The sequence below is a fragment of the Heterodontus francisci genome, chromosome 45, assembly GCF_036365525.1.
Source record: "Heterodontus francisci isolate sHetFra1 chromosome 45, sHetFra1.hap1, whole genome shotgun sequence".
NCBI classification, from domain to species: domain Eukaryota; kingdom Metazoa; phylum Chordata; class Chondrichthyes; order Heterodontiformes; family Heterodontidae; genus Heterodontus; species Heterodontus francisci.
Genome location: NC_090415.1, coordinates 17,114,796 through 17,258,974, shown reverse-complemented (window position 1 = coordinate 17,258,974; position 144,179 = coordinate 17,114,796). Strand labels below are relative to the sequence as shown.

The following is a 144,179-nucleotide window of genomic DNA, read 5'->3' as shown; positions in this document are numbered from 1 at the left end:
TAGAGCGCATGCGCTCCCCTTCCCCCAACACTGTCTCTGAGCGTCATTCAGTGAGTGAGCGGAAGATTGTTTAAATCCGCTGCGAATGGAGACATCCGGGTCCCGGGGTAAGTGAACAAACAACATCTGCTTCCAGCAGCAACACCAGGTTTGGGAGCGAGTCTGCAGATGTGTTCAGAGATTAACATTGAATAGCGGGGAAGTTCAGCGGGAGTCGGGGACTGTGTGGAATGTACACTGGAGGCCTGGATACCCGAGTCCAACCCGAGCGGGACCCGAGCACATGTGTCCGCCTCGGCTCGGGCCCAGCTTGCGGCTCCGGCTTTCGGGCTCGGGTCCAGTTCGGGTTCGGGTCGGACACACTCGGTCAGTCTCTGCTGCTCAGTATTGAAATTTAAAAAAACTGACCGGAGCTGGGAATCCGGGTCGGAATTGAGTCTGCGCAGTGAGCCGGTGCCGTCACTTTGCCCTCAAAACGCATGCGGTGTAGCATCTTGCAGGTTGGGTGTCAGGAAGGGAAGTGAAGGGATGGTCGGGTCGGGTTCGGGTCTGCTGTGGTTCGGTCAGGTACTGTGTGTGTCTGGACTAGAGTCCTGACAGTGAGCAGGTTATATTTTTAATACAAATACTGTATACTTTATAATCATTTTGTAATAATTAATCACTCTGAACATTCCTGCTCTTTGCATCTCAGCTGCTCACTGGATAAACTTGCAACAAGTATTTCAAACTGTAAAGCAGGAGTCTAGGTAATGTATAATGATATTTACTGACTCATGACCAAACACTCACTGACTTCGTGGCTCCAATCTTCATCTTTTTAAACAACCTTTCATGTCCGATTAATACTGTGTTTGTCCGACCCGAGCCCAAGAGCTCGACCCGGAAGAGTGACCGACCCAAACCCGACACATGTCGTCAGGTCCTGTTGGGTTCGGGTCTGGTCGCAGGCCTTTAGCAGGTACTGGTCCTGGGACATGGAGTGAGGCAGGAGTGAAGAGAGAGGTATTTCTCAGGCAGTGTCGGGACAGGGTGAGAGAGACAGAATGAGAAGAACTCACTATTGAAAATCATTGCTGCTTTCTGTCTCCAAACTGTAATGAATGTTCCCGGTTTAGATCCAGAGTCTCTCTGTTCATTGTTATTGGACAGTGAACAGCAGAAAAAAATGGCCGCACTAACGATGCGGCGATTGTTTAAAGACGAGGTGAGAAGTTTAAGGACACATTTTAAACAATGTCTGCTTGTTTTCCCTTCAACAATAGGACTTGGAAGTAGAAATCTGACTTAACGCCTGGCTGCCTGACCCAAACACAACTAGACCCGACTATATGTGTCCAAAGGTGATTTTACATTACTGTACACTATGGATGTAAAACAAATGCTGTCTACTGGAGAATGTTTAGCAGTGGAAAGTCCTGTAGCTGGAAAACGTAAATCTTCCGTGTGGGAACATTTCAATGTTGTTGTTTTCCGCAATAGTAAAAGTTCAAGTGGATTTGTACAATGTAAATCTTGCAAACTTCTACTAAAATATCACAGCAAAAAGACAGGAAATTCATCTTTGCAGCGACACACTGTAAAAGGATGTACTCGACCCACAGCAGGGCCAAGTCGGTCAGACTTAACTTCCTTTGTACGGACAAGAAAAAAAAACATACCCACTCACAAGAAATCAGAAATTATAGACAAATGCGTGAGTTTCTGTTGCAAAGATATTCGATCTTTCCAAACTGTTTCTGGTGAAGGGTTTGTTGAGCTAGCACAAGAGCTTATCAATGTGGGTGCGACATACGGTCAAGTATCAGCATCAAGTGTGTTACCAAATCCAAGTACAGTTTCAAGAAGGTGTTGTGATGTGGCCAAAGAAAAGAGAAAAGAACTAATTTCTCAGATTACTGACATACTGAAGGATGTGAATGTGGGAATGACAACTGACATGTGGACGGACGACTACAATAAAATCCATTATATGTCGATAACTTGTCATTACATCACAGTAGATTTTAAACTTCATGTCAAAGTTTTAACAACAGCAATGTTTCCACTGGAGGACGTCAAAACTGGTAAAAACATCAGGCAGGAGATTTTAATTCTGCTCGTGAATACATTTGGATTCGACCCAGCAAATTTATATAAACTCGTCTGGGTGACAGATCAAGGCACCAACATAGTGTTTGATCTTAGACCATATCGACGTCTGGATTGTCAGGGCCATGTATATAACACAGTCCTTCAACATTCACTTGATCCAAAGGAATTATCTTCTGAAGCTCCGGATGTTGTAGAAACTATACATCATGCCAAAGACTTGGTGACATATATTAAACAGTCTGGTCTTGCTGCACAGTTGTCTAAAACTTTAAATCCAATGGGAGAAACGAGGTACAGTACTGTGTATCTGACACTGAATTCAATTCAGGATATTTATCATGAGCTGTACGAGAAACTGGAACAGCGTGGGGAAAGCTACAGGCTGGAAAATATCACCCCTGATGTCTTGCAGTTTTTGGTGGATTTCCTCCGACCATTTTATGAAGCTCAGAGGGAACTCGAGGGAGACCAATATCCTACATTGAACCTGGTAATTCCGTGGTTTGAGAAACTTAAACGTCTCTGTATGCCACATTCTTCAGATACTCCAACGCAAGCAGTTGTCAGGGAACGGCACAGACAGTGGCTTCTGAAGAAAGTTAAAATAAATGACGAGCACAAAATAGCAACATTTCTCTGGCCTAAATTTAATCAGCTACGAATGTTATCCAGCCATGATAGGGAAGTAGTTTATTCTGAAGTGCGCAGACTTATCAACAACATTAAAACAGAAGAACCGGTGAAGGAAACGACAGTGGTTGAGAATGAAACTACAGCTGCCAAAAAAGCAGTGACTGCATTTGCTGAATGGGAGAATGTTCATGAAGAAATAGACACAAATGATGAAGTGCAGCAGTACACAGCACAGAGACCTGCTGTGTTGGCGATGGAAAACGAACGTGATCTGTTGGGCTGGTGGAAGGAACACAGTGTTACATACCCTAAATTGACCAGGCTGGCTAGAAGTATACTTTGCATTCCGGCGAGCTGTAGCATCAGGGAGAGGAACTTCAGTGTAGCTGGAAGGACAATCAACCAGTGGAGGACTGTCCTTCAGCCTTCCACTGTTGACTCTATTCTTTTTTTACATGACAATTTATAAGACATTTTGTTTTTTTTTGCTCTGTCTGCAACTGAGACCACTGACTTGCTCTGTCTGCAACTGAGACCACTGACTTGCTCTGTCTGCAACTGAGACCACTGACTTGCTCTGTCTGCAACTGAGACCACTGACTTGCTCTGTCTGCAACTGAGACCACTGACTTGCTCTGTCTGCAACTGAGACGACTTACTTGCTCTGTCTGCAACTGAGACGACTTACTTGCTCTGTCTGTCACTGAGACGACTTACTTGCTCTGTCTGTAACGGAGACGACTTACTTGCTCTGTCTGTAACGGAGACGACTTACTTGCTCTGTCTGTAACGGAGACGACTTACTTGCTCTGTCTGTAACGGAGACGACTTACTTGCTCTGTCTGTAACGGAGACGACTTACTTGCTCTGTCTGTAACGGAGACCACCACATCCAAAGTTCACCTCACTGCTGATTGGGTGCCTTGTTGGAGTAGGTTATTAGTTTTCTTTTTAATCTATTTTAATCTATTTGGGCGGCACAGTGGCGCAGTGGTTAGCACCGCAGCCTCACAGCTCCAGCGACCCGGGTTCAATTCTGGGTACTGTCTGTGTGGAGTTTGCAACATCTCCCTGTGTCTGCGTGGGTTTCCTCCGGGTGCTCCGGTTTCCTCCCACATGCCAAAGACACGCAGGTTGTTAGGTTAATTGGCCATTATAAATTGCCCCTTGTCTCGGTAGGTGGTCGGGATATGGGATTAGTGTAGGATTAGTATAAATGGGTGGTTGATGGTAGGCACAGACTCGGTGGGCCGAAGTGCCTGTTTCAGTGCTGTATCACTAAACTAAACTAAACTATGGTTTGACACGATTTGTTTCTGTTTTATCTGGTTATTATCACAGTGCTGTTTGTGGGAACTTGCTGTGGGCAATGGCTGCTGTGTTTCCTACTGTACAACAGTGACGACAATTCACAAAGATCTTCATTGGGTGGAATGTGGTTTGGGACGTCCTGAGATTGTGAAAGGTGCTCGAGAAGAGCAAGTCTTTCTTTGTGGAGAGAAAATGGATAATCTCATGAGAAGACTGTGTAAAAAATCATGAGGGAGTCAAGAAGTTGTTTGAAAGTCTCAAGAGACAGGCTGATATTTCTGACAGAAAAGATAAATACTGTGTGTATTTATAAGTTAACAAAAACTTATTTTGGTTCCTAGAGTTGGGATCTTTAATTTTATGTACTCAAGGAGTTGGAAGAAAGATGTTCAATAAATACATAACTGTATTTGATCACTATTAGATCATTTGTTTTGCATTTTAATACTTGCAAAGCATTAAGTTAGATAAGTCCCCTGGGCCTGATGGGATCTACTGTAGAATTCTGAGGGATGCAAGGGAAGAAATTGCTGGGGCCTTGACAGAAATCTTTGCATCCTCATTGGCTACAGGTGAGGTCCCTGAGGACTGGAGAATAGCCAATGTTGTTCCTTTGTTTAAGAAGGGTGGTAAGGATAATCCAGGAAATTCTAGGCCGGTGAGCCTGACGTCACTGGTAGGGAAACTATTGGAAAGGATTCTTCAGGACAGGATTTAATCCCATTTGGAAACAAACAAACTTATTAGCGAGAGACAGCATGGTTTTGTGAAGGGGAGGTCGTGTCTTACTAATTTGATTGACCTTTTTGAGGAAGTGACGAAGATGATTGATGAGGGAAGGGCAGTGGATGTTGTCTATATGGATTTTAGTAAAGCCTTTGACAAGGTCCCGCATGGCAGACTGGTGCAAAAGGTGAAGTCACACGGTTTCAGAGGTGAGCTGGCAAGATGGATACAGAACTGGCTCAGTCACAGAAGACAGAGGGTAACAGTGGATGGGTGTTTTTCTGAATGGAGGGATGTGACTAGTGGTGTTCCACAGGGATCAGAGCTGGGACCTTTGCTGTTTGTAGTATATATAAATGATTTGGAGGAAAATGTAGCTGGTCTGATTAGTAAGTTTGCGGACGACACAAAGGTTGGTGGAGTTACGGATAGTGATGAGGATTGTCAGAGGTTACAACAGGATATCGATCGGTTGGAGACTTGGGCGGAGAAATGGCAGATGGAGTTTAATCCAGACAAATGTGAGGTAATGCATTTTGGAAGGTCTAATGCAGGTGGGAAGTACACAGTAAATGGCAGAACCCTTAGGAGCATTGACAGGCAGAGAGATCTGGGCGTATAGGTCCACAGGTCACTGAAAGTGGCAACGCAGGTGGATAAGGTAGTCAAGAAGGCATACGGCATGCTTGCCTTCATCAGTCGGGGCATAGAGTATAAAAATTGGTAAGTCATGTTGCAGCTGTACAGAACCTTAGTTCGGACCCACTTAGAATATAGCATGCAGTTCTGGTCGCCACACTACCAGAAGGACGTGAAGGCTTTGGAGAGGGTACAGAAGAGGTTTACCGGGATGTTGCCCGGTCTGGAGGGCATTAGCTATGAGGAGAGGTTGGAAAAACTCGGATTGATTTCACTGGGACGACGGAGGTGGAGGGGCGACATGATAGAGGTTTACAAAGTTATGAGCGCATGAACAGAGTGGATAGTCAGAAGCTTTTTCCCAGGGTGGAAGAGTCAGTTACTAGGGGACATAGATTTAAGGTGCGAGGGGCAAAGTTTAGAGGGGATGTGCGAGGCAAATTTTTTACACAGAGGGTGGTGAGTGCCTGGAACTAGCTGCCAGGGGAGGTGGTGGAAGCAGATACGATAGCGACCTTCAAGAGCCATCTTGACAAATATATGAATAGGAAGGGAATAGAGGGATATGGGCCCCAGAAGTGCAGAAGGTGTTAGTTTCAGCAGGCATCAAGATCGGCGCAGGCTTGGAGGGCCGAATGGCCTGTTCCTGTGCTGTACTGTTCTTTGTTCTTTGTTAACATCAGGGTTTCTGGGATGTTTTATCTCTAAGACTGAACTGTAATTTTTTGAGGAACAGGGCAGTCCAGTGTGTAAAAGCAATGAACAAGCAGCACTTGCTGATTTTTTGTAGTACTGCCAGATAAACACTTACAAAGATCTCAAAGGATAGATGGACAATCTGAAAGCTTTGGAGGGTTGAGATTCACCCATGACATCAAATAATCTAGGGTAAGAATATTTTTATTTGAAAAAAAAGTGATAGGAAGCTTTATGTAAAATTGTATTAAATGTTAATGCTAGAAATTGTTCAACAGACTTTGTCAACATTAACATATATGTTTTGTTTTGTTTTGTAGGCTATTTGAGGTGCTGGCCATTATGTGTATGCTGATCAACCAGAAGTCTTCAATCAAACAGTATTGTAGATCTGCAGTACTGTAGACTAATGATCAGACAGTACCGGGAATCTGCAGTACTGTAGACTAATGATCAGACAGCACCGGGAATCTGCAGTACTGTACATTAACAATCACACAGCACAGGGAAAGCCTGCTATCTGATCTGTCATTTTTCCAACCAATCAATCTTTCCTTTCACTGAAGGTAACTTGCAGGTACAGGAAGCAATTAACAAGGTAAATGGTGTGTTGGCCTTCATTGCAAGAGGATGAGTATAGGAGTAAAGATGTCTTGCTGCAATGAAATAGAGCCTTGTTGAGACTGTACCTGGAGTATTGTGTGCAGTTTTGGTCTCTTACCTATAAAAATGATCTACTTGTCATCGAGGGAGTGCAATGAAGGTTCACCAAACTAATTCCTGGGATGAAGGGATTGCCTTATGAGGGAAGATTAAACAGACTGGGCCTTTATTCTCTGGAGTTTAGAAGAATGAGAGGTGATCTCATTCAAACATACAAAATTCTTACAGGGCTCGATAAGGTAGATGCAGGAAGGATGTTTCCCCGGACTGGGGATCTAGAACCAGGGGACACAGTCTCAGAATAAGGAGCAGGACATTTAGGACTGAGATGAGGAGGAATTTCTTCACTCAGAGGCTGGTGAATCTTTGGAATTCTCTACCCCAGAGGGCTGTGGATGCTCAGTCATTGAGTATCCAAACATTTCTATATACTAAAAACATCAAGGGTTACAGGGATAGTGCAGGAAAATGGTGTTGAAGTAGATCAACCATGATCTCATTGAATGGTGGAGAGGGCTCAAAGGGCTGAATGGCCTCCTCCTGTTCCTAGTTCTTATGTTTTTGTGCTGTGGACAGGATAAGGGGGAACAAAACTGTGCTGCTGTACTGCAGTGCTGTCCAACACTGACACTTTGTATCACCGTGTTCCCACTGTGGAAATGACAATGATGAAACTGTAAAGTTCTAACCCTCACCTGTTCTTGTCTTACAAGGAATACTTCTCCTTTGTGCAGGAACCAGAATAGATGTGATGTTTCCCAGGACCAAGGAACCGTGCAGCCCAGCTCCTTCTAACACTCAGTAGGTACGTGATCATTCCCAAAGTGTAAAGGTACAGACAGCTCACCAGTTCCACTGTCAGGGACACCAGAAGGAGTCAGTCTCAAACTGATCCCAAGATCCAGACACACATTTTCAATCCCAACAAGGTAAATAGAGCAGGAGAGACAGACATTGTATCCAGTTCAAACCAATTCAGTACTGCTGACAGGGAGAGACATGAATCCCAGGTCAACTACCAGATTTAAATAAAGTCATAGTCATTTACAGCACAGAGGAGGCTATTCGGCCCATTGACTCCATGTTTACTCTCCACAAAGGAATACAGTCACTCCCACTCCCCTGCTCGATCCCCGAAGACCTGCACGTCTATTTCTCTCAGGTGACCATCCAACATCCTACTGAAGTCAGTGATTGTCTCCACTTCCACCTCCCTTGTGGGCAGAGAGTTCCAGGTCATTATCACCCCCTGTGTAAAACAGTGTTTCCTCATATTCCCCCTGAATCTCTGGTCAAAAACATTCCATCTGTGTAAACTAGTCCTTGTACCATTTGTTAATGGGAACAGTTTTTCCCTTTCCAGTTTGCCTGTTAAAATCTTGTACACTTCTGTTAAATCTCCCCTCAATCTCCTTTGTTCTGAGGAAAACAAGCCCAGATTTTCCAACCTAACCTTGTGACTAAAATCCTCCATCCCTGAAACCATTCTGGTAAATCTCCTCTGCAGCCTCTCAACGACCCTCCCATCCATGCTGAGGTATGGTGACCAGAACTGGACACCACTACTCCAGTTGGGGTCTAACCAGAGCTTTATAAAGGTTCAGCATAATCGCCCTGCCTTTGTACTCAATGCCTCTGTTTATAAAGCCCAAGATCCCATATGCTTTACTATCCACTCTCTCAATATGTCCTGCCAGTTACAATGATCTCTGCACTTGCACCCTCAGGACCCTCTATTCCTGCAAACTCTTTAGAACTGGGCCAATAATTATATATTGCTTCTCCCTATTCCTTCTGCCAAAATGCATCACCTCACACTTGTCAGTATTAAATTCCATCTGCCACCTCTCTGCCCATTCTACTTGCCTATCTATGTTCTGTTGCAGACGGTTCATATCATCCTCACTGTTTGCCTCACCTCCATGTTTGGTGTTGTCAGCAAATTTTGAAATAGACTCTGTGCAGGCTGAGCTATAAATTAAATATTAGATAGATCTGACACACTGTACTCGATTGAAAGGTGTTGAATTCATACCAGGAAGATGCTCCAGGACACAAATTAAAATGTCACCCACTTAACCTACAGTATGAGTTTAAACAATATTCATCCCAATAGTGTAACCTCACACCCAGCTTAGATGCAAGTTCAAAATTCTGTGCAGTATCAGATTGAGTGATGCTGTAAAATAGTGAAACCCCGAGGGACAACTTTGATCACAGTTCAGCATTCATCCACATTATACAGCTGCAAGATGCAGTATCAATTGTTTTCAGCCCAGAGCTGCACATTACATCCCATTTCAAACTGAAAGATACATTGTCAATTCCATCACTGTAGATTGAGCTCCAGAATACAAGCCAGTCCAAAAACCTCATGCACTATTATTAGTGCTGTAAAGGCTGGACTAATATTATGTATCTCTCTTGAGTTTATAGGGAGACTGAGGCAATAGTAGTTAAAAAGACTCTCATAATAGTTAAATAAAACCAACAGCATCAAACACTGTGTTGCCATCATTTAAATTAAACGTCAAGCCAATATATTGTGTGGGATTAATTCTGTTAGTTTCAGTGTCTGTTACTGTGAGTGACTGGGATTAGTTCAGTATCTGTCAGTGTCTGTTTCTGTGTGTGACTGTGGAATTAATTCTCTAGCTGTCACTCTCTCGTACAGTATGTGGTTTGGGTCTAAGTCTCGACCTGTCATAATCTGTTACTGTGTAAGTGTGAAATTAGTTCTGGATCTTTCTCTCTCTCTCTCTCTCTCTGTTGTCCGTGTGTGTGGAATTTATTCTGTATTCACTCTGCTCTGCTATAGTATGTTAGTGAGTGTTTCAGTCTGTATCTGCCACTCGATGGGAATCCGGATTCATTCTGTATCTGACTGTCTCTGCTATTGTATCTTTGTGTGAGAGAAATTGATTCTGGATCTCTCAGTCCCTGGTGCAGTTTGTTAGTGTGAGATTCATTCTGCCTCTGACACTCTGATTCAATATGAATGAGAGATTAATTCTTTCTGCATCTGTCTCTGCTACTGTCTGTGAATGTGAGGTTCATTCTGTATCTCTCAGTCACTGGTACTGTTTGTGTTTGTTGGATTCTTTCTGTCTATGTCAGTTTGTGCTAAAGTACGAGTGAGTGATTAATGCTGTTTGTGTCATTCTCTGTTGCAGTCTATAGGTTTGAGTTTAATTCCGTATTTCTCAGTGTCTGGTATTGTTTGTGAATGTGGGATTCATTCAGTATTTGTCAGTCTATGTAGTTTATTGTCAGTCTGCACTATCTTTTTTATCTGTAAGTCTCTGGTACTGGATCTGAATGTGTGTGTGTTTTCTGTGTGAGAGAGAGAGAAATTCATTCTCTGTCAGAATCTGGTACTGTGTATAAGTGGGATTAATTCTGTATTTTTCAGTCTCTGGCACTGTATGTGAATGTGTGGTTCATTTTGTCTATGTCAGTAGTGTGTGAGTGTGGCATTCTGTCTGTACCTATCAGTCTGTGGTACTGTTTGAGGGGTCTGACATTCCCTGCTACTGTGTGTAAGCATGTGATTCATTCTGTTTGTGGTACTGGAGGAGAGTGTGAGATTTAGTCTGTATCTGTCAGTCTCTTGTATGTTTGTGCATCTGCTGTTCATTTGTCAGATGTATTTCATTTGCATCTCACTTCTGGTCTCTCAAATAATATATTTCACATTAATACCTCAGTAGGTATTTACGTCACATTTAATTTAAATTATGACAACACTGGGTTTGATTCTGTAGATGTTATTTAACGAATATGAGAGTGTTATAACTACTATTGACTCAGTCTCCCTGTAAACACATCAGTGATACATCATTTTAACCCAACCTTTACAGCACTAATGATAGTGCATGAGGTTTTCAGACTGGCTTGTATTCTGGAGCTCAATCTACAGTGATGGAATTGACACTGTATCTTTCAGTTTGAAATGGGATGTAATGTGTAACTCTGGGCTGAAAACAATTGATACTGTATCTTGCAGCTGTATAATGTGGATGAATGCTGAACTGTGATCAAAGTTGTCCCTCGGGGTTTCTTTATTTTACAGCATCACTCAATCTGATACTGCAGAGAATTTTGAACTTGCATCTAAGCTGGGTGTGAGGTTACACTATTGGGATGAATATTGTTTAAACTCATACTGTAGGTTAAGTGGGTTGTTTTTTTTAAAATTTGAGTCCTCGTGCACCTTTTCTGGGATGAATTCTACACCTTTCAATCGGGTACATGTGTCAGATCTATCTTATATTTAATTTGTAGCTCAGGCTGCACAGAGTCTATTTCCAAATTTGTTGACGGCACCAAACATGGAGGTGAGGCAAACAGTGAGGATGATATAAACCGCCTGCAACAGCACATAGACAGGCTAGTAGAATGGGCAGAGAGGTGGCAGATGGAATTTAATACTGACAAGTGTGAGGTGATGCATTTTGGCAGAAGGAATAGGGAGAGGCAATATATAATTATTGGCCCAGTTCTAAAGAGTTTGCAGGAATAGAGGGTCCTGAGGGTGCAAGTGCATCGATCATTGTAGGTGGCAGGAGGTATTGAGAGTGGCTAGTAAAACATATGGGATCTTGGGCTTTATAAACAGCGGCATTGAGTACAAAGGCAGGGATGTTATGCTGAACCTTTACAAAGCTCTGGTCCTTGAGAGGGTGCAGAGGAGATTTACCAGAATGGTTTCAGGGATGGAGGATTTCAGTTCCAAGGTTAGGCTGGAAAATCTGGGCTTGTTCGTTTTTTTTTAAAGAACATTACTGCGCAGTACAGGCCCTTCGGCCCTCGATGTTGCGCTGACCTGTGAAACCATCTGACCTACACTATTCCATTTTCATCCATATGTCTATCCAATGACCACTTAAATGCCCTTAAAGTTGGCGAGTCTACTACTGTTGCAGGCAGGGCGTTCCATGCCCCTACTACTCTCTGAGTAAAGAAACTACCTCTAACATCTGTCCTATATCTATCACCCTTCAACTTAAAGCTATGTCCCCTCGTGTTTGCCATCACCATCCGAGGAAAAAGACTCTCACTATCCACCCTATCTAACCCTCTGATTATCTTATATGTCTCTATTAAGTCACCTCTCCTCCTCCTTCTCTCCAACGAAAACAACCTCAAGTCCCTCAGCCTTTCCTCGGAAGACCTTCCCTCCATACCAGGCAACATCCTAGTAAATCTCCTCTGCACCCTTTCCAAAGCTTCCACATCCTTCCTATAATGCGGTGACCAGAACTGCATGCAATACTCCAGGTGCTGTCTCACCAGAGTTTTGAACAGCTGCAGCATGACCTCGTGGCTCCGAAACTCGATCCCCCGACTAATAAAAGCTAACACACCATATGCCTTCTTAACAGCCCTATTAACCTGGGAGCAACTTTCAGGGATTTATGTACCTGGACACCAAGATCTCTCTGTTCATCTACACTACCAAGAATCTTCCCATTAGCCCAGTACTCTGCATTCCTGTTACTCCTTCCAAAGTGAATCACCTCACACTTTTCCGCATTAAACTCCATTTGCCATCTCTCAGCCCAGCTCTGCAGCCTATCGATGTCCCTCTGTACCCTCCAACATCCTTCGGCACTATCCACAACTCCACCGACCTTAGTGTCATCCGCAAATTTACTAACCCACCCTTCTACACCCTCTTCCAGGTCATTTATAAAAATGACAAACAGCAGTGGCCCCAAAACAGATCCTTGCGGTACACCACTAGTAACTAAACTCCAGGATGAACATTTGCCATCAACCACCACCCTCTGTCTTCTTTCAGCTAGCCAATTTCTGATCCAAAGCTCTAAATCACCTTCAACCCCATACTTCCGTATTTTCTGCAATAGCCTACCGTGGGGAACCTTATCAAACGCCTTACTGAAATCCATATACACCACATCCACTGCTTTACCCTCATCCACCTGTTTGGTCACCTTCTCGAAAAACTCAATAAGTTTTGTGAGGCACGACCTACCCTTCACAAAACCGTGCTGACTATATCAAATGAACTTATTCTTTTCAAGATGATTATAAATCCTGTCTCTGATAACCTTTTCCAACATTTTACCCACAACCGAAGTAAGGCTCACAGGTCTATAATTACCAGGGCTGTCTCTACTCCCCTTCTTGAACAAGGGGACAACATTTGCTATCCTCCAGTCTTCCAGCACTATTCCTGTCGACAATGACGACATAAAGATCAAGGACAAAGGCTCTGCAATCTCCTCCCTAGCTTCCCAGAGAAGCCTAGGATAAATCCCATCTGGCCCAGGGGACTTATCTATTTTCACACTTTCCAAAATTGCTAACACCTCCTCCTTGTGAACCTCAATCCCATCTAGCCTCGTAGTCTGAATCTCAGTATTCTCCTCGACAACACTTTCTTTCTCTACTGTAAATACTGACGAAAAATATTCATTTAACGCTTCCCCTATCTCCTCTGATACCACACACAACTTCCCACTACTATCCTTGATTGGCCCTAATCTAACTCTAGTCATTCTTTTATTCCTGATATACCTATAGAAAGCCTTAGGGTTTTCTTTGATCCTATCCGCCAATAACTTCTCGTGTCCTCTCCTCGCTCTTCTTATCTCTCCCTTTAGATCCTTCCTGGCTAGCTTGTAACTCTCAAGCGCACGAACTGAGCCTTCACGTCTCATCCGAACATAAGCCTTCTTCTTCCTCTTGACAAGCGCTTCAACTTCTTTAGTAAACCACGGCTCCCTCGCTCGACAACTTCCTCCCAGCCTGACAGGTACATACTTATCAAGGACACGCAGTAGCTGCTCCTTGAATAAGCTCCACATTTCGATTGTTCCCATCCCCTGAAGTTTCCTTCCCCATCCTACGCATCCTAAATCTTGCCTCATCGCATCATAATTTCCTTTCCCCCAGCTATAATTCTTGCCCTGCGGTATATACCTGTCCCTGCCCATCGCTAACGTAAACCTAACCGAATTGTGATCATTATCACCAAAGTGCTCACCTACATCTAAATCTAACACCTGGCCGGGTTCATTACCCAGTACCAAATCCAATGTGGCATCGCCCCTGTTTGGCCTGTCTACATACTGTGTCAGAAAACCCTCCTGCACACACTGGACAAAAACAGACCCATCTCAAGTACTCGAACTATAGTATTTCCAGTCAATATTTGGAAAGTTAAAGTCCCCCATAACAACTACCCTGTTACTCTCGCCCCTGTCGAGAATCATCTTCGCTATCCTTTCCTCTACATCTCTGGAACTATTCGGAGGTCTGTAGAAGACTCCCAACAGGGTGACCTCTCCTCTCCTGTTTCTAACCTCGGCCCATACTACCTCAGTAGACGAGTCCTCAAACGTCCTTTCTGTCGCTGTAATACTCTCCTTGATTAACAATGCCACCCCCCGCCCCCCACCTCTTTTACCATCTTCTCTGTTCTTACTGAAACATCTAAATCCCGGAACTTGCAACATCCATTCCTGCCCCTGCTCTACCCATGTCTCCGAAATGGCCACAACATCGAGATCCCAGGTACCAACCCATGCTGCAAGCTCACCCACCTTATTCCGGATGCTCCTGGCATTGAAGTAGACACACTTAAACCAAGTTCTTGCTCTCCAGTGCCCTCTTGCGTCCTTGTAACCTTATCCCTAACCTCACTACTCTCAACATCCTGTACACTGGAACTACAATTTAGGTTCCCATTCTCCTGCTGAATTAGTTTAAACCCCCCCGAAGAGCACTAGCAAATCTCCCCCCCTCCAGGATATTGGTACCCCTCTGGTTCAGGTGAAGACCATCCTGTTTGTAGAGGTCCCACCTACCCCAGAAAGAGCCCCAATTATCCAGGAAACCAAAACCCTCCCTCCTACACAATCCCTGCAGCCACGTGTTCAACTCCTCTCTCTCCCAATTCCTCGCTTCGCTATCACGTGGCACGGGCACGGCTCCTCAGAACAAAGGAGATTGAGGGGAGATTTAACTGAAATGTACAAGATATTAACAGGCAAGCTGGAAAGCGAAAAACTGTTCCCATTAACAAATGGTACAAGGACTAGTTTACACAGATTGAATGTTTTTGACCAGAGATTCAGGGGGAATATGAGGAAACACTGTTTTACACAGGGGGTGGTAATGACCTGGAACTCACTGCCCACAAGGGAGGTGGAAGTGGAGACAATCACTGACTTCAGTAGGATGTTGGATGGTCACCTGAGAGAAATAGACTTGCAGGGCTACGGGGATCGAGCCAGGGAGTGGGACTGACTGTATTCCTTTGTGGAGAGTAAACATGGAGTCAATGGGCCGAATAGCCTCCTCTGCTGTATATGACTCTATTTAAATCTGATAGTTGACCTGGGATTCATGTCTCTACCTGTCAGCAGTACTGAATTGGTTTGAACTGGATACAATGTCTGTCTCTCCTGCTCTATTTACCTTGTTGGGATTGAAAATGTGTGTCTGGATCTTTGGATCAGTTTGAGACTGACTCCTTCTGGTGTCCCTGACAGTGGAACTGGTGAGCTGTCTGTACCTTTACACGATGGGAATGATCACTTACCTACTGTGCGTTAGAAGGAGCTGGGCTGCACGGTTCCTTGGTCCTGGGAAACATCACATCTATTCCGGTTCCTGCACAAAGGAGAAGTATTCCCTGTAAGACAAGAACAGGTGAGGGTTAGATCTTTACAGTTTCATCATTGTCATTTCCACATTAGGAACCCGGTGATACAAAGTGTCCGTGTTGGACAGCACTGTAGTACAGCAGCGCAGTTTTGTTCCCCCTTAACCTGACTACAACACATTAACAGAAGAACTAGGAACAGGACTAGGTCATTCAGCCCTTTGAGCCCTCTCCACCATTCAATGAGATCAAGGTTGATCTACTTCAACACCATCTTCCTGCACTATCCCTGTAACCCTTGATGTTTTTAGTATATAGAAATGTACCGATCCCCATACTGAACATACTCAATGACTGAGTCTCCACAGCCCTCTGGGTAGAGAATTCCCAAGATTCACCAGCCTCTGAGTGTAAGAAATTCCTCCTATTCTCAGTCCTAAATGGTCTGCTCCTTATTCTGAGACTGTATCCCCTGGTTCGAGATCCCCAGTCAGGGGAAACATCCTTCCTGCATCTACCCTGTCGAGTCCCGTAAGAATTTTGTATGTTTGAATGAGATCACCTCTCATTCTTCTAAACTCCAGAGAATAAAGGCCCAGTCTGTTTAATCTTCCCTCATCACGCAATCCCTTCATCCCAGGAATTAGTTTGGTGAACCTTCATTGCACTCCCTCGGTGACAAGTATATCTTTTTATAGGTAAGAGACCAAAACTGCACACAATACTCCAGGTACAGTCTCAACAAGGCTCTATTTCATTGCAGCAAGACATCTTTACTCCTATACTCATCCTCTTGCAATGAAGACCAACATACCATTTACCTTGTTAATTGCTTGCTGTACTTGCAAGTTACCTTCAGTGAAAGGAAAGATTGATTGTTTGGATAAATGACAGATCAGATAGCAGGCTTTCCCTGTGCTGTTTGATTGTTAATGTACAGTACTGCAGATTCCCGGTGCTGTCTGATCATTAGTCTACAGTACTGCAGATTCCCGGTGCTGTCTGATCATTACTCTACAGTACGGCAGATCTGCAGATTGAAGACTTCTGCTTGATCAGTATACACATAATGGCCAGCACCTCGAATAGCTGACAAAGCATGTTGAACAATTTCCAGCATTGACATTTAATACAATTTTGCATGAAGTTATCTATCACTTTTTTGAAGAAAAATATTCTTGGCCTAGATTATTTGATGTCATGGATGAATCTCAAACCTCCAAAGCTTTCAGTGTCCATCTATCCTTTGACATCTTTGTAAGTGTTTATCTGGCAGTGCTACAAACAATCTGTTTCAGCTGGTTGAAAGATTGTTTAAAAGATGAAGATTGGAGCCACATTGTCAGTGATTGTTTGGTCATGAGTTAAACAGAAACCCATGAGTTGTGCCGCACTGTACCAGTATCTGTATTGCTTAAACTAATCACAGCAATTGCCCGAAGGCTCAGTAAATATCATTATACATTATGTAAACTCCTGCTTTACAGGTTGAGATACTTGCTGCAAGTTTATCCAGTGAGCAGCTGAGATGCAAAGAGCAGGAAGGTCCTGAATGAATAATTATCATAAAATGATTATAAAATATTCAGTATTTATATAAAAAAATTAAACTGTTCACTGTTCGGACTCGAGTCGACACACACACCAAGAACCCGACCGAACAACAGCGGACCCGACCCAACCCTTCCTGACCCCCAACCGGCAAAAAGCTGCAGCGCATGCGTGATGACCGTCACGGCACCGGCTCACTGCGCAGACTCAATTCCGACACGGACTCCCAGCTCCGGTCAGTTTTTTTAAATTTCAATACTGACCAGCAGAGACTGACCGAGTGTGTCCGACCCGAACCCGAACTGGACCCGAGCCCGAAAGCCGGAGCCGCAAGCTGGGCCCGAGCCGAGGCGGACACATGTGCTCGGGCCCCGCTCGGGTTGGACTCGGGTATCCAGGCCTCTAGTGTACATTCCACACAGTCCCCGACTCCCGCTGAACTTCCCCGCTATTCAATGTTAATCTCTGAACACATCTGCAGACTCGCTCCCAAACCTGGTGTTGCTGCTGGAAGCAGATGTTGTTTGTTCACTTACCCCGGGACCCGGATGTCTCCATTCGCAGCTGATTTAAACAATCTTCCGCTCACTCACTGAATGACGCTCAGAGACAGTGTTGGGGGAAGGGTAGCGCATGCGCTCTACGCTTCATTATGACGCAATCAGTGGGCAGGGCTATATGAGTGTGGGATTTCCTTTGTGTCTGTCAGTTTCTAGTGTGAATGAGAGGTTTTTAATTCTGTACATGGCAATTCCTGATAAACGAGCATGTGTTTTACTCTGTAACCCTTGTTCTCTGGTATTTGTGTTTGTGTCTTTTTTCTTCTCATTACCTGTCTGTTTCTGAAAAGTTTGTTTTGAATTTTACTTTGTACCAGTTACATACTGATCCCCGTTTGTGGGGTTTACTCTGCACCTCTCAATTTCTTATGTGATTGAGATTTATATCTGTACCAGTCAATCTTTGGTATGTGCATCTAGATTTTACTCCACATCAGTCTAACTCAGATTCGTGAAGGCTGTTTTTTACCTTGTTTCCTTTGTACTTTGCAGTATGGAACTTTACTTTTTTTTTATTTTAGAGATACAGCATTGAAACAGGCCCTTTGGCCCACGGAGTCTGTGCCGACCAAGAACCACCCATTTATACTAACCCTACAGTAAGCCCATATTCCCTACCACCGACCTACACGACGAGCAATTTACAATGGCCAATTTACCTGTCACCTGCAAGTCTTTAGCGGTGGGAGGAAACCGGAGCACCCGGTGAAAACCCACGCGGTGACAGGGAGAACTTGCAAACTCCACACAAGAAGTACCCAGAATTGAACTCCGGTCCCTGGAGCTGTGAGGCTGCGCTGCTAACCACTGCGCCGCCCGGACCACTGCACCACCCCGAACTGTACCTGCCACTTTCTGGTATTTGTGTGTAGCTTTTCTTTCATGGCTGTCAGTCTCTGTTGTGTTTTTCTGTCTTGGGCGGGGGGATGCGGGTGTGGGCGGTTGGCGCGGGGGTTTGCTTCATGCCTGTCATTTTCTGTTATCTGTTTCTGTATTGGTGGGGGGGGGAGCAGTTGGTTGTGTGGGTGAGGGGGTTTTATTCATGCCTGTCAGTTTCTGGTGTGTTAGTGCAGTTTAATTCTTTTCTAGCGGGTGAATGTTTTTTTTTCACTTCTTTTGCTGTATTATTCAGTTCCTTGGATACGGGTGTATGTTTCACTCTATATCTCTCAATCCCTAGTCTACAGTTTATCTCTGTCAGTTTCTGATTTTGAGTGTGGGTTTATCTGTACCTGTCACTTTGTTTTATGTGAGAAACGTCTTATTCTGTATCTTTCAGTTTCTGATGTTTGTTTGTGTGTCTTGTACTTGTGCCCCACAGTTTATTGCATGTGAATGTGGGTTTGACTGTCAATCTAACACTCACTCGTATATGAGTGGTGTTCACTCATTATCTTTGATTGTCTGGTTTGTAAATTTAAGTTTTAACCTGTGCCTTTAAATTTCTAATGTGCAGGTCTGGTTTTTAACCTGTCTATGTTATGGTCTGGTATACACAAACATGTTTCAGTCTGGCTTTTGACTCTGGATTGTACACCACATCTCTACATTCTCTAGAATGTGAGTGTGATTTTTAATCTGTACATGTCAGTTTCTGACATCTGTCTGTGAGGTTTACTTTGTGCATTTCATTCTCTGGTCTGTGACTGCTGAATTTATTCTGTATCTGTCAGTTTATGTTAAGTGACTTTGAGTTTTAGTCTGTATCTGTCAGTATCTGGTTTATAAATCTTCTTAATTATGTGTGTGTTTTATTCTGTATCTGTCAGAGTGTGAAGTGCAAGTGTTGGGTTTTCTTTGTACCTGTCAGTTATGGATGAGAGATTTTCACTCTCTAACAGTAAATTTCTTGGAATTCACTGTGGATTTCACTCTGTGTCTGTCAGTCTCTTGTAGTTGAGTGTGGCTTTTATACTGCATTTGCTATTTTCCGAAATATAAATGTAGATTTTCATCTTTGCCTGTTAGTTTCTAGAATGCGAGTCTGGGTGTTAATCTGTATCTGTCAGTTTCTCATATGCGAGGGTAACATTTATCCTGCACCTGTTACTTTCCGAAATGTGTGAAGGTTTTTATCTTTCCCTGTCAGTTTCTGGTATGTGATTGTGACCTTTGTTCTGTCCCTATCTGTTTCTGTGAATGGAATATGGGTTCTGTTCCTGTCAGTTTCTGGTATGTGATTGCGATCTTTGTTCTGTCCCTATCTGTTTCTGTGAATGGAATGTAGGTTCTGTTCCTGTCAATATCTGATATGTGAATGTGGGTTTATTCTGTATCTTTCAATCTTTGGAATTTGATTATGTACTTTCTGCAGCACCTTTTAACTTCTGTTAAGTGAATGAGATGTTAAATCTGCACCTGTCCATTGATAGTATATGAATGTTTATTTTACTCTGTACCTGTCAGTTTATGGAACATGAAGGTGTTCCCGCCCCAACCTGCCAACTTCCAATATGTGATTGTTGTTTTATTCTATACCTGCCATTTCCTGGTATATGATTCTGTTTTTGATCTTTACCTGTCAGTTTCTGTTACTTGAGTGAGTTTTACTTTGCACCAGTTGGTTTCTGGTATGTGAGTGTCACTGTTAGGCTGTCTCTGTAAAGTTAAGATATAATAGTATGGGTTAATTCTGTATCTTTCAAACTCTAGTGTGTGATATGGGGCTTTTCTCTGAATCTTTCGATTTTTGGTCTGTGTGTTTTAATCTGCAGCTTACAGTTCCTGATAGGTGTGTGTGCACATTTTCTTTTTTTCTGCAGCTATCAATGTCTACTACACAAGTATGTGTGTTATTCCTATCATTCAATTTCTCTTATTGGAGAATTGTTTTTCCTTTGTCCCTCTCAGTCTCTGGTATGTGTCCATGTGTTTTACATGGTAAGTGTCTGTCTCTGTTAGGTGACTCTGGTGTTATTCTCTATCTGACAGTCTCTTGCATGTGAGTGGTTTTATTTTCTTCTCTGTCGCTGTCAGTCTCCCTTCTGTGGCCGGAGGTTTTAATCTTTACTTTAACTCTTTTATAATTTGTAAATGTGAATTTCACTCTGTGTCTGTCTGTTTACAGTATAGGAATGTGTTTATTTTCTTTTAATCATCAATTTCATAGAATCATAGAAAGTTTAATGCATGGAAAGAGGCCACTTATTCTAATCCCACCTTCCAGGATTTGGTCGTGAACCCTGCAGCTTATGGCACTTGAGGTGCCTTGCCAGAGTACTTCTGAATCAGTTGAGGGTCCCTGCCTCAACTATCCTTTCAGGCAGTGAGTTCCAGACCCCTAACACCCTCTGAGTGATTTTCTTTCCCTCATCTCCCCTCTAATTTTTCCACCAATCACTTTAAATCTCTGGCCTTCGTCACTGACCTCTTTGTTAAGATGAATAGACCCTTCACCTCCACTCGGTCCAGGTCCCTCAAAATTCGATACATTTCAATCAGCTCTCCCCTCAGCCTTCACTGTTCCAAAGAGAATAATCCCAGCCTCTCCAATCTTTCCTCACAGCTGCATTTTTCCAGCCCTGGCAACATCCAAATAAATATCCTCTTTACCCTCTCTAGTGCAGTTACATCATTTCTGTAATGAGGTGACCAGAACTGCACACAGTTTCAGGTATGTGAGGGTGAGATTCACTCTCTATCTTACTGTCTCCAGGATGTGTCCCTCTTGTGAGATTGATATAGTGCCTTTCAATCTGATCGTGGGTGTGCTTTTGAACTGAGATTGATGTACCTAACATTCAGCAGTACAGAATTGGAATGGATTGGAAACAATGTCTGTCTCTTCTGATTTGTTTGATTGCTGGATTGAAAATGTGTCTCTGAACTTGGGATCAGTGAGAGTTTGACTACTTCTGCTCCATGTGACTCTGGAATTAACTGATGGTCTCTGGGAGTGATAACATACCTACTCTGTGTTGCAAGGAGCTGACTGCACATTTATTTGTGCCTGGGAATCATCACATTCATTCTGTTCCCTTGAAGTATTTGCCTACAGAAAGGAAGAACAATATCTCTTGTAACTGAAGATCAGTTGAGGTGGAAGCTAGAAAAGAGATTAATGTAACATTTCAATTCATAATCATTATTACTAACCACAAATACTCACCAGAAATACAAAGAATGTTAGTGTCTGATTTCACTGCAGATCTCAGCATCTGCTGACCAGGTGTTTTGGCCGATTTACAACAATTTAGTGACATCCAGAAACAAGCCAATATCTGCACTGCTCCAAGATTGGGAATACCTGAGGGATGTTTGTATAGATCAGGTTTCTATTTCCATCTGACATAACATAAGAACCTAAGAAGTAGGAGCAGGAGTAGGCCATTCAGCCTCTCGAGTCTGATCCGCCATTCAATAAGATCATGGCTGATCTGATCCTGGATTCAACTCCATTATCCTACCTGCTCCCAGAACACATTACTCCCATGGAGATCAAAAGTTTAACTCATCCTTGAATATATTTAACAACCCAGCCTCCACTGCTCTCTGAGGTAGAGAATTCCAAAGATTAATGACGCTTCAAGAGAAGAAATTCCTCCTTACCTCCGTCCAAAATGGGAGATTCCTTATTCTGAAACTGTGCACCCTGGATCTTGATTCCACTATTCACTGTTCACTCACAGTAAACAGCGTGAAACAGGAGTTAAACCACCAACATGTATTACAGAACTGAGGCGAGAAACAGCAAAAATTTTCAACAGCAGCTTATTCACGTTCTGTCTCACTTACCCAGTGCACACACACAGGCCGAGAAAGGCCTCTCCATTCCGCCGCTCACTCCATGTTCTGGGATCAGTTCATCCTCCACATTGCCTCTCACAAACAGCCCGCGACTCCCCCTGAACTTGCTCCGGAGTCAATGGTGATCTCTGATCCAGACTGCGGACAGGGTCCCAAAGCAATGTGCTGCTGGAAGCAGATCGCTGTTTGCTGCCTTACCCCGAGGCTGTAATATCTCCATTCCCTCTGTTAAAAACAAACTCTTTCCGCTCACTGAGTAAATGGTGTTCAACAGATTTGCAGGAGGAGGGGAGCGCGCATGCGTACATTCGCTCATTCACAATCAGGGGTGGGGGCGGGTTAATACCGCGCATGCGCCTCATTCGGCAATGGTTTGAAAAACAAAAATCAATCGGAACTTTCTCCAGTTCAGTTTTATCTGATTTTGAGCAATGGAACCGGGACTGTGGGCAAGATTAGAGAAGGTTTCCAGCTGGGAGATTACCCTGTTACCAAGCTCAACTTGAGATCATTCTCTGCACTATGTTTGCTGTTCATTAGCTCGAATTCTCAAAGTGATCCTCCGAGGGAGTCGATGTGTTTGCAGGAATGGAGCAGGAGTTAATATCTGACAGTTACAGTCACAGATCAATTTAATCAGATTGAAACTGTCTGTCACTGAGAGTCATAGCGAAGGGTTTGAGCTGAAAGATTACAGAGAGTTCAACAGGGCAGAGAAAGTTACATTTGGGACATTGTATGCCTCACTCTCTGACACTTTCCCGGACTGTGAGATTAATAATGTGTTTTCCTCTGGCACCATATCAGTGAAAGATGAGATTGTAACGTCTTGTTTCCCCAGGCGGATCTTTCGAGATAAAACGAATCTTACAGTTCAGCCGAAAACTCAATAATTGCAGGCCAGTCAGTGTAACCTCAGTAGTGGGCAAATTATTGAAATCTATTCTGAGAGACAAGACAAACTGTCACTTAGAAAGGCACATATAAACTGAATTGAATTTGAAAAAGGATGATAGATGAGGGTAGTGCAGTTGATGGATTCTACATGAATTTTAGCAAGGCTTTTGACAAGGTCCCAAAATACAGAATCTTTATAAAATAACATCTCATGGGATCCAGGGAAATGCAGCAAGGTGGATGCAAAATTGGCTCAGTGGCAGGAAACAAAGAGTAATTGTTGACGGCTGCTTTTGAGTCTGGAGGGCTGTTTCCAGTGGTTTTCCCCAGGGCTCAGTAATGGGTCACCTGTTTTGTTGATGATCTATATAAACAATTTGGACATAAATGTTGAGGAACACGATCAAGAAGTTTGCAGACGACACCAACATTGGCCGTGTGGTAGATAGCGAGGAGGATTGCTGTGGACTTGAGGAAGATGTTTATGGTCTGGTCAGAAGTGCAGAAAAGTGGCACATCGAATTCAACCTGGAGAAGTGTGATGTGATGCACTTGGGGAGGTCAAACAATGCAAAGGAATACACGATTAATGGGAAAATACTGAGAGGTGCAGAGGAGGTGAGGGACCTTGGAGTAAATGTCCACGGATCCCTGAAGGTAACAGGGTAGGGCGGCAATATGGTTAAGACGACATATGGAATCCCTGGTTATTAACCGAGGTATAGAATATGAGGAGGAAGGTTATGCTGGAACTTTATCAACATTGGTTAGGCCAGAAATTGAGTTCTGTGTGCAGTTCTGGTCACCTCATTACAGAAAGGATGTAACTGCACTAGAGAGAGTACAGAGGAGATTTACGAGCATGTTGCCGGGACTGAAAAATGCAGCTCTGAGGAAAGATTGAATAGACTGTGGTTGTTCTCCTTGGAACAGAGAAGGCTGACGGGAGATCTGATTGAAATGTATAAAATGCTGAAGGGCCTGGATAGAGTGGAGCTGAAGGGTCTATTTACCTCAGCAGAGAGATCAAAACCTGTCCTGGGAACTCTACATTTATCGAACAGTTCGGCATGGGAATGTGTAGATGTGAATATTGTGTAAGAGAGAGTGTATTAAAGGTGCTGACGGGTTAGTCTAATGTCACTGTGTTTGTGGGTCCGGACTCATCGCCGGATTTCCGAGTCCCTCTTGTGTCAAGTAACAAGATTTTCAAGTCAAAGAAGCAAATTGATCCCCTTCTCATTCCCAAAGTGGGAATTCAGTGTAGTTTCTTTGTTGATTTCAAGATTTCAGCCAAAATGTAGAGAACATGTCAGCTATCGGGGGAAAGAGCGCCATCAGTGCAGCAATAAAACGGGTTTCAGTCAAAAATCGAGTCTTTACTTCAAGTGCAAACTTTTGGATAGCAAGCATTCTGATGTCAGAGACAGGAAGGATCTAGTCTGGGATTCTACAGTACCCGAATTTCAGTGAAATCGGAGAGTTTAGGACCAGAGAGAAACACAGAGAGGCAGCAGGAGCCGGGAGCTGACAGCAGGTTGTCTCCGCCCCCGTCCGCTCACTGCCTTTAAGTTGCTCAGTGCCGCCACCACCGGCTTCATTTCTGACCCAGTTCTGACTGGCAGAGAGACTTTGTGCAGAGTTCCGGACATGACCGATACAGCAGCCGCCGAAACGGCTCCTCCAGCCGCCGCCGCTCAAGTCAAGACTCCGAAAAAGAAGAAAGCAGCACCCCGGAACAAGTCAGCCGGTCCCACGTTGAGCGAGCAGATCCTCAGGATTGTGGCGGATTGCTCCGATCGCAAGGGGACCTCACTGCCCGCCATAAAGAAGGCTCTGGGTCGGAGCGGTGTGGATGTGGGGAAGCTCAGGACCCAAATCAAGCAAAGTATCAGGAGGAATGTGAACAAAGGCTCCCTGGTGCAGAGCAGCGGTACGGGCGCCTCCGGCTCCTTCAGAATCCCGAAGCAGGGAACCAAGGGAAATGTGGGAAAGAAAGTGAAGTCAGGAGCAGGCAAAAAACCTTTAGTGAAGAAAACAGCTGGCAAGAAAGTGACAGCAAAGAAATCAGCAGGCAAGAAATTACCAGTCAAGAAACTAGCAGCCAAGAAATCGGCAGCAAAGAAAGCAGCAGGCAAGAAAGTGACCAGCAAGAAGGCGGCAACGCCAAAGAAATCCCCAGGGAAGAAAGCAGCGCTTCCGAAAAAGTCTCCTGTGAAGAAGGCCAAAAAACCCAAGAGTGCCACGGGCGGAAAGGTGCTCAAGAAAGTTCAATCATCAAGGGGCAAGACCAAGCCGAAAGCAGCAAAGGCTCAGAAAGCAGCCCCTGGAAAGAAGTGAAACTGCACGGGAAAGTTGTAGACATCTGAACCCAAAGGCTCTTTTCAGAGCCACCCACATCTCTCAGGAAAGAGCTGATCCCCCGATCAAATGATCCCTGTCCCGCCGCCGTGTGCACATTTCACATAGAAATGATGGGAAGTAAATGCAGGATCCCTGGTGACTCGCTGACATACACCACACTCTGCCCTTCCCCCACTCTCTGTAACAAAACAGAGGGATGTTCCGTCCTCACTAACTGGGGATCTGTTATGTACAGTCTCAGTTCATGCTCCTTTCACTAATTCAGAGCGAGAGGGTCTAACACAGGAATACTGGCGAGAAACCCCGCGTCACAACTCAATTCTCTAATTCAGCTGGGGTAAGGTGTTAGTAAAATACTCAATCCGTCTGGGAGGGGAGGTGTGTGGAAACGGGTTGACTTGTGATCGGAAGCACTGTACTTAGGCGGGTAGATGATCAACTTTTAATTGTTATTGATCCTTATTTAACAGCTCTGGGTTTCTGTTATCTTTGACTTTCAAGGTTGAGTCTGGAAGTTTTGTGCTGAGCTCTGTTGTTGAGAGTTCTTTTTTGAATTGGCGGTTCGAGCAAGTGGGAGGCGGAGCTGGAGGATGAAAGACATTTCTCTGCTCTGTCTGTCACTCAGTTTCCTCTCCGCCCCGCCCCTCACTCTCTGTCACTTTCTCAGTCAGGTCCGGGCGGGCTGTATAAAAAAGGCAGCAGAATCAGCTCGCTTCTCATTCAGCAGTGCTTTGACTGAAGAAGCGTCATGTCTGGAAGAGGTAAAGGAGGCAAAGGACTGGGCAAAGGCGGAGCAAAGCGGCACCGCAAAGTGCTTCGTGATAACATCCAGGGTATCACCAAGCCAGCAATCCGCCGCCTGGCTCGCCGTGGTGGAGTGAAGCGCATCTCGGGTTTGATCTATGAGGAGACCCGCGGGGTGCTGAAGGTTTTCCTGGAGAATGTGATCAGAGATGCGGTCACCTACACTGAGCACGCCAAGCGCAAGACGGTCACCGCCATGGATGTGGTGTACGCTCTGAAACGCCAGGGCCGCACTCTCTATGGATTCGGCGGCTAAACAAATCCACCCTTTCTACCAAACACAAAGGCTCTTCTAAGAGCCACCCAAAGACTCACATAGAGAGCAGTGACCTTGCAACTTGAATTAATAAGATCAAGTTATCACTATATTGTTTATCTTTATCAACAACTGCTTTTGTACATCATTTCATTCTCTCAGTAAATTTACATATCACAGAAATTTCACTGTCTTTTTCTCTTCATTATTCATCGAACGCGTCATGAATTAAACGGTTGCATTTGATAATTTATACTTTAGGGTCTGAACTGCCGGCACGAAGCGGGATTTACTGCCGTTATAGTAAGTAATGACTGGCGCTTTATTCCTGCCAGAGAATACTGTTCAAACTGTGTTGTCAGACACAGAGGGGGTTCGAGGAAGAAAGAAATAAAGCTACAAGGAGTGAGATTTTACAATTGTTCCCGCCAAATTAGGTGTTTTTTAATCTTTCCCTTGTTTGCTCATCGGAAATTGGCGGGCTTTTTGAAATTGATAAAATTTCAGTTTCAGTTACAGTTCAACCAATCAGTGCACAGCATTTCCCGCCGCCCTTTTACTTCCCAGAACTGGTTTCAAACTTGACTGATGGACGGGGCTGCATCCAATCACAACACTAGGGCGGTCCCTCTACTGTCTTAAATAGACAGTCCCTGAGCAGTCTCAACATTTACAGTGTCTTTGTTCCACATCTTCCACCAGAATGGCCAGAACCAAGCAGACAGCGCGCAAATCGACCGGAGGGAAAGCTCCCCGCAAGCAGCTGGCTACCAAAGCGGCCCGCAAGAGCGCTCCAGCCACGGGCGGAGTGAAGAAGCCTCACCGTTACAGACCCGGCACTGTGGCTCTGCGGGAGATCCGCCGCTACCAGAAATCCACCGAGCTGCTCATCCGCAAACTGCCCTTCCAGCGCCTGGTGCGGGAGATCGCACAGGACTTCAAGACAGACCTGCGCTTCCAGAGCTCGGCCGTCATGGCCCTGCAGGAGGCCAGCGAGGCTTACCTGGTGGGGCTCTTTGAAGACACCAACCTGTGCGCCATCCACGCCAAGCGAGTCACCATCATGCCCAAAGACATCCAGCTGGCCCGCCGTATCCGCGGGGAGCGCGCCTGAACTCACCCTGCCCCGAACTGAGTTTGGCATCAAATAACACAACGGCTCTTTTAAGAGCCACCAAATCGGCAAAACAAAGAGCTGCGATCACCTGTTGTCAGAGAAATGGGGTCTGGAGCAGATCATTTTATTAGAGAGCCGATCATTTTGCAAAAGCTTTTGTTGTGCATAAACGGTAGATTTGTTAAAATGTCACAAGAGGAGAGCAGTTAAATGCCCGAATCCAGTAGGGAGAAGGCTGAGGGGAGATCTGATTGAAATGTACAACATTTTGGCGGGACTGCAGAGAGTGGAGGTGAAGAGTCTTAGCAGAGAGGTCAGTGACTATGGGGCATATGTTTAAAGCGATTGGTGGAAAAATTAGAGGGAAAACGAGGATTTTATTTTCACCCAGAGGGTGATGGGGGTCTAGAACCCATTGCCTGAAAGGGTAGTTGAGGCAGAGACCCTCAACTCATTCAAAGGGAATCTGGATATGCATTTCAAATGCTGTAATCTGCAGGGCGACGGACTGAATGCTGGACGGTGGGATTAGAATAGGTGGGTCGTTTTTCGGCCGACGACACGATGGGCCAAGTGGCCTCTTTCTGTGCCAATACAAAGCAGCGCGAGCATTATAAAATTGCCGCCTCTCAGACAGCAAGCAGCCCTTTAACAGATAAAGTGGGTGGCTCTGAAAAGAGCCTTTGTGTTCGCAGATTTAAGTCAGGCCACTTCACTTGCTCTTGGTGCTCTGAGCGCTGGTTTTCTTGGGCAGCAGCACGGCCTGGATATTAGGCAGCACCCCGCCCTGAGCGATAGTCACCCCTCCCAGCAGCCTGTTGAGCTCCTCGTCGTTGCGGACGGCCAGCTGGAGGTGTCTGGGGATGATGCGGGTCTTCTTGTTGTCCCGGGCCGCATTGCCGGCCAGCTCGAGGATTTCAGCTGTCAGATACTCGAGCACAGCAGCCAGATAGACCGGGGCTCCGGCACCCACACGCTCAGCATAGTTCCCCTTTTTAAGGAACCTGTGAACACGGCCCACCGGGAACTGCAATCCAGCCCGGGAGGAGCGAGACTTGGCCTTGGACCGAGCTTTACCACCGGTCTTCCCTCTTCCAGACATTACCACAATCTAACAAACACTTTCAGGAAGAATGCTGAGAACCGCCCACAATAGTCCTATTTATACCTTCGGGAGGAATGGTGTCGGGGGCACTGGTGATTGGTCATTCTGCACTGGGTGTCATTGTACTCTTCATGTGACCAATCAGAGAGCTGCTGAATTCACCAATCCGGAGACGCCAAGGAGATGAGGGCGGAAAATAACGGCGCGAAATTGTCAGACTGCAAACGATTTTTCAAATTTGAAAATCCCGCCAATATATTTGTAAAACACAGAGCGGCTTCAATATAGATCATTTATAGGTAACTTGGTTTTACCGCAAATATTTTAAAATCTTTTTCATATTGTATTATTCTACATGTGGTAACAATTTCCAGATTCACTTTCACATTCCGCCATCTATTCGGGTTTACTCTCTATCCTTTTTGAAACATTCTATAACCAGAGGACAGAAAGCCTCTTTCACAGCATTCTGTAACCATTTCAGCTCAATGTTCCTAATGATACCACATTACTGATTCTAGATTGATCTCTATTGGTGAGAGACAACAGCGGAGTGTATAATCTTAGTGTCAGGTGTCAAAGAGTGAGACTGAGGGTTCCCACACCACCGGGGTTTCTAGATAATGTACTGATTACTTATTGAGGACAAACTTGATCTCGGGATATGAGTGACTGAGAAATGATGCCTGTGCATTAAATCAGATTTTATTATCGAAATACAGCAAAGGGGCCGAATATGAACGCGTCCGTGAACAAAGCTCACAAATAGTCAGTAATTAATGTTCGGGATATTATTAAGTAGAGACAGGAAGATCACACGGGCAGTGAAACTGTATTAACCAGAATCTGTGGGATTAAAACTGAGATCACAAAGGCAGTTAGAAAATACTTGGTAAAAATATCCAAACAAATTGATATTATAGAGATAATGTTGTAGCTTTTTGAGAGACGTTGTGGGTGGCTCTTAAAGGTCAGAACTCGCATTTTACACACATCCCCAGAGCTCTGTGTTAATGAAGGATGGGGTGAAAACCATGTTCGTGATTGGCTGGTTTGCAATGTCAATTCTTGAGATTCTCTATTTATCTGATTGGTTACTCTAGATAACCAATCAAATTTAGTGCTCGGCGAAGCCACAATATTTCGCCGCTGTCAGCTCAGTCCATTGCTTTTGCCTGTCAGCTATCCACCGATATCCCTGACTTTCTCACTCCCTCTGCTGCTCTCTCTTCAACTGTTTCAGTTTTATTGGCACCAGCCAGTCACCTTTTTCATTCTGCACGGATTATTCCTCCGCACTTCAGTTTACTCACAGAAGACAAGGTGACCGAGAGATTAAAACGATGAACTGCTAATCTGTTGTGCTCTGCATGCGTGGGTTTGAATTCCATACTCCTTGTTTCTGAATGTTTAAAATAAGAGCACCGTCTTCGTGTTCCATTCGAGTGCACTGCTTCTTTCTAAACAAGAAATACGGATGTGTAAAACAAACACAGTGACGGTGCATCCAGTTCTGGTTATTTGAGGGTACAGAGGAGATTTATCAGAATGTGTGAAGTCGGTAGAGATGGATTTGTTCTCCATTGAATCAACAACATTGAAACAGCTGAAGAGACAGTAGTAGAGGGAGTCAGAAAGTCAGGGATATTGGTGGATAGGTGACAGGCAAGATCAGAGCTGACTGAAGGGAGATTTACAACAAGTGTGAAACATCATGACAAGTGAGACAAGGATGAACAGTTCCCATTAGCTCATTGTACAAGGACACAGTGACAGAAATTGAGGATTTGGGGCTGGAGATTTGGGGCGAACACGGAGTGAGTGGTGATGATCTGGAACTCACTTCCCACAAGGGTGCTGGAAGTAGAGACAATCAATTACTTCAAGAGATGATTGAATCAGCATTTGAAGGAATTAAACTTGCAGAGCTACAGGGATTGAGCGGTGGAGTGAGTGGATTGCACTGTCGAGAGCTGTCATGGACTCGATGGGCCAAATAGCCTCCTTCGGTGCTGTAAATAACTCTATGTTTACTATTAGTTTCTGACTGAATACTGATCAGTTTAAAGGCTATTTCAAATCTATAGTTATTCAAAAAAAAGATAAATCTACGGGAGACGTACATGCATGATGAGAATCATTTCATAAATTGCATTGACTTGTTCAGTTTTGAAACTGTTATTTTTTTGTATTTTGTCTGTGTGTAGCTTGTAATCTGTCCCCGTCAGTTCCTGGTCTGTGAGTGTGAGTCTACCTCTTTATCTTTCATTCTCTGTGATCTGAGTGTGGGTTCAATCTTTACCCAGAGCGCTGTTTGTGAACTGAACTTTACCTATCTCCCTTTTTATTATTATTTAACAAAGATCTGCACACTCTTGTTGCTGACTGAAAACTCATTTATTAGTTTAAAGGATATGTCTTGTTTAACATAGATTTCATTAAAAGAAAATTGAAGTTCAGCATTGTGGGAGATACACATGGATGATGAGAGTCTTTTGTAAGTTTTAATTTGGAAATCACATTGATCATTTTTAAGTTATAAAATGAATCTGTATGATACCAGAATTGAGGTCTAACCTGCAGTAGAGAACTCATGTCAACTGCTTGGAAAGCAGATATTCTCAGCACTATACCACCATCACTATGTGAGTTTAATGTAGGTAAATGAGTACATTATTCTGTAACATTTATTTTCTGTTATGTGAATATGTCTGGTTCCAGTTCATCATGTCAGCCTCTGGTACTCTGTATGAGGTGGGATTAATGTGGTGTATGTCAGTATCTGGGACAGCCTGTGAGTGTGAATATATTTCTGTATCCATCAGTCTCTCAAACTGAATGTGAGTGTGGATTAATTCATTTATCATCCGTCTCCGCAACTGACAGTGAGAATGTGATTCATTCAGTATCTCTCTGTCTCTGGTATTGTTTGTGAATGTGTTGTTTATTCTGTGTTTTTCTGTGACTGGTAGAGTTTGTGAGTGTGGCATTCATTCTGTACCTGTTAGGAAATATTATTGAATGGCATTGTGGACTCTGCTTTTTAGGCACTCCTACTCTATGTGAATCAGATTTTTACTGTGTCTGTCTGTTTCACGTCATGTAATTGATTATGGGATGCATTATATAGCTGTCAGTCTCTGGCTGTGATAGATAGATAGATAGACAGACAGACAGTTCGATAGATAGATAGATTTTTGATCTACAAGGCAGTAAAGGGTTATTGGGACAGCGAGGAAAGTGAAGTTAAGCACAATCAGATCAGCCATGATCATATTAAATGGCACAGTCGAGTGGAGAGGTCAAATGGCCTACTCTTGGTCATATTTGTTATGTTCTTAAGATCTTCTCTTACTTGACATGATTGTGGGCCACATTCTGTATCTTTAAATCTCTGGTCCAGAATGTGTGTTTGGAATTCATTCCTTGTCTAGTGGGTGGCGCAGTGGTTAGCGCCGCAGCCACATAACTCCAGGGACCCGGGTTCGATTCTGGGTACTGCCTGTGTGGAGTTTGCAAGTTCTCCCTGTGACCGTGTGGGTTTTCGCCAAGTGCTTCGGTTTCCTGCCACAGCCAGAAGACTTGCAGGTGATAGGTAAATTGCCCCTAGAAGATAGGTGGTCGGTAATATGAGATTACTGTCGGGTTAGTATAAATGGGTAGTTGTTGGTCGCCACAGACTCGGTGGGCCGAAGGGTCTATTTCAGTGCTGTATCTCTAAATAAATGTATCTGCCTCTGAGGGAGTGTGCTAGTGTGAGATTAATTCTGTAGCAGCCAGTATGCGTACTGTACATGCATGTTGGATCCATTCAGTATATGTAAATTATGGGTATGATATGTGATTCATTCTCCATCCATTCGGCTCTGGTACCCTGTTTCAGTGTCAGATTCAATTTGCATCTCTGTGATGTCTGTGTGATCCTTCAGTATTTAATATGTACCTCAAGCATTCTGTTGGCTGCTGTTAAATTTTTTCGTGTATCAATATTTTTTTCCTCATGTTTAATATAAAATAGGAATTAACTATTTCATAGCTGTCTATTTTGTTCAATTCTTGTACATGAATTGTGAATTGGTATCCAATTCCTTGCTCTGCCAAATTAATTGTAAGTGTTAATCTTTCAATCTGATCCATGACCTGGTATGCACAGTCAAATTACACCATTTTGTAAAAAAAAAGAATGAATACTGTATGTTTCTGTCTGACCCTTAGTGACATGTTTGGACTGGTTTGTAATCTGTAGCTCAGTTGATATTGTGGGGGACTTTATTGGGATTCATTCTGCAGCTTTCAATCAGGTAAATTTTGCCTGTTCTCGTTAAGATATCTTATTTGAAATGTAGTCAAATTGACAGTGTATTTAAATCTGATAATGAGTGTGTTTTTAGACTGGGTTTGATGTATCTACCAGTCAGCTGGAGTGAAACAGATACAACTTCTATCTCTCCTGCTCTGCTTGACAGTTGGATTGAAAATATGTCTCTTGATCTTGGGATCAGTGTGGGTCTGACTACTTCTTTTGTTTGTTACAGTGGAAATGATGAGCTGGCTGTGTCACTGTGCTTTGTGAGTGATACTGTATCTACCTACTGTGTGTTGGAACAAGCTGGCTGCACTTTTCCTTGTGTCCAGGAGTCAGGACTTTCATTCTGGTTCCTTCAAATGTTTGCCTGCAGCAAGAAAAAGTAATTCTTATACTTGAAGAAAGGTCAGTGAGAAGAATCACAGAATCATTACAGTGCAGAAGGAGGCCATTTGGCCCATCGTGTCTGCACCGGTTCTCTGAAAGAGCAACTCCCTCAATTCCATTCGCCTGCCTTCTCCCCATAACCCCACCAAATTCTTCCCTTTCATAAAACTTTCTAATTCCCTTTTGAATACTTCAGTCAAACCTGCCTCCATCAAATTCTCAGGCAGTGCATTCCAGATCTTAACCACTCGCTGCATGATAAAGATTTTCCTCATGTACCTTTTGCTACTCTTACCAAATACTTTAAATTTGTGCCCTCTCGTTCTTGATCCTCTCATGAGTGGGAACAGTTTAGTTTAGAGATACAGCACTGAAACAGGCTCTTCAGCCCACCGAGACTGTGCCAACCATCAACCACCCATTTATACTAATCCTACACTAATCCCATATTCCTACCACATCCCCACCTGTCCCTATATTTCCCTACCAGCTACCTATACTAGGGGCAATTTATAATGGCCAATTTACCTCCCAAACTGCAAGTCATTTGGCTATGGGAGGAAAGCGGAGCACCCGGAGAAAACCCACGCAGATACAGGGAGAACTTGCAAACTCCACACAGGCAGTACCCAGAATTGAACCCAGGTCGCTGGAGCTGTGATGCTAACCACTGCGCCACTGTGCCACCCCTAGAGTTTCTCTCTATTCACTCTACCCAGACACCTCATGATTTTGAATACCTCTATCAAATCACCTCTCAGTCTTCTCTTCCCCTGGGAAAACAGTCCTAACTTCTCCAATCTATCTTTAAAACTGAATTTCATCATCCCTGGATCCATTCTCGTGACTCTTCTCTTTACTCTCTCCCATGCCGTCAGGTCTTTCCTCAAGTGAGGTACCCAGAATTGGACGTCATACTTCAGCAGAGGCTGAATTAGTGTCTTACAGAAGGTCAACATAACTTCCTTGCTCTTGTACTTTATTCCACTATGAATGAAGTCTAGGATGCTGTATGTTTTATTAAACACATTCTAAACCTGTCCTGCCACTTTCAATGACTTATGCACATACACACCTCAGTCCATCTGCTCCTGCACCCCCTTTAGAATTATACCCTTTATTTTATACTGTTTCTCCATGTTCTTACTACCAAAATGAATCACCTTACATTTCTGTGCATTGAACTTCATCTGCCACCTGTCTGTCCATTCCACCAACTTGTCTATGTCCCTTTGAAGTTCTACACTATCCACCTCACAGTTCAAATTGTCCAAGTTTCGTATCATCTGCATACTTTGAAATTGTGCACCAAGGTCTCAGAGATTAACCTATATCAGCAAAAGCAAGGGTCCAAACACTGATCCCTGGGAAACTCCAACACAACCTTCCTCCAGCCAAAAAACATCCATTAACCACAGCTCTTTGTTTCCTCTAACTCAGGCAATTTCGTATCTAGTTGCGACTGTGCATTTTACTGCATGAACTATAAGTTTGCTCACATGTCTGTTGTGTGGCACTGTATCAAACACCTTTTGAAGGTCCATGTACACCACATCAACAGCATTGCCCTCATCAACCCTCTCTGTTAACTCCACAAAAGACTTCAGCAATTTGGTTAAACATGATTTTCCCTGAAGAAATCCATGCTGCTTTTCCTTAATTAACTCACATTTAGAGTCATCGAGATCGACAGCACATAAATAGGCCCTTCAGCCCATCATGTACATCAGGTATCTCAGTATTCTAATCCCATTTTCCAGCACTTGGTCAGTATCCTTGTGTGTTATTGCAGTTCAAATGTTCATCCAAATACAGCTTGAATGTTGTGAGGGTTTCTGCCTCTACCATCTCTTCAGGCAGTGTGATCCACATTCCAACCATCTTCTGGGTGAAAGCATTTTTCCTCAAAGCCCCTCGAAACCTCCTGCTCCTTGCCTTAAATCTCTGTCCCCTGGTTATTGACATCTCTGCTCAGGGAAAAAAATCTTCCTATCTCTGCTTCTCATAATTTTGTTTATTTTTTTTATTTAGAGATACAGCACTGAAACAGGCCCTTCGGCCCACCGAGTCTGTGCCAACCATCAACCACCCATTTATACTAATCCTACACTAATTCCATATTCCTACCACATCCCCACCTGTCCCTATATTTCCCTCCCAGCTACCTATACTAGGGCAAATTTATAATGGCCAATTTACCTTTCAACCTGCAAGTCTTTGGCATGTGGGAGGAAACCAGAGCATCCGGAGGAAACCCACGCAGACACAGGGAGAACTTGCAAACTCCACACAGGCAGTACCCAGAATTAAACCCGGGTTGCTGGAACTGTGAGGCTGCGGTGCTAACCACTGCGCCACTGTGCTGGCCAAGTCAGATTGCCCCTCATCCATCTCTGCTTTAATAGTCCCTGTGACTATTGATTTGCCCCTAATTATTTTTTCTCTATGTTTTTCCAACACTGAATTTAAACTAACTGGCCTATAGTTGATGGGCTTATATTTACACCCTTTTTTGAAAAATTCTGCAGTTCTTTATCACCACCACTGAGTCCAAGGAAGAGTGGAAAATTATGGCCAGATCCTCTGTGATTTCCACCCTCACTTCCCTCAGTTTCCTTAGATGCATCTCATCTGGCTCTGGTGCTTTATCCACTTTAAGTACAGACAGACTATCTAATATTTCTTCTTTATCAATTTTAAAACCCTTTAATATCTGACTTACCTCCTCTTCCAACATTACCAAGGAAGAAGATGCAACCCAGACAAAGACAGATGCAAAGTATTGCTTTAATACCTCAGCTATGCCCTCTGCCTCCATGTGTAAATCCCCTTTCTGGTCCCTAATCGGCCGCACTCCTCCTTTTACCACCTTTTTACTATTTATATGCTTATAGAAAACGTTGGGATTTCCTTTAATGCTCGCTGGCCGTCTCTTTTCATCTTCTCTCATTGCTTCTCCTATTTATTTTTTTTTTCACTTCCCCTCTGGACCTTCTATATTCAGCCTGGTTCACAGTAATATTTTCTACCTGGCATCTCTCAGAAGCACACTTTTTCTTCTTTATCTTAATCTCTACCTCTTTTGCCATCCAAGGAGTTCTGGGTTTGTTTGTTTTAATTTTCCCCTTCAAGGGAACATACGTCGACTGTGCCCGAACTATCTGTTCTTTGAAGGTAACCCAATGTTCATCTACCTGTTTTGCTGCCAGCTTTTGACTCCAATTTATTCGCCCCAGCTCCATTCTTACCCCATTGAAGTTGACTTCCCCCCAGTTAATTATTCTTACCTTGGATTTCTCTTTGTCCTTTTCCATAGTCAACCTAAACCTTATGATACAATGATCACTATCCCCTAAATGCTCTCCTCCTGATACGTGATCCACTTGGCCCACCTCATTCCCAAGAACCAGGTCTAGCAGTGCCTCCTTTCTCGTTGGACTAGCAACATACTGTTGTAGAAAATTTTCCTGAACACACTCTAGGAACTCTTGCCCCTCACTGCCCTTCACACTGTTATTATCCCAGTCTATGTTTGAATAATTAAACTCTTCCATTATAACTACCCTATAATGTTTGCACCGTGCTGTAATTTCCTTGAAAATTTATTTTTCCATGTCCTACCCACTAGCTGGTGGCCTATAGACAACACCGAGCAATGTAACTGCAGCTTTTTTGTTCCTTAGCTCTAGCCAAATTGATTCTGTCCTCGACCACTCTGGGACATCCTTTTTCTCCAACACTGAAATACTCTCCTTGATCAATACTGACACCCCTCCCCCTTTATTCCCTTTCATGTTTTCCCTGATCAACTTGTATCCAGGAATGTTTAACATCCAGTCTTTCCCAGTCTCTGTTCGAGCCACAACATCAAATTTGCACATGACAATCTCCGCCTGTACCTCACCATCTTATTAACCACACTCAGTGTGTTATCATCCATGTACCCTGATTCAGACTGTATTACATTCTGCCTTACTCTGACCCCACTTAATATCGTATTATTCCCTACTCTTATGTTATCAATCTCCCCCAGTATTCTGTACATGTCGGTATCCCTCTCTATTACTTGCTCCCTGACAAGTTAACCGACATGATACAAAAGTAATCAATATAACCTTTTCAATAATAATCATTATGAACAATCGGAAAAAGAAAACCAGCAACACAAACAGTGTCTGTCTCCTGCAACACTCTGCTTCTGCTGCCCACCTGTTTGCAGCGGTTTTGCGACACTCAGAAACAACCCAAGCCCCATGAATCGGACTACCCGATGGAGTCGTCACCTCTCCCTTCCCCCCACCGGCTCACTCCATGTTCCGGGACCAGTTTCTGCTCCACAATCTCCGACTCCCGCTGAACTTCCCCGCTATTCAATGTTAATCTCTGAACACATCTGCAGACTCGCTCCCAAACCTGGTGTTGCTGCTGGAAGCAGATGTTGTTTGTTCACTTACCCCGGGACCCGGATGTCTCCATTCGCAGCTGATTTAAACAATCTTCCGCTCACTCACTGAATGACGCTCAGAGACAGTGTTGGGGGAAGGGGAGCGCATGCGCTCTACGCTTCATTATGACGTCGCAGTGGGCGGAGCTATAATGCGCTTGCGCAGATCTCTGCAAGAATTGAGCTTTCAAAACTCAATGGGAACTTTCCCCATTTCACCCTCATCAATGTGTGAACAATGAAACTGAACATGGGGTTAGGGTGGAGGGAGGGTGGGGAGGGGTGGAGGGAATCTATAACCTAGAAAGCCGGGAGCTGATCCCATTTAGATGTTCAAATTGCCGTCTCTCCCTGCAGGGTCTTTGTTATTATTGAGACCCTCCTCTCAAAACAATCCGACAGAAACATGGGAGGAAGGAGGGAGTCGGTGTGTTTGCTGGGACCTTGTAGAATTCATTTCAGCCAGCAAAGGTTTGTCTAACCGGAGTGAAACCCGCGGTCAATGTGAGTAATACCGAATGGTGATCTTCATCGTTTCATTCTAAACAAGAGAGACACGGAGCTGCCGCGATTATACCAGACACACAAACACAGTGACAATAGAGCCCGTCCCAGAGTTTCAGCTCCCGGTTGTTAAATGTCCTCATGTACACAGTCTTTGCTGTGAATTTTCAGGGCTCAGTTGCCGATTCCTATTCCTGTATCCCTTAAACACTCGGAGCCAGGAGATCCTCACACTCCATTTTGAAAGATTTATTGACAGGAATTTTTCCAAACTTTGGCTGAGTCGATCATAACCTGCTGATCAATCATAGTATTATTCAAGGAATTAATGAGACATTCTGTTCACTACTTGGGTCTTGAACTCGGTTTGAGCAGATCAATAAGTGAAAGGTTCAGCATTTTTCCAGATATAACAGACAGAGCTGGATAGAGGGACTCAGGGTTAATCCTGCACACACAGGACAGTTTGAGTGACAGTCACACAGGGACGGGAACTCCTCTCGATTCCGTTTCCTACTCACCCAACAAGGACAGTTGGGGACTGACTGAACATCCAACTCACTATAATTCAGTACTGGAGAAAGACAGAGGCTTGTCCACTCCATCTTTCCTTACTGTATCTGGGACATTATGTGAGGGAAAGTGTTCCAGTGCCTCTCACTCTCAGACAGCAACTGACATGCGTTCAGACAGACAGTGTTAGTCTTTCACTTACCATGAATAGGCGCCTCTCCAAGAACCTGTAAATCCAATATCCCGAAGCAGCTGTTCTACTCAGAACTTGGTCATGGTAGGAGAACCCCAGGAGGACAGTGGAAACACTTCAGAGATGTCCTCAAATCATCCCTCATTTGGGAAGACATTGTACTCTTCAGGGATATTTGTCAGGAACATGCAAAGGTGAACTCGACGCAGCGAAGACAGCACCCACACCTCCAATGCAGTCATTTACCTGACCCTTCCAGCAACACCAGTCCCTGATATGACAGAGTCTGCAGATCATGCATTGGACTTATCAGCCATTTCAGAACACATCAAACTGGAGTGGAAAAAAGTCATCCTTGATCGCGAGGGACTGTCTGAGATGGAAGATAATAAATAGGCCAATATAATGATCAGCAATAATAATGAACTGGAGAGGGAGGAGATCGAGTGCAGGGAGATAGAATAGGGAGGGGAAGTGGCCTGTGACGTTTATATAATGTAACACATTGACAGAGATCCTGTTCTATTTGGTACACGAATTATTCAAGATAGAAAAATGTAAACTGCTCTCTCGCTGACATATTGTACCAGAGACAACCTCTCTATTATTTCCAAACTCAAAACAGGGCCAGATTATCAACAAATACTGTATTTCTCACTGAACCACTTTTAACTGTTGGACTCTCTGCAGATTCGCAGGACAAGGCCATTCAGATATATTTTCAGTCACTAAGAGATTCATTCTGATGACATTAAGCAGAGACTATCAGATGTTTAACTTTCATCCCTCAAACACTCGGATTCACTTTTACACTTCGACGAGATCCGTTTGGACAGTTTAGGAGCCGCCCCCTCACCCCTCCTCCGCTTTATTCCGACCATCTTCCAGTCTCAGTGTCACACACGTTACCATTAATTTGCATTTGATCAATATAATTCAAAGGTTGTTTGCAGCGACAATCATTGCAATAATGATGACAGTGATTTGTACAAAGCATCCCATATCCATCCTATCACCATGATTACAAGCAGGCAGAACCAGGGGAAGGAAAAATCTGGTAACAAAGACCATTATTTTTGACAACAGTGTTGAGTTAATAAAGGACAACCAGTACGGATTTGCTCAGGGCAAATCATGTGCGACTAACATGATTGAATTCTTGTGGTTGAAGTTACTGAAGGTAGTACAGTAATTATTGGATACATGCTCTTCCAAAGGCATTCAATCAAGTAGTGAACAACAGACTTACATGGAGAATAGAAATGCATGTTAAAATTGACACTGGTATTCTGAGATGGTAGTTGGTTAAAGGAGAGGAGGCTACTCTGTGAACTTGTCTTAATTACACCTTCTCCTTTGTTATCTCTTGCCCCAACCCCGCTTTACTTGCTTATAAACTTTCACAATTCTAATATTTGCTCGTTCTGAAGTAGGGTCACAGACCTGAAACGTTAACTCTGCTTCTCTCTCCACAGATGCTGCCAGACCTGTTGAGTATTTCCAGTATTTCTTGTTTTTATTTCAGAATTCCAGCATCCGCAGTATTTTGCTTTTATTTTAGAGTTTATTAGTGAACTGATCCTTTTTGCTTACTGGGCAGAACTATGCAGTGGAGTGACGCAGAAAACTGTACGAAGAACAATGTTTTTAACGGGCCCACAATTTCGAAGTTTAAGGAGGACAAAATACACAGCAATGTATGCATATAGTAAAGAGCTGTAAGTTTCAGGTAGATTTACCTGAACAGAGGTGAGACAGCGAATACCCAACCCGTCTCACCTTTAGATTCCTGACCAAGATAGACCTACAAGGTACAAACTCAAGTTATGTGACCAAGTCAGAGAGTTTATTAGGCTTAACTAAGATGTACAAAGTTAATACTTAACAATGGTAATAGATATTCAGTAACACACAACACCCGTTCTTGTTTCTGTGCTTGCTGCCGCACGGACTTCTCTCCTTCTTCATCCCTTGCTGTGTTTTTTTGACTATATTCTATCTTCTCCTTTTAAGTATCAACGATCTTCTGTTGACCCCTCTCTAAGTGTGCTGACGATGTCCTGTAACACCCTTTCTTTTATCCTTCTTGTGGTGCAAGGATGTTACCATATTAGTTTTGAATTGTTCCAAGTGTCCTAATTGGTCCAGGTTGACATCACTGTTTGACACTAGTTAGTTAATGTTTGAATCTACACACAGTACAGATGTTTCCCGACTCTTTCTATTTTAGCAAGGATCTTAAAGGTTACATTCTTGCTGATCCCAGACATTTTTTTCTTTAATTCTGCCTTTATCTCATCTCTCTCCATGCAAGGAGTGCTGGTGACTCTCCCATTGTTCTCACAAAAAGGTTTAAACAAAGTATAGCCTTGAAAACACATTTCATAATAAAGCAAGCAACAGATCAAACAGACTTCAATATATTGATGTACAAAGCATATCATTAATCCTATTATTTTAGCTGTCCTTATTTGTCACAAACGTAAAATATGTCACGGTCCATCGCGCCCACTTTGTGGATTCTCCTCCAGCGACATGACTTGCCTTTTTTTTTCCTATGGCTACGTGCATCTTCCACACTGACACATCTCTCAACATGACATTTTAACATAGTTCAGAGAAGATGACCGTCATGCTTCACAATCCAACCTTAACATTGCAGTTCTTGCATAAATGTAAGCCATGAAAATACTCTAAACTTTACACAGCGGTGAGCAGTGTTCAGGTGATACAGAAAATCTGGTGCGTTGAGCAGAGACATTCAGTTAATCTATCAAAGTCTCTTGATGTTATGCTCCTATCTATACTACTTACAACACAACTATTCTTTTGTTATTGAAAAGCTTGGATAGATGGCTCTGGATTGTGTTATCTAAGTAGGTGGTTGTTCTCCTCACAGCAATGTGGATTGAGGGGAGATCTGATGCAGGTGTAGGTAAGTTAGACAAGGATAACCCGTTCCCATTAGTTGATGGTACAAGGACCAGGAGACACAGATTGATGGTTTTGGGAAAGAGATGCAGCGAAATGTGAGGAAGCACTTTTTGCTTTACCTGCTCCATTGCAACTGCAATGTCTGTCCACAAGTGTGGTGGAAGCAGAGACAATCAATGATTTCAATAGGAAATTGGAGAAACACTTGAAGGAAACAAACTTGCTCCAGGGTGACGCCAATCAAGCGGGAGAATGAATCTGATTGGATGATAAGAATATTTTATCAATTTCAATTCTGTCAAAGCTTTGACATTTTTTTCGTTTGTAAAATACTGCAACATAAAGTAAACCTGCAATTTAAGGTTGCGATGGCTGGGAATCGAACCCAGGTCAACTGCTTGGAAGGCAGCTATGCTCACCACTATACCACCATCGCTCACTGGACTGCTTTGGTCCAGCGTTTTGATTAATAGAATGCTGTACAATGGTTTCAACTTGCACCTGAGCAACACGATTTTGTTGACAGAAACACAACACTGTGAATGCTGGAAATCTGAAATAAAATCAGAAAGTGCTGCAAATATTCTGATCAATGGTCACTCACCTGAAACATTAACTCTGCTTCTCTCTCCACAGATGCTGCCAGACCTGCTGAGTATTTCCAGCATTTCTTATTATTATTTCAGATCTCCAGCATCTGCAGTATTTTGCTTTTATTTTAGAGTTTAGTAGCGAACTGATCCTTTTTGCTTACTGGGCAGAACTATGCAGTGGAGTGACGCAGAAAACTGTACGAAGAACAATGTTTTTAACGGGCCCACAATTTCGAAGTTTAAGGAGGACAAAATACACAGCAATGTATGCATATAGTAAAGAGCTGTAAGTTTCAGGTAGATGTTACCTGAACAGAGGTGAGACAGAGAATACCCAACCCGTCTCACCTTTAGATTCCTGACCAAGATAGACCTACAAGGTACAAACTCAAGTTATGTGACCAAGTCAGAGAGTTTATTAGGCTTAACTAAGATGTACAAAGTTAATACTTAACAATGGTAATAGATATTCAGTAACACACAACACCCGTTCTTGTTTCTGTGCTTGCTGCCGCACGGACTTCTCTCCTTCTTCATCCCTTGCTGTGTTTTTTGAATATATTCCAGCTTCTCCTTTTAAGTACCAACGATCTTCTGTTGACCCCTCTCTAAGTGTGCTGACGATGTCCTGCAACACCCTTTCTTTTATCCTTCTTGTGGTGCAAGGATGTTACCATATTAGTTTTGAATTGTTCCAAGTGTCCTAATTGGTCCAGGTTGACATCATTGTTTGACACTAGTTAGTTAATGTTTGAATCTACACACATTACAGATGTTTCCCGATTCTTTCTATTTTAGCAAGGATCCTAAAGGTTACATTCATGCTGATCCCAGACATTTTTTTCTTTAATTCTTCCTTTATCTCATCTCTCTCCATGCAAGGAGTGCTGGTGAGACTCCCATCGTTCTCACAAAAATGTTTAAACAAAGTATAGCCTTGAAAACACATTTCATAATAAAGCAAGCAACAGATCAAACAGACTTCAATATATTGATGTACAAAGCATATCATTAATCAGATTATTTTAGCTGTCCTTATTTGTCACAAACGTAAAATATGTCACGGTCCATCGCGCCCACATTGTGGATTCTCCTCCAGCTACATGACTTGCCTTTTTTTTTCCTATGGCTACGTGCATCTTCCACACTGACACATCTCTCAACATGACATTTTAACATAGTTCAGTGAAGATGACCGTCATGCTTCACAATCCAACATTAACATTGCAGTTCTTGCATAAATGTAAGCCATGAAAATACTCTAAACTTTACACAGCGGTGAGCAGTGTTCAGGTGATACAGAAAATCTGGTGCGTTGGGCAGAGACAATCAGTTAATCTATCAAAGTCTCTTGAAGTTATGCTCCTATCTATGCTACTTACAACACAACTATTCTTTTGTTATTGAACAGCTTGGATAGATGGCTCTGGATTGTGTTATCTCAGTAAGTGGTTGTTCTCCGACAGCAATGTGGATTGAGGGGAGATCTGATGCAGGTGTAGGTAAGTTAGACAAGGATAACCCGTTCCCATTAGTTGATGGTACAAGGACTAGGAGACACAGATTGATGGTTTTGGGAAAGAGATGCAGGGAAATGTGAGGAAGCACCTTTTGCTTTACCTGCTCCATTGCAACTGCAATGTCTGTCCACAACTGTGGTGGAAGCAGAGACAATCAATGATTTCAATAGGAAATTGGAGAAACACTTGAAGGAAACAAACTTGCTCCAGGGTGACGCCAATCAAGCGGGAGAATGAATCTGATTGGCTGATAAGAATATTTTATCAATTTCAATTCTGTCAAAGCTTTGACATTTTTTTCGTTTGTAAAATACTGCAACATGAAGTAAACCTGCAATTTAAGGTTGCGATGACCTGGAATCGAACCCAGGTCAACTGCTTGAAAGGCAGCTATGCTCACCACTATACCACCATCGCTTACGGTACTGTGCTGGTCCAGCGTTTAGATTAATAGAATGCTGTACAATGGTTTCAACTTGCACCTGAGCAACACGATTATGTGAACAGAAACACAATACTGTGAATGCTGGAAATCTGAAATAAAATCAGAAAGTGCTGCAAATATTCTGATCAATGGTCACTCACCTGAAACGTTAACTCTGCTTCTCTCTCCACAGATGCTGCCAACCTGCTGAGTATTACCAGCATTTCTTATTATTATTTCAGATTTCCAGCATCTGCAGTATTTTGCTTTTATTTTAGAGTTTAGTAGCGAACTGATCCTTTTTGCTTACTGGGCAGAACTATGCAGTGGAGTGACGCAGAAAACTGTACGAAGAACAATGTTTTTAACGGGCCCACAATTTCGAAGTTTAAGGAGGACAAAATACACAGCAATGGATGCATATAGTAAAGAGCTGTAAGTTTCAGGTAGATGTTACCTGAACAGAGGTGAGACAGAGAATACCCAACCCGTCTCACCTTTAGATTCCTGACCAAGATAGACCGACAAGGTACAAACTCAAGTTATGTGACCATGTCAGAGAGTTTATTAGGCTTAACCAAGATGTACAAAGTTAATACTTAACAATGGTAATAGATATTCAGTAACACACAACACCCGTTCTTGTTTCTGTGCTTGCTGCCGCACGGACTTCTCTCCTTCTTCATCCCTTGCTGTGTTTTTTTGACTATATTCTAGCTTCTCCTTTTAAGTACCAACGATCTTCTGTTGACCCCTCTCTAAGTGTGCTGACGATGTCCTGTAACACCCTTTCTTTTATCCTTCTTGTGGTGCAAGGATGTTACCATATTAGTTTTGAATTGTTCCAAGTGTCCTAATTGGTCCAGGTTGACATCATTGTTTGACACTAGTTAGTTAATGGTTGAATCTACACACAGTACAGATGTTTCCCGATTCTTTCTATTTTAGCAAGGATCCTAAAGGTTACATTCTTGCTGATCCCAGACATTTTTTTCTTTAATTCTGCCTTTATCTCATCTCTCTCCATGCAAGGAGTGCTGGTGACTCTCCCATTGTTCTCACAAAAAGGTTTAAACAAAGTATAGCCTTGAAAACACATTTCATAATAAAGCAAGCAACAGATCAAACAGACTTCAATATATTGATGTACAAAGCATATCATTAATCCTATTATTTTAGCTGTCCTTATTTGTCACAAAAGTAAAATATGTCACGGTCCATCGCGCCCACTTTGTGGATTCTCCTCCAGCTACATGACTTGCCTTTTTTTTTTCCTATGGCTACGTGCATCTTCCACACTGACACATCTCTCAACATGACATTTTAACATAGTTCAGAGAAGATGACCGTCATGCTTCACAATCCAACCTTAACATTGCAGTTCTTGCATAAATGTAATCCATGAAAATACTCTAAACTTTACACAGCGGTGAGCAGTGTTCAGGTGATACAGAAAATCTGATGCGTTGAGCAGAGACAATCAGTTAATCTATCAAAGTCTCTTGATGTTATGCTCCTATCGAGACTACTTACAACACAACTATTCTTTTGTTATTGAAAAGCTTGGATAGATGGCTCTGGATTGTGTTATCTAAGTAAGTGGTTGTTCCCCTCACAGCAATGTGGATTGAGGGGAGATCTGATGCAGGTGTAGGTAAGTTAGACAAGGATAACCCGTTCCCATTAGTTGATGGTACAAGGACCAGGAGACACAGATTGATGGTTTTGGGAAAGAGATGCAGCGAAATGTGAGGAAGCACTTTTTGCTTTCCCTGCTCCATTGCAACTGCAATGTCTGTCCACAAGTGTGGTGGAAGCAGAGACAATCAATGATTTCAATAGGAAATTGGAGAAACACTTGAAGGAAACAAACTTGCTCCAGGGTGAAGCCAATCAAGCGGGAGAATGAATCTGATTGGCTGATAAGAATATTTTATCAATTTCAATTCTGTCAAAGCTTTGACATTTTTTTCGTTTGTAAAATACTGCAACATGAAGTAAATCTGCAATTTAAGGTTGCGATGACCTGGAATCGAACCCAGGTCAACTGCTTGGAAATCAGCTATGCTCACCACTATACCACCATCGCTTACGGTACTGTGCTGGTCCAGCGTTTAGATTAATAGAATGCTGTACAATGGTTTCAACTTGCACCTGAGCAACACGATTATGTGAACAGAAACACAATACTGTGAATGCTGGAAATCTGAAATAAAATCAGAAAGTGCTGCAAATATTCTGATCAATGGTCACTCACCTGAAACGTTAACTCTGCTTCTCTCTCCACAGATGCTGCCAGACCTGCTGAGTATTACCAGCATTTCTTTTTATTATTTCAGATTTCCAGCATCTGCAGTATTTTGCTTTTATTTTAGAGTTTAGTAGCGAACTGATCCTTTTTGCTTACTGGGCAGAACTATGCAGTGGAGTGACGCAGAAAACTGTACGAAGAACAATGTTTTTAACGGGCCCACAATTTCGAAGTTTAAGGAGGACAAAATACACAGTAATGTATGCATATAGTAAAGAGCTGTAAGTTTCAGGTAGATGTTACCTGAACAGAGGTGAGACAGAGAATACCCAACCCGTCTCACCTTTAGATTCCTGACCAAGATAGACCGACAAGGTACAAACTCAAGTTATGTGACCATGTCAGAGAGTTTATTAGGCTTAACCAAGATGTACAAAGTTAATACTTAACAATGGTAATAGATATTCAGTAACACACAACACCCGTTCTTGTTTCTGTGCTTGCTGCCGCACGGACTTCTCTCCTTCTTCATCCCTTGCTGTGTTTTTTTGACTATATTCTAGCTTCTCCTTTTAAGTACCAACGATCTTCTGTTGACCCCTCTCTAAGTGTGCTGACGATGTCCTGTAACACCCTTTCTTTTATCCTTCTTGTGGTGCAAGGATGTTACCATATTAGTTTTGAATTGTTCCAAGTGTCCTAATTGGTCCAGGTTGACATCATTGTTTGACACTAGTTAGTTAATGGTTGAATCTACACACAGTACAGATGTTTCCCGATTCTTTCTATTTTAGCAAGGATCCTAAAGGTTACATTCTTGCTGATACCAGACATTTTTTTCTTTAATTCTGCCTTTATCTCATCTCTCTCCATGCAAGGAGTGCTGGTGACTCTCCCATTGTTCTCACAAAAAGGTTTAAACAAAGTATAGCCTTGAAAACACATTTCATAATAAAGCAAGCAACAGATCAAACAGACTTCAATATATTGATGTACAAAGCATATCATTAATCCTATTATTTTAGCTGTCCTTATTTGTCACAAACGTAACATATGTCACGGTCCATCGTGCCCACTTTGTGGATTCCCCTCCAGCTACATGACTTGCCTTTTTTTTCCTATGGCTACGTGCATCTTCCACACTGACACATCTCTCAACATGACATTTTAACATAGTTCAGAGAAGATGACCGTCATGCTTCACAATCCAACCTTAACATTGCAGTTCTTGCATAAATGTAAGCCATGAAAATACTCTAAACTTTATGCAGCTGTGAGCAGTGTTCAGGTGATACAGAAAATCTGGTGCGTTGGGCAGAGACAATCAGTTAATCTATCAAAGTCTCTTGAAGTTATGCTCCTATCTATACTACTTACAACACAACTATTATTATGCTATTGAAAAGCTTGGATAGATGGCTCTGGATTGTGTTATCGAAGTAGGTGGTTGTTCTCCTTCCAGCAATGTGGATTGAGGGGAGATCTGATGCAGGTGTAGGTAAGTTAGACAAGGATAACCCGTTCCCATTAGTTGATGGTACAAGGACTAGGAGACACAGATTGATGGTTTTGGGAATGAGATGCCGGGAAATGTGAGGAAGCACCTTTTGCTTTACCTGCTCCATTGCAACTGCAATGTCTGTCCACAAGTGTGGTGGAAGCAGAGACAATCAATGATTTCAATAGGAAATTGGAGAAACACTTGAAGGAAACAAACTTGCTCCAGGGTGACGCCAATCAAGCGGGAGAATGAATCTGATTGGATGATAAGAATATTTTATCAATTTCAATTCTGTCAAAGCTTTGACATTTTTTTCGTTTGTAAAATACTGCAACATAAAGTAAACCTGCAATTTAAGGTTGCGATGGCTCGGAATCAAACCCAGGTCAACTGCTTGGAAGGCAGCTATGCTCACCACTATACCAACATCGTTTACTATACTGCGCTGGTCCAGCGCTTTGATTAATAGAATGCTGTACAATGGTTTCAACTTGCACCTGAGCAACACGATTATGTTCACAGAAACACAATACTGTGAATGCTGGAAATCTGAAATAAAATCAGAAAGTGCTGCAAATATTCTGATCAATGGTCACTCACCTGAAACGTTAACTCTGCTTCTCTCTCCACAGATGCTGCCAGAACTGCTGAGTATTTCCAGCATTTCTTATTATTATTTCAGATTTCCAGCATCTGCAGTATTTTGCTTTTATTTTAGAGTTTAGTTGCGAACTGATCCTTTTTGCTTACTGGGCAGAACTATGCAGTGGAGTGACGCAGAAAACTGTACGAAGAACAATGTTTTTAACGGGCCCACAATTTCGAAGTTTAAGGAGGACAAAATACACAGCAATGTATGCATATAGTAAAGAGCTGTAAGTTTCAGGTAGATGTTACCTGAACAGAGGTGAGACAGAGAATACCCAACCCGTCTCACCTTTAGATTCCTGACCAAGATAGACCGACAAGGTACAAACTCAAGTTATGTGACCATGTCAGAGAGTTTATTAGGCTTAACCAAGATGTACAAAGTTAATACTTAACAATGGTAATAGATATTCAGTAACACACAACACCCGTTCTTGTTTCTGTGCTTGCTGCCGCACGGACTTCTCTCCTTCTTCATCCCTTGCTGTGTTTTTTGACTATATTCTATCTTCTCCTTTTAAGTACCAACGATCTTCTGTTGACCCCTCTCGAAGTGTGCTGACGATGTCCTGTAACACCCTTTCTTTTATCCTTCTTGTGGTGCAAGGATGTTACCATATTAGTTTTGAATTGTTCCAAGTGTCCTAATTGGTCCAGGTTGACATCATTGTTTGACACTAGTTAGTTAATGGTTGAATCTACACACAGTACAGATGTTTCCCGATTCTTTCTATTTTAGCAAGGATCCTAAAGGTTACATTCTTGCTGATCCCAGACATTTTTTTCTTTAATTCTGCCTTTATCTCATCTCTCTCCATGCAAGGAGTGCTGGTGACTCTCCCATTGTTCTCACAAAAAGGTTTAAACAAAGTATAGCCTTGAAAACACATTTCATAATAAAGCAAGCAACAGATCAAACAGACTTCAATATATTGATGTACAAAGCATATCATTAATCAGATTATTTTAGCTGTCCTTATTTGTCACAAACGTAAAATATGTCACGGTCCATCGCGCCCACATTGTGGATTCTCCTCCAGCTACATGACTTGCCTTTTTTTTTCCTATGGCTACGTGCATCTTCCACACTGACACATCTCTCAACATGACATTTTAACATAGTTCAGTGAAGATGACCGTCATGCTTCACAATCCAACATTAACATTGCAGTTCTTGCATAAATGTAAGCCATGAAAATACTCTAAACTTTACACAGCGGTGAGCAGTGTTTAGGTGAAACAGAAAATCTGGTGCGTTGGGCAGAGACAATCAGTTAATCTATCAAAGTCTCTTGAAGTTATGCTCCTATCTATGCTACTTACAACACAACTATTCTTTTGTTATTGAACAGCTTGGATAGATGGCTCTGGATTGTGTTATCTCAGTAAGTGGTTGTTCTCCGACAGCAATGTGAATTGAGGGGAGATCTGATGCAGGTGTAGGTAAATTAGACAAGGATAACCCGTTCCCATTAGTTGATGGTACAAGGACTAGGAGACACAGATTGATGGTTTTGGGAAAGAGATGCAGGGAAATGTGAGGAAGCACCTTTTGCTTTACCTGCTCCATTGCAACTGCAATGTCTGTCCACAAGTGTGGTGGAAGCAGAGACAATCAATGATTTCAATAGGAAATTGGAGAAACACTTGAAGGAAACAAACTTGCTCCAGGGTGACGCCAATCAAGCGGGAGAATGAATCTGATTGGCTGATAAGAATATTTTATCAATTTCAATTCTGTCAAAGCTTTGACATTTTTTTCGTTTGTAAAATACTGCAACATGAAGTAAACCTGCAATTTAAGGTTGCGATGACCTGGAATCGAACCCAGGTCAACTGCTTGAAAGGCAGCTATGCTCACCACTATACCACCATCGCTTACGGTACTGCGCTGGTCCAGCGTTTAGATTAATAGAATGCTGTACAATGGTTTCAACTTGCACCTGAGCAACACGATTATGTGAACAGAAACACAATACTGTGAATGCTGGAAATCTGAAATAAAATCAGAAAGTGCTGCAAATATTCTGATCAATGGTCACTCACCTGAAACGTTAACTCTGCTTCTCTCTCCACAGATGCTGCCAACCTGCTGAGTATTACCAGCATTTCTTATTATTATTTCAGATTTCCAGCATCTGCAGTATTTTGCTTTTATTTTAGAGTTTAGTAGCGAACTGATCCTTTTTGCTTACTGGGCAGAACTATGCAGTGGAGTGACGCAGAAAACTGTACGAAGAACAATGTTTTTAACGGGCCCACAATTTCGAAGTTTAAGGAGGACAAAATACACAGCAATGTATGCATATAGTAAAGAGCTGTAAGTTTCAGGTAGATGTTACCTGAACAGAGGTGAGACAGAGAATACCCAACCCGTCTCACCTTTAGATTCCTGACCAAGATAGACCGACAAGGTACAAACTCAAGTTATGTGACCATGTCAGAGAGTTTATTAGGCTTAACCAAGATGTACAAAGTTAATACTTAACAATGGTAATAGATATTCAGTAACACACAACACCCGTTCTTGTTTCTGTGCTTGCTGCCGCACGGACTTCTCTCCTTCTTCATCCCTTGCTGTGTTTTTTTGACTATATTCTAGCTTCTCCTTTTAAGTACCAACGATCTTCTGTTGACCCCTCTCTAAGTGTGCTGACGATGTCCTGTAACACCCTTTCTTTTATCCTTCTTGTGGTGCAAGGATGTTACCATATTAGTTTTGAATTGTTCCAAGTGTCCTAATTGGTCCAGGTTGACATCATTGTTTGACACTAGTTAGTTAATGGTTGAATCTACACACAGTACAGATGTTTCCCGATTCTTTCTATTTTAGCAAGGATCCTAAAGGTTACATTCTTGCTGATCCCAGACATTTTTTTCTTTAATTCTGCCTTTATCTCATCTCTCTCCATGCAAGGAGTGCTGGTGACTCTCCCATTGTTCTCACAAAAAGGTTTAAACAAAGTATAGCCTTGAAAACACATTTCATAATAAAGCAAGCAACAGATCAAACAGACTTCAATATATTGATGTACAAAGCATATCATTAATCCTATTATTTTAGCTGTCCTTATTTGTCACAAAAGTAAAATATGTCACGGTCCATCGCGCCCACTTTGTGGATTCTCCTCCAGCTACATGACTTGCCTTTTTTTTTCCTATGGCTACGTGCATCTTCCACACTGACACATCTCTCAACATGACATTTTAACATAGTTCAGAGAAGATGACCGTCATGCTTCACAATCCAACCTTAACATTGCAGTTCTTGCATAAATGTAATCCATGAAAATACTCTAAACTTTACACAGCGGTGAGCAGTGTTCAGGTGATACAGAAAATCTGGTGCGTTGAGCAGAGACAATCAGTTAATCTATCAAAGTCTCTTGATGTTATGCTCCTATCGAGACTACTTACAACACAACTATTCTTTTGTTATTGAAAAGCTTGGATAGATGGCTCTGGATTGTGTTATCTAAGTAAGTGGTTGTTCCCCTCACAGCAATGTGGATTGAGGGGAGATCTGATGCAGGTGTAGGTAAGTTAGACAAGGATAACCCGTTCCCATTAGTTGATGGTACAAGGACCAGGAGACACAGATTGATGGTTTTGGGAAAGAGATGCAGCGAAATGTGAGGAAGCACTTTTTGCTTTCCCTGCTCCATTGCAACTGCAATGTCTGTCCACAAGTGTGGTGGAAGCAGAGACAATCAATGATTTCAATAGGAAATTGGAGAAACACTTGAAGGAAACAAACTTGCTCCAGGGTGAAGCCAATCAAGCGGGAGAATGAATCTGATTGGCTGATAAGAATATTTTATCAATTTCAATTCTGTCAAAGCTTTGACATTTTTTTCGTTTGTAAAATACTGCAACATGAAGTAAATCTGCAATTTAAGGTTGCGATGACCTGGAATCGAACCCAGGTCAACTGCTTGGAAATCAGCTATGCTCACCACTATACCACCATCGCTTACGGTACTGTGCTGGTCCAGCGTTTAGATTAATAGAATGCTGTACAATGGTTTCAACTTGCACCTGAGCAACACGATTATGTGAACAGAAACACAATACTGTGAATGCTGGAAATCTGAAATAAAATCAGAAAGTGCTGCAAATATTCTGATCAATGGTCACTCACCTGAAACGTTAACTCTGCTTCTCTCTCCACAGATGCTGCCAGACCTGCTGAGTATTACCAGCATTTCTTTTTATTATTTCAGATTTCCAGCATCTGCAGTATTTTGCTTTTATTTTAGAGTTTAGTAGCGAACTGATCCTTTTTGCTTACTGGGCAGAACTATGCAGTGGAGTGACGCAGAAAACTGTACGAAGAACAATGTTTTTAACGGGCCCACAATTTCGAAGTTTAAGGAGGACAAAATACACAGTAATGTATGCATATAGTAAAGAGCTGTAAGTTTCAGGTAGATGTTACCTGAACAGAGGTGAGACAGAGAATACCCAACCCGTCTCACCTTTAGATTCCTGACCAAGATAGACCGACAAGGTACAAACTCAAGTTATGTGACCATGTCAGAGAGTTTATTAGGCTTAACCAAGATGTACAAAGTTAATACTTAACAATGGTAATAGATATTCAGTAACACACAACACCCGTTCTTGTTTCTGTGCTTGCTGCCGCACGGACTTCTCTCCTTCTTCATCCCTTGCTGTGTTTTTTTGACTATATTCTAGCTTCTCCTTTTAAGTACCAACGATCTTCTGTTGACCCCTCTCTAAGTGTGCTGACGATGTCCTGTAACACCCTTTCTTTTATCCTTCTTGTGGTGCAAGGATGTTACCATATTAGTTTTGAATTGTTCCAAGTGTCCTAATTGGTCCAGGTTGACATCATTGTTTGACACTAGTTAGTTAATGGTTGAATCTACACACAGTACAGATGTTTCCCGATTCTTTCTATTTTAGCAAGGATCCTAAAGGTTACATTCTTGCTGATACCAGACATTTTTTTCTTTAATTCTGCCTTTATCTCATCTCTCTCCATGCAAGGAGTGCTGGTGACTCTCCCATTGTTCTCACAAAAAGGTTTAAACAAAGTATAGCCTTGAAAACACATTTCATAATAAAGCAAGCAACAGATCAAACAGACTTCAATATATTGATGTACAAAGCATATCATTAATCCTATTATTTTAGCTGTCCTTATTTGTCACAAACGTAACATATGTCACGGTCCATCGCGCCCACTTTGTGGATTCTCCTCCAGCTACATGACTTGCCTTTTTTTTCCTATGGCTACGTGCATCTTCCACACTGACACATCTCTCAACATGACATTTTAACATAGTTCAGAGAAGATGACCGTCATGCTTCACAATCCAACCTTAACATTGCAGTTCTTGCATAAATGTAAGCCATGAAAATACTCTAAACTTTATGCAGCTGTGAGCAGTGTTCAGGTGATACAGAAAATCTGGTGCGTTGGGCAGAGACAATCAGTTAATCTATCAAAGTCTCTTGAAGTTATGCTCCTATCTATACTACTTACAACACAACTATTCTTATGCTATTGAAAAGCTTGGATAGATGGCTCTGGATTGTGTTATCGAAGTAGGTGGTTGTTCTCCTTCCAGCAATGTGGATTGAGGGGAGATCTGATGCAGGTGTAGGTAAGTTAGACAAGGATAACCCGTTCCCATTAGTTGATGGTACAAGGACTAGGAGACACAGATTGATGGTTTTGGGAATGAGATGCCGGGAAATGTGAGGAAGCACCTTTTGCTTTACCTGCTCCATTGCAACTGCAATGTCTGTCCACAAGTGTGGTGGAAGCAGAGACAATCAATGATTTCAATAGGAAATTGGAGAAACACTTGAAGGAAACAAACTTGCTCCAGGGTGACGCCAATCAAGCGGGAGAATGAATCTGATTGGATGATAAGAATATTTTATCAATTTCAATTCTGTCAAAGCTTTGACATTTTTTTCGTTTGTAAAATACTGCAACATAAAGTAAACCTGCAATTTAAGGTTGCGATGGCTCGGAATCAAACCCAGGTCAACTGCTTGGAAGGCAGCTATGCTCACCACTATACCACCATCGTTTACTATACTGCGCTGGTCCAGCGCTTTGATTAATAGAATGCTGTACAATGGTTTCAACTTGCACCTGAGCAACACGATTATGTTCACAGAAACACAATACTGTGAATGCTGGAAATCTGAAATAAAATCAGAAAGTGCTGCAAATATTCTGATCAATGGTCACTCACCTGAAACGTTAACTCTGCTTCTCTCTCCACAGATGCTGCCAGAACTGCTGAGTATTTCCAGCATTTCTTATTATTATTTCAGATTTCCAGCATCTGCAGTATTTTGCTTTTATTTTAGAGTTTAGTAGCGAACTGATCCTTTTTGCTTACTGGGCAGAACTATGCAGTGGAGTGACGCAGAAAACTGTACGAAGAACAATGTTTTTAACGGGCCCACAATTTCGAAGTTTAAGGAGGACAAAATACACAGCAATGTATGCATATAGTAAAGAGCTGTAAGTTTCAGGTAGATGTTACCTGAACAGAGGTGAGACAGAGAATACCCAACCCGTCTCACCTTTAGATTCCTGACCAAGATAGACCGACAAGGTACAAACTCAAGTTATGTGACCATGTCAGAGAGTTTATTAGGCTTAACCAAGATGTACAAAGTTAATACTTAACAATGGTAATAGATATTCAGTAACACACAACACCCGTTCTTGTTTCTGTGCTTGCTGCCGCACGGACTTCTCTCCTTCTTCATCCCTTGCTGTGTTTTTTGACTATATTCTATCTTCTCCTTTTAAGTACCAACGATCTTCTGTTGACCCCTCTCGAAGTGTGCTGACGATGTCCTGTAACACCCTTTCTTTTATCCTTCTTGTGGTGCAAGGATGTTACCATATTAGTTTTGAATTGTTCCAAGTGTCCTAATTGGTCCAGGTTGACATCATTGTTTGACACTAGTTAGTTAATGGTTGAATCTACACACAGTACAGATGTTTCCCGATTCTTTCTATTTTAGCAAGGATCCTAAAGGTTACATTCTTGCTGATCCCAGACATTTTTTTCTTTAATTCTGCCTTTATCTCATCTCTCTCCATGCAAGGAGTGCTGGTGACTCTCCCATTGTTCTCACAAAAAGGTTTAAACAAAGTATAGCCTTGAAAACACATTTCATAATAAAGCAAGCAACAGATCAAACAGACTTCAATATATTGATGTACAAAGCATATCATTAATCCTATTATTTTAGCTGTCCTTATTTGTCACAAACGTAAAATATGTCACGGTCCATCGCACCCACTTTGTGGATTCTCCTCCAGCTACATGACTTGCCTTTTTTATTCCTATGGCTACGTGCATCTTCCACACTGACACATCTCTCAACATGACATTTTAACATAGTTCAGAGAAGATGACCGTCATGCTTCACAATCCACCCTTAACATTGCAGTTCTTGCATAAATGTAAGCCATGAAAATACTCTAAATTTTACACAGCGGTGAGCAGTGTTCAGGTGATACAGAAAATCTGGTGCGTTGGGCAGAGACAATCAGTTAATCTATCAAAGTCTCTTGAAGTTATGCTCCTATCTATACTACTTACAACACAACTATTCTTATGCTATTGAAAAGCTTGGATAGATGGCTCTGGATTGTGTTATCTAAGTAAGTGGTTGTTCTCCTTGCAGCAATGTGGATTGAGGGGAGATCTGATGCAGGTGTAGATAAGTTAGACAAGGATAACCCATTCCCATTAGTTGATGGTACAAGGACTAGGAGACACAGATTGATGGTTTTGGGAAAGAGATGCCGGGAAATGTGAGGAAGCACTTTTTGCTTTCCCTGCTCCATTGCAACTGCAATGTCTGTCCACAAGTGTGGTGGAAGCAGAGACAATCAATGATTTCAATAGGAAATTGGAGAAACACTTGAAGGAAACAAACTTGCTCCAGGGTGACGCCAATCAAGCGGGAGAATGAATCTGATTGGATGATAAGAATATTTTATCAATTTCAACTCTGTCAAAGCTTTGACATTTTTTTCGTTTGTAAAATACTGCAACATGAAGTAAACCTGCAATTTAAGGTTGCGATGGCCGGAAATCGAACCCAGGTCAACTGCTTGGAAGGCAGCTATGCTCACCACTATACCACCATCGCTTACTGTACTGCGCTGGTCCAGCGTTTTGATTAATAGAATGCTGTACAATGGTTTCAACTTGCACCTGAGCAACACGATGATGTGAACAGAAACAAAATACTGTGAATGCTGGAAATCTGAATTAAAATCAGAAAGTGCTGCAAATATTCTGATCAATGGTCACTCACCTGAAACGTTAACTCTGCTTCTCTCTCCACAGATGCTGCCAGACCTGCTGAGTATTTCCAGCATTTCTTATTATTATTTCAGATTTCCAGCATCTGCAGTCTTTTGCTTTTATTTTACAGTTTAGTAGCGAACTGATCCTTTTTGCTTACTGGGCAGAACTATGCAGTGGAGTGACGCAGAAAACTGTACGAAGAACAATGTTTTTAACGGGCCCACAATTTCGAAGTTTAAGGAGGACAAAATACACAGCAATGTATGCATATCCTAAAGAGCTGTAAGTTTCAGGTAGATGTTACCTGAACAGAGGTGAGACAGAGAATACCCAACCCGTCTCACCTTTAGATTCCTGACCAAGATAGACCGACAAGGTACAAACTCAAGTTATGTGACCATGTCAGAGAGTTTATTAGGCTTAACCAAGATGTACAAAGTTAATACTTAACAATGGTAATAGATATTCAGTAACACACAACACCCGTTCTTGTTTCTGTGCTTGCTGCCGCACGGACTTCTCTCCTTCTTCATCCCTTGCTGTGTTTTTTTGACTATATTCTATCTTCTCCTTTTAAGTACCAACGATCTTCTGTTGACCCCTCCCTAAGTGTGCTGACGATGTCCTGTAACACCCTTTCTTTTATCCTTCTTGTGGTGCAAGGATGTTACCATATTAGTTTTGAATTGTTCCAAGTGTCCTAATTGGTCCAGGTTGACATCATTGTTTGACACTAGTTAGTTAATGGTTGAATCTACACACAGTACAGATGTTTCCCGATTCTTTCTATTTTAGCAAGGATCCTAAAGGTTACATTCTTGCTGATCCCAGACATTTTTTTCTTTAATTCTGCCTTTATCTCATCTCTCTCCATGCAAGGAGTGCTGGTGACTCTCCCATTGTTCTCACAAAAAGGTTTAAACAAAGTATAGCCTTGAAAACACATTTCATAATAAAGCAAGCAACAGATCAAACAGACTTCAATATATTGATGTACAAAGCATATCATTAATCCTATTATTTTAGCTGTCCTTATTTGTCACAAACGTAAAATATGTCACGGTCCATCGCGCCCACTTTGTGGATTCTCCTCCAGCTACATGACTTGCCTTTTTTATTCCTATGGCTACGTGCATCTTCCACACTGACACATCTCTCAACATGACATTTTAACATAGTTCAGAGAAGATGACCGTCATGCTTCACAATCCACCCTTAACATTGCAGTTCTTGCATAAATGTAAGCCATGAAAATACTCTAAACTTTATACAGCTGTGAGCAGTGTTCAGGTGATACAGAAAATCTGGTGCGTTGGGCAGAGACAATCAGTTAATCTATCAAAGTCTCTTGAAGTTATGCTCCTATCTCTACTACTTACAACACAACTATTCTTATGCTATTGAAAAGCTTGGATAGATGGCTCTGGATTGTGTTATCTAAGTAAGTGGTTGTTCCCCTCACAGCAATGTGGATTGAGGGGAGATCTGATGCAGGTGTAGATAAGTTAGACAAGGATAACCCATTCCCATTAGTTGATGGTACAAGGACTAGGAGACACAGATTGATGGTTTTGGGAAAGAGATGCCGGGAAATGTGAGGAAGCACTTTTTGCTTTCCCTGCTCCATTGCAACTGCAATGTCTGTCCACAAGTGTGGTGGAAGCAGAGACAATCAATGATTTCAATAGGAAATTGGAGAAACACTTGAAGGAAACAAACTTGCTCCAGGGTGACGCCAATCAAGCGGGAGAATGAATCTGATTGGATGATAAGAATATTTTATCAATTTCAACTCTGTCAAAGCTTTGACATTTTTTTCGTTTGTAAAATACTGCAACATGAAGTAAACCTGCAATTTAAGGTTGCGATGGCCGGAAATCGAACCCAGGTCAACTGCTTGGAAGGCAGCTATGCTCACCACTATACCACCATCGCTTACTGTACTGCGCTGGTCCAGCGTTTTGATTAATAGAATGCTGTACAATGGTTTCAACTTGCACCTGAGCAACACGATGATGTGAACAGAAACAAAATACTGTGAATGCTGGAAATCTGAATTAAAATCAGAAAGTGCTGCAAATATTCTGATCAATGGTCACTCACCTGAAACGTTAACTCTGCTTCTCTCTCCACAGATGCTGCCAGACCTGCTGAGTATTTCCAGCATTTCTTATTATTATTTCAGATTTCCAGCATCTGCAGTCTTTTGCTTTTATTTTACAGTTTAGTAGCGAACTGATCCTTTTTGCTTACTGGGCAGAACTATGCAGTGGAGTGACGCAGAAAACTGTACGAAGAACAATGTTTTTAACGGGCCCACAATTTCGAAGTTTAAGGAGGACAAAATACACAGCAATGTATGCATATCCTAAAGAGCTGTAAGTTTCAGGTAGATGTTACCTGAACAGAGGTGAGACAGAGAATACCCAACCCGTCTCACCTTTAGATTCCTGACCAAGATAGACCGACAAGGTACAAACTCAAGTTATGTGACCATGTCAGAGAGTTTATTAGGCTTAACCAAGATGTACAAAGTTAATACTTAACAATGGTAATAGATATTCAGTAACACACAACACCCGTTCTTGTTTCTGTGCTTGCTGCCGCACGGACTTCTCTCCTTCTTCATCCCTTGCTGTGTTTTTTTGACTATATTCTATCTTCTCCTTTTAAGTACCAACGATCTTCTGTTGACCCCTCCCTAAGTGTGCTGACGATGTCCTGTAACACCCTTTCTTTTATCCTTCTTGTGGTGCAAGGATGTTACCATATTAGTTTTGAATTGTTCCAAGTGTCCTAATTGGTCCAGGTTGACATCATTGTTTGACACTAGTTAGTTAATGGTTGAATCTACACACAGTACAGATGTTTCCCGATTCTTTCTATTTTAGCAAGGATCCTAAAGGTTACATTCTTGCTGATCCCAGACATTTTTTTCTTTAATTCTGCCTTTATCTCATCTCTCTCCATGCAAGGAGTGCTGGTGACTCTCCCATTGTTCTCACAAAAAGGTTTAAACAAAGTATAGCCTTGAAAACACATTTCATAATAAAGCAAGCAACAGATCAAACAGACTTCAATATATTGATGTACAAAGCATATCATTAATCCTATTATTTTAGCTGTCCTTATTTGTCACAAACGTAAAATATGTCACGGTCCATCGCGCCCACTTTGTGGATTCTCCTCCAGCTACATGACTTGCCTTTTTTATTCCTATGGCTACGTGCATCTTCCACACTGACACATCTCTCAACATGACATTTTAACATAGTTCAGAGAAGATGACCGTCATGCTTCACAATCCACCCTTAACATTGCAGTTCTTGCATAAATGTAAGCCATGAAAATACTCTAAACTTTATACAGCTGTGAGCAGTGTTCAGGTGATACAGAAAATCTGGTGCGTTGGGCAGAGACAATCAGTTAATCTATCAAAGTCTCTTGAAGTTATGCTCCTATCTCTACTACTTACAACACAACTATTCTTATGCTATTGAAAAGCTTGGATAGATGGCTCTGGATTGTGTTATCTAAGTAAGTGGTTGTTCCCCTCACAGCAATGTGGATTGAGGGGAGATCTGATGCAGGTGTAGATAAGTTAGACAAGGATAACCCATTCCCATTAGTTGATGGTACAAGGACTAGGAGACACAGATTGATGGTTTTGGGAAAGAGATGCCGGGAAATGTGAGGAAGCACTTTTTGCTTTCCCTGCTCCATTGCAACTGCAATGTCTGTCCACAAGTGTGGTGGAAGCAGAGACAATCAATGATTTCAATAGGAAATTGGAGAAACACTTGAAGGAAACAAACTTGCTCCAGGGTGACGCCAATCAGGCGGGAGAATGAATCTGATTGGATGATAAGAATATTTTATCAATTTCAACTCTGTCAAAGCTTTGACATTTTTTTCGTTTGTAAAATACTGCAACATGAAGTAAACCTGCAATTTAAGGTTGCGATGGCCGGAAATCGAACCCAGGTCAACTGCTTGGAAGGCAGCTATGCTCACCACTATACCACCATCGCTTACTGTACTGCGCTGGTCCAGCGTTTTGATTAATAGAATGCTGTACAATGGTTTCAACTTGCACCTGAGCAACACGATGATGTGAACAGAAACAAAATACTGTGAATGCTGGAAATCTGAATTAAAATCAGAAAGTGCTGCAAATATTCTGATCAATGGTCACTCACCTGAAACGTTAACTCTGCTTCTCTCTCCACAGATGCTGCCAGACCTGCTGAGTATTTCCAGCATTTCTTATTATTATTTCAGATTTCCAGCATCTGCAGTCTTTTGCTTTTATTTTACAGTTTAGTAGCGAACTGATCCTTTTTGCTTACTGGGCAGAACTATGCAGTGGAGTGACGCAGAAAACTGTACGAAGAACAATGTTTTTAACGGGCCCACAATTTCGAAGTTTAAGGAGGACAAAATACACAGCAATGTATGCATATCCTAAAGAGCTGTAAGTTTCAGGTAGATGTTACCTGAACAGAGGTGAGACAGAGAATACCCAACCCGTCTCACCTTTAGATTCCTGACCAAGATAGACCGACAAGGTACAAACTCAAGTTATGTGACCATGTCAGAGAGTTTATTAGGCTTAACCAAGATGTACAAAGTTAATACTTAACAATGGTAATAGATATTCAGTAACACACAACACCCGTTCTTGTTTCTGTGCTTGCTGCCGCACGGACTTCTCTCCTTCTTCATCCCTTGCTGTGTTTTTTTGACTATATTCTATCTTCTCCTTTTAAGTACCAACGATCTTCTGTTGACCCCTCTCTAAGTGTGCTGACGATGTCCTGTAACACCCTTTCTTTTATCCTTCTTGTGGTGCAAGGATGTTACCATATTAGTTTTGAATTGTTCCAAGTGTCCTAATTGGTCCAGGTTGACATCATTGTTTGACACTAGTTAGTTAATGGTTGAATCTACACACAGTACAGATGTTTCCCGATTCTTTCTATTTTAGCAAGGATCCTGAAGTTTACATTCTTGCTGATCCCAGACATTTTTTTCTTTAATTCTGCCTTTATCTCATCTCTCTCCATGCAAGGAGTGCTGGTGACTCTCCCATTGTTCTCACAAAAAGGTTTAAACAAAGTATAGCCTTGAAAACACATTTCATAATAAAGCAAGCAACAGATCAAACAGACTTCAATATATTGATGTACAAAGCATATCATTAATCCTATTATTTTAGCTGTCCTTATTTGTCACAAACGTAAAATATGTCACGGTCCATCGCGCCCACTTTGTGGATTCTCCTCCAGCTACATGACTTGCCTTTTTTTTTCCTATGGCTACGTGCATCTTCCACACTGACACATCTCTCAACATGACATTTTAACATAGTTCAGAGAAGACGACCGTCATGCTTCACAATCCACCCTTAACATTGCAGTTCTTGCATAAATGTAAGCCATGAAAATACTCTAAACTTTATACAGCTGTGAGCAGTGTTCAGGTGATACAGAAAATCTGGTGCGTTGGGCAGAGACAATCAGTTAATCTATCAAAGTCTCTTGAAGTTATGCTCCTATCTATACTACTTACAACACAACTATTCTTATGCTATTGAAAAGCTTGGATAGATGGCTCTGGATTGTGTTATCTAAGTAAGTGGTTGTTCTCCTTCCAGCAATGTGGATTGAGGGGAGATCTGATGCAGGTGTAGGTAAGTTAGACAAGGATAACCCGTTCCCATTAGTTGATGGTACAAGGACTAGGAGACACAGATTGATGGTTTTGGGAAAGAGATGCCGGGAAATGTGAGGAAGCACTTTTTGCTTTCCCTGCTCCATTGCAACTGCAATGTCTGTCCACAAGTGTGGTGGAAGCAGAGACAATCAATGATTTCAATAGGAAATTGGAGAAACACTTGAAGGAAACAAACTTGCTCCAGGGTGACGCCAATCAAGCGGGAGAATGAATCTGATTGGATGATAAGAATATTTTATCAATTTCAACTCTGTCAAAGCTTTGACATTTTTTTCGTTTGTAAAATACTGCAACATGAAGTAAACCTGCAATTTAAGGTTGCGATGGCCGGAAATCGAACCCAGGTCAACTGCTTGGAAGGCAGCTATGCTCACCACTATACCACCATCGCTTACTGTACTGCGCTGGTCCAGCGTTTTGATTAATAGAATGCTGTACAATGGTTTCAACTTGCACCTGAGCAACACGATGATGTGAACAGAAACAAAATACTGTGAATGCTGGAAATCTGAATTAAAATCAGAAAGTGCTGCAAATATTCTGATCAATGGTCACTCACCTGAAACGTTAACTCTGCTTCTCTCTCCACAGATGCTGCCAGACCTGCTGAGTATTTCCAGCATTTCTTATTATTATTTCAGATTTCCAGCATCTGCAGTCTTTTGCTTTTATTTTAGAGTTTAGTAGCGAACTGATCCTTTTTGCTTACTGGGCAGAACTATGCAGTGGAGTGACGCAGAAAACTGTACGAAGAACAATGTTTTTAACGGGCCCACAATTTCGAAGTTTAAGGAGGACAAAATACACAGCAATGTATGCATATCCTAAAGAGCTGTAAGTTTCAGGTAGATGTTACCTGAACAGAGGTGAGACAGAGAATACCCAACCCGTCTCACCTTTAGATTCCTGACCAAGATAGACCGACAAGGTACAAACTCAAGTTATGTGACCATGTCAGAGAGTTTATTAGGCTTAACCAAGATGTACAAAGTTAATACTTAACAATGGTAATAGATATTCAGTAACACACAACACCCGTTCTTGTTTCTGTGCTTGCTGCCGCACGGACTTCTCTCCTTCTTCATCCCTTGCTGTGTTTTTTTGACTATATTCTATCTTCTCCTTTTAAGTACCAACGATCTTCTGTTGACCCCTCTCTAAGTGTGCTGACGATGTCCTGTAACACCCTTTCTTTTATCCTTCTTGTGGTGCAAGGATGTTACCATATTAGTTTTGAATTGTTCCAAGTGTCCTAATTGGTCCAGGTTGACATCATTGTTTGACACTAGTTAGTTAATGGTTGAATCTACACACAGTACAGATGTTTCCCGATTCTTTCTATTTTAGCAAGGATCCTGAAGTTTACATTCTTGCTGATCCCAGACATTTTTTTCTTTAATTCTGCCTTTATCTCATCTCTCTCCATGCAAGGAGTGCTGGTGACTCTCCCATTGTTCTCACAAAAAGGTTTAAACAAAGTATAGCCTTGAAAACACATTTCATAATAAAGCAAGCAACAGATCAAACAGACTTCAATATATTGATGTACAAAGCATATCATTAATCCTATTATTTTAGCTGTCCTTATTTGTCACAAACGTAAAATATGTCACGGTCCATCGCGCCCACTTTGTGGATTCTCCTCCAGCTACATGACTTGCCTTTTTTTTTCCTATGGCTACGTGCATCTTCCACACTGACACATCTCTCAACATGACATTTTAACATAGTTCAGAGAAGATGACCGTCATGCTTCACAATCCAACCTTAACATTGCAGTTCTTGCATAAATGTAAGCCATGAAAATACTCTAAACTTTATACAGCTGTGAGCAGTGTTCAGGTGATACAGAAAATCTGGTGCGTTGGGCAGAGACAATCAGTTAATCTATCAAAGTCTCTTGAAGTTATGCTCCTATCGAGACTACTTACAACACAACTATTCTTATGCTATTGAAAAGCTTGGATAGATGGCTCTGGATTGTGTTATCTAAGTAAGTGGTTGTTCTCCTTCCAGCAATGTGGATTGAGGGGAGATCTGATGCAGGTGTAGGTAAGTTAGACAAGGATAACCCGTTCCCATTAGTTGATGGTACAAGGACTAGGAGACACAGATTGATGGTTTTGGGAAAGAGATGCCGGGAAATGTGAGGAAGCACTTTTTGCTTTACCTGCTACATTGCAACTGCAATGTCTGTCCACAAGTGTGGTGGAAGCAGAGACAATCAATGATTTCAATAGGAAATTGGAGAAACACTTGAAGGAAACAAACTTGCTCCAGGGTGACGCCAATCAAGCGGCAGAATGAATCTGATTGGATGATAAGAATATTTTATCAATTTCAATTCTGTCAAAGCTTTGACATTTTTTTCGTTTGTAAAATACTGCAACATAAAGTAAACCTGCAATTTAATGTTGCGATGGCCGGGAATTGAACCCAGGTCAACTACTTGGAAGGCAGCTATGCTCACCACTATACCACCATCGCTTACTGTACTGTGCTGGTCCAGCGTTTTGATTAATAGAATGCTGTACAATGGTTTCAACTTGCACCTGAGCAACACGATTATGTTAACAGAAATACAATACTGTGAATGCTGGAAATCTGAAATAAAATCAGAAAGTGCTGCAAATATTCTGATCAATGGTCACTCATCTGAAACGTTAACTCTGCTTCTCTCTCCACAGATGCTGCCAGACCTGCTGAGTATTTCCAGCATTTCTTATTATTATTTCAGATTTCCAGCATCTGCAGTCTTTTGCTTTTATTTTAGAGTTTAGTAGCGAACTGATCCTTTTTGCTTACTGGGCAGAACTATGCAGTGGAGTGACGCAGAAAACTGTACGAAGAACAATGTTTTTAACGGGCCCACAATTTCGAAGTTTAAGGAGGACAAAATACACAGCAATGTATGCATATACTAAAGAGCTGTAAGTTTCAGGTAGATGTTACCTGAACAGAGGTGAGACAGAGAATACCCAACCCGTCTCACCTTTAGATTCCTGACCAAGATAGACCGACAAGGTACAAACTCAAGTTATGTGACCATGTCAGAGAGTTTATTAGGCTTAACCAAGGTGTACAAAGTTAATACTTAACAATGGTAATAGATATTCAGTAACACACAACACCCGTTCTTGTTTCTGTGCTTGCTGCCGCACAGACGTCTCTCCTTCTTCATCCCTTGCTGTGTTTTTTTGACTATATTCTATCTTCTCCTTTTAAGTACCAACGATCTTCTGTTGACCCCTCTCTAAGTGTGCTGACGATGTCCTGTAACACCCTTTCTTTTATCCTTCTTGTGGTGCAAGGATGTTACCATATTAGTTTTGAATTGTTCCAAGTGTCCTAATTGGTCCAGGTTGACATCATTGTTTGACACTAGTTAGTTAATGGTTGAATCTACACACAGTACAGATGTTTCCCGATTCTTTCTATTTTAGCAAGGATCCTAAAGGTTACATTCTTGCTGATCCCAGACATTTTTTTCTTTAATTCTGCCTTTATCTCATCTCTCTCCATGCAAGGAGTGCTGGTGACTCTCCCATTGTTCTCACTAAAAGGTTTAAACAAAGTATAGCCTTGAAAACACATTTCATAATAAAGCAAGCAACAGATCAAACAGACTTCAATATATTGATGTACAAAGCATATCATTAATCCTATTATTTTAGCTGTCCTTATTTGTCACAAACGTAAAATATGTCACGGTCCATCGCGCCCACTTTGTGGATTCTCCTCCAGCTACATGACTTGCCTTTTTTTTTCCTATGGCTACGTGCATCTTCCACACTGACACATCTCTCAACATGACATTTTAACATAGTTCAGAGAAGATGACCGTCATGCTTCACAATCCAACCTTAACATTGCAGTTCTTGCATAAATGTAAGCCATGAAAATACTCTAAACTTTACACAGCGGTGAGCAGTGTTCAGGTGAAACAGAAAATCTGGTGCGTTGGGCAGAGACAATCAGTTAATCTATCAAAGTCTCTTGAAGTTATGCTCCTATCTATACTACTTACAACACAACTATTCTTATGCTATTGAAAAGCTTCGATAGATGGCTCTGGATTGTGTTATCTAAGTAGGTGGTTGTTCTCCTTCCAGCAATGTGGATTGAGGGGAGATCTGATGCAGGTGTAGGTAAGTTAGACAAGGATAACCCGTTCCCATTAGTTGATGGTACAAGGACTAGGAGACACAGATTGATGGTTTTGGGAAAGAGATGCCGGGAAATGTGAGGAAGCACTTTTTGCTTTACCTGCTACATTGCAACTGCAATGTCTGTCCACAAGTGTGGTGGAAGCAGAGACAATCAATGATTTCAATAGGAAATTGGAGAAACACTTGAAGGAAGCAAACTTGCTCCAGGGTGACGCCAATCAAGCGGCAGAATGAATCTGATTGGATGATAAGAATATTTTATCAATTTCAATTCTGTCAAAGCTTTGACATTTTTTTCGTTTGTAAAATACTGCAACATAAAGGAAAGCTGCAATTTAAGGTTGCGATGGCCGGGAATCGAACCCAGGTCAACTGCTTGGAAGTCAGCTATGCTCACCACTATACCACCATCGCTTACTGTACTGCGCTGGTCCAGCGTTTTGATTAATAGAATGCTGTACAATGGTTTCAACTTGCACCTGAGCAACACGATTATGTTAACAGAAACACAATACTGTGAATGCTGGAAATCTGAATTAAAATCAGAAAGTGCTGCAAATATTCTGATCAATGGTCACTCACCTGAAACGTTAACTCTGCTTCTCTCTCCACAGATGCTGCCAGACCTGCTGAGTATTACCAGCATTTCTTATTATTTCAGATTTCCAGCATCTGCAGTATTTTGCTTTTATTTTAGAGTTTAGTAGCGAACTGATCCTTTTTGCTTACTGGGCAGAACTATGCAGTGGAGTGACGCAGAAAACTGTACGAAGAACAATGTATTTAACGGGCCCACAATTTCGAAGTTTAAGGAGGACAAAATACACAGCAATGTATGCATATAGTAAAGAGCTGTAAGTTTCAGGTAGATGTTACCTGAACAGAGGTGAGACAGAGAATACCCAACCCGTCTCACCTTTAGATTCCTGACCAAGATAGACCGACAAGGTACAAACTCAAGTTATGTGACCAAGTCAGAGAGTTTATTAGGCTTAACCAAGATGTACAAAGTTAATACTTAACAATGCTAATAGATATTCAGTAACACACAACACCCGTTCTTGTTTCTGTGCTTGCTGCCGCATGGACTTCTCTCCTTCTTCATCCCTTGCTGTGTTTTTTTGACTATATTCTATCTTCTCCTTTTAAGTACCAACGATCTTCTGTTGACCCCTCTCTAAGTGTGCTGACGATGTCCTGTAACACCCTTTCTTTTATCCTTCTTGTGGTGCAAGGATGTTACCATATTAGTTTTGAATTGTTCCAAGTGTCCTAATTGGTCCAGGTTGACATCACTGTTTGACACTAGTTAGTTAATGGTTGAATCTACACACAGTACAGATGTTTCCCGACTCTTTCTATTTTAGCAAGGATCCTAAAGGTTACATTCTTGCTGATCCCAGACATTTTTTTCTTTAATTCTGCCTTTATATCATCTCTCTCCATGCAAGGAGTGCTGGTGACTCTCCCATTGTTCTCACAAAAAGGTTTAAACAAAGTATAGCCTTGAAAACACATTTCATAATAAAGCAAGCAACAGATCAAACAGACTTCAATATATTGATGTACAAAGCATATCATTAATCCTATTATTTTAGCTGTCCTTATTTGGCACAAACGTAAAATATGTCACGGTCTATCGCGCCCACATTGTGGATTCTCCTCCAGCTACATGACTTGCCTTTTTTTTTCCTATGGCTACGTGCATCTTCCACACTGACACATCTCTCAACATGACATTTTAACATAGTTCAGTGAAGATGACCGTCATGCTTCACAATCCAACCTTAACATTGCAGTTCTTGCATAAATGTAAGCCATGAAAATACTCTAAACTTTACACAGCGGTGAGCAGTGTTCAGGTGATACAGAAAATCTGGTGCGTTGGGCAGAGACAATCAGTTAATCTATCAAAGTCTCTTGATGTTATGCTCCTATCGAGACTACTTACAACACAACTATTCTTTTGTTATTGAAAAGCTTGGATAGATGGCTCTGGATTGTGTTATCTAAGTAGGTGGTTGTTCTCCTTCCAGCAATGTGGATTGAGGGGATATCTGATGCAGGTGTAGGTAAGTTAGACAAGGATAACCCGTTCCCATTAGTTGATGGTACAAGGACTAGGAGACACAGATTGATGGTTTTGGGAAAGAGATGCCGGGAAATTTGAGGAAGCACTTTTTGCTTTACCTGCTACATTGCAACTGCAATGTCTGTCCACAAGTGTGGTGGAAGCAGAGACAATCAATGATTTCAATAGGAAATTGGAGAAACACTTGAAGGAAACAAACTTGCTCCAGGGTGACGCCAATCAAGCGGGAGAATGAATCTGATTGGATGATAAGAATATTTTATCAATTTCAATTCTGTCAAAGCTTTGACATTTTTTTCGTTTGTAAAATACTGCAACATAAAGTAAACGTGCAATTTAAGGTTGTGATGTTAGGGAATCGAACCCAGGTCAACTGCTTGGAAAGCAGCTATGCTCACCACTACACCACCATCGCTTACTATAAAATATTCATTCAAATATTTGACCTACGATTGGACATTGCAGTGACCAAGCACAACAGCTCCTTGCAGATCTCCACAATGTACAAAAATAAAGCACCAAGCAGATCGGCTCTTTTAAGATCCACTGACAGCCTCTCTGAAAGAGTCGATTTACTGCAGTTATTTGAATACCAACTGCTCACATTTCAGCTGGAGGTAATTTCGAGATCTCCGACAAGAACGTTCATGGATCGGATCGATCATTGCGTCACTTTTTAATTCCCTGCCTTCAAATAAATACCGGCCAACGATCTGTATTGTACCTGTCAGTTCCTGGTATGTGAATGTTGATTTTACTCTGCACCTGTCAGTTCCTGGTATGTGAATTTTGATTTTACTCTGTACCTGTCAGTTCCTGGTATGTGAGTGTTGATTTTACTCTGTACCTGTCAGTTCCTGGTATGTGAATGTTGATTTTACTCTGTACCTGTCAGTTCCTGGTATGTGAATGTTGATTTTACTCTGTACCTGTCAGTTCCTGGTATGTGAATGTTGATTTTACTCTGTACCTGTCAGTTCCTGGTATGTGAATGTTGATTTTACTCTGTATCTGTCTGTTCCTGGTATGTGAATGTTGATTTTTCTCTGTACCTGTCAGTTCCTGGTATGTGAATGTTGATTTTTCTCTGTACCTTTCAGTTCCTGGTATGTGAATGTTGATTTTACTCTGTACCTGTCAGTTCCTGGTATGTGAATGTAGATTTTACTCAGTACCTGTCAGTTCCTGGTATGTGAATGTTGATTTTACTCTGTACCTGTCAGTTCCTGGTATGTGAATGTTGATTTTACTCTGTACCTGTCAGTTCCTGGTATGTGAATGTTGATTTTACTCTGTACCTTTCAGTTCCTGGTATGTGAATGTTGATTTTACTCTGTACCTGTCAGTTCCTGGTATGTGAATGTTGATTTTACTCTGTACCTGTCAGTTCCTGGTATGTGAATGTTGATTTTACTCTGTACCTGTCAGTTCCTGGTAAGTGAATGTTAATTTTACTCTGTACCTGTCAGTTCCTGGTATGTGAATGTTGATTTTACTCTGTACCTGTCAGTTCCTGGTAAGTGAATGTTAATTTTACTCTGTACCTGTCAGTTCCTGGTATGTGAATGTTGATTTTACTCGGTACCTTTCAGTTCCTGGTATGTGAATGTTGATTTTACTCTGTACCTGTCAGTTCCTGGTATGTGAATGTTGATTTTACTCTGTACCTGTCAGTTCCTGGTATGTGAATGTTGATTTTACTCTGTACCCGTCAGTTCCTGGTATGTGAATGTTGATTTTACTCTGTACCTGTCAGTTCCTGGTATGTGAATGTTGATTTTACTCTGTACCTGTCAGTTCCTGGTATGTGAATGTTGATTTTACTCTGTACCTGTCAGGTCCTGGTATGTGAATGTTGATTTTACTCTGTACCTGTCAGTTCCTGGTCTGTGAATGTTGATTTTACTCTGTACCTGTCAGTTTCTGATATGTGAATGTTGATTTTACTCTGTACCTGTCAGTTTCTGGTATGTGAATGTTGATTTTACTCTGTACCTGTCAGTTTCTGGTATGTGAATGTTGATTTTACTCTGTACCTTTCAGTTCCTGGTATGTGAATGTTGATTTTACTCTGTACCTGTCAGTTTCTGGTATGTGAATGTTGATTTTACTCTGTACCTTTCAGTTCCTGGTATGTGAATGTTGATTTTACTCTGTATCAGTCAGTTCCTGGTATGTGAAGGTTGATTTTACTCTGTACCTGTCAGTTCCTGGCATGTGAATGTTGATTTTACTCTGAACCTGTCAGTTCCTGGCATGTGAATGTTGATTTTACTCTGTCCCTGTCAGTTCCTGGTATGTGAATGTTAATTTTACTCTGTACCTGTCAGTTCCTGGTATGTGAATGTTGATTTTACTCTGTACCTGTCAGTTCCTGGTATGTGAATGTTGATTTTACTCTGTCCCTGTCAGTTCCTGTTATGTGAATGTTAATTTTACTCTGTACCTGTCAGTTCCTGGTATGTGAATGTTGATTTTACTCTGTATCTGTCAGTTCCTGGGATGTGAATGTTGATTTTACTCTGTACCTGTCAGTTCCTGGTATGTGAATGTTGCTTTTACTCTGTACCTGTCAGTTCCTGGTATGTGAATGTTGATTTTACTCTGTACCTGTCAGTTCCTGGTATGTGAATGTTGATTTTACTCTATACCTTTCAGTTCCTGGTATGTGAATGTTGATTTTACTCTGTCCCTGTCAGTTCCTGGTATGTGAATGTTGATTTTACTCTGTCCCTGTCAGTTCCTGGTATGTGAATGTTGATTTTACTCTGTCCCTGTCAGTTCCTGGTATGTGAATGTTGATTTTACTCTGTACCTGTCAGTTCCTGGTATGTGAATGTTGATTTTATTCTGCACCTGTCAGTTCCTGGTATGTGAATGTTGATTTTACTCTGTACCTGTCAGTTCCTGGTATGTGAATGTTGATTTTACTCTGTACCTGTCAGTTCCTGGTATGTGAATGTTGATTTTACCCTGTATCTGTCAGTTCCTGGTATGTTAATGTTGATTTTACTCTGTACCTGTCAGTTCCTGGTCTGTGAATGTTGATTTAACTCTGTACCTGTCAGTTCCTGGTATGTGAATGTTGATTTTACTCTGTACCTGTCAGTTCCTGGTATGTGAATGTTGATTTTACTCTGTACCTGTCAGTTCCTGGTCTGTGAATGTTGATTTTACCCTGTATCTGTCAGTTCCTGGTATGTTAATGTTGATTTTACTCTGTACCTGTCAGTTCCTGGTCTGTGAATGTTGATTTAACTCTGTACCTGTCAGTTCCTGGTATGTGAATGTTGATTTTACTCTGTACCTGTCAGTTCCTGGTATGTGAATGTTGATTTTACTCTGTACCTGGCAGTTCCTGGTATGTGAATGTTGATTTTACTCGGTACCTGTCAGTTCCTGGTATGTGAATGTTGATTTTACTCTGTACCTGTCAGTTCCTGGTATGTGAATGTTGATTTTACTCTGTACCTGTCAGTTCCTGGTATGTGAATGTTGATTTTACTCTGTACCTGGCAGTTCCTGGTATGTGAATGTTGATTTTACTCGGTACCTGTCAGTTCCTGGTATGTGAATGTTGATTTTACTCTGTACCTGTCAGTTTCTGGTATGTGAATGTTGATTTTACTCTGTACCTGTCAGTTTCTGGTATGTGAATGTTGATTTTACTCTGTACCTGTCAGTTTCTGGTTTGTGAATGTTGATTTTAATCTGTACCTGTCAGTTCCTGGTATGTGAATGTTGATTTTACTCTGTACCTGTCAGTTCCTGGTATGTGAATGTTGATTTTACTCTGTACCTATCAGTTCCTGGTATGTGAATGTTGATTTTACTCTGTACCTGTCAGTTCCTGGTCTGTGAATGTTGATTTTACCCTGTATCTGTCAGTTCCTGGTATGTTAATGTTGATTTTACTCTGTACCTGTCAGTTCCTGGTCTGTGAATGTTGATTTAACTCTGTACCTGTCAGTTCCTGGTATGTGAATGTTGATTTTACTCTGTACCTGTCAGTTCCTGGTATGTGAATGTTGATTTTACTCTGTACCTGGCAGTTCCTGGTATGTGAATGTTGATTTTACTCGGTACCTGTCAGTTCCTGGTATGTGAATGTTGATTTTACTCTGTACCTGTCAGTTTCTGGTATGTGAATGTTGATTTTACTCTGTACCTGTCAGTTTCTGGTATGTGAATGTTGATTTTACTCTGTACCTGTCAGTTTCTGGTTTGTGAATGTTGATTTTAATCTGTACCTGTCAGTTCCTGGTATGTGAATGTTGATTTTACTCTGTACCTGTCAGTTTCTGGTTTGTGAATGTTGATTTTACTCTGTACCTGTCAGTTTCTGGTATGTGAATGTTGATTTTACTCTGTACATGTCAGTTCCTGGTACGTGAAGGTTGATGTTACTCTGTATCTGTCAGTTTCTGCAATGAGAGGGGTCAACAGAAGATCGTTACCTCTTGGAAGGAGAAGGTAGAACACAGTCAAGAAAACACAGCAAAGGAAGAAGAAGGAGAGAAGTCCGTGCCGCAGCAAGCACAGAAACAAGAACGGGTGTTGGGTGTTACTGAATATCTCTTCTTTTGGGCCTCCTTATCTCGAGAGACAATGGATACGCGCCTGGAGGTGGTCAGTGGTTTGTGAAGCAGCGCCTGGAGTGGCTATAAAGGCCAATTCTGGAGTGACAGGCTCTTCCACAGGTGCTGCAGAGAAATTTGTTTGTTGGGGCTGTTGCACAGTTGGCTCTCCCCTTGCGCCTCTGTCTTTTTTCCTGCCAACTACTAAGTCTCTTCGACTCGCCACAATTTAGCCCTGTCTTTATGGCTGCCCGCCAGCTCTGGCGAATGCTGGCAACTGACTCCCACAACTTGTGATCAATGTCACACGATTTCATGTCGCGTTTGCAGACGTCTTTATAACGGAGACATGGACGGCCGGTGGGTCTGATACCAGTGGCGAGCTCGCTGTACAATGTGTCTTTGGGGATCCTGCCATCTTCCATGCGGCTCACATGGCCAAGCCATCTCAAGCGCCGCTGACTCAGTAGTGTGTAATAGCTGGGGATGTTGGCCGCTTCAAGGACTTCTGTGTTGGAGATATAGTCCTGCCACCTGATGCCAAGTATTCTCCGAAGGCAGCGAAGATGGAATGAATTGAGACGTCGCTCTTGGCTGGCATACGTTGTCCAGGCCTCGCTGCCGTAGAGCAAGGTACTGAGGACACAGGCCTGATACACTCGGACTTTTGTGTTCCGTGTCAGTGCGCCATTTTCCCACACTCTCTTGGCCAGTCTGAACATAGCAGTGGAAGCCTTACCCATGCGCTTGTTGATTTCTGCATCTAGAGACAGGTTACTGGTGATAGTTGAGCCTAGGTAGGTGAACTCTTGAACCACTTCCAGAGCGTGGTCGCCAATATTGATGGATGGAGCATTTCTGACATCCTGCCCCATGATGTTCGTTTTCTTGAGGCTGATGGTTAGGCCAAATTCATTGCAGGCAGACGCAAACCTGTCGATGAGACTCTGCAGGCATTCTTCAGTGTGAGATGTTAAAGCAGCATCGTCAGCAAAGAGGAGTTCTCTGATGAGGACTTTCCGTACTTTGGACTTCGCTCTTAGACGGGCAAGGTTGAACAACCTGCCCCCTGATCTTGTGTGGAGGAAAATTCCTTCTTCAGAGGATTTGAACGCATGTGAAAGCAGCAGGGAGAAGAAAATCCCAAAATGTGTGGGTGCGAGAACACAGCCCTGTTTCACACCACTCAGGATAGGAAAGGGCTCTGATGAGGAGCCACCATGTTGAATTGTGCCTTTCATATTGTCATGGAATGAGGTGATGATACTTAGTAGCTTTGGTGGACATCCGATCTTTTCTAGTAGTCTGAAGAGACCACGTCTGCTGACGAGGTCAAAGGCTTTGGTGAGATCAATGAAAGCAATGTAGAGGGGCATCTGTTGTTCACGGCATTTCTCCTGTATCTGACGAAGGGAGAACAGCATGTCAATAGTCGATCTCTCTGCACGAAAGCCACACTGTGCCTCAGGGTAGACGCGCTCGGCCAGCTTCTGGAGCCTGTTCAGAGCGACTCGAGCAAAGACTTTCCCCACTATGCTGAGCAGGGAGATTCCACGGTAGTTGTTGCAGTCACCGCGGTCACCTTTGTTTTTATAGAGGGTGATGATGTTGGCATCGCGCATGTCCTGGGGTACTGCTCCCTCGTCCCAGCACAGGCATAGCAGTTCATGTAGTGCTGAGAGTATAGCAGGCTTGGCACTCTTGATTATTTCAGGGGTAATGCTGTCCTTCCCAGGGGCTTTTCCGCTGGCTAGGGAATCAATGGCATCACTGAGTTCCGATTTGGTTGGCTGTATGTCCAGCTCATCCATGACTGGTAGAGGCTGGGCTGCATTGAGGGCAGTCTCAGTGACAGCATTCTCCCTGGAGTACAGTTCTAGGTAGTGCTCAACCCAGCGGTCCATCTGTTTGCGTTGGTCAGTGATTATGTCCCCCGATTTAGATTTGAGGGGGGTGATCTTCTTGATGGTTGGCCCAAGAGCTCTCTTCATGCCATCATACATTCCTCTGATGTTTCCGGTGTCTGAGGCCAGCTGAATATGGCTGCATAGGTGTTGCCAGTAGTCGTTTGCGCAACGCCTAGCTGTTCTTTGTGCAGTACTTCTGGCTGCTTTAAGTGCTGCGGATGTTAAATCGCTGGGGGCTTTCTTGTAGTTCAAAAGTGCATATCTATTGAATATCTATTACCATTGTTAAGTATTAACTTTGTGCATCTTAGGTAAGCCTAATAAACTCTCTGACTTGGTCACATAACTTGAGTTTGTACCTTGTTGGTCTATCTTGGTCAGGAATCTAAAGGTGAGACGGGTTGGGTATTCTCTGTCTCATCTCTGTTCAGGTAACATCTACCTGAAACTTACAGCTCTTTACTATTTGCATACATTGCTATTTATTTAGTCCTCCTCAAACTTCGAAATTGTGGGCCCGATAAAAACATTGTTCTTCGGACAGTTTTCTGCATCAATCCACTGCATCGTTCTGCCCAGTAAGCAAAAAGGATCAGTTCACTACTGATCTCTAAAATAAAAGCAAAATACTGCGCATGCTGGAAATCTGAAATAAAAACAAGAAATGCTGGAAATACTCAGCAGGTCTGGCAGCATCTGTGGAGAGAGAAGCAGAGTTAACGTTTCAGGTGAGTGTTCTTTGATCAGAATATGAGCAGCACTTTCTGTTTTTATTTCAGATTTCCAGCATTCACAGTATTGTGTTTTTATTAACATAAACGTGTTGCTCAGGTGCAAGTTAAAATGATTGTAAAGCGTTCTGTGAATTAAACCAAAGCACACAGTGCAGTAAGCGATGGTGGTATAGTGGTGAGCATCGCTGTTTTCCAAGTTGTTGACCCAGATTTGATTCCCAGCCTTCGCAATCTTAAATTGCTGTTTATTTTTATGTTGCAGTATTTTGCAAAGGAAAAAAACTGTCAAACCCTTGACAGAATTGAAGTTGATAAAATATTCTCATCATCCAATCAGATTCATTCTCCTGCTTGATGGACGTCGCCCTGCAGCAAGTTTGTTTCCTTCAAGTGTTTCTCCAATTTCCTTTTGAAATCATTGATTTTCTCTGCTTCCACCACACTTGTGGGCAGGGAGTTGTCGCAGGTAAAACAAAAAGTGCTTCCTCACATTTCCCTGCATCTCTTTCCCAAAACGATCTATCTGTGTCTCCTTGTCCTTGCACCATCAACTAATGGGAACTGGTTCTCCTTGTCTAACTTACCTACACCTGCATCAAATTTCCCCTCAATCCACATTACTGGAAGGAGAACAACCACTTACTTACCATCCATCAATATTGGCGACCACGCTCTGGAAGTGGTTCAAGAGTTCACCTGCCTAGGCTCAACTATCACCAGTAACCTGTCTCTAGATGCAGAAATCAACAAGCGCATGGGTAAGGCTTCCACAACTATGTCCAGACTGGCCAAGAGAGTGTGGGAAAATGGCGCACTGACACGGAACACAAAAGTCCGAGTGTATCAGGCCTGTGTCCTCATTACCTTGCTCTACAGCAGCGAGGCCTGGACAACGTATGCCAGCCAAGAGCGACATCTCAATTCATTCCATCTTCGCTGCCTTTGGAGAATAATTGGCATCAGGTGGCAGGACTATATCTCCAACACAGAAGTCCTTGAAGTGGCCAACACCCCCAGCTTGTACACACTACTGAGTCAGCGGCGCTTGAGATGGCTTGGCCATGTGAGCCGCATGGAAGATGGCAGGAACCCCAAAGACACATTGTACAGCGAGCTCGCCACTGGTATCAGACCCACCGGCCGTCCATGTCTCTGCTATAAAGACGTCTGCAAACGCGACATGAAATCGTTTGACATTGATCACAAGTCATGGGAGTCAGTTGCAAGCATTCGCCAGAGCTGGCGGGCAGCCAGAAAGACAGGGCTAAATTGTGGCGAGTCGAAGAGACTTAGTAGTTGGCAGGAAAAAAGACAGAGGCGCAAGGGGAGAGCCAACTGTGCAACAGCCCCGACAAACAAATTTCTCTGCAGCACCTGTGGAAGAGCCTGTCACTCCAGAATTGGCCTTTATAGCCACTCCAGGCGCTGCTTCACAAACCACTGACCACCTCCAGGCGCGTATAAATTGTCTCTCGAGATAAGGAGGCCCAAAAGAAGAAAAAAAGAAAAAGAAGGAGAACAACCACTTACTTAGATAACATAGTCCAGAGCCATCTATCCAAGCTTTTCAATAACAAAAGAATAGTTGTGTTGTAAGTAGTATAGATAGGAGCATTACATCAAGAGACTTTGGTAGATCAACTGATTGTCTCTGCCCAATGCACCAGATTTTCTGTATCACCTGAACACTGCTCACCGCTGTGTAAAGTTTAGAGCATTTTCATAGCTTACATTTATGCAAGAACTGCAATGTTAAGGTTGGATTGTAAAGCATGACGGTCATCTTCACTGAACTATGTTAAAATGTCATGTTGAGAGATGTGTCAGTGTGGAAGATGCACATAGCCATAGGGGAAAAAAAGGCAAGTCATGTAGCTGGAGGAGAATCCACAATGTGGGCGCGATGGACTGTGACATATTTTACGTTTGTGACAAATAAGGACAGCTAAAATAATAGGATTAATTTGTACATCAATATATTGAAGTCTGTTTGATCTGTTGCTTGCTTTATTATGAAATGTGTTTTCAAGGCTATACTTTGTTTAAACCTTTTTGTGAGAACAATGGGAGAGTCACCAGCACTCCTTGCATGGAGAGAGATGAGATAAAGGCAGAATTAAAGAAAAAAATGTCTGGGATCAGCAAGAATGTAACCTTTAGGATCCTTGCTAAAATAGAAAGAGTCGGGAAACATCTGTACTGTGTGTAGATTCAACCATTAACTAACAAGTGTCAAACAATGATGTCACCCTGGACCAATTAGGACACTTGGAACATTTCAAAACTAATATGGTAACATCCTTGCACCACAAGAAGGATAAAAGAAAGGGTGTTACAGGACATCGTCAGCACACTTAGAGAGGGGTCAACAGAAGATCGTTGGTACTTAAAAGGAGAAGATAGAATACAGTCAAGAAAACACAGCAAGGGAAGAAGAAGGAGAGAAGTCCGTGCGGCAGCAAGCAGAGAAACAAGAACGGGTGTTGTGTGTTACTGAATATCTATTACCATTGTTAAGTATTAACTTTGTACATCTTAGTTAAGCCTAATAAACTCTCTGACTTGGTCACATAACTTGAGTTTGTACCTTGTAGGTCTATCTTGGTCAGGAATCTAAAGGTGAGACAGGTTGGGTATTCTCTGTCTCACCTCTGTTCAGGTAACATCTACCTGAAACTTACAGCTCTTTAATATTTGCATACATTACTGTGTATTTTGTCCTCCTCAAACTTCAACATTGTGGGCCCTATTGAAGTAATGTTCTTCGTACAGTTTTCTGCGTCACACCACTGCATAGTTCTGCCCAGTCAGCAGAAAGGATCAGTTCACTACTAAACTCTAAAATAAAAGCAAAATACTGCGGATGCTGGAAATCTGAAATAAAAACAAGAAATGCTGGAAATACTCAGCAGATCTGGCAGCATCTGTGGAGAGAGAAGCAGAATTAACGTTTCAGGTCTGTGACCCTACTTCAGAACAAGCAAATATTAGAATAGTCAGAGGTGAAAAGCAAGTAAAGCGGGGGTGGGGCAAGAGATAACAAAGGAGAAGGTGTAAGTAATACAAGGTCACAGAATAGGCTCCTATCCTTGAACCAACTACCATCTCAGGATACCAGTGTCAATTTTAACATGCATTCTATTCTCCATGTAAGTCTGTTATTCACTACTTGATCGAATGCCTTTGGAAGAGCATGTATCCAATAATTACTGTACTACCTTCAGTAACTTCAACCACAAGAATTCAATCATGTTAGTAGCACATGATTTGCCCTCAGCAAATCCGTACTGGTTGTCCTTTATTAATTCACCACTGATGTCAAAAATAATGGTCTTTGTTACCAGATTTTTCCTTCCCCTGGTTCTGCCTGCTTGTAATCATGGTGATAGGATGGATATGGGATGTTTTGTACAAATCACTGTCATCATTATTTCTATGATTGTCGCTGCAAACAACCTTTGAATTATATTGATCAAAAGCAAATTAATGGTAACGTGTGTGACACTGAGACTGGAAGATGGTCGGAATAAAGCGGAGGAAGGGGTGAGGGGGCGGCTCCTAAACTGTCCAAACGGATGTCGTCGAAGTGTAAAAGTGAATCCGAGTGTTTGAGGGATGAAAGTTAAACATCTGATAGTCTCTGCTTAATGTCATCAGAATGAATCTCTTAGACTGAAAATATATCTGAATGGCCTTGTCCTGCGAATCTGCAGAGAGTCCAACAGGTAAAAGTGGTTCAGTGAGAAATACAGTATTTGTTTATAATCTGGCCCTGTTTTGAGTTTGGAAATAATAGAGAGCTTGTCTCTGGTACAATATGTCATCGAGAGAATAGTTTACATTTTTCTATCTTGAATAAGTCTTTACCCAAATAGAACAGGATCTCTGTCAATGTGTTACATTATATAAACGTCCCAGGCAACTTCCCCTCCCTATTCTGTCTCCCTGCTCTCGATCTCCTCCCTATCCAGTTCATTATTATTGCTGATCATTATATTGGCCTATTTATTCTCTTCCATCTCAGACAGTCTCTCGTGATCAAGGATGACTTTTTTCCACTCCAGTTTGATGAGTTATGAAATGGCTGATAAGTCCAATGCATGATCTGCAGATTCTGTCATATCAGGGACAGGTGGTGCTGGAAGGGTCAGGTAAATGACTGCATCGGACGTGTGGGTGCTGTCTTCGCTGCGTCGAGTTCGCCTTTGCATGTTCCTGACAAATATCCCTGAAGAGTACAATGTCTTCCCAAATGAGGGATGATTTGAGGACATCTCTGAAGTGTTTCCACTGTCCTCCTGGGGTTCTCCTACCATGACCAAGTTCTGAGTAGAACAACTGCTTCGGGATATTGGATTTACAGGTTCTTGGAGAGGCGCCTATTCATGGTAAGTGAAAGACTAACACTGACTGTCTGAACACATGTCAGTTGCTCTCTGAGAGTGAGAGGTACTGGAACACTTTCCCTTACATAATGTCCCAGATACAGTAAGGAAAGATGGAGTGGACAAGCCTCTGTCTTTCTCCAGTACTGAATTATAGTGAGTTGGATGTTTAGTCAGTCCCGAACTGTCCTTGTTGGGTGAGTAGGCAACGGAATCGAGATCAGTTCCCGTCCCTGTGTGACTGTCACTCAAACTGCCCTGTGTGTGCAGGATTAACCCTGAGTCCCTCTATCCAGCTCTGTCTGCTGTATCTGGAAAAATGCTGAACCTTTCACTTGTTGATCTGCTCAAACCGAGTTCAAGACCCAAGTAGTGAACAGAATGTCTCATTAATTCCTTGAATAATACTATGCTTGATCAGCAGGTTATGATCGACTCAGCCAAAGTTTAGAAAAATTCCTGTCAATAAACCTTTCAAAATGGAGTGTGAGGATCTCCTGGCTCCGAGTGTTTAAGTGATACAGGAGTAGAAATCGGCAACTGAGCCCTGAAAACTCACAGCAAAGACTGTGTACATGAGGACATTTAACAACCGGGAGCTGAAACTCTGGGACGGGCTCTATTGTCACTGTGTTTGTGTGTCCGGTATAATCGCGGCAGCTCCGTGTCTCTCTTGTACAGAATGAAACGATGAAGATCACCATTCGGTATTTCTCACATTGACCGCGGGTTTCACTCCGGTTAGACAAACCTTTGCTGACTGAAATGAATTCTACAAGGTCCCAGCAAACACACCGACTCCCTCCTTCCTCCCATGTTTCTGTCGGATTGTTTTGAGAGGAGGGTCTCAATAATAACAAAGACCCTGCAGGGAGAGACGGCAATTTGAACATCTAAATGGGATCAGCTCCCGGCTTTCTAGGTTATAGATTCCCTCCACCCTTCCCCACCCTCCCTCCACCCTAACCCCATGTTCAGTTTCATTGTTCACACATTGATGAGGGTGAAATGGGCAAAGTTCCCATTGAGTTTTGAACGCTGAATTGTTGCAGAGATCTGCGCAAGCGCAATATAGCTCCGCCCACTGGGACGTCATAATGGAGCGTAGAGCGCATGCGCTCCCCTTCCCCCAACACTGTCTCTGAGCGTCATTCAGTGAGTGAGCGGAAGATTGTTTAAATCAGCTGCGAATGGAGACATCCGGGTCCCGGGGTAAGTGAACAAACAACATCTGCTTCCAGCAGCAACACCAGGTTTGGGAGCGAGTCTGCAGATGTGTTCAGAGATTAACATTGAATAGCGGGGAAGTTCAGCGGGAGTCGGGGACTGTGTGGAATGTACACTAGAGGCCTGGATACCCGAGTCCAACCCGAGCGGGACCCGAGCACATGTGTCCGCCTCGGCTCGGGCCCAGCTTGCGGCTCCGGCTTTCGGGCTCGGGTCCAGTTCGGGTTCGGGTCGGACACACTCGGTCAGTCTCTGCTGGTCAGTATTGAAATTTAAAAAAACTGACCGGAGCTGGGAGTCCGGGTCGGAATTGAGTCTGCGCAGTGAGCCGGTGCCGTCACGGTCATCACGCATGCGCTGCAGCTTTTTGCCGGTTGGGGGTCAGGAAGGGTTGGGTCGGGTCCGCTGTTGTTCGGTCGGGTTCTTGGTGTGTGTGTCGACTCGAGTCCTAACAGTGAACAGTTTAATTTTTTTATATAAATACTGTATATTTTATAATCATTTTATGATAATTATTCATTCAGGACCTTCCTGCTCTCTGCATCTCAGCTGCTCACTGGATAAACTTGCAGCAAGTATCTCAACCTGTAAAGCAGGAGTTTACATAATGTATCATGATATTTACTGAGCCTTCGGGCAATTGCTGTGATTAGTTTAAGCAATACAGATACTGGTACAGTGCGGCACAACTCATGGGTTTCTATTTAACTCATGACCAAACAATCATTGACATTGTGGCTCCAATCTTCATCTTTTAAACAATCTTTCAACCAGCTGAAACAGATTGTTTATCTGACAGTTTTACAAAAACTTACAAAGATGTCAAAGGATAGATGGACACTCTGAAAGCTTCGGAGGTTTGAGATTCATCCATGACATCAAATAATCCAGGCTAAGAATATTTTTCTTTAAAAAAGTGATAGATAACTTCATGCAAAATTGTATTAAATGTCAATGCTGGAAATTGTTCAACATGCTTTGTCAATGTTAACATATATGTTTTGTTTTGCATTGTCAGCTATTCGAGGTTCTGGCCATTATGTGTATACTGATCAACCAGAAGTCTTCAATCTGCAGATCTGCAGTACTGTAGATTAATGATCAGACAGCACCGGGAATCTGCAGTACTATAGACTAATGATCAGACAGCACCGGGAATCTGCAGTACTATAGACTAATGATCAGACAGCACTGGGAATCTGCATTACTGTAGATTAATGATCAGACAGCACCGGGAATCTGCAGTACTGTAGACTAATGATCAGACAGCACTGGGAATCTGCAGTACTGTACATTATCAAACAGCACTGGGAAAGCCTGCTATCTGATCTGTCATTTTTCCAATCAATCAATCTTTCCTTTCACTGAAGGTAACTTGCAGGTACAGCAAGCAATTAACAAGGTAAATGGTGTGTTGGCCTTCATTGCAAGAGGATGAGTATAGGAGTAAAGATGTCTTGCTGCAATGAAATAGAGCCTTGTTGAGACTGTACCTGGAGTATTGTGTGCAGTTTTGGTCTCTTACCTATAAAAAGATATACTTGTCATCGAGGGAGTGCAATGAAGGTTCACCAAACTAATTCCTGGGATGAAGGGATTGCGTGATGAGGGAAGATTAAACAGACTGGGCCTTTATTCTCTGGAGTTAAGAAGAATGAGAGGTGATCTCATTCAAACATACACAATTCTTACAGGGCTCGACAGGGTAGATGCAGGAAGGATGTTTCCCCTGACTGGGGATCTCGAACCAGGGGATACAGTCTCAGAATAAAGGAGCAGACCATTTAGAACTGAGAATAGGAGGAATTTCTTACACTCAGAGGCTGGTGAATCTTGGGAATTCTCTACCCAGAGGGCTGTGGAGACTCAGTCATTGAGTATGTTCAGGATGGGGATCGGTACATTTCTATATACTAAAAACATCATCAAGGGTTACAGGGATAGTGCAGGAAAATAGTGTTGAAGTAGATCAACCATGATCTCATTGAATGGTGGAGAGGGCTCAAAGGGCTGAATGACCTAGTCCTGTTCCTAGTTCTTCTGTTAATGTGTTGTAGTCAGGTTAAGGGGGAACAAAACTGTGCTGCTGTACTGCAGTGCTGTCCAACATGGACACTTTGTATCACCGGGTTCCTAATGTGGAAATGACAATGATGAAACTGTAAAGTTCTAACCCTCACCTGTTCTTCTCTTACAGGGAATACTTCTGCTTTGTGCAGGAACCGGAATAGATGTGATGTTTCCCAGGACCAAGGAACCGTGCAGCCCAGCTCCTTTTAACATACTGTAGGTACGTGATCATTCCCATAGTGTAAAGGTACAGACAGCTCACCAGTTCCACTGTCAGGGACACCAGAAGGAGTCAGTCTCAAACTGATCCCAAGATCCAGACACACATTTTCAATCCCAACAAGGTAAATAGAGCAGGAGAGACAGACATTGTATCCAGTTCAAACCAATTCAGTACTGCTGACAGAGACATGAATCCCAGGTCAACTATCAGATTTAAATAGAGTCATATACAGCAGAGGAGGCTATTCGGGCCATTGACTCCATGTTTACTCTCCACAAAGGAATACACTCAGTCCCACTCCCTGGCTCGATCCCCGTAGCCCTGCAAGTCTATTTCTCTCAGGTGACCATCCAACATCCTACTCAAGTCAGTGATTGTCTCCACTTCCACCTCCCTTGTGGGCAGTGAGTTCCAGGTTATTACCACCCCCTGTGTAAAACAGTGTTTCCTCATATTCCCCCTGAATCTCTGGTCAAAAACATTCAATCTGTGTAAACTAGTCCTTGTATCATTTGTTAATGGGAACAGTTTTTCCCTTTCCAGCTTGCCTGTTAATATCTTGTACATTTCAGTTAAATCTCCCCTCAATCTCCTTTGTTCTGAGGAGCCGTGCCCGTGCCACATGATAGCGAAGCGAGGAATTGGGAGAGAGAGAGGAGTTGAACACGTGGCTGCAGGGATGGTGTCGGAGGGAGGGTTTTGGTTTCCTGGATAATTGGGGCTCTTTCTGGGGTAGGTGGGACCTCTACAAACAGGATGGTCTTCACCTGAACCAGAGGGGTACCAATATCCGGTGGGGGGGGGGGGGGGGATTTGCTAATGCTCTTCGGGGGGGTTTAAACTAATTCAGCAGGGGAATGGGAACCTAAATTGTAGTTCCAGTGTGCAGGATGTTGAGAGTAGTGAGGTCAGGGAAAAGGTTACAAGGACGCAAGAGGGCACTGGCAAGCAAGAACTTGGTTTAAAGTGTGTCTACTTCAATGCCAAGAGCATCCGGAATAAGGTGGGTGAGCTTGCAGCATGGGTTGGTACCTGGGATCTCGATGTTGTGGCCATTTCGGAGACATGGGTAGAGCAGGGGCAGGAATGGATGTTGCAGGTTCCGGGATTTAGATGTTTCAGTAAGAACAGAGAAGATGGTAAAAGAGGGTGGGGGGGGTGGCATTGTTAATCAAGGAGAGTATTGCAGCGACAGAAAGGACGTTTGAGGACTCGTCTACTGAGGTAGTATGGGCCGAGGTTAGAAACAGGAGAGGAGAGGTCACCCTGTGGGGAGTCTTCAAGAGACCTCCGAATAGTTCCAGAGATGTAGAGGAAAGGATAGCGAAGATGATTCTCGACAGGGGCGAGAGTAACAGGGTAGTTGTTATGGGGGACTTTAACTTTCCAAATATTGACTGGAAATACTATAGTTCGAGTACTTTAGATGGGTCTGTTTTTGTCCAGTGTGTGCAGGAGGGTTTTCTGACACAGTATGTAGACAGGCCAACCAGGGGCGATGCCACATTGGATTTGGTACTGGGTAATGAACCCGGCCAGGTGTTAGATTTAGATGTAGGTGAGCACTTTGGTGATAGTGATCACAATTCGGTTAGGTTTACCTTAGCGATGGGCAGGGACAGGTATATACCGCAGGGCAAGAATTATAGCTGGGGGAAAGGAAATTATGATGCGATTAGGCAAGATTTAGGATGCGTAGGATGGGGAAGGAAACTGCAGGGGATGGGAACAATCGAAATGTGGAGCTTATTCAAGGAGCAGCTACTGCGTGTCCTTGATAAGTATGTACCTGTCAGGTTGGGAGGAAGTTGTCGAGCGAGGGAGCCGTGGTTCACTAAAGAAGTTGAAGCGCTTGTCAAGAGGAAGAAGGCGGCTTATGTTAGGATGAGACGTGAAGGCTCAGTTAGGGCGCTTGAGAGTTACAAGCTAGCCAGGAAGGATCTAAAGGGGGAGCTAAGAAGAGCGAGGAGAGGACACGAGAAGTCATTGGCGGATAGGATCAGGGAAAACCCTAAGGCTTTCTATAGGTATATCAGGAATAAAAGAATGACTAGAGTTAGATTAGGGCCAATCAAGGATAGTAGTGGGAAGTTGTGTGTGGAATCAGAGGAGATAGGGGAAGCGTGAAATGAATATTTTTCGTCAGTATTTACAGTAGAGAAAGAAAATGTTGTCGAGGAGAATACTGAGATTCAGACTACTAGGCTAGATGGGATTGAGGTTCACAAGGAGGAGGTGTTAGCAATTTTGGAAAGTGTGAAAATAGATAAGTCCCCTGGGCCAGATGGGATTTATCCTAGGCTTCTCTGGGAAGCTAGGGAGGAGATTGCAGAGCCTTTGTCCTTGATCTTTATGTCGTCATTGTCGACAGGAATAGTGCCGGAAGACTGGAGGATAGCAAATGTTGTCCCCTTGTTCAAGAAGGTGAGTAGAGACAGCCCTGGTAATTATAGACCTGTGAGCCTTACTTCGGTTGTGGGTAAAATGTTGGAAAAGGTTATAAGAGACAGGATTTATAATCATCTTGAAAAGAATAAGTTCATTTGCGATAGTCAGCACGGTTTTGTGAAGGGTAGGTCGTGCCTCACAAACCTTATTGAGTTTTTCGAGAAGGTGACCAAACAGGTGGATGAGGGTAAAGCAGTGGATGTGGTATATATGGATTTCAGTAAGGCATTTGATAAGGTTCCCCACGGTAGGCTATTGCAGAAAATACGGAAGTATGGGGTTGAAGGTGATTTAGAGCTTTGGAACAGAAATTGGCTAGCTGAAAGAAGACAGAGTGTGGTGGTTGATGGCAAATGTTCATCCTGGAGTTTAGTTACTAGTGGTGTACCGCAAGGATCTGTTTTGGGGCCACTGCTGTTTGTCATTTTTATAAATGACCTGGAAGAGGGTGCAGAAGGGTGGGTTAGTAAATTTGCGGATGACACTAAAGGTCAGTGGAGTTGTGGATAGTGCCGAAGGATGTTGTAGGGTACAGCGGGACATAGATAGGCTGCAGAGCTGGGCTGAGAGATGGCAAATGGAGTTTAATGCGGAAAAGTGTGAGGTGATTCACTTTGGAAGGAGTAACAGGAATGCAGAGTACTGGGCTAATGGGAAGATTCTTGGTAGTGTAGATGAACAGAGAGATCTTGGTGTCCAGGTACATAAATCCCTGAAAGTTGCTCCCCAGGTTAATAGGGCTGTTAAGAAGGCATATGGTGTGTTAGCTTTTATTAGTAAGGGGATCGAGTTTTGGAGCCACGAGGTCGTGCTGCAGCTGTACAAAACTTTGGTGAGACTGCACCTGGAGTATTGCGTGCAGTTCTGGTCACCGCGTTATCGGAAGGATGTGGAAGCTTTGGAAAGGGTGCAGAGGAGATTTACTGGGATGTTGCCTGGTATGGAGGGAAGGTCTTACGAGGAAAGGCTGAGGGACTTGAGGTTGTTTTCGTTGGAGAGAAGGAGGAGGAGAGGTGACTTAATAGAGACATACAAGATAATCAGAGGGTTAGATAGGGTGGATAGTGAGAGTCTTTTTCCTCAGATGGTGATGGCAAACACGAGGGGACATAGCTTTAAGTTGAATGGTGATAGATATAGGACAGATGTTAGAGGTAGTTTCTTTACTCAGAGAGTAGTAGGGGCGTGGAACGCCCTGCCTGCAACAGTAGTAGATTCGCCAACTTTAAGGGCATTTAAGTGGTCATTGGATAGACATATGGATGAAAATGGAATAGTGTCGGTCAGATGGTTTCACAGGTCGGCGCAACATCGAGGGCCGAAGGGCCTGTACCGCGCTGTAATGTTCTTAAAAAAAAACAAGCCCAGATTTTCCAGCCAAACCTTGTAACTAAAATCCTGCATCCCTGAAACCATTCTGGTAAATCTCCCTCTGCACCCTCTCAAGGACCCTCCCATCCATGCTGAGGTATGGTGACCAGAACTGGACCAGAGCTTTGTAAAGGTTCAGCATAACTTCCCTGCCTTTGTACTCAATGCCGCTGTTTATAAAGCCCAAGATCCCATATGTTTTACTAACCACTCTCAATACCTCCTGCCACCTACAATGATCTATGCACTTGCACCCTCAGGACCCTCTATTCCTGCAAACTCTTTAGAACTGGGCCAATAATTATATATTGCCTCTCCCTATTCCTTCTACCAAAATGCATCATCTCACACATGTCAGTATTAAATTCCATCTGCCACCTCTCTGCCCATTCTACTAGCCTGTCTATGTGCTGTTGCAGGCGGTTTATATCATCCTCACTGTTTGCCTCACCTCCACGTTTGGTGCCGTCAACCAATTTGGAAATAGACTCTGTTCAGCCTGAGCTACAAATTAAATATAGGATAGATCTGACACATGTAACCGATTGAAAGGTGTAGAATTCATCCCAGAAAAGGTGCACGAGGACTCAAATTTAAAAAAACACAACCCACTTAACCTGCTCTATCAGTTTAAACAATATTCATCCCAATAGTGTAACCTCACACCCAGCTTAGATGCAAGTTCAAAATTCTCTGCAGTATCAGATTGAGTGATGCTGTAAAATAAAGAAACCCCGAGGGACAACTTTGATCACAGTTCAGCATTCATCCACATTAAGCAGTTGCAAGATGCAGTATCAATTGTTTTCAGCCCAGAGCTACACATTACATCCCATTTCAAACTGAAAGATACAGTGTCAATTCCATCACTGTACATTGAGCTCCAGGATACAAGCCAGTCTAAAAACCTCATGCACTATCATTAGTGCTGTAAAGGTTGGGTTAAAATGATGTATCACTGATGTGTTTACAGGGAGACTGAGTCAATAGTAGTTATAACACTCTCATATTCGTTAAATAACATCTACAGAATCAAACCCAGTGTTGTCATAATTTAAATTAAATGTGACGTAAATACCTACTGAGGTATTAATGTTAAATATATTATTTGAGACCAGAAGTGAGATGCAAATGAAATACATCTGACAAATGAACAGCAGATGCACAAACATACAAGAGACTGACAGATACAGACTAAATCTCACACTCTCCTCCAGTACCACACAGAATGAATCACATGCTTACACACAGTAGCAGGGAATGTCAGACCCCTCAAACAGTACCACAGACTGATAGGTACAGACAGAATGCCACACTCACACACTACTGACATAGACAAAATGAACCACACATTCACATACAGTGCCAGAGACTGAAAAATACAGAATTAATCCCACTTATACACAGTACCAGATTCTGACAGAGAATGAATTTCTCTTTCTCTCTCACACAGAAAACACACACACATTCAGATCCAGTACCAGAGACTTACAGATAAAAAAGATAGTGCACACTGACAATAAACTACATAGACTGACAAATACTGAATGAATCCCACATTCACAAACAATACCAGACACTGAGAGATACAGAATGAACCTCACATTCACAGACAGTAGCAGAGAAAGATAGGGAAAGAATCCAACACTCTCATAGAGTAATGAACACTGAGAATGAATCCAAAACACACACACACTTTCCCATGGACAGACAGATACAGGTAGAATTTGTCACGCACAGTAGCAGACAGAGACTGATATAAATATAAAATACATCCCATGCTCACATACTGCAACAGAGACTGACAGTAACAATATTAATCCCACACATGAAAAAATAGCAGAGACTGACAGATGCAGGTAAAATACAAAAACACACACAGAACCAGACAGTGTGTGATACAGAATTAATCTCTCATTCATATTGAATCAGAGTGTCAGAGGCAGAATGAATCTCACACTAACAAACTGCATCAGGGACTGAGAGATCCAGAATCAATTTCTCTCACACAAAGATACAATAGCAGAGACAGTCAGATACAGAATGAATCCGGATTCCCATCGAGTGGCAGATACAGACTGAAAAACTCACTAACATACTATAGCAGAGCAGAGTGAATACAGAATAAATTCCACACACACGGATAACAGAGAGAGAGAAAGAGAGAAAGATCCAGAACTAATTTCACACTTACACAGTAACAGATTATGACAGCTAGAGACTTCGACCTAAACCACATACTGTACGAGAGAGTGACAGCTAGATAATTAATCCCACACTCACACACAGTAACAGACACTGACAGATACAGAATTAATCACATCACACACAGTAACAGATGCAGAATTAATTCCACAGTCACACACAGTAACAGACATTGACAGATACTGAATTAATCCCACATTCACACACAGTAACAGACATTGACAGATACTGAATTAATCCCACACTCACACACAGTAACAGACATTGACAGATACTGAATTAATCCCACACTCACACACAGTAACAGACACTGACAGATACAGAATTAATCCCACACTCACACACAGTAACAGACATTGACAGATACTGAATTAATCCCACACTCACACACAGTAACAGACACTGACAGATACAGAATTAATCCCACACTCACACACAGTAACAGACACTGACAGATACAGAATTAATCCCACACTCACACACAGTAACAGACACTGAAAGTAACAGAATTAATCCCACACAATATATTTGCTTGACATTTAAATGAAATGATGGCAACACAGTGTTTGATGCTGTTGGTTTTATTTAACTATTATGAGAGTCTTTTGAACTACTATTGTCTCAGTCTCCCTATAAACACAAGAGAGATGCATAATATTAGTCCAGCCTTTACAGCACTAATAATAGTGCATGAGGTTTTTGGACTGGCTTGTATTCTGGAGCTCAATGTACAGTGATGGAATTGACACTGTATCTTTCAGTTTGAAATGGGATGTAATGTGTAACTCTGGGCTGAAAACAATTGATACTGCATCTTGCAGCTGTATAATGTGGATGAATGCTGAACTGTGATCAAAGTTGTCCCTCGGGGTTTCACTATTTTACAGCATCACTCAATCAGATACTGCACAGAATTTTGAACTTGCATCTAAGCTGGGTGTGAGGTTACACTATTGGGATGAATATTGTTTAAACTCATACTGTAGGTTAAGTGGGTGACATTTTAATTTGTGTCCTGGAGCATCTTCCTGGTATGAATTCAACACCTTTCAATCGAGTACAGTGTATCAGATCTATCTAATATTTAATTTGTAGCTCAGCCTGCACAGAGTCTATTTCAAAATTTGATGGCAACACCAAACATGGAGGTGAGGCAAACAGTGAGGATGATATGAACCACCTGCAACAGAACGTAGATGGGCAAGTAGAATGGGCAGAAAGGTGGCAGATGGAATTTAATACTGACAAGTGTGAGGTGATGTATTTTGGCAGAAGGAAAAGGGAGAGGCAATATATAATTATTGGCACAGTTCTAAAGAATTTGCAACAACAGAGGGTCCTGAGGGTGCAAGTGCAGAGATCATTGTCGCTGGCAGGACATATTCAGAGAGTGGTTAGTAAAACATATGGGATCTTGGGCTTTATAAACAGAGGCATTGAGTACAAAGGCAGGGAGGTTATACTGAACCTTTATAAAGCTCTGGTTAGACCCCCAACTGGAGTACTGTGTCCAGTTCTGGTCACCATACCTCAGCATGGATGGGAGGGTCCTTGAGAGGGTGCAGAGGGAGATTTACCAGAATGGTTTCAGGGATGGAGGATTTTAGTTACAATGTTAGGTTGGAAAAGCTCGGCTTGTTCTCCTCAGAACAAAGGAGATTGAGGGGAGATTTAACTGAAGTGTACAAGATTTTCACAGGCAAGCTGGAAAGGGAAAAACTGTTGCCATTAATAAATGGTACAAGGACTAGGTTACACAGATTGAATGTTTTTGACCAGAGATTCAGGGGGAATATGAGGAAACACTGTTTTACACAGGGGGTGGTAATGACCTGGAACTCACTGTCCTCAAGGGAGGTGGAAGTGGAGACAATCACTGACTTCAGTAGGATGTTGGATGGTCACCTGAGAGAAATAGACTTGCAGGGCTACGGGGATCGAGCCGGGGATTGGGACTGACTGTATTGCTTCGTGGAGGGTAAACATGGAGTCAATTGGCCGAATAGCCTCCTCTGGGCTGTAAATGACTCTCTGATTCTGTTTAAATCTGATAGTTGACCTGGGATTCATGTCTCGACCTCTCAGCAGCACGGAATTGGGTTGAACTGGATACAATGTCTGTCTCTCCTGCCCTGTTTACCTTGTTGGGATTGAAAATGTGTGTCTGGATCTTGGCATCAGTGTGAGAATGATTCCTTCTGGTGTCCCTGACAGTGGAACTGGTGAGCTGTCTGTGCCTTTACACTATGTGAATGATCACGTACCTACTGTGTGTTAGAAGGAGCTGGGCTGCACGGTTCCTTGGTCCTGGGAAACATCACATCTATTCCAGTTCCTGCACAAAGGAGAAGTATTCCCTGTAAGACAAGAACAGGTGAGGGTTAGAACTTTACAGTTTCATCATTGTCATTTCCACAGTGGGAACACGGTGATACAAAGTGTCAGTGTTGGACGGCACTGCAGTACAGCAGCACAGTTTTGTTCCCCCTTACCCTGACCACAGCACAAGAACATAAGAACTAGGAACAGGAGTAGGCCATTCAGCCCTTTGAGCCCTCTCCACCATTCAATGAGATCATGGTTGGTCTGCTTCAACACCTGTAACCCTTGATGTTTTTAATATATAGAAATGTACCGATCCCCATCTTCAACATACTCAATGACTGAGCATCCACAGCCCTCTGGGGTAGAGAATTCCAAAGATTCACCAGCCTCTGAGTGTAAGAAATTCCTCCTCATCTCAGTCCTAAATGTCCTGCTCCTTATTCTGAGACTGTGTCACCTGGTTCTAGATCCCCAGTCAGGGGAAACATCCTTCCTGCATCTACCCTGTCGAGCCCTGTAAGAATTTTGTATGTTTGAATGAGATCACCTCTCATTCTTCTAAACTCCAGAGAATAAAGGCCCAGTCTGTTTAATCTTTCCTCATAAGGTAATCCCTTTATCCCAGGAATTAGTTTGGTGAACCTTCATTGCACTCCCTCGATGACAAGTTTCTCATTTTTATAGGTAAGAGAGCAAAACTGCACACAATACTCCAGGTACAGTCTCAACAAGGCTCTATTTCATTGCAGCAAGACATCTTTACTCCTATACTCATCCTCTTGCAATGAAGACCAACATACCATTTACCTTGTTAATTGCTTCCTGTACCTGCAAGTTACCTTCAGTGAAAGGAAAGATTGATTGATTGGAAAAATGACAGATTAGATAGCAGGCTTTCCCAGTGCTGTTTGATAATGTACAGTACTGCAGATTCCCAGTGCTGTCTGATCATTAGTTTACAGTACTGCAGATTCCCGGTGCTGTCTGATCATTAATCTACAGTACTGCAGATTCCCGGTGCTGTCTGATCATTAGTCTACAGTACTGCAGATTCCCGGTGCTGTCTGATCATTAGTCTACAGTACTGCAGATTCCCGGTGCTGTCTGATCATTAGTCTACAGTACTGCAGATTCCCGGTGCTGTCTGATCATTAATCTACAGTACTGCAGATTCCCGGTGCTGTCTGATCATTAGTCTACAGTACTGCAGATTCCCGGTGCTGTCTGATCATTAGTCTACAGTACTGCAGATTCCCGGTGCTGTCTGATCATTAGTCTACAGTACTGCAGATTCCCGGTGCTGTCTGATCATTAGTTTACAGTACTGCAGATTCCCGGTGCTGTCTGATCATTAGTTTACAGTACTGCAGATTCCCAGTGCTGTCTGATCATTAATCTACAGTACTGCAGATTCCCGGTGCTGTCTGATCATTAGTCTACAGTACTGCAGATTCCCGGTGCTGTCTGATCATTAGTCTACAGTACTGCAGATTCCCGGTGCTGTCTGATCATTAGTCTACAGTACTGCAGATCTGCAGTAGTGATTGATTGAAGACATCTGGTTGATCAGCATACACATAATGGCCTGCACATTGAATAGCCTGCAAAGGAAAACAAAACATATATGTTAATGTTGACAAAGTATGTTGAACAATTTCTAGCATTGACATTTAAAACATTTTTACATTAAATTTCCTGTCACTTTTTTAAAGAAAATATTCTTACCTCAGATTAATTGATGTCATGGGTGAATCACAACCCTCCAAAGCTTTCAGATTGTCCATCTATGTTTTAGATCTTTGTAAGTTTTTGTCGCACTGCCAGATAAACAATCCGCAAGTGATGCTTGTTAATTGTTTTTACACACTGGACTGTCTTGTTCCTCTATAAGATTACAGTTCAGTCTTCGAGATAAAACATCCCAGAAACCCTGATTTGAAGTATTAAAATGCAAAACAAATAATCTAAAAGTGATCAAATACAGTTATGTATTTATTGAAAATCTGTCTTCAAACTCCTTGAGTACATAAAATTAAAGATCTCAACTCCAGGAGTGGAAGTAAGTTTTTGTAAATAACTTTCAAGTACACAGTGTTTCTCTTTTCTGTCAGAAATATCAGCCTGTCTCTTCTGAGACTTTCAAAGAATGTCTTCACTCCCTCATGATTTTTAAGCAGTCTTCTCATGAGATTTTCCATTTTCTCTCCACAAAGAAAGACTTGCTCTTCTCGAGCACCTTTCACAATCTCAGGACGTCCCAAACCACTTTCCACCCAATCAAGGTCTTTGTGAATTGTAGTCACTGTTGTAAAGTAGGAAACACAACAGCCATTGTCCACAGCAAGTTCCCACAAACAGCACTGTGATAATAACCAGATACATCAGAAACAAATCGTGTCAAACCGTAAATTAAAAAGAAAATAAATAGCCTACTCCAACGAGGCACCCAATCAGCAGTGAGGTGAACATTGGATTTAGTAGTCTCAGTTACAGACATAACAGGTCAGTCGTCCCATTCACAGGCAGAGCAAGTAAGTAGTCTCAGTTACAGGCAGAGCAAGTAAGTAGTCTCAGTGACAGGCACAGCAAAAAAAAACAAAAGGTCTTATAAATTGTCATGTAAAAAAAGAATAGAGTCAACAGTGGAAGGCTGAAGGACAGTCCTCCACTGGTTGATTGTCCTTCCAGCTACACTGAAGTTCCTCTCCCTGATGCTACAGCTCGCCGGAATGCAAAGTATACTTCTAGCCAGCCTGGTCAATTTAGGGTATGTAACACTGTGTTCCTTCCACCAGCCCAACAGATCACGTTCGTTTTCCATCGCCAACACAGCAGGTCTCTGTGCTGTGTACTGCTGCACTTCATCATTTGTGTCTATTTCTTCATGAACATTCTCCCATTCAGCAAATGCAGTCACTGCTTTTTTGGCAGCTGCAGGTTCATTCTCAACCACTGTCGTTTCCTTCACCGGGTCTTCTGTTTTAATGTTTTTGATAAGTCTGCGCACTTCAGAATAAACTACTTCCCTATCATGGCTGGATAACATTCGTAGCTGATTAAATTTAGGCCAGAGAAATGTTGCTATTTTGTGCTCGTCATTTATTTTAACTTTCTTCAGAAGCCACTGTCTGTGCCGTTCCCTGACAACTGCTTGTGTTGGAGTATCTGAAGAATGTGGCATACAGAGACGTTTAAGTTTCTCAAACCACGGAATTACCAGGTTCAATGTAGGATATTGGTCTCCCTCGAGTTCCCTCTGAGCTTCATAAAATGGTCGGAGGAAATCCACCAAAAACTGCAAGACATCAGGGGTGATATTTTCCAGCCTGTAGCTTTCCCCACGCTGTTCCAGTTTCTCGTGCAGCTCATGATAAATATCCTGAATTGAATTCAGTGTCAGATACACAGTACTGTGCCTCGTTTCTTCCATTGGATTTAAAGTTTTAGACAACTGTGCAGCAAGACCAGACTGTTTAATATATGTCACCAAGTCTTTGGCATGATGTATAGTTTCTACAACATCCGGAGCTTCAGAAGATAATTCCTTTGGATCAAGTGAATGTTGAAGGACTGTGTTATATACATGGCACTGACAATCCAGACGTCGATATGGTCTAAGATCAAACACTATGTTAGTGCCTTGATCTGTCACCCAGACGAGTTTAGATAAATTTGCTGGGTCGAATCCAAATGTATTCACGAGCAGAATTAAAATCTCCTGCCTGATGTTTTTACCAGTTTTGACGTCCTCCAGTGGAAACATTGCTGTTGTTAAAACTTTGGCATGAAGTTTAAAATCTACTGTGATGTAATGACAAGTTATCGACATATAATGGATTTTATTGTAGTCGTCCGTCCACATGTCAGTTGTCATTCCCACATTCACATCCTTCAGTATGTCAGTAATCTGAGAAATTAGTTCTTTTCTCTTTTCTTTGGCCACATCACAACACCTTCTTGAAACTGTACTTGGATTTGGTAACACACTTGATGCTGATACTTGACCGTATGTCGCACCCACATTGATAAGCTCTTGTGCTAGCTCAACAAACCCTTCACCAGAAACAGTTTGGAAAGATCGAATATCTTTGCAACAGAAACTCACGCATTTGTCTATAATTTCTGATTTCTTGTGAGTGGGTCTGTTTTTTTTTCTTGTCCGTACAAAGGAAGTTAAGTCTGACCGACTTGGCCCTGCTGTGGGTCGAGTACATCCTTTTACAGTGTGTCGCTGCAAAGATGAATTTCCTGTCTTTTTGCTGTGATATTTTAGTAGAAGTTTGCAAGATTTACATTGTACAAATCCACTTGAACTTTTACTATTGCGGAAAACAACAACATTGAAATGTTCCCACAAGGAAGATTTACGTTTTCCAGCTACAGGACTTTCCACTGCTAAACATTCTCCAGTAGACAGCATTTGTTTTACATCCATAGTGTACAGTAATGTAAAATCACCTTTGGACACATATAGTCGGGTCTAGTTGTGTTTGGGTCAGGCAGCCAGGCGTTAAGTCAGATTTCTACTTCCAAGTCCTATTGTTGAAGGGAAAACAAGCAGACATTGTTTAAAATGTGTCCTTAAACTTCTCACCTCGTCTTTAAACAATCGCCGCATCGTTAGTGCGGCCATTTTTTTCTGCTGTTCACTGTCCAATAACAATGAACAGAGAGACTCTGGATCTGAACCAGGAACATTCATTACAGTTTGGAGACAGAAAGTAGCAATGATTTTCAATAGTGAGTACTTCTCATTCTGTCTCTCTCACCCTGTCCAGACACTGCCTGAGAAATACCTCTCTCTTCTCCTGACTCACTCCATGTCCCAGGACCAGTACCTGCTAAAGGCCTGCGACCAGACCCGAACCAGACAGGACCTGACGACATGTGTCGGGTTTGGGTCGGTCACTCTTCCGGGTCGAGCTCTTGGGCTCGGGTCGGACAAACACAGTATTAATCGGACATGAAAGGTTGTTTAAAAAGATGAAGATTGGAGCCACGAAGTCAGTGAGTGTTTGGTCATGAGTCAGTAAATATCATTATACATTACCTAGACTCCTGCTTTACAGGTTGAAATACTTGTTGCAAGTTTATCCAGTGAGCAGCTGAGATGCAAAGAGCAGGAATGTTCAGTGATTAATTATTACAAAATGATTATAAAGTATACAGTATTTATATTAAAAATATAACCTGCTCACTGTCAGGACTCTAGTCCAGACACACACAGTACCTGACCGAACCACAGCGGACCCGAACCCGACCCGACCATCCCTTCACTTCCCTTCCTGACACCCAACCTGCAAGATGCTGCAGCGCATGCGTTTTGAGGGCAAAGTGACGGCACCGGCTCACTGCGCAGACTCAATTCCGACCCGGATTCCCAGTTCGGCTCAGTTTTTTAAAATTTCAATACTGACCAGCAGAGACTGACCGAGTGTGTCCGACCCGAACCCGAACTGGACCCGAGCCCGAAAGCCGGAGCCGCAAGCTGGGCCCGAGCCGAGGCGGACACATGTGCTCGGGTCCCGTTCGGGTTGGACTCGGGTATCCAGGCCTCTAGTGTCCATTCCACACAGTCCCCGACTCCCGCTGAACTTCCCCGCTATTCAATGTTAATCTCTGAACACATCTGCAGACTCGCTCCCAAACCTGGTGTTGCTGCTGGAAGCAGATGTTGTTTGTTCACTTACCCCGGGACCCGGATGTCTCCATTCGCAGCTGATTTAAACAATCTTCCGCTCACTCACTGAATGACGCTCAGAGACAGTGTTGGGGGAAGGGGAGCGCATGCGCTCTACGCTCCATTATGACGTCCCAGTGGGCGGAGCTATATTGCGCTTGCGCAGATCTCTGCAACAATTCAGCGTTCAAAACTCAATGGGAACTTTCCCCATTTCACCCTCATCAATGTGTGAACAATGAAACTGAACATGGGGTTAGGGTGGAGGGAGGGTGGGGAGGGGTGGAGGGAATCTATAACCTAGAAAGCCGGGAGCTGATCCCATTTAGATGTTCAAATTGCCGTCTCTCCCTGCAGGGTGTTTCTTATTATTGAGACCCTCCTCTCAAAACAATCCGACAGAAACATGGGAGGAAGGAGGGAGTCGGTGTGTTTGCTGGGACCTTGTAGAATTCATTTCAGTCAGCAAAGGTTTGTCTAACCGGAGTGAAACCCGCGGTCAATGTGAGTAATACCGAATGGTGATCTTCATCGTTTCATTCTAAACAAGAGAGACACGGAGCTGCCGCGATTATACTGGACACACAAACACAGTGACAATAGAGCCCGTCCCAGAGTTTCAGCTCCTGGTTGTTAAATGTCCTCATGTACACAGTCTTTGCTGTGAATCTCTGGAGTTAGTTGCCGATTCCTATTCCTGTATCCCTGAAACACTCGGAGCCAGGAGATCCTCACACTCCATTTTGAAAGATTTATTGACAGGAATTTTTCCAAACTTTGGCTGAGTCGATCATAACCTGCTGTTCAATCATAGTATTATTCAAGGAATTAATGAGACATTCCGTTCACTACTTGGGTCTTGAACTCGGTTTGAGCAGATCAACAAGTGAAAGGTTCAGCATTTTTCCAGATATAACAGACAGAGCTGGATAGAGGGACTCAGGGTTAATCCTGCACACACAGGGCAGTTTGAGTGACAGTCACACAGGGACGGGAACTGATCTCGATTCCGTTGCCTACTCACCCGACAAGGACAGTTCGGGACTGACTAAACATCCAACTCACTATAATTCAGGACTGGAGAAAGACAGAGGCTTGTCCACTCCATCTTTCCTTACTGTATCTGGAACATTATGTGAGGGAAAGTGTTCCAGTACCTCTCACTCTCAGACAGCAACTGACATGTGTTCAGACAGTCAGTGTTCGTCTTTCACTTACCATGAATAGGCGCCTCTTCAAGAACCTGTAAATCCAATATCCCGAAGCAGCTGTTCTACTCAGAACTTGGTCATGGCAGGAGAACCCCAGGAGGACAGTGGAAACACTTCAGAGATGTCCTCAAATCATCCCTCATTTGGGAAGACTTTGTACTCTTCAGGGATATTTGTCAGGAACATGCAAAGGTGAACTCGACGCAGCGAAGGCAGCGAAGGGAGCACCCACACGTCCGATGCAGTCATTTACCTGACCCTTCCAGCACCACCTGTCCCTGATGTGACAGAGTCTGCAGATCATGAATTGGACTTATCAGCCATTTCAGAACCCATCAAACTGGAGTGGAAAAAAGTCATCCTTGATCGCTAGGGACTGTCTGAGATGGAAGAGAATAAATAGGCCAATATAATGATCAGCAATAATAATGAACTGGATAGGGAGGAGATCGAGAGCAGGGCGATAGAATAGGGAGGGGAAGTGGCCTGTGACGTTTATATAATGTAACACATTGACAGAGATCCTGTTCTATTTGGGTAAAGACTTATTCAAGATAGAAAAACGTAAACAATCTCACGCTGACATATTGTACCAGAGACAACCTCTCTATTATTTCCAAACTCAAAACAGGGCCAGATTATAAACAAATACTGTATTTCTCACTGAACCACTTTTACCTGTTGGACTCTCTGCAGATTCGCAGGACAAGGCCATTCAGATATATTTTCAGTCACTAAGAGATTCATTCTGATGACATTAAGCAGAGACTATCAGATGTTTAACTTTCATCCCTCAAACACTCGGATTCACTTTTACACTTCGACGAGATCCGTTTGGACAGTTTAGGAGCCGCCCCCTCACCCCTCCTCCGCTTTATTCCGACCATCTTCCAGTCTCAGTGTCACACACGTTACCATTAATTTGCTTTTGATCAATATAATTCAAAGGTTGTTTGCAGCGACAATCATTGAAATAATGATGACAGTGATTTGTAATTCTTCTTTTGGGCCTCCTTATCTCGAGAGACAATGGATACGCGCCTGGAGGTGGTCAGTGGTTTGTGAAGCAGCGCCTGGAGTGGCTATAAAGGCCAATTCTGGAGTGACAGGCTCTTACACAGGTGCTGCAGAGAAATTTGTTTGTTGGGGCTGTTGCACAGTTGGCTCTCCCCTTGCGCCTCTGTCTTTTTTCCTGCCAACTACTAAGTCTCTTCGACTCGCCACAATTTAGCCCTGTCTTTATGGCTGCCCGCCAGCTCTGGCGAATGCTGGCAACTGACTCCCACGACTTGTGATCAATGTCACACGATTTCATGTCGCGTTTGCAGACGTCTTTATAACGGAGACATGGACGGCCGGTGGGTCTGATACCAGTGGCGAGCTCGCTGTACAATGTGTCTTTGGGGATCCTGCCATCTTCCATGCGGCTCACATGGCCAAGCCATCTCAAGCGCCGCTGACTCAGTAGTGTGTATAAGCTGGGGGTGTTGGCCGCTTCAAGGACTTCTGTGTTGGAGATATAGTCCTGCCACCTGATGCCAAGTATTCTACGAAGGCAGCGAAGATGGAATGAATTGAGACGTCGCTCTTGGCTGGCATACGTTGTCCAGGCCTCGCTGCCGTAGAGCAAGGTACTGAGGACACAGGCCTGATACACTCGGACTTTTGTGTTTTGTGAATAAACATCCCATATCCACCCTATCACCATGATTACAAGCAGGCAGAGCCAGGGGAAGGAAAAAACTCGTAATAAAGACTATTATTTTTGATATCAGTGGTGAGTTAATAGAGGACAACCAGTACGGATTTGCTCAGGGCAAATCATGTGCTGCTAACATGATTGAATTCTTGTGGTAGAAGTTACTGAAGGTAGTACAGTAATTATTGGATACATGCTCTTCCAAAGGCATTCAATCAAGTAGTGAATAACAGACTTACATGGAGAATAGAAATGCATGTTAAAATTGACACTGGTATCCTGAGATAGTAGTTGGTTCAAGGATAGGAGGCAATTCTGTGACCTTGTCTTAATTACACCTTCTCCTTTGTTATCTCTTGCCCACTCCCGCTTTACTTGCTTATAACCTTTTACAATTCTAATATTTGCTCGTTCTGAAGTAGGGTCACTGACCTGAAACGTTAATTCTGCTTCTCTCTCCACAGATGCTGCCAGACCTGCTGAGTATTTCCAGTATTTCTTGTTTTTATTTCAGATTTCCAGCATCCGCAGTATTTTGCTTTTATTTTAGAGTTTAGTCGTGAACTGATCCTTTCTGCTGACTGGGCAGAACTATGCAGTGGGGTGATGCAGAAAACTGTCCGAAGAACATTACTTCAATAGGGCCCACAATGTTGAAGTTTGAGGAGGACAAAATACACAGCAATGTATGCAAATATTAAAGAGCTGTAAGTTTCAGGTAGATATTACCTGAACAGAGGTGAGACAGAGAATACCCAACCCGTCACACCTTTAGATTCCTGACCAAGATAGACCTACAAGGTACAAACTCAGGTTCTGTGACCAAGTCAGAGAGTTTATTAGTTTTTACTAAGATGTACAAAGTTAATACTTAACAATGGTAATAGATATTCAGTAACACACAACACCCGTTCTTGTTTCTGTGCTTGCTGCCGCACGGACTTCTCTCCTTCTTCATCCCTTGCTGTGTTTTTTTGACTGTATTCTATCTTCTCCTTTTAAGTACCAACGATCTTCTGTTGACCCCTCTCTAAGTGTGATGACGATGTCCTGTAACACCCTTTCTTTTATCCTTCTTGTGGTGCAAGGATGTTACCATATTAGTTTTGAATTGTTCCAAGTGTCCTAATTGGTCCAGGTTGACATCATTGTTTGACACTAGTTAGTTAATGGTTGAATCTACACACATTACAGATGCTTCCCGATTCTTTCTATTTTAGCAAGGATCCTAAAGGTTACATTCTTGCTGATCCCAGACATTTTTTTCTTTAATTCTGCCTTTATCCCATCTCTCTCCCTGCAAGGAGTGCTGGTGACTCTCCCATTGTTCTCACAAAAAGGTTTAAACAAATTATAGCCTTGAAAACACATTTCATAATAAAGCAAGCAACAGATCAAACAGACTTCAATATATTGATGTACAAAGCATATCATTAATCCTATTATTTTAGCTGTCCTTATTTGTCACAAACGTAAAATATGTCACGGTCCATCGCGCCCACATTGTGGATTCTCCTCCAGCTACATGACTTGCCTTTTTTTTTCCTTTGGCTACGTGCATCTTCCACACTGACACATCTCTCAACATGACATTTTAACATAGTTCAGTGAAGATGACCGTCATGCTTTACAATCCAACATTAACATTGCAGTTCTTGCATAAATGTAAACTATGAAAATACTCTAAACTTTACACAGCGGTGAGCAGTGTTCAGGTGATACAGAAAATCTGGTGCGTTGGGCAGAGACAATCAGTTGATCTATCAAAGTCTCTTGATGTAATGCTCCTATCTATACTACTTACAACACAACTATTCTTTTGTTATTGAAAAGCTTGGATAGATGGCTCTGGACTATGTTATCTAAGTAAGTGGTTGTTCTCCTTCTTTTTCTTTTTTTCTTCTTTTGGGCCTCCTTATCTCAAGAGACAGTTTATACGCACCTGGAGGCGGTCAGTGGTTTGTGAAGCAGCGCCTGGAGTGGCTATAAAGGCCAATTCTGGAGTTACAGGCTCTTCCACAGGTGCTGCAGAGAAATTTGTTTGTTGGGGCTGTTGCACAGTTGGCTCTCCCCTTGCGCCTCTGTCTTTTTTCCTGCCAACTACTAAGTCTCTTCGACTCGCCACAATTTAGCCCTGTCTTTATGGCTGCCCGCCAGCTCTGGCGAATGCTGGCAACTGACTCCCACGACTTGTGATCAATGTCACACGATTTCATGTCGTGTTTGCAGACGTCTTTATAGCGGAGACATGGACGGCCGGTGGGTCTGATACCAGTGGCGAGCTCGCTGTACAATGTGTTTTTGGGGTTCCTGCCATCTTCCATGCGGCTCACATGGCCAAGCCATCTCAAGCACCGCTGACTCAGTAGTGTGTATAAGCTGGGGGTGTTGGCCGCTTCAAGGACTTCTGTGTTGGAGATATAGTCCTGCCACCTGATGCCAAGTATTCTCCAAAGGCAGCGAAGATGGAATGAATTGAGACGTCGCTCTTGGCTGGCATACGTTGTCCAGTCCTCGCTGCCGTAGAGCAAGGTAATGAGGACACAGGCCTGATGCACTCGGACTTTTGTGTTCCGTGTCAGTGCGCCATTTTCCCACACTCTCTTGGCCAGATTGGACATAGCTGTGGAAGCCTTACCCATGCGCTTGTTGATTTCTGCATCTAGAGACAGGTGATATGACTTCTCTCCTTCGTCTTCCTTTGCTGTGTTTTCTTGACTGTGTTCTACCTTCACCTTCCAAGAGGTAACGATCTTCTGTTGACCCCTCTCATTGCAGAAACTGACCGATACAGAGTAAAATCAACCTTCACATACCAGGAACTGACAGGTACAGAGTAAAATCAACATTCACATACCACAAACTGACAGGTACAGAGTAAAATCAACATTCACATACCAGGAACTGACAGGTACAGAGTAAAATCAACATTCACATACCAGGAACTGAAAGGTACAGAGTAAAATCAACATTCACATACTAGGAACTGACAGGTACAGAGTAAAATCAACATTCACATACCAGGAACTGACAGGTACAGAGTAAAATCAACATTCACATACCAGAAACTGACAGGTACAGAGTAAAATCAACATTCACATACCAGGAACTGACAGGTACAGAGTAAAATCAACATTCACATACCAGGAACTGACAGGTACAGAGTAAAATCAACATTCACATACCAGGAACTGACAGGTACAGAGTAAAATCAACATTCACATACCAGGAACTGACTGATACGGAGTAAAATCAACATTCACATACCAGGAACTGACAGGTACAGAGTAAAATCAACATTCACATACCAGGAACTGACAGGTACAGAGTAAAATCAACATTCACATACCAGGAACTGACAGGTACAGAGTAAAATCAACATTCACATACCAGGAACTGACAGATACAGAGTAAAATCAACATTCACATACCAGGACCTGAAAGGTACAGAGTAAAATCAACATTCACATACCAGGAACTGACAGGTACAGAGTAAAATCAACATTCACATACCAGAAACTGACAGGTACAGAGTAAAATCAACATTCACAGACCAGGACCTGAAAGGTACAGAGTAAATTCAACATTCACATACCAGGAACTGAAAGGTACACAGTAAAATCAACATTCACATACCAGGAACTGAAAGGTACAGAGTAAAATCAACATTCACATACCACAAACTGACAGGTACAGAGTAAAATCAACATTCACATACCAGGAACTGACAGGTACAGAGTAAAATCAACATTCACATACCAGGAACTGACAGGTACAGAGTAAAATCAACATTCACATACCAGAAACTGACAGGTACAGAGTAAAATCAACATTCACAGACCAGGAACTGACAGGTACAGAGTAAAATCAACATTCACATACCAGAAACTGACAGGTACAGAGTAAAATCAACATTCACATACCACAAACTGACAGGTACAGAGTAAAATCAACATTCACATACCAGGAACTGAAAGGTACAGAGTAAAATCAACATTCACATACCAGGAACTGAAAGGTACAGAGTAAAATCAACATTCACATACCACAAACTGACAGGTACAGAGTAAAATCAACATTCACATACCAGGAACTGACAGGTACAATACAGATCGTTGGCCGGTATTTATTTTAAGGCAGGGAATTAAAAAGTGACACAATGATCGAACCGATCCATGAATGTTCTTGTCGGAGATCTCGAAATTACCTCCAGCTGAAATGTTAGCAGTTGGTATTCAAATTACTGCAGTAAATTGATTCTTTCAGAGAGGCTGTCAGTGGATCTTAAAAGAGCCGGTATGCTTGGTGCTTTATTGTTGTACATTGTGGAGATCTGCAAGGAGCTGTTGTGCTTGGTCACCCCAATGTCCAATCGCAGGTCAAATTTATGTTGCAGTATTTTACAAAGGAAAAAAATGTCAAAGCCATTACTGAATAGAAGTTGATAAAATATTCTCATCATCCAATCAGATTCATTCTCCTGCTCGTTCGACGTCGCCCTGGAGCAAGTTTGTTTCATTCAAGTGTTTCTCCAATTTCCTATTGAAATCATTGATTGTCTCTGCTTCCACCACACTTGTAGACAGACATTGCAGTTGCAATGTAGCAGGTAAAGCAAAATGTGCTTCCTCACATTTCCCTGCATCTCTTTCCCAAAACCATCAATCTGTGTCTCCTAGTCCTTGTACCATCAACTAATGGGAACGGGTTATCCTTGTCTAACTTACCTACACCTGCATCAGATCTCCCCTCAATCCACATTGCTGTAAGGAGAACAACCACTTACTTAGATAACACAATCCAGAGCCATCTATCCAAGCTTTTCAATAACAAAAGAATAGTTGTGTTGTAAGTAGTATAGATAGGAGCATAACATCAAGAGACTTTGATAGATTAACTGATTGTCTCTGCCCAACGCACCAGATTTTCTGTATCACCTGAACACTGCTCACCGCTGTGTAAAGTTTAGAGTATTTTCATGGCTTACATTTATGCAAGAACTGCAATGTTAAGGTTGGATTGTGAAGCATGACGGTCATCTTCTCTGAACTATGTTAAAATGTCATGTTGAGAGATGTGTCAGTGTGGAAGATGCACGTAGCCATAGGAAAAAAAAAGGCAAGTCATGTAGCTGGAGGAGAATCCACAATGTGGGCGCGATGGACCGTGACATATTTTACGTTTGTGACAAATAAGGACAGCTAAAATAATAGGATTAATGATATGCTTTGTACATCAATATATTGAAGTCTGTTTGATCTGTTGCTTGCTTTATTATGAAATGTGTTTTCAAGGCTATACTTTGTTTAAACCTTTTCGTGAGAACAATGGGAGAGTCACCAGCACTCCTTGCATGGAGAGAGATGAGATAAAGGCAGAATTAAAGAAAAAAATGTCTGGGATCAGCAAGAATGTAACCTTTAGGATCCTTGCTAAAATAGAAAGAGTCGGGAAACATCTGTACTGTGTGTAGATTCAACCATTAACTAACTAGTGTCAAACAATGATGTCAACCTGGACCAATTAGGACACTTGGAACAATTCAAAACTAATATGGTAACATCCATGCACCACAAGAAGGATAAAAGAAAGGGTGTTACAGGACATCGTCAGCACACTTAGAGAGGGGTCAACAGAAGATCGTTGGTACTTAAAAGGAGAAGATAGAATATAGTCAAAAAAACACAGCAAGGGATGAAGAAGGAGAGAAGTCCGTGCGGCAGCAAGCACAGAAACAAGAACGGGTGTTGTGTGTTACTGAATATCTATTACCATTGTTAAGTATTAACTTTGTACATCTTAGTTAAGCCTAATAAACTCTCTGACTTGGTCACATAACTTGAGTTTGTACCTTGTAGGTCTATCTTGGTCAGGAATCTAAAGGTGAGACGGGTTGGGTATTCTCTGTCTCACCTCTGTTCAGGTAACATCTACCTGAAACTTACAGCTCTTTACTATATGCATACATTGCTGTGTATTTTGTCCTCCTTAAACTTCGAAATTGTGGGCCCGTTAAAAACATTGTTCTTCGTACAGTTTTCTGCGTCACTCCACTGCAAAGTTCTGCCCAGTAAGCAAAAAGGATCAGTTCACTACGAAACTCTAAAATAAAAGCAAAATACTGCAGATGCTGGAAATCTGAAATAAAAACAAGAAATGCTGGAAATACTCAGCAGGTCTGGCAGCATCTGTGGAGAGAGAAGCAGAGTTAACGTTTCAGGTGAGTGACCTTTCATCAGAATATTTGCAGCACTTTCTGTTTTTATGTCAGATTTCCAGCATTCACAGTATTGTATTTTTGTTGACGTAAACGTGTTGCTCAGGTACAAGTTGAAATCATTGTACAGCATTCTATTAATCAAAACGCTGGAACAACACAGTACAGTAAGCGATGGTGGTATAGTGGTGAGCATAGCTGCCTTCCAAGCAGTTGACCTTGGTTCGATTCCCGGCCATCGCAACCTTAAATTGCAGGTTTACTTTATGTTGCAGTATTTTACAAACGAAAAAAATGTCAAAGCTTTGACAGAATTGAAATTGATAAAATATTCTTATCATCCAATCAGATTCATTCTCCCGCTTGATTGGCGTCACCCTGGAGCAAGTTTGTTTCCTTCAAGTGTTTCTCCAATTTCCTATTGAAATCATTGATTGTCTCTGCTTCCACCACACTTGTGGACAGACATTGCAGTTGCAATGCAGCAGGTAAAGCAAACAGTGCTTCCTCAAATTTCCCTGCATCTCTTTCCCAAAACCATCAATCTGTGTCTCCTAGTCCTTGTACCATCAACTAATGGGAACGGGTTATCCTTGTCTAACTTACCTACACCTGCATCAGATCTCCCCTCAATCCACATTGCTGTAAGGAGAAGAACCACTTACTTAGATAACACAATCCAGAGCCATCTATCCAAGCTTTTCAATAACAAAAGAATAGTTGTGTTGTAAGTAGTATAGATAGGAGCATAACATCAAGAGAATTTGATAGATTAACTGATTGTCTCTGCCCAACGCACCAGATTTTCTGTATCACCTGAACACTGCTCACCGCTGTGTAAAGTTTAGAGTATTTTCATGGCTTACATTTATGCAAGAACTGAAATGTTAATGTTGGATTGTGAAGCATGACGGTCATCTTCATTGAACTATGTTAAAATGTCATGTTGAGAGATGTGTCAGCGTGGAAGATGCACGTAGCCATAGGGAAAAAAAAGGCAAGTCATGTAGCTGGAGGAGAATCCACAATGTGGGCGCGATGGACCGTGACATATTTTACATTTGTGACAAATAAGGACAGCTAAAATAATAGGATTAATGATATGCTTTGTACATCAATATATTGAAGTCTGTTTGATCTGTTGCTTGCTTTATTATGAAATGTGTTTTCAAGGCTATACTTTGTTTAAACCTTCTTGTGAGAACAATGGGAGAGTCACCAGCACTCCTTGCATGGAGAGAGATGAGATAAAGGCAGAATTAAAGAAAAAAATGTATGGGATCAGCAAGAATGTAACCTTTAGGATCCTTGCTAAAATAGAAAGAGTCGGGAAACATCTGTAATGTGTGTAGATTCAACCATTAACTAACTAGTGTCAAACAATGATGTCAACCTGGACCAATTAGGACACTTGGAACAATTCAAAACTAATATGGTAACATCCTTGCACCACAAGAAGGATAAAAGAAAGGGTGTTACAGGACATCGTCAGCACACTTAGAGAGGCATCAACAGAAGATCGTTGGTACTTAAAAGGAGAAGATAGAATATAGTCAAAAAAACACAGCAAGGGATGAAGAAGGAGAGAGGTCCGTGCGGCAGCAAGCACAGAAACAAGAACGGGTGTTGTGTGTTACTGAATATCTATTACCATTGTTAAGTATTAACTTTGTACATCTTAGTTAAGCCTAATAAACTCTGTGACTTGGTCACATAACTTGAGTTTGTACCTTGTAGGTCTATCTTGGTCCGGAATCTAAAGGCGAGACGGGTTGGTATTCTCTGTCTCACCTCTGTTCAGGTAACATCTACCTGAAACTTACAGCTCTTTACTCTATGCATACATTGGTATGTATTTTGTCCTCCTTAAACTTCGAAATTGTGGGCCCGTTAAAAACATTGTTCTTCGTACAGTTTTCTGCGTCACTCCACTGCAAAGTTCTGCCCAGTAAGCAAAAAGGATCAGTTCACTACGAAACTCTAAAATAAAAGCAAAATACTGCAGATGCTGGAAATCTGAAATAAAAACAAGAAATGCTGGAAATACTCAGCAGGTCTGGCAGCATCTGTGGAGAGAGAAGCAGAGTTAACGTTTCAGGTGAGTGACCATTGATCAGTATATTTGCAGCACTTTCTGATTTTATTTCAGATTTCCAGCATTCACAGTATTGTGTTTCTGTTAACATAATCGTATTGCTCAGGTACAAGTTGAAACCATTGTACAGCATTCTATTAATCAAAACGCTGGACCAACACAGTACAGTAAGCGGTGGTGTTATAATGGTGAGCATCGCTGCCTTCTAAGCAGTTGATCTGGGTTCGATTCCCAGCCATCGCAACCTTAAATTGCAGGTTTACTTTATGTTGCAGTATTTTTCAAACGAAAAAAATGTCAAAGCTTTGACAGAATTGAAATTGATAAAATATTCTTATCATCCAATCAGATTCATTCTCCCGCTTGATTGGCGTCACCCTGGAGCAAGTTTGTTTCCTTCAAGTGTTTCTCCAATTTCCTATTGAAATCATTGATTGTCTCTGCTTCCACCACACTTGTGGACAGACATTGCAGTTGCAATGTAGCAGGTAAAGCAAAAAGTGCTTCCTCACATTTCGCTGCATCTCTTTCCCAAAACCATCAATCTGTGTCTCCTAGTCCTTGTACCATCAACTAATGGGAACGGGTTATCCTTGTCTAATTTACCTACACCTGCATCAGATCTCCCCTCAATCCACATTGCTGGAAGGAGAACAACCACTTACTCCAAGCTTTTCAATAACAAAAGAATAGTTGTGTTGTAAGTAGTATAGATAGGAGCATAACATCAAGAGACTTTGATAGATTAACTGATTGTCTCTGCCCAACGCACCAGATTTTCTGTATCACCTGAACACTGCTCACAGCTGTGTAAAGTTTAGAGTATTTTCATGGCTTACATTTATGCAAGAACTGCAATGTTAAGGTTGGATTGTGAAGCATGACGGTCATCTTCACTGAACTATGTTAAAATGTCATGTTGAGAGATGTGTCAGTGTGGAAGATGCACGGAGCCATAGGGAAAAAAAAGGCAAGTCATGTAGCTGGAGGAGAATCCACAATGTGGGCACGATGGACCGTGACATATTTTACGTTTGTGCCAAATAAGGACAGCTAAAATAATAGGATTAATGATATGCTTTGTACATCAATATATTGAAGTCTGTTTGATCTGTTGCTTGCTTTATTATGAAATGTGTTTTCAAGGCTATACTTTGTTTAAACCTGTGTGTGAGAACATTGGGAGAGACACCAGCACTCCTTGCAGGGAGAGAGAAGAGATAAAGGCAGAATTAAATAAAAAAAATGTCTTGGATCAGCAAGAATGTAACCTTCAGGATCTTTGTTAAAATAGAAAGAATCGGGAAACATCTGTACTGTGTGTAGATTCAACCATTAACTAACTAGTGTCAAACAATGATGTCAACCTGGACCAATTAGGACACTTGGAACAATTCAAAACTAATATGGTAACATCCTTGCACCACAAGAAGGATAAAAGAAAGGGTGTTACAGGACATCGTCAGCACACTTTGAGAGGGGTCAACAGAAGATCGTTGGTACTTAAAAGGAGAAGATAGAATATAGTCAAAAAAACACAGCAAGGGATGAAGAAGGAGAGAAGTCCGTGCGGCAGCAAGCACAGAAACAAGAACGGGTGTTGTGTGTTACTGAATATCTATTACCATTGTTAAGTATTAACTTTGTACATCTTAGTTAAGCCTAATAAACTCTCTGACTTGGTCACATAACTTGAGTTTGTACCTTGTAGGTCTATCTTGGTCAGGAATCTAAAGGTGAGAAGGGTTGGGTATTCTCAGTCTCACCTCTGTGCAGGTAACATCTACCTGAACCTTACAAATCTTTACTATTTGCATACATTACTGTGTATTCTGTCATCCTCAAACTTCGACATTGTCGGCCCGATTGAAGTAATGTTCTTCGTACAGTTTTCTGCGTCACCCCACTGCATAGTTCTACCAGTCAGCAGAAAGAATCAGTTCACTACTAAACTCTAAAATAAAAGCAAAATACTGCGGATGCTGGAAATCTGAAGTAAAAACAAGAAATGCTGGAAATACTCAACAGGTCTGGAGGCATCTGTGGAGAGAGAAGCAGAGTTAACATTTCAGGTCTGTGACCCTACTTCAGAACGAGCAAATATTAGAATTGTAAAAGGTTATAAGCAAGTAAAGCGGGAGTGGGGCAAGAGATAACAAAGGAGAAGGTGTAAATAGGACAAGGTCACAGAATAACCTCCGATCCTTTAACCAACTACCATCTCAGGATACCAGTGTCAATTTTAACATGCATTTCTATTCTCCATGTAAGTCTGTTATTCACTACTTGATCGAATGCCTTTGGAAGAGCATATATCCAATAATTACTGTACTACCTTCAGTAACTTCAACCACCAGAATTCAATCATGTTAGTCGCACATGATTTGCCCTGAGCAAATCCGTACTGGTTGTCCTTTATTAACTCGGCACTGATGTCAAAAATAATAGTCTTTGTTACCAGATTTTTCCTTCCCCTGGTTCTGCCTGCTTGTAATCATGGTGATAGGGTGGATATGGGATGTTTTGTACAAATCACTGTCATCATTATTTCAATGATTTTCGCTGCAAACAACCTTTGAATTATATTGATCAAAAGCAAATTAATGGTAACGTGTGTGACAGTGAGACTGGAAGATGGTCGGAATAAAGCGGAGGAAGGGGTGAGGGGGCGGCTCCTAAACTGTCCAAACGGATCTCGTCGAAGTGTAAAAGTGAATCCGAGTGTTTGAGGGATGAAAGTTAAACATCTGATAGTCTCTGCTTAATGTCATCAGAATGAATCTCTTAGTGACTGAAAATATATCTGAATGGCCTTGTCCTGCGAATCTGCAGAGAGTCCAACAGGTAAAAGTGGTTCAGTGAGAAATACAGTATTTGTTTATAATCTGGGCCTGTTTTGAGTTTGGAAATAATAGAGAGCTTGTCTCTGGTACAATATGTCAGCGAGAGACTAGTTTACATTTTTCTATCTTGAATAATTCGTGTACCAAATGGAACAGGATCTCGGTCAATGTGTTACATTATATAAACGTCACAGGCCACTTCCCCTCCCTATTCTATCTCCCTGCTCTCGATCTCCTCCCTATCCAGTTCATTATTATTGCTGATCATTATATTGGCCTATTTATTATCTTCCATCTCAGACAGTCCCTCGTGATCAAGGATGACTTTTCTCCACTCCAGTTTGATGAGTTCTGAAATGGCTGATAAGTCCAATGCATGATCTGCAGATTCTGTCACATCAGGGACAGGTGGTGCTGGAAGGGTCAGGTAAATGACTGCATCGGACGTGTGGGTGCTCCCTTCGCTGCCTTCGCTGCCTCGAGTTCGCCTTTACATGTTCCTGACAAATATCCCTGAAGAGTACAATGTCTTCCCAAATGAGGGATGATTTGAGGACATCTCTGAAGTGTTTCCACTGTCCTCCTGGGGTTCTCCTACAATGACCAAGTTCTGAGTAGAACAGCTGCTTCGGGATATTGGATTTACAGGTTCTTGGAGAGGCGCCTATTCATGGTAAGTGAAAGACTAACACTGACTGTCTGAACACATGTCAGTTGCTGTCTGAGAGTGAGAGGTACTGGAACACTTTCCCTTACATAATGTACCAGATACAGTAAGGAAAGATGGAGTGGACAAGCCTCTGTCTTTCTCCAGTCCTGAATTATAGTGAGTTGGATGTTTAGTCAGTCCCGAACTGTCCTTGTTGGGTGAGTAGGCAACGGAATCGAGAGGTGTTCCCCTCCCTGTGTGACTGTCACTCAAACTGCCCTGTGTGTGCCGGATTAAACCCTGAGTCCCTCTATCCAGCTCTGTCTGCTATATCTGGAAAAATGCTGAACCTTTCACTTGTTGATCTGCTCAAACCGAGTTCAAGACCCAAGTAGTGAACAGAATGTCTCATTAATTCCTTGAATAATACTATGCTTGATCAGCAGGTTATGATCGACTCAGCCAAAGTTTGGAAAATTTCCTGTCCATAAATCTTTCAAAATGGAGTGTGAGGATCTCCTGGCTCCGAATGTTTAAGGGATACAGGAATAGGAATCGGCAACTAACTCCAGAGATTCACAGCAAAGACTGTGTACATGAGGACATTTAACAACCGGGAGCTGAAACTCTGGGACGGGCTCTATCGTCACTGTGTTTGTGTGTCTGGTATAATCGCGGCAGCTCCGTGTCTCTCTTGTTTAGAATGAAACGATGAAGATCACCATTCGGTATTACTCACATTGACCGCGGGTTTCACTCCGGTTAGACAAACCTTTGCTGACTGAAATGAATTCTACAAGGTCCCAGCAAACACACCGACTCCCTCCTTCCTCCCATGTTTCTGTCGGATTGTTTTGAGAGGAGGGTCTCAATAATAACGTTGCGTTTGATAAGGTTCCCCACGGTAGGCTATTGCAGAAAATACGGAAGTATGGGGTTAAAGGTGATTTAGAGCTTTGGATCAGAAATTGGCTAGCTGAAAGAAGAGAGTGTGGTGGTTGATGGCAAATGTTCATCCTGGTGTTTAGTTACTAGTGGTGTACCGCAAGGTTCTGTTTTGGGGCCACTGCTGTTTGTCATTTTTATAAATGACCTGGAAGAGGGTGTAGACGGGTGGGTTAGGAAATTTGCGGATGACACGAAGGTCGGTGGAGTTGTGGATAGTGTCGAAGGGTGTTGTAGGGTACAGAGGGACATAGATAGGCTGCAGAGCTGGGCTGAGAGATGGCAAATGGAGTTTAATGCGGAGAAGTGTGAGGTGATTCACTTTGGAAGGAGTAACAGCAATGCAGAGTACTGGGCTAATGGGAAGATTCTTTGTAGTGTAGATGAGCAGAGAGTTCTTGGTATCCAGGTGCATAAATCCCTGAAAGTTGCTACCCAGGTTAATAGGGCTGTTAAGAAGGCATATGGTGTGTTAGCTTTTATTAGTAGGGGGATCGAGTTTCAGAGCCACGAGGTCATGATGCAGCTGTGCAAAACTCTGGTGAGGCCGCACCTTGAGTATTGCGTGCAGTTCTGGTCACCGCATTATAGGAAGGATGTGGAAGCTTTGGAAAGGGTGCAGAGGAGATTTACTAGGATGTTGCCTGGTATGGAAGGAAGGTCTTACGAGGAAAGGCTGAGGGACTTGGGGTTGTTTTCGTTAGAGAGAAGGAGGAGGAGAGGTGACTTAATAGAGACATACAAGATAATCAGAGGGTTAGATAGGGTGGATAGTGAGAGTCTTTTTCCTCGGATGAGGATGGCAAACACGAGGGGACATAGCTTTAAGTTGAGGGGTGAAAGATATAGGACAGATGTCAGAGGTAGTTTCTTTACGCAGAGAGTAGTAGGGGCGTGGAACGCCCTGCCTGCAACAGTAGTAGACTCGCCAACTTTAAGGGCATTTAAGTGGTCATTGGATAGACATATGGATGTAAATGGAATAGTGTAGGTCAGATGATCGGCGCAACATTGAGGGCCGAAGGGCCTGTACTGCGCAGTAATATTCTAATTCTAAAGACCCTGCAGGGAGAGACGGCCATTTGAACATCTAAATGGGATCAGCTCCCGGCTTTCTAGGTTATAGATTCCCTCCACCCCTCCCCACCCTCCCTCCACCCTAACCCCATGTTCAGTTTCATTGTTCACACATTGATGAGGGTGAAATGGGGAAAGTTCCCATTGCTTTTTGTTGCAGAGAGCTGCGCACGCGCGATATAACCCCGCCCACTGTGACGTCATCATGAGGATAAGAGCGCATGCGCTCCCCTCCCCCCAACACTGTCTCTGAGCGTCATTCAGTGAGTGAGCGGAAGATTGTTTAAATCAGCTGCGAATGGAGACATCCGGGTCCCGGGGTAAGTGAACAAACAACATCTGCTTCCAGCAGCAACACCAGGTTTGGGAGCGAGTCTGCAGATGTGTTCAGAGATTAACATTGAATAGCGGGGAAGTTCAGCGGGAGTCGGAGATTGTGTGGAATGTACACTAGAGGCCTGGATACCCGAGTCCAACCCGAGCGGGACCCGAGCACATGTGTCCGCCTCGGCTCGGGCCCAGCTTGCGGCTCCGGCTTTCGGGCTCGGGTCCAGTTCGGGTTCGGGTCGGACACACTCGGTCAGTCTCTGCTGGTCAGTATTGAAATTTAAAAAAACTGAGCGGAATTGGGAATCCGGGTCGGAATTGAGTCTGCGCAGTGAGCCGGTGCCGTCACTTTGCCATCAACACGCATGCGCTGTAGCTTCTTGCCGGTTGGGTGTCAGGTACTGTGTGTGTGTGTGTGGACTAGAGTCCAGACAATGAGCAGGTTATATTTTTAATATAAATACTGTATATTTTATAATCATTTTGTAATAATTAATCACTCAGAACATTCCTGTTCTTTGCATCTCAGCTGCTCACTGGATAAACTTGCAGCAAGTATTTCAACCTGTAAAGCAGGAGTCTACATAATGTATTATAATATTTACTGAGCCTTCGGGCAATTGCTGTGTTTATTTTAAGCAATACAGATACTGGTACAGTGTGGCACAACTCCATGGGTTTCTGTTTAACTCATGACCAAACAATCACTGACCTCGTGGCTCCAATCGTCATCTTTTTAAACAACCTTTCACGTCCGATTAATACTGTGTTTGTCCGACCCGAGCCCAAGAGCTCGACCCGGAAGAGTGACCGACCCAAACCCGACACACGTCGTCAGGTCCTGTTGGGTTCGGGTCTGGTCGCAGGCCTTCAGCAGGTACTGGTCCTGGGACATGGAGTGAGTCAGGAGAAGAGAGAGGTATTTCTCAGGCAGTGTCTGGACAGGGAGAGAGAGACAGAATGAGAAGTATTCACTATTGAAAATCATTGCTGCTTTCTGTCTCCAAACTGTAATGAATGTTCCCGGTTTAGATCCAGAGTCTCTCTGTTCATTGTTATTGGACAGTGAACAGCAGAAAAAAAATGGCTGAATTATAACGATGCGGTGGGTTTTTAAAGACTAGGTGAGAAGTTTAAGGACACATTTTAAACAGTGTCTGCTTGTTTTCCCTTCAACAATAGGACTTGGAAGTAGAAATCTGACTTAAAGCCTGGCTGCCTGACCCAAACACGACTAGACCCGACTATATGTGTCCAAAGGTGATTTTACATTACTGTACACTATGGATGTAAAACAAATGCTGTCTACTGGAGAATGTTTAGCAGTGGAAAGTCCTGTCGCTGGAAAACGTAAATCTTCCGTGTGGGAACATTTCAATGTTGTTGTTTTCCGCAATAGTAAAAGTTCAAGTGGATTTGTACAATGTAAATCTTGCAAACTTCTACTAAAATATCACAGCAAAAAGACAGGAAATTCATCTTTGCAGCGGCACACTGTAAAAGGATGTACTCGACCCACAGCAGGACCAAGTCGGTCAGACTTAACTTCCTTTGTACGGACAAGAAAAAAAAACATACTCACTCACAAGAAATCAGAAATTATAGACAAATGCGTGAGTTTCTGTTGCAAAGATATTCGATCTTTCCAAACTGTCTCTGGTGAAGGGTTTGTTGAGCTAGCACAAGAGCTTATCAATGTGGGTGCGACCTACGGTCAAGTATCAGCATCAAGTGTGTTACCAAATCCAAGTACAGTTTCAAGAAGGTGTTGTGATGTGGCCAAAGAAAAGAGAAAAGAACTAATTTCTCAGATTACTGACATACTGAAGGATGTGAATGTGGGAATGACAACTGACATGTGGACGGACGACTACAATAAAATCCATTATATGTCGATAACTTGTCATTACATCACAGTAGATTTTAAACTTCATGCCAAAGTTTTAACAACAGCAATGTTTCCACTGGAGGACGTCAAAACTGGTAAAAACATCAGGCAGGAGATTTTAATTCTGCTCGTGAATACATTTGGATTCGACCCAGCAAATTTATATAAACTGGTCTGGGTGACAGATCAAGGCACCAACAGTGTGTTTGATCTGAGACCATATAGACGTCTGGATTGTCAGTGCCATGTATATAACACAGTCCTTCAACATTCACTTGATCCAAAGGAATTAGCTTCTGAAGCTCCGGATGTTGTAGAAACTATACATCATGCCAAAGACTTGGTGACATATATTAAACAGTCTGGTCTTGCTGCACAGTTGTCTAAAACTTTAAATCCAATGGGAGAAACGAGGTACAGTACTGTGTATCTGACACTGAATTCAATTCAGGATATTTATCATGAGCTGTACGAGAAACTGGAACAGCGTGGGGAAAGCTACAGGCTGGAAAATATCACCCCTGATGTCTTGCAGTTTTTGGTGGATTTCCTCCGACCATTTTATGAAGCTCAGAGGGAACTGGAGGGAGACCAATATCCTACATTGAACCTGGTAATTCCGTGGTTTGAGAAACTTAAACGTCTCTGTATGCCACATTCTTCAGATACTCCAACGCAAGCAGTTGTCAGGGAACAGCACAGACAGTGGCTTCTGAAGAAAGTTAAAATAAATGACGAGCACAAAATAGCAACATTTCTCTGGCCTAAATTTAATCAGCTACGAATGCTATCCAGCCATGATAGGGAAGTAGTTTATTCTGAAGTGCGCAGACTTATCAACAACATTAAAACAGAAGACCCGGTGAAGGAAACGACAGTGGTTGAGAATGAAACTACAGCTGCCAAAAAAGCAGTGACTGCATTTGCTGAATGGGAGAATGTTCATGAAGAAATAGACACAAATGATGAAGTGCAGCAGTACACAGCACAGAGACCTGCTGTGTTGGCGATGGAAAACGAACGTGATCTGTTGGGCTGGTGGAAGGAACACAGTGTTACATACCCTAAATTGACCAGGCTGGCTAGAAGTATACTTTGCATTCCGGCGAGCTGTAGCATCAGGGAGAGGAACTTCAGTGCAGCTGGAAGGACAATCAACCAGTGGAGGACTGTCCTTCAGCCTTCCACTGTTGACTCTATTCTTTTTTTACATGACAATTTATAAGACTTTTTTTTTTTTTTTTTTGCTGTGTCTGTCACAGAGACAACTTAAATGCTATGTCTCTGACTGAGACTACTTACTTGCTATGTCTGCGACTGAGACGACTTAGTTGCCCTGTCTGCGACTGAGACGACTTAGTTGCCCTGTCTGCGACCTGAGACGACTTAGTTGCCCTGTCTGCGACCTGAGACGACTTAGTTGCCCTGTCTGCGACCTGAGACGACTTAGTTGCCCTGTCTGCGACCTGAGACTACCACATCCAATGTTCACCTCACTGCTGATTGGGTGCCTAGTTGAAGTAGGTTAGTAGTTTTCTTTTTAATCACAGTGGCGCAGTGGTTAGCACCGCAGCCTCACAGCTCCAGCGACCCGGGTTCAATTCTGGGTACTGTCTTTGTGGAGTTTGCAAATTCTCCCTGTGTCTGCGTGGGTTTCCTCCGGGTGCTCCGGTTTCCTCCCACATGCCAAAGACACGCAGGTTGTTAGGTTAATTGGCCATTATAAATTGCCTCTTGTCTCGGTAGGTGGTCGGGATATGGGATTAGTGTAGGATTAGTATAAATGGGTGGTTGATGGTCGGCACAGACTCGGTGGGCGCAGGGCCTGTTTCAGTGCTGTATCACTAAACTAAACTAAACTATGGTTTGACACTATTTATTTCTGTTTTATCTGGTTATTATCACAGTGCTGTTTGTGGGAACTTGCTGTGGGCAATGGCTGCTGTGTTTCCTACTGTACAACAGTGATGACAATTCACAAAGATCTTCATTGGGTGGAATGTGGTTTGGGACGTCCTGAGATTGTGAAAGGTGCTCGAGAAGAGCAAGTCTTTCTTTGTGGAGAGAAAATGGATAATCTCATGAGAAGACTGTGTAAAAATCATGAGGGAGTCAAGAAGTTGTTTGAAAGTCTCAGAAGAGACAGGCTGATATTTCTGACAGAAAAGATAAATACTGTGTGTTTTTATAAGTTATCAACAAAAACTTATTTTGACTCCTAGAGTTGGGATCTTTAATTTTATGTACTCAAGGAGTTGGAAGAAAGATGTTCAATAAATACATAACTGTATTTGATCATTATTAGATTATTTGTTTTGCATTTTAATACTTGCAGAGCATTAAGTTAGATAAGTCCCCTGGGCCTGATGGGATCTACCGTAGAATTCTGAGGGATGCAAGGGAAGAAATTGCTGGGGCCTTGACAGAAATCTTTGCATCCTCATTGGCTACAGGTGAGGTCCCAGAGGACTGGAGAATAGCCAATGTTGTTCCTTTGTTTAAGAAGGGTGGCAAGGATAATCCAGGAAATTCTAGGCCGGTGAGCCTGACGTCAGTGGTAGGGAAACTATTGGAAAGGATTCTTCAGGACAGGATTTAATCCCATTTGGAAACAAACAAACTTATTAGCGAGAGACAGCATGGTTTTGTGAAGGGGAGGTCGTGTCTTACTAATTTGATTGACCTTTTTGAGGAAGTGACGAAGATGATTGATGAGGGAAGGGCAGTGGATGTTGTCTATATGGATTTTAGTAAAGCCTTTGACAAGGTACCGCATGGCAGACTGGTGCAAAAGGTGAAGTCACACGGGATCAGAGGTGAGCTGGCAAGATGGATACAGAACTGGCCTAGTCACAGAAGACAGATGGTAACAGTGGATGGGTGTTTTTCTGAATGGAGGGATGTGACTAGTGGTGTTCCGCAGGGATCAGAGCTGGGACCTTTGCTGTTTGTAGTATATACAAATGATTTGGAGGAAAATGTAGCTGGTCTGATTAGTAAGTTTGCGGACGACACAAAGGTTTGTGGAGTTACGGATAATGATGAGGATTGTCAGGTTACAACAGGATATCGATCGGTTGGAGACTTGGGCGGAGAAATGGCAGATGGAGTTTAATCCAGACAAATGTGAGGTAATGCATTTTGGAAGGTCTAATGCAGGTGGGAGGTATACAGTAAATGGCAGAACCCTTAGGAGCATTGACAGGCAGAGAGATCTGGGCGTATAGGTCCACAGGTCACTGAAAGTGGCAACGCAGGTGGATAAGGTAGTCAAGAAGGCATACGGCATGCTTGCCTTCATCGGTCGGGGCATAGAGTATAAAAATTGGTAAGTCATGTTGCAGCTGTACAGAACCTTAGTTAGGACCCACTTAGAATATTGCATGCAATTCTGGTCGCCACACTACCAGAAGGACGTGAAGGCTTTGGAGAGGGTACAGAAGAGGTTTACCGGGATGTTGCCTGGTCTGGAGGGCATTAGCTATGAGGAGAGGTTGGAAAAACTTGGATTGATTTCACTGGAACGACGGAGGTGGAGGGGCGACATGATAGAGGTTTACAAAGTTATGAGCGCATGGGCAGAGTGGATAGTCAGAAGCTTTTTCCCAGGGTGGAAGAGTCAGTTACTGGGGGACATAGATTTAAGGTGGGAGGGGCAAAGTTTAGAGGGGCTGTGCGAGGCAAATTTTTTACACAGAGGGTGGTGAGTGCCTGGAACTTGCTGCCAGGGCAGGTGGTGGAAGCAGATACGATAGCGACGTTTAAGAGCCATCTTGACAAATATATGAATAGGAAGGGAATAGAGGGATATGGGCCCCAGAAGTGCAGAAGGTGTTAGTTTCAGCAGGCATCAAGATCGGCACCGGCTTGGAGGGCCGAATGGCCTGTTCCTGTGCTGTACTGTTCTTTGTTAACATCAGGGTTTCTGGGATGTTTTATCTCTTCGAAGACTGAACTGTCATTTTTTGAGGAACAGGGCAGTCCAGTGTGTAAAAGCAATGAACAAGCAGCACTTGCTGATTTTTTGTAGTACTGCCTGATAAACACTTACAAAGATCTCAAAGGATAGATGGACACTCTGAAAGCTTTGGAGGGTTGAGATTCACCCATGACATCAAATAATCTAGGGTAAGAATATTTTAATTTGGAAAAAAAAGTGATAGGAAGCTTTATGTAAAATTGTATTAAATGTTCATGCCAGAAATTGTTAAACATACTTTGTCAACATTAACATATATGTTTTGTTTTGTTTTGTAGGCTATTTGAGGTGCTGGCCATTATGTGTATGCTGATCAACCAGAAGTCTTCAGTCAAACAGTATTGTAGATCTGCAGTACTGTAGACTAATGATCAGACAGCACCGGGCATCTGCAGTACTGCAGACCAATGATCAGACAGCACTGGGAATCTGCAGTACTGTAGACTAATGATCAGACAGCACCGGGAATCTGCAGTACTGTAGACTAATGATCAGATAGTACTGGGAATCTGCAGTACTGTAGACTAATGATCAGACAGTACTGGGAATCTGCAGTACTGTAGACTAATGATCAGACAGCACTGGGAATCTGCAGTACTGTAGACTAATGATCAGACAGCACTGGGAATCTGCAGTACTGTAGACTAATGATCAGACAGCACCGGGAATCTGCAGTACTGCAGACTAATGATCAGATAGTACTGGGAATCTGCAGTACTGTAGACTAATGATCAGACAGCACTGGGAATCTGCAGTACTGCAGACTAATGATCAGATAGTACTGGGAATCTGCAGTACTGTAGACTAATGATCAGATAGTACTGGGAATCTGCAGTACTGTAGACTAATGATCAGACAGCACTGGGAATCTGCAGTACTGTAGACTAATGATCAGACAGCACTGGGAATCTGCAGTACTGTAGACTAATGATCAGACAGCACTGGGAATCTGCAGTACTGCAGACTAATGATCAGACAGCACTGGGAATCTGCAGTACTGTAGACTAATGATCAGACAGCACTGGGAATCTGCAGTACTGTAGACTAATGATCAGATAGTACTGGGAATCTGCAGTACTGTAGACTAATGATCAGACAGCACTGGGAATCTGCAGTACTGTAGACTAATGATCAGACAGCACTGGGAATCTGCAGTACTGTAGACGAATGATCAGACAGCACTGGGAATCTGCAGGACTGTAGACTAATGATCAGACAGCACCGGGAATCTGCAGTACTGTAGACTAATGATCAGATAGTACTGGGAATCTGCAGGACTGTAGACTAATGATCAGACAGCACCGGGAATCTGCAGTACTGTAGACTAATGATCAGACAGCACTGGGAATCTGCAGTACTGTAGACTAATGATCAGATAGTACTGGGAATCTGCAGTACTGTAGACTAATGATCAGACAGCACTGGGAATCTGCAGTACTGTAGACTAATGATCAGACAGCACCAGGAATCTGCAGTACTGTAGACTAATGATCAGATAGTACTGGGAATCTGCAGTACTGTAGACTAATGATCAGACAGCACTGGGAATCTGCAGTACTGTAGACTAATGATCAGACAGCACCGGGAATCTGCAGTACTGTAGACTAATGATCAGATAGTACTGGGAATCTGCAGTACTGTAGACTAATGATCAGACAGCACTGGGAATCTGCAGTACTGTAGACTAATGATCAGACAGCACCGGGAATCTGCAGTACTGTAGACTAATGATCAGATAGTACTGGGAATCTGCAGGACTGTAGACTAATGATCAGACAGCACCGGGAATCTGCAGTACTGTAGACTAATGATCAGACAGCACTGGGAATCTGCAGTACTGTAGACTAATGATCAGACAGCACTGGGAATCTGCAGTACTGTAGACTAATGATCAGACAGCACTGGGAATCTGCAGTACTGTAGACTAATGATCAGACAGCACCAGGAATCTGCAGTACTGTAGACTAATGATCTGACAGAGGATGAGTATAGGAGTAAAGATGTCTTGCTGCAATGAAATAGAGCCTTGTTGAGACTGTACCTGGAGTATTGTGTGCAGATTTGGTCTCTTACCTAAAAAAGATATACTTGTCATCGAGGGAGTGCAATGAAGGTTCACCAAACTAATTCCTGGGATGAAGGGATTACCTTATGAGGAAAGATTAAACAGACTGGGCCTTTATTCTCTGGAGTTTAGAAGAATGAGAGGTGATCTCATTCAAACATACACAATTCTTACAGGACTCGACAGGGTAGATGCAGGAAGGATGTTTCCCCGGACTGGGGATCTAGAACCAGGGGACACAGTCTCAGAATAAGGAGCAGGACATTTAGGACTGAGATGAGGAGGAATTTCTTCACTCAGAGGCTGGTGAATCTTTGGAATTCTCTACCCCAGAGGGCTGTGGAAAATCAGTCATTGAGTATGTTCAGGATGGAGAGCGATACATTTCTATATACTAAAAACATCAAGGGTTACAGGGATAGGGCAGGAAAATGGTGTTGAAGTAGATCAACCATGATCTCATTGAATGGTGGAGAGGGCTCAAAGGGCTGAATGGCCTCCTCCTGTTCCTAGTTCTTATGTTTTTGTGCTGTGGACAGGATAAGGGGGAACAAAACTGTGCTGCTGTACTGCAGTGCTGTCCAACACTGACACTTTGTATCACCGGGTTCCCACTGTGAAAATGACAATGATGTAACTGTAAAGTTCTAACCCTCACCTGTTCTTGTCTTACAAGGAATACTTCTCCTTTGTGCAGGAACCAGAATAGATGTGATGTTTCCCAGGACCAAGGAACCGTGCAGCCCAGCTCCTTCTAACACTCAGTAGGTACGTGATCATTCCCAGAGTGTAAAGGCACAGACAGCTCACCAGTTCCACTGTCAGAGACACCAGAAGGAATCACTCTCACACTGATCCCAAGATCCAGACACACATTTTCAATCCCAACAAGGTAAATAGAGCAGGAGAGACAGACATTGTATCCAGTTCAAACCAATTCAGTAATGCTGACAGGGAGAGACATGAATCCCAGGTCAACTACCAGATTTAAATAAAGTCATAGTCATTTACAGCACAGAGGAGGCTATTCGGCCCATTGACTCCATGTTTACTCTCCACAAAGGAATACAGTCAGTCCCACTCCCCTGCTAGATCCCCGTAGACCTGCAAGTCTATTTCTCTCAGGTGACCATCCAACATCCTACTGAAGTCAGTGATTGTCTCCACTTCCACCTCCCTTGTGGGCAGTGAGTTCCAGGTCATTATCACCCCCTGTGTATAACAGTGTTTCCCCATATTCCCCCTGAATCTCTGGTCAAAAACATTCAATCTGTGTAAACTAGTCCTTGTACCATTTGTTAATGGGAACAGTTTTTCCCTTTCCAGTTTGCCTGTGAAAATCTTGTACACTTCTGTTAAATCTCCCCTCAATCTCCTTTGTTCTGAGGAGAACAAGCCCAGATTTTCCAACCTAACCTTGTGACTAAAATCCTCCATCCCTGAAACCATTCTGGTAAATCTCCTCTGCAGCCTCTCAACGACCCTCCCATCCATGCTGAGGTATGGTGACCAGAACTGTACACACTACTCCAGTTGGGGGTCTAACCAGAGCTTTATAAAGGTTCAGCATAATCGCCCTGCCTTTGTACTCAATGCCTCTGTTTATAAATCCCAAGATCCCATATGCTTTATTATCCACTCTCTCAATATGTCCTGCCAGTTACAATGATCTCTGCACTTGCACCCTCAGGACCCTCTGTTGTTGCAAATTCTTTAGAACTGTGCCAAGAATTATATATTGCCTCTCCCTGTTCCTTCTGTCAAAATGCATCACCTCACACTTGTCAGTATTAAATTCCATCTGCCACCTCTCTGCCCATTCTACTAGCCTATCTATGTTCTGTTGCAGGCGGTTCATATCATCCTCACTGTTTGCCTCACCTCCATGTTTGGTGTTGCCAACAAATTTGGAAATAGACTCTGTGCAGGCTGAGCTATAAATTAAATATTAGATAGATCTGATACACTGTACTCGATTGAAAGGTGTTGAATTCATACCAGGAAGATGCTCCAGGACACAAATTAAAATGTCACCCACTTAACCAACAGTATGAGTTTAAACAATATTCATCCCAATAGTGTAACCTCACACCCAGCTTAGATGCAAGTTCAAAATTCTGTGCAGTATCAGATTGAGTGATGCTGTAAAATAAAGAAACCCCGAGGGACAACTTTGATCACAGTTCAGCATTCATCCACATTATACAGTTGCAAGATGCAGTATCAATTGTTTTCAGCCTGGAGCTGCACATTACATCCCATTTCAAACTGAAAGATACATTGTCAATTCAATCACTGTAGATTCAGGTATTAATGTTAAATATATTATTTCAGAGACCAGAAGTGAGATGCAAATGAAATACAAATGATAAATGAACATCAGATGCACAAACGTACAAGAGACTGACAGATACTGACTAAATCTCACAGTCCCATACAGTACCACAAACAGACAAATACAGAATGAATCACATGCTTACACACAGTGGCAGGGAATGACACATCCCTCATTCAAACAGTACCACAGACTGATAGGTACAGACAGAATGCCACACTCACACTCTGCTGAGAGAGACAAAATGGGCCACACATTCACATACAGTGCCAGAGAATGAAAAATACAGTATTAATCCCACTTATACACAGTACCAGATTCTGACAGAGAATGAATTCCTCTCTATCACTATCTCTCACTCTCACTGAACACACTCACACCCACCTTCAGATGCAGTACCAGAAACTTAAAGATAAAGAAGATAGCACACACTGACATCAAACAACAGAGACTGACAAATCCTGATTGAATCCCACATTCACAAACAATATCAGACACTGAGAAATAAGGAATTACACTCAAACTTATACACAGTAACAGAGAATGAGACAAACAGCATTAATCAATCATTCATACTTTAGCACAAACTGACACAGGCAGAAAATATCCAATACACTTAAACAGTACCAGTGACAGAGAGATAGAGAATGAACCCCACATTCACATTAAGTAAGGGAGACATTGGCATGATATATAGTTTCTACCACACACACACACACACACATAGACACAGCGTACCATCGGCCAACAGATAAAGATTGAATCCTACAACCATACAGAGTAGCAGAGACTGACAAATATAGAATACATCCCATGCTCACATACTGTAACAGAGACTGACAGTAACAATATTAATTCCACACATGTATATAATACCAGAGACTGACAGATGCACAATGAATCCGGATTCCCACAGAGTGGCAGATACAGATTGAAACACTCACTAATATACTATGGAAGAACAGAGTGAATATAGAATGAATTCCACTCACAGAAAATACCAGAGAGAGATCCAGAACTAATTTCACACTCACACACAGTAACAGATTATGACAGCTGGAGACTTAGAACCAAACCACATACTGGACGAGAGAATGACAGATAGAGAACTAACCCCAAACTCTCACACAGTAACAGACACTGACAGATACAGAATTAATCCCACACTCACACACAGTAACAGACACTGACAGAGACAGAATTAATCCCGCACTCACACGCAGTAACAGACAGTGACAGATACAGAATTAATCCCACACTCACACACAGTAACAGACACTAACAGATACTGAATTAATCCCACACTCACACGCAGTAACAGACACTGACAGATACAGAATTAATCCCGCACTCTCTCACAGTAGCAGACAGTGACAGATACAGAATTAATCCCACACTCACACACAGTAACAGACACTAACAGATACTGAATTAATCCCACACTCACACGCAGTAACAGACACTGACAGATACTGAATTAATCCCACACTCACACACAGTAACAGACACTGACAGAGACAGAATTAATGCGACACTCACACACAGTAACAGACACTGACAGATACAGAATTAATCCCGCACTCACACACAGTAGCAGACAGTGACAGATGCAGAATTAATCCCGCACTCACACACAGTAACAGACACTGACAGATACAGAATTAATCCCACACTCACACACAGTAACAGACAATGACAGATACAGAATTAATCCCACACTCACACACAGTAACAGACACTGACAGATACAGAATTAATCCCACACTCACACACAGTAACAGACACTGACAGAGACAGAATTAATGCCACACTCACACGCAGTAACAGACACTGACAGATACAGAATTAATCCCGCACTCACACACAGTAGCAGACAGTGACAGATACAGAATTAATCCCACACTCTCACACAGTAACAGACAGTGACAGATACAGAATTAATCCCACACTCACACACAGTAACAGACACTGACAGAGAACTAATCCCACACTCACATACAGTAACAGACACTGACAGATACAGAATTAATCCCACACTCACACACAGTAAAAGTCACTGACAGATACAGAATTAATCCCACACTCACACACATTAACAGACACTGACCGATACAGAATTAATCCCGCACTCACACGCAGTAACAGACACTGACAGATGCAGAATTAATCCCGCACTCACACACAGTAACAGACACTGACAGATACAGAATTAATCCCACACTCTCACACAGTAACAGACACTGACAGATACAGAATTAATCCCACACTCATACACACTAACAGACTCTGACAGATACAGAATTAATCCCACACTCACACACAGTAACAGACACTGACAGATACAGAATTAATCCAACACTCACACACAGTAACAGACTCTGATAGATACAGAATTAATCCCACACTCACACACAGTAACAGACACTGACAGGCACTGAAATAATCCCACACACTCACATTGTATGTGTTACTGCATGTGAGTGGGATTAATTCTGTACCTGTCAGTGTCTGTTACTGTGGGTGAGTGTCGAATTAATTCTGTATCTATCTGTGTCTGTTATTGTGTGTGAGTGTGGGATTAATTCTGCATCAGTCAGTTTCTGCTACTGTGTGTGAGTGTGGGATTAGTTCTGTATCTGTCAGTGTCTGTTACTGTGTGTGAGTGTGGGATTAGTTCTCTGTCTCATTCTCTCGCACATTATGTGGTTTGCTTCTAAGTCTCTGTCATAATCTGTTACTGTGTGTGAGTGTGAAATTAGTTCTGGATCTCTCTTTGGTATTTTGTGTGAGTGGAATTCATTCTATATTCACTCTGATCTGCTATAGTATGTTAGTGAGTGTTTCAGTCTGTATCTGCCACTCTGTGGGAATCCGGATTCATTCTGTATCTGACTGTCTCTGCTATTGTATCTTTGTGTGAGAGAAATTGATTCTGGATCTCTCAGTCCCTGGTGCAGTTTGTAAGTGAGAGATTCATTCTGCCTCTGACACTCTGATACAATATGAATGAGAGATTAATTCTGTATCACACACTATCTGGTCCTGTGTGGGTATATTTATTTTACCTGCATCTGTCAGTCTCTGGTATTATATACATGTGTGGGATTGGTATTGTTACTGTCAGTCTCTGTTACAGTATGTGAGCATGGGATGTATTTTATATTTATATATAGACCAGTCTCTGCTACTGTTTGTGTCAAATTCAATCTGTATCTGTCTATCTATGGTAAAGTGTGTGTGTGTGTGTTTTGGATTCGTTCTCAGTGTTCATTACTCGATGAGAGTGTTGGATTCTTTCCCTGTCTGTCTCTGCTACTGTTTGTGAATGTGGGGTTCATTTTGTATCTCTCAGTCACTGGTACTGTTTATGTGTGTTGGATTTTTTCTGCCTGTGTCAGTTTGTACTAAAGTATGAGTGAGTGATTAATGCTGTTTGTGTCATTCTCTGTTACTGTGTATAACTTGGAGTTTAATTCTGTATTTCTCAGTGTCTGGTATTGTTTGTGAATGTGGGATTCATTCAGTATTTGTCAGTCTCTGTTGTTTGATGTTGCTGGGCACTATCTTCTTGATCTGTAAGTCTCTTGTACGACATCTGAATGTGTGTGTGTGTTTTCAGTGAGAGAGAGAAATACATTCTCTGTCAGAATCTGTTATTGGGTACAATTGGGATTAATTCTGTACTTTGCAGTCTCTGGTACTGTATGTGAATGTGTTGTTTATTTTGTCTATCTCAGTAGTGTGTGAGTGTGGCATTCAGTCTTTACCGATCAGTCTGTGGTACTGTTTGAATGAGGGATCTGTCATTTCCTGATGGTCACCTGAGAGAAATAGACTTGCAGGGCTACGGGGAATGTTTGTGCATCTGCTGTTCTTTTCTCATATGTATTTCATTTGCATCTCACTTTGGTCTCTCGAATATATTTAACATTAATACCTCAGGTATTTACTTGACATTTAATTTAAATTATGACTACACAGGGCTTGATGCTGTCAGTTTTAATTAACTAATATGAACGTGTTTTTAACAACTATTGACTCAATCTCCTGTAAACACACCAGTGATACATAATTTTAACCCATCCTTTACAGCACTAATGATAGTGCATGAGGTTTTTGGACTGGCTTGTATTCTGGAGCTCAATGTACAATGATGGAATTGACAATGTATCTTTCAGTTTGAAATGGGATGTAATGTGTAGCTCTGGGCTGAAAACAATTGATACTGCATCTTGCAGCTGTATAATGTGGATGAATGCTGAACTGTGATCAAAGTTGTCCCTCGGGCTTTCACTATTTTACAGCATCACTCAATCTGATACTGCACAGAATTTTGGACTTGCATCTAAGCTGGGTGTGAGGTTGTACGATTGGGATGAATATTGTTTATACTGATACACAGGTTAAGTGTTTTTTTTAAAAATTTGAGTCCGAGCGCACCTTCCTGGGATGAATTCTATACCTCTCAATCGGAGACAGTGTGTCAGATCTGTCTAATATTTAATTTGTAGCTCAGCCTGCACAGAGTCTATTTCAAAATTTGATGGCAACACCAAACATGGAGGTGAGGCACACAGTGAGGATGATATAAACCGCCTGCAACAGAACATAGATAGGCTAGTAGAATGGGCAGAGAGGTGGCAGATGGAATTTAATACTGACAAGTGTGAGGTGATGTATTTTGGCAGAAGGAATAGGGAGAGGCAATATATAATTATTGGCACAGTTCTAAAGAGTTTGCAGGAATAGAGGGTCCTGAGGGTGCAAGTGCAGAGATCATTGTAACTGGCAGGACATATTGAGAGAGTGGTTAGTAAAGCATATGGGATCTTGGGCTTTATAAACAGAGGCATTGAGTACAAAGGCAGGGAGGTTATACTGAACCTTTACAAAGCTCTGGTTAGACCCCCAACTGGAGTCCTGTGTCCAGTTCTGGTCACCATACCTCAGCATGGATGGGAGGGTCCTTGAGAGGGTGCAGAGGGAGATTTACCAGAATGGTTTCAGGGATTTTAGTCACAATGTTAGTTTAGAAAAGCTGGGCTTGTTCTCCTCAGAACAAAGGAGATTGAGGGGAGATTTAACTGAAGTGTACAAGATTTTAACAGGCAAGCTGGAAAGGGAAAAACTGTTCCCATTAACAAATAATACAAGGACTAGTTTACACAGATTGAATGTTTTTGACCAGAGATTCAGGGGGAATATGAGGAAACACTGTTTTACACAGGGGGTGGTAATGACCTGGAACTCACTGTCCACAAGGGAGGTGGAAGTGGAGACAATCACTGACTTCAGTAGGATGTTGGATGGTCACCTGAGAGAAATAGACTTGCAGGGCTACGGGGATCGAGCCAGGGATTGGGACTGACTGTATTGCTTTGTGGAGGGTAAACATGGAGTCAATTGGCCGAATAGCCTCCTCTGTGTTGTAAATGACTCTCTGATTCTGTTTAAATCTGATAGTTGACCTGGGATTCATGTCTCTCCCTGTCAGCAGTACTGAATTGGTTTGAACTGGATACAATGTCTGTCTCTCCTGCTCTCTTTACCTTGTTGGGATTGAAAATATGTGTCTGGATCTTGGGATCAGTTTGAGACTGACTCCTTCTGGTGTCCCTGACAGTGGAACTGGTGAGCTGTCTGTACCTTTACACTCTGGGAATGATCACGTACCTACTGTGTGTTAGAAGGAGCTGGGCTGCACGGTTCCTTGGTCCTGGGAAACATCACATCTATTCCGGTTCCTGCACAAAGGAGAAGTATTCCCTGTAAGACAAGAACAGGTGAGGGTTAGAACTTTACAGTTTCATCATTGTCATTTCCACAGTGGGAACACGGTGATACAAAGTGTCAGTGTTGGACAGCACTGCAGTACAGCAGCACAGTTTTGTTCCCCCTTACCCTGACCACAGCACAAGAACATAAGAACTAGGAACAGGAGGAGGCCATTCAGCCCTTTGAGCCCTCTCCACCATTCAATGAGATCATGGTTGATCTACTTCAACACCATTTTCCTGCACTATCCCTGTAACCCTTGATGTTTTAATCTGTAAAAATCTATCAATCTCCATCTTGAACATACTCAATGACTGAGTCTTCACAGCCCTCTGGGGTAGAGAATTCCAAAGATTCACCAGCCTCTGAGTGAAGAAATTCCTCCTCATCGCAATCCTAAATGTCCCGCTCCTTATTCTGAGACTGTGTCCCCTGGTTCTAGATTCCCAGTCAGGGGAAACATCCTTCCTGCATCAACCCTGTCGAGCCCTGTAAGAATTGTGTATGTTTGAATGAGATCACCTCTCATTCTTCTAAACCCAAGTCAATACAGGCCCAGTCTATTTGATCTCTCCTCATAGGGAAATCCCTCCATCCCAGGATTTTGCTTGAGGAACCTTCAATTACACTCCATCTATGGCAAGTATACTTTTTTACATTTAAGGAGACCAAAACTGCACACAATACTGCAGCTGCGGTCTCACCAAGGCTCTATGTAACTGCAGTAAGGTATCTTTACTCCTATACTCAAATCCTCTTTCAATAAACGCCAACATACCATGTACCTTAATTGCTTGTAATACCTGCATGTTGGCTTGCAGTGTCTCATGAAAAATTCCCTTTGTAATTCAACACTTCCGAACGTCTGACCATTTATAAACTATTCTGTTTTTCTCTTTTTTTCTCCCAAAGTGGATAACCTCACATTTCTCCATATTATATTCCATGTCAAATTTTATGTTCACTCATTTAACCTTTATTCACACATGCACACAGACACACTCAGACAGACAGACACAGAAACACACACACACACACACACACACAGTCCGAGAATCCCCTTCCCCCAGCCCCACTCCCTCTCTGCTCTGGGACCATTTCTTGCTCCATTCTGCCTCTTCCAATTCAGCCCCACCTCCCCTCCAGAACTTGCCCCGGACTCAATGCTGACCTGAGCCATTGTGAACACACTCTCCCAGCGCCATGTGCTGCTGGAAGGAGGCTGCAATTTGGTCCATTCCCCCCGGGGAGCGGGATTTCTCAATTCGCCACTGTTTCAAACCCTCTGCTGCTGCTGATTCTGTGGGCAGCACGCATGCGCGTTTCCCTTCATTCATCAGCTGAGGCGGGGTGGGGGCGGCGGAGCGACATCACGCATGCGCACTGTACAGGTTTAACAACAACATCAAATTTGCATTTACCTAGAGCCTCCAACATAAAATATCCCCAAGCGCTTCAGTGTGGTCACTATAACACTATATATAACAGTCAGTAACATAAGGAGATATTAGGGACAGGTGATCAACAGCTTGTAGGTTTAACAGGGACAGGTGAGGATGTGATAGGAATATGGGATTAGTGTCAGATTAGTATAAATGGGTGGTTAATGGTAGGCACAGACTCGGTGGGCCGAAGGGCCTGTTTCAGTGCTGTATCTCTAAATCTAAAAATCTAACGTAGGTTTGAAGGAGTGTGTTAAAGGTGGAGAAATTAAAATTGGGGAATGGTCAAGAGGTCAGAATTAGAGGAACGCAGATCTGTCGAGGGGTTGTGGGGCTGGAGGAGGATATGAGAAAGGGAGGGGGAGAGGAGCCATGGAGGGATTTGAAAATGAGGATGAGAATCGTCGGGTCTGGAGGAGGTTACAGAGATAGGGAGGGGGCGAGGTGTCATGGACGGATTTGAACAGGAGTATGAGATTCGTTGATGCTGTAGGAGGTTAAGAGATTGGGAGACGAGCAAGGGGCCATGGAGAGATTAATTTGAACAGGAGGGTGTGGATTGCAAGGGCTGGAGGAGCTTTCAGGAATAGGGAGGGGGGCTAGGGGACATGGAGGGGTTTGATAAGGAGGATGAGAATTGTCCGGGCTGGATGAGCTAACAGAGATAGGGAGGGTGTGAGGGGACATGGAGGGAGTTGATTAGGAGGATAAGAATTGTCTGGGTTGGAGGAGGTTACAGAGATAGGGAGGGGGCGAGGGGACATGGAGGGATTTGAACAGGAGGATAAGAATTGTCCGGCTGGAGGAGGTTACAGGTATAGGGAGGGGGCGAGGTGACATGGAAAGATTTGATCAGGAGGATGAAAATTGTCCGGGCTGGAGGAGGTTACAGAGATAGGCAGGGGGTGAGGGGACAAGGAGGGATTTGAAAACAAAGATGTGAATTTTGCAATCGAGGTGTTGCTTGACCAGGTGCCAGGGAAGTTCAGAGAGCACGGGGTGAGGGATAAACTGGACTCGGTGTGAGGTTAGAACATGGTCAGCAGAGTTTGGCATGACTTCAAGTGTGGGAAGAGTAGAATGTGGGAGAACAGCCAGGAGTGTGTTGAATTGTCAAGTCCAGAGGTAACGAAGGCATGAATGAGGGTTTCAGTAACAGATGAGCTGAAACAGGGACAATGTCAGGTGATGATATGGAGGTGGAAGTGGAAAGTCTTAGTGATGTGTGGTCGGAAGCTCATCTCAGAGTCAAATATGACACCAAGGTTACACACAAGAGACATTTGTCAGGGAGAGGAATGGAGTTGGTGGCTGGGGAATGGAGTTTGGAGTGTGCATCAAAAACAATCGTTTCAGTCTTCCCAATAAACCTGGGTGCAAGCGGACACATGGATAAACTTTGAAACCAAAGAAACACTGGCATTTATGTAGCGCCAGTCAAGACCTTAGAATGTTCCAAAGTGCTTTGCAGCCAATTAAGTCAGTATTGAAGTATTAAAGTATTGCGTTTGGACAGATCCGTGGATAGATTGGAGAAGCTGGGTCTCTTCTCCTTCAAGAAGAGAAGGCTGGGAGGAGAGTGAATAGAGGTGTTCAAAATCATGAGGGATCTGGACAGAGCAGATAGGGAGAAACTGTTCTCAATGGGAGAAGTGTCAAAAACCAGAGGGCACCGATTTACAGTGGTTGGCAAAACTGCCAGAGGCGACATGAGGGAAAAGGGAAACTTTTCCTGGCCAGTGAGTGGTTAGGATCTGGAATGCACTGCCTGAGATTGTGGTGGAGGCAGATCCAATTGTGGTTTTTAAAGTGAAATTGGATCATTATCTGAAGGCAAAAAAATGCAGGGTTACAAGGAAAAGGCAGGGGAGTGGGATTAGCTGACGTGGTCTTGTAGAGAGCGGGCACTGGTTCGACGGGCTGAATGGCCTCCTTCTATACTTTAACCATGTTTTAATACTGTAATTCTATTGTTACTGATCCACCTGCCAGGGGAAACCTTTTCTCCTTATAGAATGCATGTAAACCCTTCCTGAATATCAACCTCACCATTGAACCTCCCATCAAAAGTTCGCTGTTTGAGTGGAGCAACCTGAGCTTCAGGGGCGTTGGCCTCAGAGTGTATAACATTTACTGAGCTGAGAAAATACAAATACTCCCGAGATTGCGCAGTATTTACCACCTGCTGTGGTGGGATTTGATCCCATGTCCGCAAACATTAGTCTGGGTCTCTGCATATTACTCTGAGTTACCCGTCATACCAGAGATTGTTACAAACAACAACAGCCAAAAAATATGCTACACTGACATATTGTATCAAGTGCAGAATTAAACACAAACTTACAATATCAGAGGCAAAGAGAGACAGAATAATTCCCATGCACACACAATACCACAACAGACAAGTACAGAATGAATCCCACAATCATGTACAGTAACACAGTCAGACCGATGCAGAACGAATCCCAAAACCATATTGTATCGGGGACTGACAGATACATTATGTACCCTATAATAACATAGAATACCAGAGACTGACCAAATATAGAATGATTACATCACACACAGTTCCGGAGAGGGTCAAATGAATCCCACACTCACAATCTGTAGCAGAGACGTACAGATAGAGAGTGTCTCCGTCCCTCATACACAGTATCAGGAAGTTTCAGACAGACAATGTCCAGAGAGTGACAGATACAGAATTAATCCCTCACACACACACACAGGATCAGAGAGTGACAGACACAGAGTGAATCCCACACTCACACTGCACGCAACTGATCCCACACTCACACACAGTATCTGGAACTGTCAGAAAGAGAGTGAATCCCACACTCTGACAAAGGAACTGAGAATGACAGAGACTGAATTAATCCTACTCACACACAGGATCAGAGAGAAACAGACAGAGTGAATCCCACACTCACACTGCACCAGACAGTGATAGAAATACAACTGATCCCACACTCACACACGGTATCTGGAACTGTCAGAAAGAGAGTGAATCCCACACTCAGACAAAGTAACTGAGAATGACAGACTTAATTAATCCGACACACATACACAGAAACAGAATCTGACAGATACAGAATTAACTCCATTCTCACACACTGTACCAAAGCGAAACAGATGCAGAATTAATCCCACATTCACAAACTGTACAAGGGAGTGACAGACAGAATGAATCCCATATGCACTCACAGTACCAGAGGGTGACAGGGACAGAATGTCCCTCTACAGCCTTCTAGATTCAACATTGAGTTCAAAAACTTCGGTGTATGACTGTCTTTTGTATTTTATTTTAACCATGGGCCTGCATTAAACTTTTTCTTTCAGATTTCTGCATTTGGACAGATCTGTTCATTATTCCGTCATTAACACTCTCTCCAGACTAATGCTTTGTCTTTTCATACAACTAATGACACTCCCTTTGCCTTTGTTCCATGACCTCTGTATCATTTACTCTCTCCTGCCCTCAGCCCTCTCCCACACCTTCCCTTGTGTTCTTCTTCCCCTCCACCCCGCCCACTTTACACTTGTTCATAGCCTGTTACATTTCTAACCTTTAACAGTTCTGATGAAAAGTCGCAAACCTGAAACATTAACTCTGTTGTTCTCTCCACAGATGTTCCTAGACCTGCTGAGTATTTCCAGCACCTTCTGTTTGTATCTGAGTCAGAATTAATGCCGCATTCACACATAGTCCCAGATAGTATAGATAGTATAGATGGGGTATAGATTAAATTGTCCTTGACAGAGGACAAAGGATCGGCACAACATTGTGGGCCGAAGGGCCTGTTCTGTGCTGTATGTTCTATGTTCTATATGTTCTATAGTGACAGAGAGAAAATTCATAGCACAATCACACACAAAACCAGATACTGACAGATACAGAATTAATATTACATTCATACACAGTACAGGTAGTCATAGATACAGAATTAATCACCTATTTGACAATCTGTGTATGGTGTATTTATCTCCTGTTCAAATAAATCAGTCAGCAAGTTTGTACTGAACAGAATACCGACAGAATACTGTCTGTGTGATGTGCTGCAAATGTTAAAGCAAGGAATTCAACATTAAATAAGAGGTGGGGGTTGCATTTCAAACTGTGTTTGTGCTGCTTTAACACAGCTCTTTATAGAGCAGCACCGCTGCTGTCAGAGCCAGGGAGCATTTTGACTGCGGGTGGATATCGGGCGGGACTGTTGAAAGCTCCTGTCATTGGCAGGAATCACTTTGACTGGAGGTCTGTCTTTGTGTGGGATTGGGACAATGAGCCAGCCTGCGGTAGAGTGACGGACTGCTCGCCCAGCTGGAAGGTTGGGAATTTCCAGCGGCTGGGATTTCCGGCGGGCCCGGCGCTCTTTAAACCTCTCTCTCCTCCTTCACTTTGTCTGCAGTCGCTGCTTCTTCGCCGCCTCCGTCCCTGAAACATGTCGGAATCGAAAGCTCCGAGATTCAGCGATGCAGCAGTGGAGATTCTGGTGGAACAGGTGAGGTCCCGCAAGGAAGTCTTCTTCCCCTCGGACGGGAGGAAGATGCCCAGACAGACACTCCGCCAGGCCTGGGACGAGGTGGCCCTCAATGTGAATGCCAGGACTGATATCATCCGGACAGGGGGGCAGTGCCGCAAGAAGTTCAACGACATCACCCGCACTGCGAGGGTAAGACTCCCGGTCACTGCTCAGGGAGTGCGACACTGTCAGAAGTGCGTCCTTAACATGATTGGGTTAAACAAGTCACGTGTGACATGTACGATCTCACTGCTGGATTTGAACAGGAGCAGAGAAATAGTTTCTCCTTATTGACTATAAAAACCCGCCCAATTTGAACACCTCTATTAAATCTCCCATTATATTCCCCTGCTCTAAGGAGAACAATCCCAGCTTCTCCAGTCTCTCCACATTAACTGAAGACCCTCATTCCTGCTATCATTGTGGTACATGGCTCTGCGGCTCTGTTGGTAACACTGTGACCTCTCAGTCACAACTTTGTGATTTCAGGTTCCACTCCAGGACCTGAGCACAACAAACTAACTTGACACACCAGTGAGCAATTGCTGCCTAAGGCCATGAGGAGCAGGGATAGACCATATGGCCCCTGAAGTCTGCTCCAACCTTCAATACAATCATGGCTGATCTTCTACCTCAGCTCCATTTTCCACCTGCTCTCCATATTCCTCGATTCCCTGAGAGTTTACAAAAGTATCAATCACAGTCTTGTTAATACACAAAGATGAAGCGACTGCAACCTTCTGAGATGTAGAATTCTAATGTTTCACACTCTCTGAGTGAATACATTTCTCCTCCTTTCAGTCCTGCAGGATTGGCCCCTAATACTGAGGCTGTGTCCCTGTGTCTAGATTCCCCAGTTGGAGGATAACCCCTCTCAGTGTCTACCTTATCAAACCCCTTCAGAGTTATATATGTTTCAATGAGATCATAGATTTATGCAGCACAGAAACAGGCTGTTCGACCCATCATGTCTGTGCCAGCCATCAAGCACTTATCTATTCTATTCCCATTTTCCAGCACTTAGCCCGTAGCCTTAATGCTATGGCGTTTCAAGTGCTCATCTAAATACTGCTTAAATGTTGTCAGGTTTCCTGCCTCGACCACCCCTTCAATCAGTGTTTTCCAGATTTCTCCATCCTCTGGGTGAATTTTTCTTCCCTCAAATCCTGTCTAAACCTCCTGCCCCTTAGCTTAAATCTATGCCCACTGGTTATTGACCCTCCACTTCTGAGGAACCTTCCAAGATATCATCCTTCCTTACTGCAGTAATTGACTTCCTGATCAACAGTGCAATGCCACCTCCTCTTTCACACCCTCCCCTGTCACGCCTGAAGATTCTATACCCTGGAATATTGAGCTGCCTGTCCTGCCCTTCCCTCAACCATGTCACAGTGGTTTCAATAATATCATATTCCCATGTGTTAATCAACGCCCTCAATTCATCAGCCTTACTAGTAAGACTCATTGCTTTAAAACAGATGCAATCCAGCCTTGCATTATTCGCTTGTGCCAGACCAGGTCTATATTTGCATTCCTTCCAGTCTGACTCAATTGCTCTTCTATATTTGACTTGTATCACCACTACTGTCCCTCCACTCTGTATCACATCACCTGCCAAATTAATTTGGCCTGCACCGCCTCCCCTCCCCCCCCCCCAAAAAAAAGAAAACAGCACTAAGAAATCTCCCAGCAAGGATGTTGGCCCCATTTCGGTTCAGGTGCAACTCATCCAACTTGTTCAGGTCCCACCTTCGCTGGAAACAGACCGGGAGATCCAGCCAACTAACGCCCTCCCTCCTGCATCATCTCTTCAGCCACGCATACATCTGCTCTATCCTTCTAATCCTATACTCAGTAGCACATGGCACCAGGGGTAATCCAGAGATTGCAACCTATGAGGTCCTGCTTTTTAATCTGCTACCTAGCTCCCTAAATTCTTGTTACAGGACTTCATCCCTTTTTCTACCTATGCCATTGGTACGAATGTGAGCCACCCCCTCTCATTCTTCTAAACTGCCTAGAGTATGAGCACAATTTGCTCAGCATCTCACCGTAGGGCAACCCTCTCATCTGAGGTACCAACCCAGAACTACCTCCAGGGAAGTATATCCTTCCTTAGGTGCGGAGACCAAACTGCACACAGTACTCCAGGTGCGGTCTCACCAGGTCCCCATAGAATTGTAAGGCAGTCAGAGGTGCCACGTTTCCGATGAAATGACAAAGAGAGATCCCGTCTGCCCTCTCAGGTGGATGTAAAAGATCCCATGGTCACTATGTGGAGGAAGAGCAGAGGGACAATTCTTCCCAATATTAATCCCTCAATCAACATCACAAAAGCAGATGATCAGGTCAGAATCACATTGCTGTAATTGGGATCTTGCTGTGCACAAATTGACTGCCGCTTTTCTTCTATTCCAACAGCGTATACACTTCAAAGTACTTAATTGGCGATAAAGCATTTTACAACGTCATTTGGTCTTCAAAGTTGCTATATAAATGCAAGCCCTTATCTTTGCTAGTATCTGCCATAGTACAGTAGGTCATCTTAGGGTCAGAGATGGTGGATTACAGTCCTATTCCACAGACTTGAGAGCACAATCTAGGTTAACACTGGTGTTTCCTTTTAGGTAAGATGTCAGACCATGGTCCTGTCCTCTCAGTTGGTATAAGCAATCCCATTGCACTATTTTGAAGATGAACAAGAGAGTTCACCTGGGTTCCCTTGGCCAACATTTATCCCTCAACAAACTGCACTGAAACACATTACCTGATCATTGATCTCAAAGTGGGACCACGCTGTTGGCAAATTGGCTGCCGCATTTCCTACATTACAGCAGAGACGAGATTTCCAAGGTCCTCCATTGGCTCCAGACTGTTCGGGACATCTTGAGTCCTGAATGGTGCTATAAAAATGCACGTTTTCTTCCTTTATCTGGAGTTGCCCCAACACCTCTTCAGATTACAGCCTCAGACAGCAGAGACTAAATCCCTTCCACTCTCTCCACAGGACAAACTGGCACACAAGCCCAGGAAGAGGACCTGTATTCAGGAACTCACCCAGATGGAGCAAGAAGCTCTGGACATCATATGGCTCGGCAGCTGGAGAAGAATGCAGAATGACAGTGTTGGAGGCCGATTGACACAGGGTGAAGACCTAATTCTCTAATCCTTTCTCTTCTGTTAAACAATCACGTGGACGTTGTGGCGCCCCTGCACTCACATTGTGCTGCCCCCTCATCTTGCTGCTATCTAACCTTCCCATCACACACTGACGCTTGCCCCTCTCCCCTCTGTTCCAGGTCTGAGCCATTACTTGGGTCCCGCTGTGTATGAGATGGAAGGGGACCAGCGAACAGAAAAGGCTTTGTCACCAGCTCCAAGATTCCAGTACATCAACACGGGATTCGCTGGTGGAAGAGATGTCCAGTTGTCAGGATGCACGGAGAGTGAATCATTCAGGAATGGTGAGCAGAAGCTGGCCATGGTGGAAAGGAGAGTGCAGGAGACGGATGGCCGAAGGGCAAGCTCAGCTTCCAGCTCTGCCGAAGAGCACACGGATGGAGAGTTCACCAGCCCAGCCTTTAAAATGAGGATCTTCCAAGTGCATCATCAACTGCTGGAGGCACTGGACAACCTGTCCAGGAACTGCCTCACCCTGTCTGAGAGGATGGAGGAGTCTGTGTCCATACTGGGTGATGCTCTGTCACAAGACCTCACCACCTTGCAGTCCACCAAGGAGCCTATGGTGAGCTCCACGGACGCCGCTGTGATGCCCCCTGTCCAGGATCCGGTGGTCCCCGACCTGGCATCATTGATCGAGGCTCAAACAGGCGCCTTTCAGGCTCTAACCTGTACCGTCTCCTCCGGTTTGGAAAGGCTGGTTGGATATATTGACCGTGGCTTCGGTCGTGTCACAGCTCTGCTGCAGTCAACTCTCCCACCGGTCAGTGCTGAGTCCTGGCCACATGGGACTGGCACCGTGCACCCGGTGCATTCTGCCCTCTCTCGGGGTGACATTGCATCCATGCCCGTGTCCATTCCACAACCCAGTGCGGCCACACGGCCAGGAAGCGGGCTGGACCAGACTGCACTGGGGACTGCAGTGATACTGCAGACTGTGATCAAGACCCCTCAGACTCGGGTTCTGAGGGACCACAGACTATGAGCAACTATTAAAACCTGATTGATGACAATCCACTCACAATCCTCATACTGAAACCATGGGAGCTCCTTTGGGAAGGACTTGAGTAGCAAAGAGTGTTGATACATTGTTAATAATGTTGGCACACGGTTTTTGTATACGTGATTTAAATATTAAATCTTTGAAATTCAGACTTTGTATTCCTGGAATGATGCATTGTCAGCAGTGAAGGAAGACTTGCATTTCTATAGCGCCCTTCACGACGTCAGTGCGTCACCTAACGCTCAACAGCCAATGAAGTAATATGGGAAGTGTAGTCGCTGTTGTGATGTAGGAAAATCGGAAGCCAGTTTGTGCACAGCAAGATCCTACAAAAGCCAGATTCCAAAACCCAGATAATTTGCTGCAGTAATGTTGGCTGAATGATAAATATTAGGCCCCAGGATACCGGGGAGACCCCACCCCCCACCTGCCACTACTGCTCTTCTTCAGACTAATGCCATGGGATCTGTTACATCTACCTGAGAGGGCAGATGGCGTCTTATTTTAATATCGGATCTGGTAGACGGTACTTCTGACAGAGCAGCGCTCCCTCAGTACTGGCACTGGAGTGTGCGCCGAAATTTCCGACTGAAATTGAATTCACCGCCGTCAACTGAGTGTTTGTAATTGAAACTGACTTTACAATCTAGAACTATTCAACTAGATAGAACCCTTCTCTCAGTTTCTCTCAGTGTCTTCTGATGTAAATAACCTTTCACCGACTGTGACCCTGAAGGGAAATTTCTCAAACCAATCCTGGTGAGAGGTGGGAGGGAAGAGGGTCTCAGTGTGTTTGCTGGGATTGTGTAGGAGTTAATCTATGAGGCAGCATTCGCAGATAAAATTAGTCGTTTGGTTGTTCAGAGCTTGAGTATTGCTGAAAATAGAGACATTTTGTCGAAGCTTTTCGTCTTGCACTCATCAGGACAAGCCGCAAGAATACCAATGTAAGGAGAAGCAAGAAATTATACTGTATAAGAAGAGAGTGCTGATTGGTTGGCAGGTGGACTCTTATTGGTAGAGGTGTTGCCATGGAAAATACAATAGTTTATGGTGACTGACAGTTAACTTTGTTTGAAATTTTCATCATGACTCAAGTATCAGATTAATTCAATCAGAGTGATACACACGGTCACTGAGAGTATTAACCAACTGCCCTCAGCTGCCAGACTGCAGACAGCTCAACAGGCAAGAGAGGGTTAATCTGGAACGTTGTTATTTCTCTGTCTCTGACACATTTCCAAAGTGTGAGATTAATAATGTCCCTGTCTGTGGTGCAATATCTGTGAGGGGCAAGACTGCATCGCTTGTCTCTTCAAAGTGCAGTACCATTTGGAATCTGGGACTGCTCCTGTCCTCACTCTTGCCTTTCTCTCTGCTGATGGAAAGTTGATGGGAGATCGGAGGGGCAGTATCTCACCTGCACGGTTTCCCTGGAATGTATGGATAGGTGGGCAGTTACTGTGTCTGCGAGCACACCTTCAGTGCTGTGTGTGAGACAGATATTGTTCACCCCTATGATGTGCAGGTGAGTTTATCCATCCCAGTTTTGCCTGGACATCAGGAGAGAACCTAACTGTCAGTGCCTGACTGTGCACTGTCTAGCAGAGCGCGGATTATTCAGTACCTAACCCGTCCCTGAAACTTGTAAGTGTTGCTGTTCAAACAGTCTTGGGTGAGCCTTGTACAGGAATACAGACATTAAGCGTGCAGGCACAGCAACCATTTAGGAAGGCAAAATGGCATGTCAGCCTTTATTAGAAGGGGGTTGGAGTAAAGGAATAAAGAAGTCTTGTTACAATTGTACAGGATATTGGTGAGACCACATCTGGAGTACTGTGTGCAGTTTTCATCTCAACATTTAAGAAAGGATATACTTGAATTGGAGGTGGTTCAGTGAAGGTTCAGTAAACCTTAGGGTGAGGGGGTTTCCCTAATAAGGGAGGCTGAGTGCATTGATTCTATATTGTCTGGAGTTTAGAGAATGAGAGGCAATCTCATTGAAACATGCAAGATTCTGAAGGAGCTGGATAGGGTAGACAATAAGAGATGGTATCCGCTGGTCGAGGAATGTAACACAGGGGGACACAGTCTCAGGATATGGGGCGATCATTTAGGAGTTGGATGAAGAGAAATTACTTCACTCAAAGGGTTGTGAAACTTTGGAATTCTCCACCCCATAGTGTTGTGGATTCTCTATCATTGAATACATTTCAGGTCGGGATGGACAGATTTTTGGTCTCTCATATAATCAAGGAATATGGCGAGCTGGCAGAAAGTGGAGAAGGAAACAGCATTCAAGGCGAAGTGGAGAAAGAAAGTGCTGAAAACACTCAGCAGGTCTGGCAGCATCTCTGGAGAGAGAACCTGAGTTAACGTTTCAGGTCAATGTGTGTGTGTGTTTGTGTGTGTGTGTGCGTGTGTGTGTGTATGTGGTGGTG

General features: G+C 42.8%; 3 protein-coding genes, 1 long non-coding RNA gene and 10 other non-coding genes across 15 annotated transcripts; 3 read left to right on the top strand and 11 right to left on the bottom strand.

The window, feature by feature from the left end:
- Window positions 1-24,786: 24,786 nt before the first annotated feature.
- Window positions 24,787-25,509, top strand: LOC137356114 (histone H1-like). Its single transcript, XM_068021911.1, has one exon. The coding sequence runs from the start codon at window positions 24,802-24,804 to the stop codon at window positions 25,489-25,491; it is 690 nt and encodes a 229-aa protein (XP_067878012.1). The 5' UTR covers window positions 24,787-24,801; the 3' UTR covers window positions 25,492-25,509.
- A 2,895-nt stretch (window positions 25,510-28,404) lies between these two features.
- On the bottom strand, window positions 28,405-28,794 carry LOC137356443 (histone H2A.J-like). Its single transcript, XM_068022336.1, has one exon. It carries the CDS (start codon window positions 28,792-28,794, stop codon window positions 28,405-28,407), a length of 390 nt encoding a protein of 129 aa, XP_067878437.1.
- A 703-nt stretch (window positions 28,795-29,497) lies between these two features.
- Window positions 29,498-38,028, bottom strand: LOC137356476 (uncharacterized). Of its 2 annotated transcripts, none has more exons than XR_010971084.1 (3): window positions 37,945-38,028; window positions 33,387-33,470; window positions 29,498-30,257 (listed from the first exon to the last, which is right to left on the bottom strand). It is a non-coding gene; the product is annotated as an uncharacterized lncRNA (long non-coding RNA). The 2 variants fall into 2 exon arrangements; XR_010971083.1 differs by having other exon boundaries at window positions 29,499-30,257; window positions 33,391-33,470.
- A 4,414-nt stretch (window positions 38,029-42,442) lies between these two features.
- trnag-ucc (transfer RNA glycine (anticodon UCC)) lies at window positions 42,443-42,514 on the bottom strand. The gene has a single exon. It is a non-coding gene; the product is annotated as a tRNA-Gly (tRNA).
- Window positions 42,515-44,536: 2,022 nt separating this feature from the next.
- On the bottom strand, window positions 44,537-44,608 carry trnae-uuc (transfer RNA glutamic acid (anticodon UUC)). Its single transcript has one exon. It is a non-coding gene; the product is annotated as a tRNA-Glu (tRNA).
- Window positions 44,609-50,821: 6,213 nt separating this feature from the next.
- Window positions 50,822-50,893, bottom strand: trnae-uuc (transfer RNA glutamic acid (anticodon UUC)). Its single transcript has one exon. It is a non-coding gene; the product is annotated as a tRNA-Glu (tRNA).
- Window positions 50,894-57,106: 6,213 nt separating this feature from the next.
- On the bottom strand, window positions 57,107-57,178 carry trnag-ucc (transfer RNA glycine (anticodon UCC)). Its single transcript has one exon. It is a non-coding gene; the product is annotated as a tRNA-Gly (tRNA).
- Window positions 57,179-59,202: 2,024 nt separating this feature from the next.
- trnag-ucc (transfer RNA glycine (anticodon UCC)) lies at window positions 59,203-59,274 on the bottom strand. Its single transcript has one exon. It is a non-coding gene; the product is annotated as a tRNA-Gly (tRNA).
- A 2,024-nt stretch (window positions 59,275-61,298) lies between these two features.
- On the bottom strand, window positions 61,299-61,370 carry trnag-ucc (transfer RNA glycine (anticodon UCC)). Its single transcript has one exon. It is a non-coding gene; the product is annotated as a tRNA-Gly (tRNA).
- A 2,024-nt stretch (window positions 61,371-63,394) lies between these two features.
- Window positions 63,395-63,466, bottom strand: trnag-ucc (transfer RNA glycine (anticodon UCC)). Its single transcript has one exon. It is a non-coding gene; the product is annotated as a tRNA-Gly (tRNA).
- A 2,024-nt stretch (window positions 63,467-65,490) lies between these two features.
- Window positions 65,491-65,562, bottom strand: trnag-ucc (transfer RNA glycine (anticodon UCC)). Its single transcript has one exon. It is a non-coding gene; the product is annotated as a tRNA-Gly (tRNA).
- Window positions 65,563-67,586: 2,024 nt separating this feature from the next.
- trnag-ucc (transfer RNA glycine (anticodon UCC)) lies at window positions 67,587-67,658 on the bottom strand. The gene has a single exon. It is a non-coding gene; the product is annotated as a tRNA-Gly (tRNA).
- Window positions 67,659-107,786: 40,128 nt separating this feature from the next.
- Window positions 107,787-107,858, top strand: trnag-ucc (transfer RNA glycine (anticodon UCC)). Its single transcript has one exon. It is a non-coding gene; the product is annotated as a tRNA-Gly (tRNA).
- Window positions 107,859-115,511: 7,653 nt separating this feature from the next.
- Window positions 115,512-141,854, top strand: LOC137356477 (uncharacterized). Its single transcript, XM_068022364.1, has 4 exons — window positions 115,512-115,544; window positions 137,442-137,705; window positions 140,563-140,701; window positions 140,855-141,854. Exons 2-4 carry the CDS (start codon window positions 137,475-137,477, stop codon window positions 141,718-141,720), a joined length of 1,236 nt encoding a protein of 411 aa, XP_067878465.1. The 5' UTR covers window positions 115,512-115,544; window positions 137,442-137,474; the 3' UTR covers window positions 141,721-141,854.
- The last annotated feature ends 2,325 nt before the right edge of the window (window positions 141,855-144,179 follow it).

What these genes read in the sequence shown, in the direction of transcription:
- LOC137356443 (XM_068022336.1), bottom strand. Translation starts at nt 28,794, where the DNA reads ATGTCTGGAAGAGGGAAGACCGGTGGTAAAGCTCGGTCCAAGGCCAAG.
- LOC137356114 (XM_068021911.1), top strand. Translation starts at nt 24,802, where the DNA reads ATGACCGATACAGCAGCCGCCGAAACGGCTCCTCCAGCCGCCGCCGCT.
- LOC137356477 (XM_068022364.1), top strand. Translation starts at nt 137,475, where the DNA reads ATGTCGGAATCGAAAGCTCCGAGATTCAGCGATGCAGCAGTGGAGATT. An exon ending in ACATCACCCGCACTGCGAGG is followed by an intron (nt 137,706 to 140,562) that starts GTAAGACTCCCG and finishes CTCTCTCCACAG; the next exon opens with GACAAACTGGCACACAAGCC. An exon ending in TGGAGGCCGATTGACACAGG is followed by an intron (nt 140,702 to 140,854) that starts GTGAAGACCTAA and finishes CCTCTGTTCCAG; the next exon opens with GTCTGAGCCATTACTTGGGT.